Source organism: Moschus berezovskii, chromosome 17, assembly GCF_049115385.1.
Source record: "Moschus berezovskii isolate FMDL1 chromosome 17, NW_MosBer_1.0, whole genome shotgun sequence".
Classification (NCBI taxonomy): Eukaryota; Metazoa; Chordata; class Mammalia; order Artiodactyla; family Moschidae; genus Moschus; species Moschus berezovskii.
Window position 1 is genome coordinate 70,684,524 of NC_142476.1, and position 119,654 is coordinate 70,804,177.

General features: G+C 43.1%; 1 protein-coding gene and 1 pseudogene across 3 annotated transcripts; one reads left to right on the forward strand and one right to left on the reverse strand.

The window, feature by feature from the left end:
* Window positions 1–15,690: 15,690 nt before the first annotated feature.
* On the reverse strand, window positions 15,691–110,625 carry TGFB2 (transforming growth factor beta 2). 3 transcript variants are annotated; one of them, XM_055419883.2, is made up of 8 exons: window positions 109,936–110,617; window positions 93,244–93,327; window positions 52,553–52,716; window positions 24,702–24,834; window positions 24,467–24,577; window positions 22,797–22,974; window positions 20,802–20,955; window positions 15,691–16,608 (listed from the first exon to the last, which is right to left on the reverse strand). In XM_055419883.2, exons 1-8 carry the CDS (start codon window positions 110,279–110,281, stop codon window positions 16,450–16,452), a joined length of 1,329 nt encoding a protein of 442 aa, XP_055275858.1. In that variant the 5' UTR covers window positions 110,282–110,617; the 3' UTR covers window positions 15,691–16,449. The 3 variants fall into 3 exon arrangements, with proteins under 3 accessions (XP_055275858.1, XP_055275859.1, XP_055275860.1); XM_055419885.2 differs by having other exon boundaries at window positions 16,444–16,608; window positions 22,797–22,859; window positions 109,936–110,625; XM_055419884.2 differs by lacking the exon at window positions 93,244–93,327 and having other exon boundaries at window positions 109,936–110,611.
* On the forward strand, window positions 75,882–75,979 carry LOC148775191 (U6 spliceosomal RNA; annotated as a pseudogene).
* Window positions 110,626–119,654: the final 9,029 nt, after the last annotated feature.

Below are 119,654 nucleotides of genomic sequence, written 5' to 3' on the forward strand. Positions count from 1 at the left end.
CGCAACTGAGCGACTAAGCACACAGCACACATTTTCTACTAATTAATATATTCCTATAATTAAAGACAAAGGATAAAAGCAAGTCAGTGATCAGAACCAGTCCCCTAGAGCTGTGAATATCTCCAAAAGCATCCATGGAACAGACTTCCTTTTTGAATGGCTAGTTTATTTTGCAAAAGATCACAGAAACCTCAAGATAACATTTTCTTCATATGAAAGAAAGAGTTAAGTAAGTGTTGACAAGATTCATATTTGGGAAATGACATCACAACTTTATCAAGAGTAACACTGGTTTGCTTCATCATTTGTGTATGTTCCAGTTTTTCTGATGCTGATCAGTGGTCCTGGAGCGGGGAGCAGGGAAATTCTTTTTATACCACCTGCAGCGTACTTCTGTGGGGGTGAGGGCCACTTTCAGGATGACTGATGAAATTGAAGGTGACAAAGTTTTAAATGACTCTACTCTTCTGAAACAGTCACTGAGTTTTGTGTGTCTCAGATGGGAAATGTCCAAGTATCGCCTACCACGTTAGCATCCAACACATCTAACCTTGGGGATATTTAGGCAGGAGAAATGGTGAAATAGAAGAAAAGTCCAGAATACAAATTGAGGAATAAATTTCTTCTCTGAGGCTCCATGACTGACTCCAATTGGTTCCCTTTATTGGTAAAGTTTTTCTTTGTGGGTTTTCTTTCTGGTCTACTGAGGGCTTGACCAATAGCCCATGGAATGTGTCAGCTCTAATTGCCTGTGTGGATTGGCACAAGTCATGCCTCAAAATTGGAATGTTGTCACATATAACATAGTCCTCCAAAGGGATAAATGTGGCCTGGAAAATGTTTTATCCAAACATTCCTTAAAAGCAATTGTGTTCTGCTATGGCAAGGGGGTGGACGACTTTCAGAGAACCAGCTGAGCCAATTCCCAGGATGCCGAAGTGGTTCAACACGTGTCAGGACACCGCTACCTCCCCTGGCCTCTAAAAATCAGATTTCGTCTTCCTGCCAAGGACACAGACAATGGCCGGCTGCACTCTGGAGGTAACCTGGCACTGGTGTCAGGGCAGGTTTCCAAGAGAAATGGGTAATTGGAGAGCTGTGAAGACAGATGAGGGATCTACAGACCTGGGCTCACTTTGGGAGTGAATCTCTGAACCGATGAGCTCTTTACACAAGTGTTGCCTGTTGTGGTAACAGCTATCAAGCCAGCCTCGCTACAACAGGTTTGAGGAAAGCAAGGACACTGTTTTCACAGGGGAGGTTTGCTACGAAGAAAGATGCCATGAGTTAAGGACATAATGCAATTACAAAGAAAGGACACCGAAATTTTGAGCACCTCTATGTGCCAGGTCCTGTGAGTTGGCATTTTTATCATTTTTATCATGGGACTCTAAAGGTCAGTCAAGCACACTCATCCTCCTGAAGGGTCTGTTGTTTTTTTTTTTTAGAAATAAATTGTGGCAACCCGGTTCCTGTGAGCCAATTGAGTAGTAAATGTTGGGCCACACAGACAAATCAGTTCTTCGCTTATTCACTCCATTTTCCTCTGCATCTGACAGACAGGTGCTAGGGGAGGAAAACTGATGCTTGAACCAAACACTACAACGTAGTTGGGAAAACATTCATTGCATATGCCACAAGTCCAGATAATATTCCTCTTGCCACAGATAATGATCCAGTCCAGACAACAATCCTCCTTGAAGCTACATAGGCAGGGACTTCCCTGAGGGAGAAATGGATAAGATTCTGCCTGCCAGTGCGGCAGACACAGGTTCAATCCCTAGTCAGGGAAGATTCCACATGCCACTGAACTAAGCCCTTGTGCCACATCTACTGAGCCTGCGTGCTGCAACTACTGAAGCCCCCATGCCTAGAGCCTGTATTCTGCAACAAGAGAAGCCCATGCTACACAACAAAGAGGAGCCCCCATTCCACACAACTAGAGAAAGCCCGCACAAAGCAATGGAGATCCACCACAGCCAAAAATAAAGGCACGTAGGCAGACACCAAACCACTGACACCAAACCCCTGTTGGAAAACTAAACAAAAAACTAGTTACATTGGGTACATATGATGAATCAATTAGTAGACTGATTTGAATTTTGGAAAAATGAATTGATTTTTAATTGCTCTTTTTATCATAAGAGATTGAGTTGATTGTAGACCAACAGCAAAACAGAATTCGGCATCATCTGGGGACACGCAATCAAGGCCTGCCATCAGAGAAGGACTCTTTACCAGAGAAACTCTCAAGAAAGTTCCCATAGAAAACCTCAGGCCCACAGGAAATGTCTAGTTGAGATGATGGATCACAGACCACCCCATTTGCCAAGCTTCCATTTCAAGCTCCTGCAGCCACCATCATGTGAAGAAACAATTCTCCTTATCGTCCTGGGATACATCTTTTTTGGGAAATGACAAACTGGTCTTCTAAACATTTCATGTTTGATATTTGACATTTTCCCATGAGACCCAACCTCGCCACGCAATGGACTGGAGATAAAGATGCTTCTTTTTTTAGAGACAGGCAATGCTGCTTTTGGAGAGCAAGACACAACCACAAGCATGTCTTAGCAGAGAATAGAACTGTGACAATCAGATCCCTGGAGACGTGAGTGGGAGTTTGTGAGCACACAACATTATCAATACTCATCTTCTGACTGACAGCTTTTCAAATATTTACAGTGTCTGGAAACTCTCCCATTGAAATGGTCCCATTTTTATGAACATTTTATCATAAATCTATTCCCATTTGGTTAGACAATACAGTCGACCAGTGAACCGTGCAGGAGTTAGGGGTGTCAATACTGCCCAAACTGAAAATCCACACATAATATAAACAGTTGATGTATATTAATAAAATAAATAACCAACAAGGACATACTGTGTAGCACAGGGAACTATAGTATTTTGTGGACAGGGAGGCCTGGCGTGCTGTGATTCATGGGGTCGTGGAGAGTCGGACACGACTGAGCGACTAAACTGAACTGAACTGAACTGAATGGCATATAAAGGAAAAGAATCTGAAAAAGAATATATATATTTGTATATATGTGTATATATGTGTATATCTGAATCACTTTGCCACACACTTGAAACTAATGCAACATTGTAAATCAACTATACTTCAATAAAACAAACAAACAAGACTCTACATTCAACCCTCTCACATCCAAGAATTCAGCCACCTGCAGACTGAATAATACAATAGTATTTAATAGTGAAAAAAAATCCATGTATAAATCCTCTTCTTCAACGCTCAACTGTGATTGGTAAATGCTAGCATGGGACTGCATAAGATTTCCTTGAAAGATTTTCTATTGTTTTACTGTACAATTCCCTCTCTATCTCAAAAATAACCTGATTTAGTAGGCTGGGATGGACATAGGAATCTCTGGTTTTTAAATTCCTCCATGTGATTCTGTTTTGTACCCTGGTGTAGGACCATTGAGCATAGACAGAGCACCCATCCTAAGGAATCGTGAACTTTTTTCCACTCCACTACTTTTCAAAATGTCTTATGAAGGAAACAGGGTAATAGAGTTTGGTCTAATTGGCCCAAATTGTTCTCTATTATTGGCACAAATATCTAGCCATTAGCAGATGTGTGTGTGTGTGTGTTCAGTCCCTTTAATCATGTCCTACCTATTCTTTGTGACCCCATGGACGGTAGCCCACCAGGCTCTTCTGTGTGAGATTTCCAAAGCAAGAATACTGGAGAGGGTTGCCATTTCCTACTCCTGGGGATCTTCCCGACTCAGGGATCAAGCCCTCATCTCTTTCGTCTCCTGCATTGGCAGGCAGGTTCTTAATTGCTAGCGCTACATGGGACCTACAATAAACAAATTTCATATGGTCTGATCTAATAATTTGACTAGACTTATTTTCTGTTGTTACCAAGAACCTTAATACATTTCTAATGCATTTCACAATGTGTTATTATAACCCACTAGTATCATTTCCATGTGTCTGTCATCTCAAAACCGCTATATTCCTAGTTCCCACAGAGTGCATACCACATCACAGGTGCTCAATAAATATTGGATAAATTAACTGCTTTTGACTTCCATATTGTATTTTATATATTAATATTTATATACCTAGTTCTTTCAGAAGACTAAAAACTTCGTGGCCAGAGATTGTGGACTTTGTTTTATCTCTGAATCTCCAGCAATTTATACAGATCCTGCTAATATTAAAAGTTTCTAGGACTTCCTTGGTAGTTAAGAGGCTAAGACTCCACGCTCTCAATGAGGGAAGCCAAGTTCAACCCCTGGTCACCTCAGTAGACCCCACACAGCACAACTAAGAATTCACATGCTGCAACTTAAGATCCTGAATACCATGACAAAGACTAAAGTTCACGTGTGCCACAATTAAGAGCTTGTGCAGCCAAATAAATACGTATTTTTAAAAAGTTGCCGAGAGACTGAATTCAAAAAGTTATTTTTTGAGAGAAAAGAGTCCATGCAGATCATCTAACTAAAGTTCCTATTTTACACAGGCTCTTAGTTTAAGTGATAAAAGTCAGGCATCTGACTTCTTAGTTACAAAAGCAAAAAAATAGTCACTGTTTCAGTTATCATCACTGTATAACAAATCACCCCAAATCGGTGGCTTAAAAATAGCAACAATCATTTTGATTACTGCCTTTTGTTGACAACTTCATACACCCTCCAATAGAATTTTCTATTGTCACCGAACTCGAGTTTGGCTGCTATTCACTTGAGAGTGTTAATTGGAAAGGAAAGGATGTTTTATTCAGGAGGCTGGCAACCTGGGGAGAAGGCAGACTCATGTCCAAAATCGAACTCTGAAGATTATGCATAGCCATGAAAGTTTTTAAAGGCTGAATCATTTGGGGAGAGGGTCAGAGTCTCTGTTTTCTTCCACCATGTGCAGACTTCCTCCAGATTGTGCGGTAATGAGGCAAGAGAGTGGTGCTCCAGAAATCATGTGCTCAGTCCGAAGCTACCATCCTCCCCTCAGGTAGGGGCCTTTATTCCTGCAAAAGAACTAGGTTTCTGTTCCATATATCCTCGGAGGAGGAAACCGGATCCTGCTTTATTGATGCATTACTGTTTCTTAACTGTTCCTCCTTAGTTTCTACATTCCTTCCTTTCCCTGATTAGCAACTCCTCGAATCTGCCTTTTGGAGCTCAGGGAAGGTCAAGGAAGCTTATTTCCTAAAAACAAGTTGGGGACACAGAAAGGATTGGTACCCAGGAGGGTCCCAGAGGGTCCTACTCCACTTCACTATTAACAAGGATGTTTCCTGATGCTTGCTCTCTCTGGAGACTTAAGACTTCTGAACATACTGGAGTTGAAATGACATTCCAGTGCATGCAGTCATAACTGGAGCTCTGTAATAGACACAGATTAATGAGTAACTTGCTTTAAAAGACTCTTGGGTTGAGGTGAAAGCTTTCAGAGATACTCTTACTTCCGTTACCGTGTAACTAGACTGTGATTTCGGAAACTTGTTATAGTTACTCCCTCTACATTTCTGCAAATATGTTCATCAACATTTACTGTCTTGTGAAATACTTGATAACTACCAAATGTTGCCGAAGTTTTGATCTAGATCAGTTTTTCAGTCTCTGCAATACTGACATTTTTTTGGCTAGAAAATTCTTTATTGAAGGAGACTGTCCCGTGCACTGTGGGATGTTTAGCTGCACGCCTGGCCTCTACCTCTTCGATGCCAATAGCACTTTCCGAGTTGTGACAACCAGAAATGTCTCCAGACTTTGTCAGATGTCCCATGGGGGAAAGGGGAGGAGGGAAAACAGTTTCTGGTTCAGAATCATTGGTTTAGATGGAACAAGTTAGCCATGGGAGATAAATCAAGATACACACACTTATTAAGTTGCAGTGATGATTTTGTTGATGATGATATTGCTGGCAACAAAATCAATGGTAAATATAATTGGGCTCATTGTTTCTTTCACTCTAAACTGTGAGCTCCTGGGGTGCAGAACTAATTACTGTTCACTGTGATGGAATAAGCATCTGAAGCCCTCTTTGCTGAGTCTCCACTTGTAGCAGCAACATGCTTCCAGTCTTCCTTCCTCATGGAGAGCGGCTCATCAACTCCTTCATGCTGGGTTATAGCCCAGCCACATCTTGGATCGGCAAACAGGAGGCTTGCCTCTACTGGAGAAAGTATTGGGGAAGAAGGGCTTCTTCCTTCTCCATTTCCTCTAAAGTTAGCCAAAGAAGTGGCTGCCGATTCCGCTTCCACCAGAGATGGTCAACCAAGCCTCAGCGCCTGCAGCAAGGAAAATACAGCAGGAGGGCAGATTACAGCACTTTCTTTAGGATTTCACTGAAGTGAAATTCACCCCCGTCTACCCAGAGTATCACCTACTGAAGGCTCAGATTGAAGGCCCTGTTTTGTTCACTTGTGTGAACCTCGAACCTAAAACCTAGAAAAAAATCTAGTATATATGATATGCTCGGTAATTATTTGTTGAATGAACTGTAGTGAAGAACTGTTTCATGCTCACTGGTGCAGTCATAGGAAAACACACAGAGCATCCTACCAATCAGGAGGGGGGAAAAGGGAATTTACAAAGGACTTTGTAGATCGCCTAATCTAACTCTTTATTTTTATTGGAAAAGACACTGAAAGTGATATCTCTGCATCCCAGATAGTGTGTCAGTGGTTGGGTTGGGGGTATAATCCCATCTCAAGCTTTTCTTTGATTTCTGCCATAAGCTAAGTTGTATAGTGGGCTTCCTTGGTGGGTGCCTGCATTGCAAGAGATACAGTTTCAATCCCTGGATCAGGAAGATCCCCTGAGGAGAAAATGGCAAACCAAGTCAGTATTCTTGCCTGGAGAATCCCATGGACAGAGGAGCCTGGTGGGATACAGTCCATGGGGTCACAAAATTTTCGGACATGACAGCAATTAAGCCACAGCCACAAGTTGTATAGTAGATGCTGAGGATTAAGATAAATGAGGATGAGTCCAGAATAGGAAATTGAGGATTGGGATGGCTCAGGGTTCTGAGGGAGACTCCTGGGCATGGGCTGTGACCATTCCTAACACCCAGCCCAGCAGGGCAGAGACTGAGCAAAAAGAAATACTTGTTCCAGTCACATCATATATGCAACTAGCTTCTTTACTTCTCAAGACACCTACTGAAAAACTATGGCGCATTCAGTTCAGTTCAGTCACTCAGTCATATCCGACTCTTTGTGACCCCATGAACCACAGCACGCCAGGCCTCCCTGTCCATCACCAACTCCTAGAGTCCACCCAAACCCATGTCCATCAAGTCGATGATGCCATCCAACCATCTCATCCTCCGTCATCCCCTTCTCCTCCTGCCCTCAATCTTTCTCAGCATCAGGGTCTTTTCCAATGAGTCAGCTCTTCGCATGAGGTGGCCAGAGTATTGTAGTTTCAGCGTCAACATCAGTCCTTCCAATGAACACCCAGGACTGATCTCCTTCAGGATGAACTGGTTGGATTTCCTTGCAGTCCAAGGGACTCTCAAGAGTCTTCTCCAGCACCACAGTTCAAAAGCATCAATTCTTCGGCGATCAGCTTTCTTTATAGTCCAACTCTCATATCCATACATGACCACTGGAAAAACCATAGTCTTGACTAGACGGACCTTTGTTGGCAAAGTAATGTCTCTGCTTTTTAATATGCTATCTAGGTTAGTCATAACTTTCCTTCCCGGAGTAAATATCTTTTAATTTCATGGCTGCAATCACCATTTGCAGTGATTTTGGAGCCCAGAAAAATAAAGTCAGCCACTGTTTCCACTGTTTCTCCATCTATCTGCCATGAAGTGATGGGACCGGATGCCATGATCTTAGTTTTCTGAATGTTGAGCTTTAAGCCAACTTTTTCACTCTCCTCTTTCATTTTCATCAAGAGGCTCTTTAGTTCTTCAACTCCCCCTTTGAATCTTTTGCTTGAGCTTAAGCCCAGTTGACTAACTTGTTCTGTATTTCTCACCACATTTGTTTAGCTACTTTGGTGTCATATACAGACACCAATCTCTTGACTCAATGTGTGATGCACGTAAAGTCTGGTGATCATGTAACCCACTCCCTTTCCTGTCCCCCTCCCTGTCTCCCCTCACTCCTCCCCCTTCCATTGTGCCCTGAGTGTTCACTGGTGTCACTATTCCAGATCCCAGATCAAGTGGAAATAAATCAGAATCGACCCTAGTATTCCAAGTGAATTAAAGCTTCTCGCTTAGTCGCACGGAGAAGGCAAAGGCAAGCCACTCCAGTACTATTGCCTAGAAAATCCCATGGATGGAGGAGCCTGGTAGGCTGCAGTCCGTGGGGTTGCTAAGGGTCGGACACGACTGAGCGACTTCACTTTCACTTTTCACTTTCACACATTGGAGAAGGAAATGGCAACCCACTCCAGTGTTCTTGTCTGGAGAATCCCAGCGACGGGGGAGCCTGGTGGGCTTCCGTCTATGGGGTCACACAGAGTCAGACACAACTGAAGTGACTTAGCAGCAGCAGCAGCAGCTTAGTCGCAAAAGAATTCGGAAACGAAATGATAGGTAAGAAGCAGATTGATTTAAGGAGAAACACACACCACAGACAGAATATGGGCCATCTCAGAAGAAAGGAGAGAGTGAGAGAGTTTAGAAATATGACATGGCTAGTTTTTATGGGCTGGGTAATTTCATAGACTAATGAGTGGGAAGATTATTCCAATTATTTGGGGGAAGAGGCAGAGATTTCTAGGAATTGGGACATCACTCACTCTTTTAAGGTTAGCCTCAAAACTGTCATGGCCTAATTGGTGTATCATTTAGCATGCTAATGTATTACAATGAGCATATACTCAGGCTCAACATCTAGTGGAATTTGACTCGTCCACCATCTTGATCTATTTTTACGTTGACCTAGTTTATGTTGTGGAGAAGGCAATGGTAACCCACTCCAGTACTCTTGCCTGGAAAATCCCATGGATGGAGGAGCCTGATAGGTTGCAGTCCATGGGTTCCCTAAGAGTCGGACATGACTGAGCAACTTCACTTTCACTTTTCACTTTCACACATTGGAGAAGGAAATGGCAACCCACTCCAGTGTTCTTGCCTGGAGAATCCCAGGGATGGCGGAGCCTGGTGGGCTGCCATCTATGGGGTCGCACAGAGTTGGACACGACTGAAGTGACTTAGCAGCAATAGCAGCAGTTTACGTTGTGTCCTTGGGCTATGTCATTTTTTCAAAGAGTGTACCCTGCCCTCCTCCCTCCTGTTTCACTAGCACCTTTGGTTGGAATTATTTTCTGCACTACACCCCTAAGGAAACTAAAATTAAAATAAATGTTAAAAAGAAAAAATCTATCTACCTAGCCAGCTAGCTATCTAGCTAATCTCCTTGAGGAAAATTCTATAGGAATAATTCCTCATGGTTGACTGGAAGAGCCTGCTGTCAAGGGTTTGCCAGATCTCCCCGGGCCTTCTCCAGATCTGCTATGCCACCTTCTTTCTGTATTTTACCTTTGTTGGACTCTGAATGTAGCCAGTGGCTTTGGAGGACCCAGGGTGTGAGCAAGTGGAAGATGTACACACTTGGTGATACAAAATTTATTACTTCATGAAATGGACAACCACCACTTGATTGAAAGCGCGCCTTCATTTTCCGTACTGTTTCACTTAATTTTGCTTCAAATGAAGAAATTAGTGTTACACCCATACTTGAGGACAAGCCAAACTACATGATTTCACATCAGCTTCAGAGCTGGATGGGATTGTGTAATATCTTGTTTGCTCCCAACATCCTGAGAGTCAGGATTTTCTATATGAATCAGAATGGAGATTTGGGCCTGAGGAGAGGGTTTCCATCTCTAGGGCTGACTAGCCCTTTACAATGTCACCTGAGTCACCCATCTGTGTTCTTCTAGTTGGGTTGGAATCTATGGGAAAGAAAAATCTCACTTAGGGGGAAAAGCCTCAGAAATGGTACTGGGCCTTTTTTTTGCCCACTAATGTCTTGCTTTGCTGTTTAACTATGTCTGTTCTCTTGGGCTGAATGATTTTCCTAGTTTTGATCACACAGTCTCTCTCAGTACATTCTGTTCCTTTTACTAGGTCTCTGCCCAGTTACAGGAACACACTCATCTCTTCTCCAAACAGCCATTACTTGCTGAAACAGAGAAACTAACTAAAAGTGTTTCAGAGAAATAAGGACACAAGCACAATCATCCCAATGCGGGAGGGGAGAGGATCAGAGTAATTCTCTCCTTTCAAACAAAGTTAATTGAAATTTGCAATTTCAGGAGAAGTTATTTGTATCCACGATACAACTACCTGATATTTATATGAACTGTATCTCAGTCTCATGGGGTGTTTCAAAAGAGGTATAAAAATAACATCGCTTCTATTCTTCTGATCCAGAATGTTAGAAAAACCATGGTCTTTTTCTCCTTTGTTCAGCACACAAGATGTGATTTAACAGATGATTGAAAAAGTGATGGGATCTAGTTTCTGGTAAAATTACAAGGTGACCATCTGATAGGAACAAAGGCATGTGCTAGCTCGAAGCCCCAAGGCCAGTTTCAGTGAAGCTCTTACAGCTCAAAATGTTCTACCTTCTCACTTTTATGGGCCCTTTCAAAGGCTCTGACTCTAATTTTGTATTTGCAATTTTGATTTTTTGTAAAACAATATCCTCCCTTATATATGCTTCCGGAACACAAAGTCTGGATCCACCCTTCCAAGACCTGTTAGTAAAGGTGGTACAGCTTATTCATGGATAGGAAAGCAATGTCTTCTCAGTGACTTGAAGGAGCACAGTGAGTATTTGGCTTTCCCAGCCCACTTCAACACAGTAGAACACCTGTCATTACAGGTACATTAATGAAGATTTCTATGGACTGAAAATATTTGTTACAATAGTCTATCTTGGAGAAGGCAATGGCACCCCACTCCAGTACTCTTGCCTGGAAAATCCCATGGATGGAGGAGCCTGGTAGGCTGCCATCTATGGGGTCACTAAGAGTCGGACACAACTGAGTGACTTCACTTTCACTTTTCACTTTCATGCATTGGAGAAGGAAATGACAACCCACTCCAGTGTTCTTGCCTGGAGAATTCCAGGGACAGGGGAGCCGGGTGGGCTGCCGTCTATGGGGTCACACAGAGTCGGACATGACTGACCTGACTTAGCAGCAGCAGCAGTCTATCTACCCTAGAAATAGATTGTACTGTCTCAGTAGTGCTTTGCTGATATGTAACCATTAATTTTATCTAGAGCTTTGCCAGTAGAGCTATTTGTATTTTCATTAATATATCTGTCAATCAGTTCCAACTATTAGGTTGAACCCTAAAGAACTGGCAACATTCAACAAATCACAACCTACAAAAACAGTCTCATAGTGTTTGACTCGGTATTGTTTAATCATAGGTTAATTACAAAAACAAAAGCTGGTCATACAGTTTATCGGAATAGCTTAGTTTTTGAACAGAGCTGTTATCAAACTCTACACCATTCTATTCTCTATTCTAATAGAGAGCTGTCTAACAGAAGTAGAAAGAACTTCTGGCCCCATGTGTAAGGAGCTTAGGAATCACCACTCTGTCCTAACAACTAATAAAAGCTAAACAGACTGAAAAAAATCAGCAAATCTTCTTGGATCCAAAAGAGAGAAGAGGAAACCAGGCAAAATCCCTCCCTCCAAGGATGGAGAGATAGATGGTACCAGACATGGCAGGGATGTTGGAATTAACAGATCTGGAATTTAAAACAATTATGATTAATGTGCCAGAGAAGGCTGGCATGCTGCAGTCCATGAGGGTGAAAAGAGTCAGACAAAACTTAGCGACTAACAAACAACAATATGCAAAGGGCGCTAATGGATAAAGTAGATGGCATGCAAGAAGAGATAGGCAGAGTAAGCAGAGAGATGGGGAAAGTCTAAGAATCAAAAAGAAATTCTAGAGAGATAGAACATAGGGTATGAGTACAAGTCCCATGTGTAAGTTTAAATTTTCTAGTAATTGTATTAAAAAAGTAAAAAGAAACAGGTGAAATAATTTCAATAATATACTTTATTTAATCCCATATATTCAAAATAGTATTATTTAGACATGTAATCAATATAAAAAAGTAATGAGACATTTTACATTCTTTCTTTTTTGTACTAACTCTTCAAAGAATGGTTTGTATATTATACCTTGGAATATCTCAGTTCAGATTCACCACATTTCAATTGCTTGAAAGTCACACATGGCTAGTAGCTAGTGTATTGAACAATGAAGTTCTCGACCCGCCTCTTGCAAACTGGGTGACCTTGGACATGTCATTTAACCATTCTGAGTCTGCTTACTTCTCTGTAAAATGGAATTCTATCAAAAAAACCCTACATCCTAGGGTGATATGTGAGATTAGGTAAGATAACAGAGAACATAGCTGGTGGGTGCTCAACAAACTGGAGTTCTCACAGCCATCAACAGGTCCTTCAACTAACCACCTTGACTCTGTTATTTTGAATTCAGTCGGTGGATTGGAAGCAAAGTCTCACCTGAACATTTCCCCACCATCTGAAACAATTTCTGGTCAGTCATGTAACCAAGCAGTTAAGAAACAGAGTGACAGAATATTCTCTGAAATAAATGATGGCCTGATTCATTGATGAGATTAGGGTCTAGAGGTTACACATTTAGTTACAAGAGGAAGAAATATGGCCCCAGCTTAAAGTCTGAACAGACGTTAAAAAGTTCATTACAACAGGATTGCTGAGCCCAAACCAGCTCGGTTTGGGAAATATTGTTAAGACTATGATTTACTGACCATCAACTACAGGCCAAACACCAAAGTACTTTTTGTACGTCCATTTACTTAACAATAGTAAGGGCACAGAAACAAGCATGCAAAGCCCTGTAAAGCAGGTCATCTCATCCTCATTTTAAAGATAAGGAAACAGAGGCTCAGAGTGGCTGACAAATTTGTCCAAGTTGATATAGCTCTTAGGTGACTCTTTTCAGAACCCTGATACCCTCTTTTTCTCACATGTCAGATAAATGTGATACAGGGTGGTACTGGCCTGGTACTGGCCCCCTGCAGAGAAGCACACACGAATTATTTCAAAGTGAAACACTTCCTCTATGAGTTGACTATAAAAGATGAACCACAAATGGCAGAAAAGGAACCATTTTCTGTTCTACCTATTCGTCTGAATGGATGGTTTGTTTCTAGGTGATGTTTTTAGATAACAGGCACAAACTAGTTCTCTCATGAGATAAAGCGGGTGATCAGATAGAGGCACGATGACTTTTTTTTTTTTAATTTAGTTATATTTATTAAGAGACTGGCAACTCACTTGCAAAGTCTAGTCTTGTAGGGAACAGCCACGGAAGCTTGCGGGAATAAGGGGTTTTTGGTACAGCGGTAGGGGAGAAATAGAGAGAGGAGTAACTGCTCTCAACAATCAATCCCGAAGAGCACATGGCTCTTGTTATATCTGGCAGGCTCAGCAACTATCCAAGTTATGGGGCTGCAGGGGATACTGTCTAGACCAGTTCTTTTGGCCCTGGGGTTGGCAGAACATAGGATCAGAAAGCCAAGCCATGGTCCAAACATCTCTCTGCATTTTTTTTCTGGTAGACAGTCAAGCTGGATGGAAACTAAATCTCCAACAATTACCAAATAGCAATAAACAAGGGAATAAAAAGACTGCACGGGGCTTTCTTCAGGCTTTGATAGATACATCCTGGCTATTGAACTACAAAGTATGACATCTCTGGACTGAATCTCTTTGAGAAAAATAAAAAAGCACGATCTTAAAGCCTACGCTCTCTGCATTAGAAGCGTTCTCTGATCTCCACAATGGACAGGAAAAACACATCAACATATCATTGAAATAATTTATTTACCACTAGAGCACCACAAAAACAGACATACATTGTGTTAAAATACAGCGTAATCAGTCATCAAAATACAAAACATCTATTCTTATGTTCCATTTAAAAAAAAAATCATGCCAACCATAAAACTGCATTGCTGTTTAACACAGAAAAACTGTAGCCCCATCCCACCCACATACTAACATTTTCCCCATTCCCTCCCACCTCCCTCCCGTCTCATGGCAATATTTACTTATGGGAAATAAAGGCCTTATAGAACCCTCCAAACTAAAAAAAAAAAAAAGATTCAAGATATCTTAAAATAGAGCATTTAAAATATTATCAGTGCATTCATGAGGAAAGACAAAATAATACAAAACAAAAATGTCATTCTATCTGAGAAGAAAATACCTGCAGAAATAAAAGTGATTTACATAGAATGAATAGAAAAGTGGAAGAGGAAAAAAAAAATCAACACACTCCAATCTGGGATTGGGTTTCACCCAACCCAAAGGTTGTTTGGTATTGTGGCATCCTATCTCTTGCTTTTCCAGTTTTCAAACAAATCCAATTTGTCATTTTAATAATGGCCAGGAAATTCCAAGAAAAGGAAGTATACTATATCAAACAACTTCACTCTGGATTCACACCTCACTGTGCTGCTCTTTAGGTAAAACTGCAAATATTCCATTGTCTTACATTAATGATTATTCTAAAGCTAAATAAGAGACAACTGACAAACTGACATATCCTACAAACCCTGACATAAGGTTACCGCCTCTGCAAAATTGTAGCCAATCATGTATTTCGGCAGGGTAAATTCTAGCCTCTGATTTGGTAAGTCTCATTTAGAGGAAAGAAAGGACTTTTTGATCATGGGAGAATTTGCCTTGTGCCTTGGCAGACTTCAAAGAACATCTATAAACCCTTAATTTCAGTGAAATACACTAAGTGACTTATGCTGACATGGGTTTATTTTTTCTTCCTTAAAAAAATCAACTGAAATGTTAATCTTTCCATTTTTCCCTGAACACTAAAAACTCGATTAAAGAAAAAGCTGTTTCCTGTGATCTGTCTGCTCTTTTTTTTAACAGCAGAATTCTGTGAAAATACCGATTAAACCAAGTTAGAGACACCTTTCTTAAATCAGTCACTAAGACTCTGAGTTCCAGTCAGATCCTTAAGCCCTTGCTAAAACTAAACATTTCACCTCAATTATCTATGTATCTATAATCCCCAATTGTCCTAAAATAGAAGCTTGTTAATGTCTGGATTGATTAGTCATGATGCTTAGAAAATGAAGAAAAACTATGTCTTTTTATAAAAGAAAAAAAAGGACAAGTGGACTCAGGTAGTTTAAGTCATAATAATGCACAATGAAAAAGCACAAGTGGAACAAATACCATCAAACATGTATTTGTAGTGCAAGTTGAAACACAGGGGCTTTATTCAAAAGTTCTGGCCAGCTAAAGGAAACACACAATTCCCAGCGATCATCAGAAAGAGCCCAAATTTAAGTCCAATCTAAATCAGAGTTGGCGCTACTATAGAACATTAAAAAATATGGTAAAAATTTACACATTACACATAAAGTAGTTAATGTTTTGATTTCATCATTTGCAAAAGAGATTCGCAGTTGTGTTTCCAATTATACTGGCTTCTATACCCATCTATTGTAATAATATAGGTATGGTTACATACACCAAAACGAAAGAAAATCTAGAGCGTAGCTACACAGCAATACTTTAAGGTCTGAAGTTTGACCAGTACGTATCTAAACATCTCATCTCACTGGTTGACTAAACTGACAAAGAACCATTTACAATTAAAGAGAACAAAAAAATCTTACAGACTTAATCTGACTGAAAGTTTCCTTTATTAACAGGCTTTTCAGTTTTGAACCTTACAAGAAGCTTCCTCGGGCAGTTGGTACAGAGCATGTATTTGCAGGGTCTTTCTCTTTATGCAGACTCGCTCGGTCATACAATAGATCTTACTCGCATTTTTCATCTTGTTAATATGACCTCTTTTTGCTGGCCCGTTCGAGTTCCTTAAGCCATCCATGGGTTTCTGGCAAAGTATTTGGTCTCCACTTTTTTTACACCTGTTTCATTTTCCAAGGGCAATGAAATGTTCATTATATAGTAACACACAATAAATAACTCACTGTTAACTCTAAGAGTAAGAATGAGAAAGATACCTATTGCATAGCAATACAGAAAAATCAAGTGAGGCATGGGATAAGAACATATGTACAGCAACTCCACTGAACGGGATTTTCCTGTTTGTTTTTTTTCTTTCACATAATTAACACTAACAAATACTTCCAGTGTTTATTTTTTTTTCTTAAGAAAAAAAAGGCTTTGCTTCTTGTCTCTCTCACTTACAGAGTAGGTAAAATAGAAAGCCTTCAACTTCTTTTTTCGTTTCAGATGCCAGTTTTAACAAACAGAACACAAACTTCCGAAGTGTTTGAACTAGTACCGCTTTTTCAATTTTTTTTTTAACACTGATGAAGCAAGGCTCTCTTGTGTTTTCTTGTTACAAACATTGCCTTTGTCACCATCATCACCATCATCATCTTGCGATTATCATCTTGTCACTTTTCCGAGAATCTTAGCTGCATTTGCAAGACTTGACAATCATATTAGAAAGCTGTTCGATCTTGGGTGTTTTGCCAATGTAGTAGAGAATGGTGAGCGGCTCTAAATCTTGGGACACGCAGCAAGGGGAAGCAGACGCTTCTGGATTTATGGTATTATATAAGCTGAGAACCTGAAAGAATGCAGGAGAAGAAAGAAAACATAGGAAAGGCCCAAACAAAAATAAGGGCAGTTATGTTTTAAATTTATTTATTTAATTGGAGGATAATTACTTTACATTACCGTGGTGGTTTTTGCCATATAATATGAATATGTATTATCAATATGAATTGGCCATAGTATACATGTGTCCCCTCCATCCTGACCACTATGGAGAAAAGTGTGGAGATTCCTTCAAAAACTAAGGCAGTTATTTTTAAATAGAACCATCACACAATGTTATCAGTTCCAGTACTGGGTAGGCAATTTAAATGATTTGGGGCTTACACTTTACTTATCTTCCAATTATAGTCAAATGGGGAGGCATCCCCAAGAATCCCTGAGTTTATCATTTTCCTACAGAATCGTTTTCTCATACATTGGACAAAATTGCTCATTCAACAGATTTTCCAGTTTTTCCAATGAGTCTTTATTTTGATCATAGCTTTGCTGTCTGCACTTCCCAGGCCCTCAGAAAACTAGGTCCAAATACCAAACTTGGCATTTGGTCTTGTAAATCTGCCTGCAATGCAGTTCAATTCCTGGATTGGGAAGATCCCCTGGAGAAGGGATAAGCTACCCACTCCAGTATTCTTGGGCTTCCCTTGTGGCTCAGATGGTAAAGAAGTGAAGTGAAGTGAAAGTAGTTCAGTCATGTCCGACTCTTTGCAACTCTATACAGTTCATGGAATTCTCCAGGCCAGAATCTGGAGTGGGTAGCCTTTCCCTTTACCAGTGGATCTTCCCAACTCAGGAATCGAACTGGAGTCTCCTGCATTGCAGGTAGATTCTTTACCAACTGAGTTATAGAATCCATCTGCAATTCCGGGAGACCTGGGTTCAATCCCTGGATTGGGAAGATCCCATGGAGGAGAGAATGGCAACCCCCTCCAGCATTCTTACCTGGAGAATCCCCATGGACAGAGGAGCCTAGCACGTTACAGCCCATGGGGTCACAAAGAGATGGACACAACTGAGTAACTAGGCACAAGCGCAGCACTACACGTCTTCATAACTGAAGTTGTTTTGTGAGTAGATATTTTCAATTCCCACCCAGACAAAGAGTTCCCTTGAGGTCAGGGATTCTATACACTTCATTTTTTTTTAAACCTTATAGCCCTAGTAAGTCTTCTTTGGACAAAATAAGACTCATGTGCTAGGTGAAGAAATGAATACACAAATAAGTAAGAGAATAACTTTTTCTTTATTAAAATTCTTAGCAGAATGTTAATCTATCATTAGGTAGAGCAAAAGGCACCTGTCTGCAGTGTGAAATATTTCTATGCTAATGCTAAGTGTCGTCTCAGGCCAATTTAATGTCACCTAAAATTTTCATTTAAAAGAAAAAAAAGTTCAAATTCTTTTCATTTGTCATTGCTTCATAAATACAATCATGTGAAAAAATAAGCAATCTATGTTCTTAATTATCCAGTTGGTTACATTTTGCTTATAACAATGATGATAATAATAAAAATATAATAATAATAATCAACCCTCCATTTAACTTTTCATGTGGTAAATAATAGTGGCTAAGTTGGAGGGGTGGATAGCCAGTCTGAAAACAGAATGAAAAGGAAGTTCTAGAGTTTGCACTATACCTTTAACCCTGTCCTCTATCAAAGGAGCATGTGACTTCTACCAACAGAGGTATGGCACATCCCCAGTGATGATAAAGAGACCTTTCCAAGGATGCCATTAATGTGTTAGTCAAACAGCAAGTGACCTTTTCCTCGAGATCCACGGCAACATTTTCAGCCTAAGACAGAAAATCTGTTCAGCACACCAACACTGACTACTTTATTAAGCTACCTCTGGCTTTTTGGGTAACTGTCCAAACCACATATTTGTGATCATGACAGTGATTCTTCCTCTCTCCTTGAAAAACAAGCATGGTCTCAGCATTCACACACTCCCTCTGTGTATCAAGAAGGAGAATTATGTTTCTACTTGGCAACTGGGCCTTCCCACATTACGGCTACTGTTGCCACAGCCCCGCTGAAGCAGCCTGGCCTGAGAGCTCAGACAAAGGGACAGGCAGGAGCAAGCTTCCCTCACATGGCTAAGCACATGGTCAGTCCCGAGAGCCAAAAATCTCCAGGGGAGTCGGCAAAACAGCTGAAGGAAGGGGAGCCGTGTTTGTCAACTGAAAGTTTTGTGGACGTAAGCATTTATCAATAAATAGACTTTATCCTCCACCAACATGTGATTCTTCCACTGAACACAAGAGGAATTTTCTAAGACAGATTGTCCAAAATAATGGATATTCCCCAAACTCTCGAATTCAGCTGAATGCATTATGCGATCTTTTTTTGGCAGCAGATTCATTTTCCTACCCTGCAGTGAAAGGCAATTTTTCTAATGCTCCTTTAATAAGAAGATTTACAGAGGCATAACCCCAATGTGTAGCCAAGACAGAGCAAATGAAGGCCTGGTTATAAAACCAGGAGTCTTACATCCTAAGCTTTGGTTTGTCACCAACTGTTTGATCCTGGGTAAGTCATCTACATGATATAGACTCTAATTTTTCTAGAAAAATGAAGGATTTGGACAATATAACCCATTTTTTATATTTTATGATTATTTTGTTTATTTTATTGAATATAGTTGATTTAAAATGCTGTGTTAGTTTCAGGTATACAGAAAAGTGATTCAGTTATACACATATATGTATTGAGCTGGCCAAAAAAATCACTGGGGTTAAGATGTTATGGAAAAATCTGAATGAACTTTTTGGACAACCCTATATATATTTTTTGTTTGTTTGTTTGTTTCCTTATATGTCATTACAAAATACTGAGCACAGTTCTCTGTGCTGTATGGTAGGTCTTTGCTATTTATCTATTTTATGGATAGTACTACAGGGTGGACAAGATAACTTATCAAGTCTTTTCCATCTCTAAAATTCTACATGACAAGGCACCAGGAAAGAAGCATTTGGAAAAATATTATTATTACATAGAAAAAGTCCTGGCTAATCTGGGCTGGGAACTCATGGTATCTACTCTGGGACCTGACTGCTGAATGAGACTTCATTCCTCATCAAAGTAACTTAATAAAATTTTCAAATTCTCATTTACTCTAGGTTATATTCAAAAAAATTTAGAGATACTGATTTTTCAAATCATTGTCGCATATATCATCTTATGTTCTTCACATCTACTCTTGAGTTGGACATTATTATTTCAAAAAATAATTTTTATCCTTTTTACTGATAAGAAACTGAGGTTCAAAGAAGTTAAATGATTTTATAATTGTCATACACTAATGAATCAGGTGGCACTAGTGGTAAAGAACCCGCCTGCCAATGCAGGAGATGAGACTTAAGAACCATGAATTTGATCCCTGGGTCAGGAAGATCCCCTGGAGGAGGGCATGGCAACCCACTCCAGTATTCTTGCCTGGAGAATTCTATGGACAGAGGAGCCTGGAGGGGTACAGTCCATAGGGTCACACAGAGTCGGACATAACTGAAGCGACTTAGCAAGCAAGCAAGTGAATCACTCAGGCTTCCCTGGTGGCTCAGTGACAAAGAACCCGCCTGCCAATGCTGGAGATGTGGGTTCGATCCCTGATCCAGGAAGATCCCTTGGAGAAGGGAATGGCACCCCACTCCAGTATTCTTGCCTAGGAAATCCCATGGACAGACAGCCGGACCGGCTACAGTCCATGGGGTCGTAGAGTCAGACATGACTTAGCTACTGAACAACGACAACATTGAATCACTCCACCAAAACATCTACTGAAGTCCTCAGTGTTCTTTCTAATATGATAGACCCTGATTGGGGTGATAACACATCCTTTTTTCATCTGGAGAACTGGGTCCCTGCACATTTTAACAGTATCGGACACTTAGTAAGATACTGATTCTACCTATTTATGCTTACAGCTGTTAAGAACATAAAACAAAGGGAAAATTAAACAAAATTGTCCTCAAGTTGCTTACAGGCTAATTGGAAAGGCCAGAGCTACTTGTCTAAACTCATCAGTATTGCTTTCTGAGTTCACCTACAGCCCAAATTTTTTCTCATCATTCAAAAGGGTTTCTCCAGCATCCATTTATGTGTGATGACAAAAGGGCACCAGGTTGTTGAGAATCCATTCAGTAAAACTATCAGCAGTTACAGTTAGCAGCCCAAGAACGAAGAGACAAGTGAGGCCTGTACTTACCCTACTGTGCTGAGTGTCTGAGCTCCACAGATATGGGCACGCTCCAGCACAGAAGTTGGCATTGTACCCTTTAGGCTCATGAATCCATTTCCACCCAAGATCCCTCTTGAAATCAATGTAAAGTGGGCGTAGGCAACAATTATCCTGCACATTTCTGATGAAAGAAAAAGCAATGGAGATTTTAAAGCTGATTTCTGTCCCACTCCAGGTCCCTTATCCCAAACTACAAAAATGACTTGTTTGTTTATTCAACAAATAAATATGAGCATTGGGGTTCCCTGGTGGCTCAGTTGGTAAAGGATCCACCGGCAATGCAAGAGACCTGGGTTTGATTCCTGGGTTAAGAAGATCCCCAAGAGAAGGGAACAGCTACCCACTCTAGTATTCTGGCCTGGACAATTCCCTGAACAGAGGAGCCTGGCAGGCTACAGTCCATGGAGTCACAAAGAGTCAGACACAACTGAGTGACTTTCATACATACATATATGAGCATATAACATAGACAAGGTTTTAATGGTTGTACAGCAATCTCAAGAGACTTTCATAATGGGATGTGATGGTGATTTGCTGGACTGCTTTCCCTTTGGAGTTCTATACTCTGATCCTCTTATCTGTGTCCTCAAAAACCAAACCGTTCTCTTGAAGGATGATACATAAGCAGAAAGGTGGAGATGGAGACCAAGCCCCTTCCAACCTATAAAGCACAAATTTGCCATCCAGCCTCTATTGCCTTTTCAAATGCAAAATGGATGAAGTACAACAGCTATTTACAGAGAACCATCTCAGGCATTTTCCTTTGAGAAAAAAAATAGGATGCTCGGGGCTGGCATGCGGGGATGACCCAGAGGGAGGATAAAGGGAGGAGGGAGGTGGGAGGGGGGTTCAGGAGGGGGAACTTATGTAAACCCGGGGCAAATTCATATCAATGTATGGCAAAACCAACCAATATAATATTGTAAAATAATTTGCCTCCAATAAAAAAAAAAAAGAGAAAAAAAATCCTTTATTTCATTTCCTGGCCCTGGATATAGGGATAAACCAGAGATCAAGAAATACGGAGTCTTGCTTAATAGTGCAACCACTGGCTCTCGCAAACAAAAAACACCCTTTTTCTTGCACTTTAACAGTGAGGACCTCTCACCACCCCATAGCTCAAGACATAAAGAAAGAGCTTTTCTCTTGCCAGGCTCACTAAGAAACCACAGAAGGACATTCGCACTTTCCCTCCATGAACTCATGTGGGAATAGGAGATAAATTTATGCTACTCCCCCTTCTCTCATATTCTGTAGCAAAAGACACAACAAATAGCACTTTTCTTCTATCTCTCTCATCACTGTTACTGTCTGTGAAGGAGATCTGACCATGGGTACCCTGCCAGGTGGCGTGGAAGATAAAGAACCTGCCTGCCCACGCAGAAGATGTAAGAGATGCAGGTTCGATCCCCGGGTCGGGAAGATCCCCTGGAGGAGGGCATGGCAACCCACTCCAGTATTCTTGCCCGGAGAATCCCATGACAGAGGAGCCTGATGGGCCACAGTCCATAAGATCGCACAGAATCGGACATGACAGGCAATTTAGCATACACGCATGCACGTACACCCTGCAGGGAGAGGAAAGGCTCCTACAGATGGCGGGTCTCCCCAGTTAGGGAGCCGCCATCATGCTCCTCAAATAAACCTATCTTTGCTCTGGGAGTCGAGAGTTCCTTTGCTCCTTCAGCCTCAAAGTGCTTCAGAGAGACTTGGGGTGGGGGGTGAAACTCAAGGGGCTAGTTTTCTCCCTTCATAGTGGGTTAGTTGCTAAAGAACTGAGGAAGACAGCATAGAAATTACTGTTTAAACCTCTGGCGTTACAAAATATGTTGGCTCTGTTTTTCTATCCCCAGCTTTAAGCAACGAGTTACAAGTCCATTTTCAGTAAAACAAAAGGCAAAGGCAGTACAGGAGTTAAACAGAAACACAATCCCTTTTTTGTTTTCTTTTTATTTCCTTTACCTAAAGCAATAGGCTGCATCCAGAGCGCGCTTCTTCCGCCGGTTGGACTGTTGGGACTCAAGTCTGTAGGAGGGCAACAACATTAGCAGGAGATGTGGGCTCTTCCCACTGTTTTTTTTCCTAGTGGACTTTATTGTTTTCTGATCACCACTGGTATAGGTAGAGGTGCCATCAATACCTTGAAAAAATGCATTCGGGTAATAAACATTTAGCTTTACCTTCATCAAGTAGAATCAGCCATATCTTTTCTTTCCCCCCTTTGTCTATTGTCACAAACAGCAGTGATGACCACACAGCAGCAGCAGCAGTTGGCTCACTCCCCACAGCAACGGACAGGACGAGACCGGTGACAAGGAACACGGCTAAATGGGGCTCTTGTCAGAAGGCAGTTCGGTGTCCAAGGCAGGGAGAGTTGGTTATGAAAGTCACTACAGAAGGAGTCTTTGACCCCTAGTCCAAGGGCACTCTTTCTCAGTAGTTTAGTCAGTCCTCAGCAGAGGCTGTGCTCAAGCCTTCAACGACTGATGACACGGCTATAGAACATGCCTTGTCACCCGCTGGTTCCTCTCTTCCTAGGACTGGTCAACTCAAAGACGTTCCTCATGAACCTAAACTGAGCCTTACACTAAACTGCAGTGAATGAGGTTCAAGTGAAACAGAAGTCACCCTTACCTAATGCTGTTTGGGGAAGCCGTGAAGAAAGGGCTTTTTCATTGATTTTTATGGCATCCTCAACACTTTCCTGATTCCACCTGAGATGGAGAAACCTGAGCTTCCCAGAGCATGCTCAAGAGACTGCCAGCTTAAGCATTTAATCTCTGTACTTCTCAAGAATCATGACTAGGTTAGAGACTGAAATAAATCTATAGACTTCTGGGAGGATTTTTCCATGAGCAAGGGCCACTGGAGGCTTCGGCCAAGGGATGGAGGTCCCCGGTGGGGTTAGTTAGGGAAGGGCGATCAGCTCCCTAACCTGGTGGTATGGAGCAAGTGCTACACCCGCAATTGGTCCAGACCCTCTGCTCATCTCTCATCATCCAATGACTTGTTGTCTAGTGGAAGACATGACTTGAACACTTGGTATCGCCTCATCCCCTTTGACTTTTGGCTAATTCACTAAAAGGTGAGTAAGACTGGGAGAACAACTAAAACTCTGTTCTGTGTTTACAAACTAATTATGAAAGCCTGATAAGGAAGCCACTTGGAATATCGGGCATCAGCCAGAAAAGGGGGTGTGTTCTGACACAGATCAGGTTAGTTACAGAGGCTGTGGCAGGAGTGGACGTCCTTCTGTGAAATCCAGTGGTGGATTCCTGATGTTGTGTTTGGGAGCATTATCAATGGATGTCCTTGAATGCATGTTATCTTTTTCTTCAATAACATTAGCATTGAGGGAATGCTGGTTTGCTTAAATGAAGAATGAAGGGCTTAATAGGTTCTTTAAGAGTCTGGTAGGCTGCTAAGTCTGTCAATTAGTATTGCCAAGTCATCACCCGGCTTCAAGCAATGTAAACTAGAAACCAATCCCTTTCTGCCTTCATGTGTCTTACTTACCCCAGGCACAGCTTTGACCAAACAAACCTCATTTTCACACACAAACTGAACTCATTCTCCCAGATTATCAACAGAGGCCTTCCCTCTCCCAGCTCCTTTGCCCAAGTTTCATTTACCTGCAAATCGTGCTTCTAGTTCTTCACTTTTATTGGGGATGATGTAATTATTCGATGGTACAAAGGTGCAGCAGGGACAGTGTAAACTTATTTTAAATCCCAGGTTCCTGTCTGGAAAATATGAAGTCGAGGAGGTCATTTTGCTGTGCATCTAATACCCCTTCATCTGCCAGTGCTGTGCAAATAATTTAGGATCAGTGAACATCGAGGGAGGAAAACAGAGAGCAGGGGTCACCTTTATGGTGGAGCCATTCGTGAACAGCATCCGTGACGTCGAAGGACAGCCATTCACCCTCTGCTCTGGTTTTCACGACTTTGCTGTCGATGTAGCGCTGGGTTGGAGATGTTAAATCTTTGGATTTGAGAATCTAGAGGAGGAAAGGGCAAGAGAAAAGCTCAGCTGGCATACTGACAGCAGGACTAAACCCAAACTATGAACAGTATCCCAATTCACTATCTAAGTTGAGTCCCGCTCCAGTCTACCCAAGTACTATCATCTCATGGGCATGGCCGCATGCATAATAAAGTAACACCAGGCCATTTGCCATGAAAAATAGAGCTACTAAATCAGCCATGTGTTTTGATAAAGGTGACAGGAACCATAAAGCCAAGTGTCTCAAAGAAAGTGACAGTAATTATTTTCCTCTGCTGACACAAGCTTTGCAAGATTTCAGCCATAAATTCTATGCTATTAAGTTAATGGTTTTGTTGTTCTGCTTCCCGACCGTATTTGTATGGGGAGCTGGGATGTGGGGAGGGACCAGAGGACTGGTCCAGGTCAGAGGATCTGGGCTCACTCTCGGAAGGCTCTGAATATAAATCTTCTTCAAATAAAGAGACAAAGGCCCTAATCTTGGTTCCTAAATCCACCGCCATTTTAATAAAATATGGGACATGCCTCAACTTTGGAGGTAAGTCTCTAGCTGGGATTTTTATTCTCCCTGTGACTTGTTATGATTTATAAGGATATTCCTCATCCTGCAGACAAAGAACGAATTTGGGCAGGAGCAGTCTGGCATGGTGTGGAGGGAGAGTCTGAAAGGAAATCAGCCTGAACGCTAACAATTTAGAAAGATGCATTTATTTCAAATAAGTTAAGAGCAACTGCAGTCTGTTCTCGGGTTTCTATAGGAAGTGAGCATTTTAAGTTGCTTTTTAAAAAAACTTTCTGTCTGTCTTTAAATGATAGTGTTTTATGAACCAGTCAAACCACGACTCTAAGTCTCCAAGAACTATATTAAATCCCTACCCAAACCCGTATCCTGCCTTTCCTCAGTACTTACAGGCTCAAGTCCTGTTGCTTTATATTTATTTCCTGAGACTGAGTCTAACCATGGTGTGGTTACTTCATGTATACATGTTTGGTCTCTCCAACAAGTTCATAAACCTTACCAGGGCTGGGATCAGGTCTTCAATTTGATATTTCAAAGCACAGCACTTGCCTTAATCAATATCTATTAATAGGACTGCCTGCATATCTAGAAGATTGATATATGCTCTTTTAAACCTTGTTAAACAAAAACTCATAGTGTTCCTGCAGATTTTACAATGCATTTTCCTTCCATGTGTGCACATCATTGGTTTCAAGCAGTCCAACAACAGACACTTCCTAGGAAATTTGGCATTATAATAGACTTTTTTTTTTCTGGATGATTGTTCAGTCACTAAGTTGTGTCCAACTCCTAGCAGAACCTAGGACTGCAGCATGTCAGGCTTCTCTGTCCTTCAGTATGTCCCAGAGTTTGCTCAAGTTTATGTACATTGAGTCAGTGATGCTATCTAACCCTCTCATCTTCCGTTGCCCCCTTCTCCTTTTGCCTTTAACCTTTTCCAGCATCAGGGTCTTTTCCAATGAGTTGGCTCTTCACATCAGGTGGCCAAAGTGTTAGAGCTTCCTCTGGATTAAGTAAGTACAAAATAGGGAGAAAATCATATAATGGCAGACACCTCATGAATCTTTAGACTAACCTTACTCTACAAGCCTGCCTCTCAAGAGCAATAAACCCCACTATGTGCAGAGAATCTAGAGGTAATCGTGATCCTACCATACACAAGAGATGCCCTTTATGAACTAAAGGAAGAAAAGAAACATGACTTAAGGGCTGAGTATGTGGGCCCTGAGTTTGGCACACATTATTTCATTTAATTTAATCCTGAAAACATTCCTGTCAGGTAGATGAAGCAAACTGAAACTCAGAGAGGTTGAATAAGTTGTCCAAAGCCTCACAGTGAACAAATGATTCAAAGCAATTCCAAGTTATTTTTTCAACTCTGATGCTGGATTCTTGAAGGCCAAAAGAGCTGTGAGAGTCCCCTTGGATCACAAGTCACCCTTACTGCTTTCCAGATGACAGAAAACAGTCAATGACAGAGGCAAATATTTCTAATAAGATTATAGTAAATGTTGGTAGAAGATGAAAATATACCATATGGGACATATATGAGGTTAATGCTGACATACCTATAACTTTCAAGATGCAACTTAACAGTTATATCCTCTGGAAATCAAACCTTGATTTGATTTCCTGCCTTGGAAACACTCCCAGTTGGGGAAATAAGACACTACCTATCCAATTCAGGAAAAACAGTACAATTCACCTAGCATAGAATAACAAGGGTAAAACAATAGTTGAGGAGACGTTTTCAGGCATTTTCATGTGTCTCATTGACTAAAAACTGTAACATTCCCAAAGCTCACCTTTCCAACTTTAAATTTCTTCCTCTAGCTGACTTTCTATCATGATGTATTATTTTGTAACGCTTTGTGTACTTGCTTTGTTCCTAATTAACATGTGCATGCTAAGTCAGTTCAATCATGTCTGACTATTTGTGACCCTATGGATTGTAGCCCACCAGGCTCCTCTGTCCATGGAGTTTTCCAGGCAAGAATACTGGAGTGGGTTGTCATGGCCTCCTCCAGGGGATCTTTCTGACCTAGGGACTGAACCCGTGTCTCTTATGTCTCCTGCATTGCAGGCAGATTCTTTACCACTAGTGTCATCTTGTTGTTGTCGTTCAGTCACTCAGCTGTGTCCAACTCTTTGCAACCTCATGGACTGCAGCACTCCAGGCTTCCATGTCCTTCACCATCTCCCGGAGCTTGCTCAAACTCATGTCTATTGAGCCGGTGATGCCATCCAACCATCTTGTCATCTGTCTTCCCCGTCTCCTCCTGTCTTCAATCTTTCCCAGCATCAGGGTCTTTTCTAATGAGTCGGCTCTTTGCATCCGGTGGCCAAAGTACTGGAGCTTCAGCTTCAGCATCAGTCCTTCTAATGAATATTCAGGACTGATTTCCTTCAGGATTGACTGGTTTGATTTCCTTGCAGACCAAAGGATTCTCAAGAGTCTTCTCAAAAACCACAGCTCAAAAGCATCAGTTCTTTGACTCTCAGCCTTCTTTATTGTCCAACTCTCACATCCATACATGACTACTGGAAAAACCATAGCTTTGACTAGATGGACCTTTGTCAGCAAAGTAATATGTCTGCTTTTTGATACACTGTCTAGGTTTGTCACAGCTTTTCTTCCAAGGAGCAAGCGTCTTTTAATTTCACGGCTGCAGTTACCATCTGCAGTAATTTTGGAGCCCAAGAAAATAAAGTCTGTCATTGTTTCCATTGTTTCCCCATCTATTTGCCATGAAGTGATGCGACCGGTTGCCATGATCTTAGTTTTTTGAATGTTGAGTGTTAAGCCAGCTTTTTCCCAGTGCCACCTGGGAAGCTCTAATTAGCATAGTGTATATCTTCTTCATCTTCTTATCCCTAATACTTAGATGCACTGTCTAGAACAAAACATTGCTTTCATTGTTGAATTAATTACATCTGATAAATATATATCTATCATATATCAAATATCTTCAACATGTATCTGTGAGATATACGTATATATCTCGTAACTTAAGATATCATATATGTCTGTATACATATATATGTGTGCATACATATGCACGTGTATGTGTATGTGGGCCTACCCTGGTAGCTCAGATGGTAAAGAACCTACCTGCAATGCAAGAGACCTGGGCTGGATCCCTGGGTTGGGAAGATCCCACAGAGAAGGGAATGGCTATCCACTCCAGTATTCTTGCCTGGAGAATTCCATGGACAGAGGAGCCTGGTAGGCTACAGCCCATTGGTCACAAACAGTTGGACAAGACTGAGCAACTAACACTTTCACTTTTCACATATGTGTATATATACAAATACACACAATCTCACTAAAAATACAGAATTTTTTAAAAATATCATGACCACATTGACAACATGGGCAGAAAAAACGCACACTAGCAAATCTAATTAAATTCATCTTATAGAGAAGGTAAATCTAGATTAGCTTTAAAATCAAATTAAGGAGGAGCAAAGAGATTCTGAATTTTTTTTCTTTTTAAATCTCATTAGAAGATAAGTGCTTCCTCAGCCACAGAACACTGATAGGTTCTGACATCAGACAACCTCATACTCTCACATGGGTGAAAGGTCTTCCATATCTTTTTCCTAGTTCAAAAACAGGCCAATTGAAACCACCAAGAAAGACAGCTAGTGAGCGACCAAATTCTGAAACAGAGAAGTGACTTCGGTCTTGGGGTTTGTTGTCTTGAACTTTATGGCCAAGGAGTTCTTAAACCCACTTGTTGCAATTTAACTCCATTCTTTCTTATCCTGTCCTTAGTGGAAACAGGAAACAGCTGCTTTCCATCACTCATAGAATATCCCTCATATTCTTGGAGACTATTATTAAGTCCCCCTCAGTGGAAAAGAGTCTGATGCTGGGAGGGATTGAGGGCGGGAGGAGAAGGGGACGACAGAATGAGATGGCTGGATGGCATCACCGACTCGATGGACATGAGTTTGAGTGAACTCTGGGAGTTGGTGATGGACAGGGAGGCCTGGCGTGCTGTGATTCATGGGGTCGCAAAGAGTCGGACACGACTGAGCGACTGAACTGAACTGAACTGAACAGCATGCTCAGTCTCCCTCTCTAAGGTAAATAAACCCAATTCCTTTAGCCCATATTTTGAGGGCCAGTTTCCCAAACCTTTAATCACTTGGGTCACCAATAAGGATGGATTATGCTGTATAAAATACTCCTCCTAGAGCTCGGTGATTTCAGAACTGGCTAGAAAACCTTCTAATCACATCCCGAAGTCTCGAATCTTAACTTAAAGGTATTTTCTAAGAATAGGCACACTCTCCCTATTCCCTGTTTATCCTCGATTTATCACCCACACTAAATTAAGCTGTAGGAAAGAAAATCAACCCACTGCTTTTATTGAGTAGAATTTTCTTAAATTCAAGACCACAAAATGACCATCTCAGTCAACTTCTCATTCTATTTAGCCTTTTCTGTCAGCCTTTCTTCTGCTAGTGTCCCAACAAATGTATTGATGTTAACAGTCCTAGATGTTTTTTTTTCCCCTAGAATCACAATCGTTTCTAAATTCCTTTATACATTTTATCATGACAAAGATAATTTAGTTGAATAGTAAAAACTCTCTTAACTGGCTGCTGTCCAGATTAACCAGTGTTCTCCATTTTTTCTGTAATAGATATTGGCTGATGCCCACAGCACACTGGGACTCATTACTGTAAAGGTACTCTCTAGTATGTTCCAAGGACTTCTGGTCTTACCAGTTGAACTGAGTGCTTAGTAAGTATCAATTGTATACATTTTGAAGCCTGTTCAATATCAAGTTGAAAATGATATTGTAATTATCCAAGTTCTTTAGATGTTATAGAAACTGATGAAATACAGGACCAAATGTAAAGAAAGCTATGCTTCTGTGAGAACCAAGCTGAATGCCTTAGAAAGTCTTCCTAAAACAAGTTTCTTTTAAAAAAATTTTTCTTTGAAAAATAGTTTGGTGAGTCCTCAAAAAGGTAAACATGGAACTACCATATAATCTAGCAATTCTACTCCTAGATACATACCCAAAAGAATTCAAAATAGGGACTCAAATAAATACTTGTATACCAATGTTCATAGCAGCATTATTCACAATAGCTAGATGATAAAAACAACCCAAGTGTCCATCAACAGATATACAGAAAAAAAAAAAAATGCAGTCTACACATACAATTGAATATTACTCAGTCATGAAAAGTGATGAAACGCTGACATATTAAAACATGGATGAATCTTGAAAACATTATGCTAAGTCAAATAAGCCAGACACAAAAGGACAAATACTGTACAATTTCACTTACACAAGTTACCTAGAATAGGTTAATTAATGAAGATATAAAGTAGGACAGAGGTGACCAGGGGCTAGGGGGTAGCAGGAATGGGGAGTTATTTTTTATGGGCACAGTTTCCATTTAGGATGACAAAAATTTTTCTATAAATGGATAGCGGTGATGGTTGAGCAACATTGTGAATTTATTTGATGCCACTGAATTTTATACCTTAAAAAATGGTTAAAAGTTAAATTCTAATAGATGGGGAAACAGTGGAAACAGTGTCAGATTTTATTTTTTTGGACTCCAGAATCACTGTGGATGATGACTGCAGCCATGAAATTAAAAGACGCTTACTCCTTGGAAGGAAAGTTATGACCAACCTAGATAGTATATTAAAAAGCAGAGACATTACTTTGCCAACAAAGGTCCGTCTAGTCAAGGCTATGGTTTTTCCAGTGGCTATGTATGGATGTGAGAGTTGGATTGTGAAGAAAGCTGATCACCGAAGAACTGATGCTTTTGAACTGTGGTGTTGGAGAAGACTCTTGAGAGTCCCTTGGACTGCAAGGAGATCCAACCAGTCCATTCTACAGGAGATCAATCCTGGGTGTTCATTGGAAGGACTGCTGCTAAGGCTGAAACTCCAATACTTTGGCCACCTCATGCGAAGAGTAGACTCACTGGAAAAGACTCTGATGCTGGGAGGGATTGGGGGCGGGAGGAGAAAGGGATGACAGAGAATGAGATGGCTGGATGGTATCACCGACTCTGTGGACATGAGTTTGAGTGAACTCCGGGAGTTGGTGATGGACAGGGAGGCCTGGCGTGCTGTGATTCATGGGGTCGCAAAGAGTCGGACACAACTGAGCAACTGAACTGAACTGAACTGATGTTATGTGTATTTTACTGTGATATTTTTTTTCTAATTTTAGATGTGGGAGAGACAGCTATCAAATTTAAAAAAAAATGTGAAAAATCTAGAAGGATCCTGAACTCTGTTCACTTAGCAGATGTCCTGCAATGACTCTCTCCCTCAAAGAAACTAGAAACTAGAAATTATTGACAATGTGCTATGGATGTGGTTTAGGCAAAATATAAGACATGGATTGGCAATTTGTTGTCATTGTTCAGTTGCTAAATCATGTCCAGCTCTTTGTGACCCTATGGACTGTAGCCCACCAGGCTCCTCGTTCATGGGGCTCTCCAGGGAGGAATATTGGAATGGGTTGCCATTTCCTTCTCCAGAGGATATTCCTGACCCAGGGATCTTATGTCTCTCATGTCTCATGCACTGGCAGGCAGATTCTTTAATACTAAGCCACCTGGAAGCCCTGGGCTGGCAACAGACAGAGCCATAGTCAAAGAAGAGTCCTTGGTCTTTTATAAAAACTCAGCATTTAAATTGTGTTTGGGTGTGTGTGTGTTAAACATATATATCAGTTCAGTTCAGTCGCGTCAAAACATATATATACACACACATATATACATTTTAAGTTAAAATAAAAGTTTACCTCCTGCCTTCCCCCCAATTTTGTTTTTATAATTTTTTTTCTAAAGTTTTTGCTTTAACTGACTGTTTTCTTTAAATAACAGACCAACAACTGTTGTTGACTAAATTAGAAGAGAGTCTCTAATATATTTAAAATGAGATATAGCTGTCTCTTACTTAGCTACCACCCACAGCGATGCCTGAATGGTACCTTCATTATGTTATTGATATATACACATTATCTGTAATATGTGTAAAATGCCCACATACTATCTCTGGCAAAGCTCTCAGTTCTTCCCTAAATTACAAAACTCCTTGCACAAAAGGATCCATTCATCTCTCTGACACTGGAAACCAGCCAATCAGGGAGTGGAGAGAGGCAAAAGTCACCAATGTTACCCAATAGTTTAGGAGCAAGGAAAAAAAGAAGAAATAGAACTCTAGGTGCAGAATTATAGCCAGAGGAAATCTTAAGTCTTAAAGGAAAAATTATGTAAATCAATTCATGGTTTGGCTTAGAACCCGAAGAAGACACCTCTTCCATTCCTATGAAACATTGCAGAGGGTTATAGGAAAGCACTGGGAATTCTAATTTACTTTCCATATTTAGACATCAATAGATCTATAGAAAAACCTAGGGGCCCGTTCAACCAGAATTTTAATGGAAAGAGAGATTTAATCATAGGAGAGAAAAACGAAAATGAGGTTATCTAGTGTGGGCCCATCTTGTTCCTTTTTAATATTTTTTATGTTTCTTTTTTTAAAATTAATTTTTATTGGAGTATAGTTGCTTTACAATGTTGTGTTAGTTTCTACCATATAGCAAAATGAATCAGTGCTATGTGTGTGTCGTTATTTTTTGGATTCCTTCCCATTTTGGTCACCACAGAGCACTGAGTAGGTTTCTGTAAGCTCTACAGTAGGTTCTCATTACTTATCTATTTTAAACATAGTATTGTATATATTCCAATCCCAATTTCCCAATCCATTCCACTCTCCTTCTCTCCTTAGTATGAAGAACAGTATGAAGGTTCCTTAAAAAATAGAATTACCATATGACCCAGCAATCCCACTACTGGGCATATACCCAGGGAAAAACATAATTTAAAAATACACATGCACCACAATATTACTGCAGCACTATTCACAATAGCCAGACCATGGAAACAACCTACATATCCATTGACAGAGGGATGGATAAAGAAGATGTGGTACATACATACAAAGAAATATTACTCAGCCATAAAAAGGAACAAAATTGGTTCATTTGCAGAGACATGGATGGACTTTTTAAATGTTTTTAATGTGCATGCATGCTAAGTTGCTTTAGTCATGTCCGACTCTGTGTGACCCTATGGACTGTAGCCCACCAGGCTCCTCTGTCCATGGGATTCTCCAGGCAAGAATACTGGAGTGGGTTGCCATGCCCTCCTCCAGGAGATCTTCCCAACTCAGGGATCAAACCTGCACCTCATGTCTCCTGCATTGGTAGGCAGGTTCTTTACCACTAGCGCCACCTGGGAAGCCTGATTTTTAATGTACTTAAAGCTTAAACGTACTTAACGTTTAAATGCATTTCAGTGTTTAAAACGCTTGCTGTGGCACACATTGGCAAGCACAGAGTGACGAGGCAATGCCAAATTAAACGTTCATTCCGCTAGCTCCAAGCATCAGTCTCTTAGATCTACTTCACCTCGAATCACTAATCTCTGTGTTATGAAATACAAGCGTCAGAGAGGCACTTAGGGGCCCTCTCTCCAAACCAAAAGAATTCATCCTCTAACATCTCTGTCTTGATCTGAAGACCTCTCATGACAGTGAACTTGCTACTTGTTGAGGAAGATCATCCCTCTTTGGACCAACTGGGTTGAAATTTTTCTTCATCTTGAACTTAAAGTTTCCATTAACTCATCTTAGTTAATAACAGTACCATTGGTTCATCATCATACAATTATGCTAGTTTTTCAAATATTGAAACATTGCCACATTTCTCAGTCTTCACAGACACCCGTGAAGTGGACATTCTAGTCCTTATCATCTAAATACTACAGTTGGAGGAGAAAAAGCCTGAGGGACTTACCTGGATTGCCAACACCTTGCAGAAAAAGCCTGGAAACATCTTGCCCTGTTCATACCAGTGGAGAGGGCTTTCCAACACTGTATGTTTTCTGCCCTCTGGAACAAGATGTCAAGTTTTCATTCTTCTCTATGTCAGCCCCCCATCATAGAAGGGGGCTTTCCTCAACTTCTTCCTTCAAGACAACGTTTGTGGAGCTCTGCCATCCTAGTCAAACCCCTTTTCAATATCCCTCTGAGAATCAGTTCCTCTGCAAACTCCAGGTACAGTCTAGTGCAATATGGCAAATATAGAGAATATGCCAAATGGGGAGGGGGTTGCCTCTTGCTTCCCTTGTTCTGGTCACTATTCTCAGTGCCAACTCTTTATTTTTGGCAGCAGCCACATCACACCACTGAGTCTAAACTTTTCATAAAATAAAACCTTTGTTCTTACACAAACCATTAAGTCAGATTTTCCACCCCAAGTCCTTTCTGGAATGACATTGAATAAAGACAAAGAAATGAAGGAAGGCAGAGAAGGAAGGTTGGTTTTTCTAGCCAGTGGTTCTCCAACTTCAGCCTGCATTGACACATCTAGAGGGCTTATTAAAACATCTCTAGAGCTTCTGATTTAATAGGGATAAGAGGAGCACAAGAACTTGTATTTCTAACATCTTCCTTGGTGATGCACCAGCTGCTAGTCTCGGGACCACTCAGAGAATAACCATTCTAGTATATACTGACACAGTTCATTTTTGAATCTAAACGCAAATTAGACATATATCTCCAGTAACTTTGAAGTTCTTATTTGACCTGGGTTTTGAGCACTTTAGAATCTCTCTGAACCTTAACTTTGCTACTCAGCATATCAACTATCCTTGCCATGTACCAGTCACTATGCATCCAATATCTTCATCGGGTTGATGAAGACATTCCATACCCTCTGTAGTTCCTTAGGTTTCTTTGAAAAATCCATGGAGTTTGCCAAGTGTCTTTGGAAATCATTAGTGTAGGGAAAAGGTTTCTACACTAGGCTTTGAAGTCAGGCAAACATAAACCATCACTTCCTGAGTATGATAAACTCTAGGTCCACCCATGTTGCTGCAAATGGCACTATTTCATTCTTTTATGGCTGAGTAATATTACATTGTATATATCTTGTGTATATTATTGTATATATCTTGTGTATATTATTGTATATATCCTTGTACCACATCTTCTGTATCCATTCATTTATCAATGTTAACTTAGGTTCCTCCATGTCTTAGCTATTGTAAATAGTGCCACTAAGAACATTGAGATGCACATATCTTTTCCAATTAGAATTTTCTCTGTATATATACCCAGGAGTGGGATTGTAGGATCATATGATAGCTCTATTTTTAGTTTTTAAAGGAGCCTCCATACTGTTCTCTATAGCTGCTGTGCCAATTTACATTCCCAACAGTGTAGGAGGATTCCTTTTTCTCCACACTCTGTCCAGCACTTGTTACTTGTAAACTTTTTTATGATGGCCATTCTGATGACCATCAGTGTTAGGTGATACCTCACTGTAGTTCTGACTTGCATTTCTCTATTAATAATAATTGCGGATATTTCACATCTTTTCACAAGCACATAGCTGTCCTCTTAGAAGGACACTGCCCATATAAAATTAGAAGCCTACCCAATTCCGGAATAACCTCATGTTAACTAATTACATCTGCAATGCACCTATTTCCAAACAAGGTCACGTTTTGAAGTGCTAAGGGTCAGGACGCCTACGTATCTATTTTGAAGGGATATAATTCAACTTATAACAGTAGATGTTCGCAGGGTTGGGTATTTTCGGATGCTCAGTCTGATTAGGAAGTTCTTCAAAGCAAAAAGTACTTTCTTATTCTTCCAAAGAGTATTTTCCACTGCAGTTTACATGGCCCAACTTTGGTAAATTCTTATTGACTAACAGACTTCATTAGAAAGACATATATGATCAAGTGACATATAAGCCCCTGAACAATCAATCTTTTAGAAATGATAGAAACTACTTCTCAGAATTTCATACATACATATGACACACACTTCACAGAGTCTTCATAGATAGACAGACATCTGTATCTATATATCTTTGTCTTTATGTAACTATGATGACAAAGAATCACAGACAATGTAAATGATTTTATACTGCATTTCACCTTACTTAATATATTTCATTGTGGGAATGAAAATGATGACAAAAAGCAAGAGAGCTGAATTTCCAAATAATAGAAAGTGGGATCTTAGAGCAGAATTGGGTATAAAGATGTCTCCTCCATGAGACATAAACGTAGCCCCCCAGCCCTGTTTAATTGCAGCCTCCTTGAGCAACGCTGCGTCACCTTGCGGGTGTCTAACAAGTTCACATACTGCATGAACCCTTCGAAAAGTGGCCTAACAGACCCAGCTCTTAGCCTCCTTCTCCCACTGCCACGTCCTGTAATTGAGATGGCTCTCCTGTGACTGTACCCTCTAGGGGGTTGTAAGGAATACATACCTCATAGGAGTTTCATGAGATCCTGTATAGTAGAAGCCTACAGAATGCACATCAACTTTGAAAGGAAGACTCACCTGACAATACAGTCTCTTTGGAGCTGAAAAATCTAGATTATTATGTCTGATATTAACTATTTCTCTTTACTGACCAAAGTAATGCACATTGATGTGCTCCGATGTTACTTAGATCCAAGTGCAATTTATAAAGTATGGCAGACAGAGGGCTTTAATGACCTTTATGGAAATGATACTTGCAAGCTACACATATACACACACATCACACAAATGTACATCCACACATACATACATGTACACAGTATATTAATATATACACAGACATGGGCTGAGTCTTTCATTTGTGTCCAGTTCTTTTGCAAACCCATGGACTGTAGCTCGCCAGAATCCTCTGTCCATGGGGAGTCTCCAAGCAAGAATACTAGAGTGGGTTGCCATGCCCTCCTCCAGGGGATCTTCCCAACCCAGGGATTGAACTCAGGTCTCCTGCATTGCAGGCAGATTCTTTACCATCTGAGCCACCAGGGAAGCCCAAGAATACTGGAATAGGTAGCCTATCCCTTCTCCAGGGAATCTTCCAGACCCAGGAATTGAACCAGGGTCTCCTGCATTGCAGGCAGATTCTTTACCAGCTGAGCTATCAGGGAAGCCCATACACACACATATACACACACATACATATACATACACACACACACACACACGAAAGCTTCTCCTCTCTGATGGAAACACCTCATAATTCCCTATTGTTTCCTTCACTTTTTTTCAGTCTCCATACACAGGCCTTTGTGCTGACTGTACATCTGTATAAACAAGCAAATGCCTCTCTACAGGTCTGGAGGATGAAGGAGTCCTTTGTGTAAATGGAGTCTCTGATGCTCTGCAGCACAACAGCATTCACAAGACCATTGGACGTAAATCACACAACAGAGAAAATGATTCAAGCAGTCACAAGTCACATCCTCGCAGGCAAGGAAAGAGGCACGTGCCTTCCAACCATCAGTGACAGAATCTGAAGGGAAACAAAGTCAAGACCATAGTTCTAGTTGGTCCTTGGGGCCAAATCGCACAGCTCAATACCAAGGGTACGGATAACGACCCAGATGTTTCCTGCCATGGGGTGAACAATTCCCGCCAACAAAACTTCAAGCTCTCTGAGGCCATATCTTCATTTCCCCATTCAATCTCCCCTTCCAATTCTGCTGCAACTCGACATGAACACACACATACTTAGGGAACACACTTCCAACCCCCTTCTCCTTCCTGGCTCCCAACAACCCATGTGACCTGTACTGTAATTCAAGTCCCAGCTCACATTCAGCTGAGCTGTTTAATTTAGGGGGTGTGACTCTAAAGTAATGAGTCTAAAAAAACAAAGAGCCTGTCTTTTCTAAGGTGTTGATGGGTTACCCAAGAGTATCAATTTCACTAATTTATTATATACATATGCATGTATTCACTTAACCAGAAGTAGCTCTGAATAAGTAACAGAAAATGAGTAGCTATCCATGTTTCTTTCTTCATACATAGCTACACGGCTATGGGTAAAACAAATCTAGCACAATTTCCAAATCCAAATAAATGATGTTTCTCAAGAGTCCCCGGATGATGTTACACTCTTATTTCCACAATGTTCCTGGTACTTAAATCTTATTTTGAAATGTTCCTTCAGTGTATTCAAAGATGTTTGTCGAGCATCATCTGTGCACTAGGTTCTGTTCTGGGAGTTTATCCCCAGAGGTACAGACAAGATCATAAATAGGATGAAGATAGAGAAGATCAAGTGCACCACAGGACATGGGTATGGAGGAGAAACAAACAGTGAAGAGTGGGGATGGTCCATGTTCGGAAGAGGAACCTTGAGACGTCACACAGTGGGGCCAGGGAGGTTTCTGAGTGAGTGACATTTGAAGAAAAATCTGCAGGAATGATGAGAGAGAGGCTTCTGGGAAGCAGAAAAGAACATTGTGGGTGGAAGGAACAGCAGCTGCAGGCATGAGGCAGAGGTGGACCCAGGGTGAGGGGCAGCAAAGAGGGACGGATGAAGACCCCCCCCGAGTGGCAGCAGTCGTGGCTGGGGGACGAGTGAGCAATGGGTCAGGGACGGCCTCACGAGGCACAAGAAGGCTATTGGCTCTTACAGAGTGAGGTGAGAAGCCACGACAGGGCTCTGGGCAGGAGATTTGGATCTAAGCAAGCTCTTGGGAGAAATCAGCCCCACCGCTGTGTTGCAAATGGCCTTGAATGGGGCCAGGGTGCAAACAGCGAGATGAGGCCATTACAAAAGTCCAAGTCCTGGGGCCAGTGTAGCAGAGGCAGAGAAGTTAGAAGTGGTTGAATTTTGGATCCATCCTTTAAACACTTTAAATCACCTAGGAAAATCAACTTAGCTATATTTAGTTTTGACTTTCATTCAAACTTTGTTGGCTGGGATCAACCTGGGTGGTCCACAGGTTAAAAAAAAAAAATCTGCCTTCAGTGAAGGGGATGAAGGTTCGATCCCTGGTCAGGGAACTAAGAGTCCACATGCTGCAGAGCAACTAAGTCCATGCGCTACAACCATAGATTCCATGGACTGCAACTACTGAGCCCACACGCTCTAGATCCCACAGAGAAGCCTGGATGTCGCAGTGAAGACCCAGCACAGCCAGAAACAGAAAGTGTGGAAATGCTGAAATAAAAAAAATTTCTCAAAAAAAAAACAAAACACAAACTTTGGCCATTTTCAAGAATCAATAAGATCTTTCAAAAATATAGATTTGTCCCCACTGAAGGAATTCACAGTTCAGTATTTGTAGCTTCTAAACACAGTTCTAAAACAAAAGTTCCCCGAAATATTCTGATTACTGTTGCTACCAGGAAATAAACATATATCCTTCTTTGGAACAATTTTTGCCCTGGTGGAGTTACAGAAAAATTGGCATACAATTATAAGATGAAAATAAAACCACTGAAGTCAACATAGGAAGCAGGTATCAAGCCTATTTGTGTGGTGGCGAGGCAGAGAGAGGTACAAAGACATCCTCGCTCGGGTCGGTCATTCTGTAATGGTTTCTTCAGAAACAAAAGCCAGATACATCACAGAGTCAACTCATCAGAGCTGCATCAGAGTTCTGATAAAGCAAACATCCAGAGTGCTAACACCTCGGCTGTTCCCATAATCCTGCTCTGCTCCGCTGATCCCCGGAAATGGGTCAGAGGAGACCTAGTCCAACCAGAGATGAATGACATCATCCAATCAGAGATGACTGACATCATCGAGGAGTAGTTTTACGATCACAAACCCCCTCTAGGGGAAATATAAACAAGTTCTAGATGACAAGCAAAACCCTGATGAAAATAATCCACTCCTGACACAACAATGTGCCTACAGCAGGGCGCTCTTCACAGCAACTCATTAGACAAGAACTGTATCTCCATCGGATGATGAAAAACTGAGGCTCAGAGAGATGAGTGCTTTGTAAGAGCAGAAAACTAATATTAATAAACAAAAAAAGGCAAAAAGGTGAACCCAGGGCTGACTGGCTGCAATGTTCCTTTTCTTTCCTACCCAGAACTACTCACCAGCAATTGAATGAGACCACCACTTGCAGAGTGAATTGAAAATATTATTTAAGGAAGTCATGAAGCAAACTTGTGGGACAGCCACTGCACACCCAGGACCTGGAGAGCTAGGGTCTAAGGTGAGAGTTCTCATTACTAAGAGATTTTGAAAAGATTGCAAATGTAAGAGATGGTTTCCGATAAAAGTTCAAAATCAGTGCTTTGGGAATAATAATTATAATAATCACTGAGTAGACTCACTGTGCTAAGAATTTCCATGCATTTGCTCATGCCTTACAAAATCCCGGCCAACTAGGTGTTTTTATTTACTTTTAGCAGAGAAATCATTTCGGTGCTGTGCCCTTCTCAGATTCCCCAGAGTCACACTTGGAGCCCACACTGGCCCAACTCCGAAGCCTGCGATCCTCCTACCAGTAGGGTAAAGGAAGCAACAGGGCAGCCTCTGGAGCTAGGCCACCTGGGTTCAAATCCTGGCTCTGTCTCTTCCAAGTTGTGTGGACTGGACAAGTTGCTCAACTTCTCTGTGCCTCTGTTTCCTCATTTGTAAAATTAAGATAATAATAGGATTATTATAGGGATTAAATGAATCAATCATTATAAAGCACTTAAAATAATGCCCTGCACATGGTTAGTAATGCATATGTCAGTGATAATTATCAACATGGTTACTGAACCACATTATGCAAAAGAACAGAGAATTATCAGTTACAATTGCATGATTATTAACATTTTTTTAATACAATGGGGAAGGGCGCTGTTTGCACCACTTTTGGGGTCCTGTCTGCTCACAGGGTTCCTAGACTCTGGGTAACGTCATAACTTAATGCAAATGATAACGATCCAATTTCCTTAGGAGGCGAGCATGTCATTCGATCAGTTTGCAAAAGCCTGAGATATTAATAGCCTTGTGCAAACAAAGTGTTTATTATACCTCATGGCTTTTTTTTTTTAAGTGGGTTACTATACTGCATGTGTCTCCAACGTGGCGCCAGAGTTAGGATCAGTATTAAAGGGATTGTATGCTGTAAAATTCTGGACAACAGGAGCACAGTATAACTTTTTTTTTCAGTGGCACTTTTTGCAAGTCTCATTTAACAGACAGTTTTCGTGGCTGACCTCTTTATGTTTTACAAACCCTTGGGCAATATGAGAACTGAAAGCTGAACTCTGTGTGTGTGCAGCATGACGGCACATGTGCACACGTGCACAGCCACGGGTTTGGGATCAGGAAAAGAGTGCCGTTTTCATTAGCCCCACTGAGGACTCTGGTCCTTGCAATGACAAAAACCTCATCCTTCATTCTGCAGTTTTGTTGTTGTTGTTCAGTCACTCAAGTCGTGTCTGACTCTTTGTGACCCCATGGACTGTAATGTGCCAGGCTTTGCAGTTCTCCACTATCTCCCTGAGTTTGCTCAAGTTCACGTCCATTTAGTTGGTGATACCATCTACCCATCTCATCCTCTGCTGCCCTCTTCTCTTGCCTTCAGTCTTTCCCAGCATCAAGGTCTTTCCCAGTGAGTCAACTCTTCACATCAGGTGGTCAAAGTATTGTAGCTTCAGTTTAGCATCAGTCCTGCGAGTGAATATTCAGGGTTGAATTGCAGCTTTGCTGCTACTGCTAAGTCACTTCAGTCGTGTCCGACTCTGTGTGACCCCATAGACAGAAGCCCACCAGTCCCTGGGATTCTCCAGGCAAGAACACTGGAGTGGGTTGCCATTTCCTTCTCCAATGCGTGAAAGTGGAAAGTGAAAAGTGAAAGTGAAGTCGCTCAGTCGTGTCCGACCCTTAGCGACCCCATGGACTGCAGCCCACCAGGCTCCTCCATCCATGGGATTTTCCAGGCAATAGTACTGGAGTGGCTTGCCATTGCCTTCTCCGGAATTGCAGCTTTAGAGTCCCTTAAAAAGCAAGTCGAGGCCATCTACTTTGAATTGTCACTGTAAAGCCTTAGGGGTGTGCATAGTTTAAAATCTTTCTCAGAGATGAGATACACAGTTTATTTAAAGTGGTGGGTGATTCACTCCTTCTCACTAAAATCTTCGTTTATTTATTTTGCTCCATAACCATCAAGTTACGCTTTCACTTACAACTCTGAAAAGTCATTTCATGTGTATTGTACAGTTTGAAGCCAGAGATAAATGGATGTGACTTAGATTTAGCCACTGTTTTTGTATAGCCTTGCTAGAGACCTCTAAAGATAAGAAATCATCACATTTGACAAGCCTGTCTAAACGCAAATCCAACTAGGCATTAAAAATCCAAGGATTGGGAATTCCCTGGAGGTCCAGTGGTTAGGATTCTGTGCTTCCACTTCAGGGGACATGGGTTCAATCCCTGGTTGGGGAACTAAGATCCCACCCATATAGCATAAGCTAAAAAATAAAATAAAATCCAAAGAATTAAAGAATGGGATGAGGAAAAGCAGAAGGACAGATTGTATTTTACTTTTGTTCATCAAAGTTGTGATAGAGTATCCAGTAGAGGTGGGGAGTCCCTTGTTAAGGCAAAGGTAACTTCAACTGTAGTTGAATGCTCCATCTCTACAAAAATAAACACCACTGCTGCCCTTCTTATGGCCAAGGTCAGGAAATCTGTTTCCCTGGAAATCCCTGAGCTCATTTCACCCCAACACATTTATCCTCTACTGATTAACAGAGAACCACCAGCAGACTGTATTCTAGCAAGCTATCTGACAGCAACCTCTGTGGTCTCACGCCAGCCCCATGTGAGAAGATGACATTTCTCTCCTGATGTTTCATGATGTAGCAACCCAGTACATCACACTGCCTATCAAGGAGTTCTTTAGTTTTTCTTTTAGTGGCCTCAAGCTAATAAATTAACCTAAAAATAATCTGGTAACTGACTTTGATAGGTAATTTTGTAAAAGGCTCTTCCTCTTGGAGGAAGTAAAGACTTAGAAGTCAAAATCTAAGAGATGACAAGGAAGGAAGGGAACTAACAGATCGACTACCCACTCTCCATCCAGCAGTTATATACATGGTTTTATTTCACCCTTACAATAAACAGCAAGTGAACTGGAATTATTAAGAAAATTTAGATCACAATACTCACACCACTGAACACTACACCATGCTGTCTCATTAAGGGTGACTAGTGAACTAGTGAATGAAAGAAAATACTGTGCATAGTAATTCATCAAACCTACTCCTGTCTCAAGCTGATGCATTCAGATATTTCTGCTATAAGTATTGCTGGGCTCAAAGAAATATCTTGATTCAGGAAGATGGTGTATTACCTTGGAATTATCTGCCTGTCCACCCAAGGAATCAAACCAAGATGTTAGGATGTTGCCAAATCCTCACAATTCCCTTCTGGAAGGAATGAGTTCTGAGGCATTCCTCTGGATTCTCCAGATTTTGCACTAGAAGTCTCTTGGGTATATTTCAATTAGTAGAAAGATGGTACTGTTGAAACACCATTTACACATCTGTTCCTCCACCAGACCCTGAGCAACTGCAAGGCACAAGCTGAGTCTGTTATATATTGCTAGATTATTTATGTTGTTCAGTCATTAAGTTTGAACTCTGACTCTTCGCAGAGTGTGGACTGCAGCACACCAGTCTTCCCTGTCCTTCACTACCTCTGGAATTTGTTTAAACTCATGTCCATCAGGTGAGTGATGCCATCCAACCATCATACCCTCTGTCAACCCCTTCTCCTGCTCTCAATCTTTCCCAGCATCAGGGTCTTTTCCAATGAGTCAGCTCTTCGACATCAGGTAGCCAGAGTATTGGAGCTTCAGCTTCAGCATCAATCCTTCCAATGAATATTCAAGGTTGATTTTCTTTAGGATTGACTGGTTTGATCTCCCTGAAGCCCAAGAGACTCTCAAGAGTCTTCTCCAGCACCACAGTTCAAAAGTACAATTCTTTGGTGTTTAGCCTTCTTTATGGTCTAACTCACATCCATACATGACTACTAGAAAAACCATAGCTTTGACTGTCTGGACCTTTGTCAGCAAAGTGATGTCTCTGCTCTTTAATATGCTGTCTAGGTTTGTCAAAGTTTTTCTTCCATATCGCTAGATGACTGGCATCAATTCTGGTACCAATGCTAGGAGGCACTCACTCAGAGTTTTCTGTCTATGACCCTGTACAGTGTGTTGCTGTGGCAGATTAAAGATGGGTGCAACTTCTTTGACACTCTATCAAGAGATGGGGTCTATTTCCTTTCCCTTTGAATTTCGCCTGGGTTGTAGCACACTTTATCAATAGAATAAGGTGAAAGGGAAGCTCTGCTAGGTTTGGACCTTGTCTTTAAGTGGACTGGCAGCTTCTGCCTTGGACACTTGGGCCCCTGAGCCTCAGGTAAAAAAGCCTGACTCCTCTTCTGGGAAGACCACATGGGTACATCCTGAAACTACTTAGAGAGGAGGAGGGGCTTGGTCATCTCATCCCAGCTCCAAGCTTAGAAGCAAATTCATCACAGACCATCCAGTTCAGCCCAGCTATCATCTGAGCACCATCAAGTGACCCAGGTCAAAGCCACATGGAGCAGAAGAACAGCCCAGTCAAGTCCTGCCCAAGTTTCTGACTTCTAAAAATCGATAAAAAATTGGTATTTGAGGCCATAAAATTTGGGGTAGTCAGTTAAACAGTGACTAACTGAAAAAGTTATAAAGGTACAAATCTTATTATCCTAGAGGTGATAAAGCTTGAAATGAGCAGTAAACAGAGCCACAGACAGAAAAACGAAAATTAATGATTACTGAAGGGAAAAGGGAAGGGGATGGGCGTAAATTAAGAGTTTGAGTATCTACTGTCCACCACAGGGAAGTACACTCAATATTTTGTAATAATCTATAAGGGAAGAGAACTTGACAAAGAATATATATATACATATATATGTATATATATAACTGAATCACTTTGCTATACACCTGAAACTAACACAACACTGTAAATCAACTTGACTTCAATTTAAAAAAAAAAAAGCAGTAAGTGTGAAAAGGGCATAAGTTGGTGAGAGGAAGCTATAAATAGCTGGAAGGTCCAAGGTCTTTGGAGGTCAGCATCCCTAAACACAAGTATTCCTTGGTGGTCCCATGTGGCCACAAGGGCATAGACATCCTTAAATAACTTATTAATTTCTTGGTGACTCATTTCTTTGCTTGTAAATTTGAGGACTTAGCTTCCTCCAAGGTGGCAGATTCACTTGCTCACGCTGGTGATATCCAAATTGAAGAAGATTCCTCTTTCCTATTTTTACCCCTTCTCATAACTCTGGGCATGATTTTAATCATAAATACAAGCATGATTTAATCAAATAAAGATGTACTCAATTTTCCAAAAAGGCTGAGAGCGCTACTAAATATTAGTAGGTTCAAAAACATTCCCAGAGCACTGGAGCTTTATCGGAGAACATTTCAATAAAGGCTGCCTTTGGCATAGATCTCTAAAAATACAGTAAGGGTCACTGCTATTTGGAAAAAAATTTCAGTTTTCCTCTTTTTCCCCCTCCTCCTTCCCTTCATATCAGAAGGCTTTATCCTTTCCCATTCCATGTGATATCACTGTCCATGAGAAGTCATATCATGATCACACCAGTATATGCTCTTTGGAGTCCGTGAACATAACAGAAGTCAGGGGTAGGAGGAAGACAGGATGGTTTTATGTTACCACCATTCATCACGGCTCTGACAGACTATTCTGTAGAGAGGGGAAGGAGAGAGTCGCCTTGCCAAACTAAACATATTTCCACAGAAGCTCGGGTGTCTTGACACTCCCGGGCAGGGAGAAATCAACAGACACAGAACCCCAGATGAAATTAACTTTGAGCTTGCTCCCAGAAATGTTATCTTAGGTCTTTCCCGCCTGGGATTCTGACTCTAGAAAGAGTAACCATCTACAGGTATGGGACAGAATGACCCCCAACTTTGGGATATGTTTTAAATCTGTGATGCCCATGGCGAATGACTGCATCTGAATCACAAGGAGAGCTCTTGGAAACCACATCTGCCCACAGGAAATCTTTTCCTTTCCAGGGACCATCAGAATCTCCAGGAAAAAGGCCATTGCAGGCCTTGTAGAAGCTCCCCCAGGGCTGTTATAGGTAGGGGAGTATCTCCTACACCCACATGTGAGCGCACATGAGCACACACCCACATACTCTTCCCCTGCTTAAAATCAATGTCCTGAATAAACCTAATAAATCATCCATACAACCATCTAAACATCCTGAAAACCTCTTCCTAGTGATCCTATCTTTCTTTCTCTAAGAAGTAGGCTGTCAGCTATGTGTTAAGTAATACAGTAATCAAAGGGCATCTAGAAAATTCAGAGACTTTGTCCTTCTGAATAGTTGAGCTCTCTGAACAGCTAAAGATCTGTCCATTTAAGTCTTTTATTTTTCAAAATAATCTTTAAGCAATTTTGGATATAAAACTCTCCAGCATTTTATGGCATGCGTTCAAGTTATTACCTGCATATAATTTAGCCTCATCTACATAATTCAAGGTTGTTATCATAAGCAACCATTTCTGTCCCCCAACAGAAGGGAGTTTTATACCAGGGACTTTTACCATTGAAGGCTGCAAAGACTTCCAAATGCACTGAAGGCAAATGGAAAGTTGGAGAAAAACAAGCCAAAATGGGATTTCCAATGAGGCCACAGCAGGAATCAGAAGGCAGGCAGGGTGCCGCAGAGTCAAAGAGTGGGTTAACTACAAACAGGATAAGATTCAGGAAAATTATCCATAAGAGACATTGCATTCTGTGACTTGATCTTCTTAAGTGGCATCACTGGCATCACTGGGGTGCCCTGGCAAACACTGCAAGTCTAAAGGTTCACCTCCTCCTATCAGTGTCTTCCTACAGCACTCCTTCCTATCCAGTGCTTCAAATTTCTTGGTCCCAGAGAGGACCAAAGGCTGCCCTTCCAGTGATTCAGCTGCATCTGTGCTGTGTCTTCTGTGAAGGTGTTCAGGGATCTCTCTGACTTACTTCTGGACCTTGGCTGTGTTTCAGGAGGTTAGATTGCAGCACACCTGAGCTCTAGATAGATAAGGAGATGTTAGTCTTCCTTATTTTCCTTAAAACTACCTCCTTCCCAGACTCCTGTGTTCAGTGACATTGAACAAACCCAAGGTCACAGTCTCCATTCAATGGGCTTCCATCTTGAGCTGTATCTTTTCCAATTGTTGTTGTTCAGTCACTGAGTTGTCTCTTTGAGACCTCATGGACTATAGACCGCCAGGCTCCTCTGTCCAGGCAAGAATACTGGAGGGGGTTTCTATTTCCTTCTCCAGGCGATCTTCCCAACTCAGGGATCAAACCCGTGTCTCCTGCCTGGTAGGCAGATTCTTTACCGCTGAGCCACCAGGGAAGCCCCATCTTTTCCAATTTGGGGACTTTAATTGGAACAGAGCTTGCTGCTCATGTCATGGGGTGGCCAGTGCTGCAGTAATCTCTGGGAATGTACAGATCCCTGAGGACTCATTAAAGTCCTCTAAATTCCAGCCTCCAAGTACAGATCCCCTCCTGGAGATGAGACGGCCTCTGGGAGGAAGACAAACCATCAGTATTGCACTATCAGAGGTCACACCTCAGGGCAAAACGTCAGGAGCCAAAGAATAATAGTGATTTAGCAGCTTACATTACAGGCAACAAAACCTAACAAACCTTGCCTTCAATTAACTGAAGTCACATGTCACATAATTAAAACAGGGCCAGAGAGCACAATCCATCTGTACAAGGAGGCATGTAAGAGTGTCTTAATTGAAAAAAGAAGAAGGAGGACAGGGAATCATGTTTTTAATTTTCAAATTATCTTATAATATCTCTGACTAACTTTGATCAAACTGCTTTTTCAGAGAACTCAGTCTTTGCTTTCCCTCCAAATATCACTCCACCCTCTGGCCGGCCTAGTTTCTCTTATTTTTCTTCTATTCTGGCTGATTTTGAGGCAAAGAGGTAGGAAAGGATTTGCTACAAACAGCAAATGTGGTGAGGAGTGAGCGCTTGGGAGTCAGAGTTGGACTCGTATCCCAGCCCTGCCCCCTCCTAGCTCTGTGACTCTGGCCAAGTGACTTAATTTCTCTGTGACTCAGCACCTTCTTCTGTAAAAATAAGGAAGAATACAGGAGTAGAAAGAATATTTTAAATGGATGAAGGTGGTCCAAAGGCACAAACTTCCAGTTATAAGATGAGTAAGTTCTAGGGATGTAATGTACAACATAGTGACCATAGTTAGCAATACTATATGGAATATTTGAAAGTTGCTACTCGAGTAAATCTTAGCAGTTCTCACCACAAGAAAAACAGACGTGTGAGTATGTGAAGCAGTGGGTGTTAACTGAACTTATTGTGGTGATCATTTTGCAATATATACATATATTAAACCCTTATATTGCACAGCTTGAACTAATACAACGTTATGTGGCTATTATATGTCAATAAATGGGAAAAAAAAGATGCCTCATCATGCAAACTTCATAGCAGAGCTGTGAGAACAGAGATAATATTAATAAAGGGCTTAGCAGAGGGTCTGGTACACAGAAAGGTGACTCGGTCTGATGCTTTTAGAACATGCCTTAAAATTCGAAGGTCTCCAAAGAAGGTACCTGAGGATCCATTATAATAAGTAAGAATCACTTTTCATGGACACACATGTAACTAGTATTTGAAAACTCTTAACAGCTTTAACTTCATTCTCTGAAATTTCATAACCAACATTTATTTGTATGACAATTTTTCCATTTTCCTAATAAATGCAGAGAAAAGTCTTCACCAAATTTCCAAACGTTTACAATCCAGGACAATTAGAGGTTTCCACCTACAGACATCAATTCCTCTCATTCCCTCAGATATGCCCACTTCTCAGTCATATTGTCTCACATGTTTCCTCCATAACATTGGGTTTCTTGGGTCTGTTCTCGACCTTGTTTGTTTCCCTTTACATACCTTCCCTGGAGGGCAACCCTCTCCCTGAGTCTTTCCTCACCATCTCTAGCACTGAGCACCATCTCTATTGTATCTTCTACAGGCCCCTTCAAAGGAGACCCTGTTTTTGCACAGGTGACTCCTTCTGTCAACAATGACCATCCCTCATCCTGCTTTAACAAATACTTCTTGAGGCCCCACCCAAACATCAAGTCCATAGTGAAATCTTCCAACTCTGCCCCCTACATACCATGTTTATATGACACTCTGACATATTCACTGTGACCATGTCTGCCTCCCCTACAAGACTCAGGGCTTTTAGAGCAGTGCTGTCATGTGCATCAGAATCCCCTAAAGATCTTGGGTCACGCTGATGCCACATGAGTAATAAGCTGTTAAGAACATCTCTAACCTCTCAGTAACTTAGCATCATCACCATCAACATCACTATCATCATCACTGCCATCACCATCATCATAATCACCATCATCATTCATTACCATCATCACCACCACCATCATCACCACCATCATCACCATCATCACCACCATCATCACCATCATCATCATCACAATCATCATCACCATCATTACCATCATCAACATCATCATTAATCACCATCATCATCATCACAATCATCATCACCATCATCATTACCATCATCAACATCATCATTAATCACCATCATCACCATCATCATCATCATCACCACCATCATCAGCACCATCATCACCATCATCATTCATCACCATCATCACCACCATCATCACCATCATCATTCATCACCATCATCACCACCATCATCATCACCACCATCATTCATCACCATCATCATCCCCATCATCAGCACCATCATTCTTCACCATCATCACTACCATCATCACCATCATCATTCATCACCATCATCACTACCATCATCACCATCATCACCACCATCATCACCACCATCATCACCATCATCATTCATCACCATCATCACTACCATCATCACCATCATCATTCATCACCATCATCACCACCATCATCACCATCATCATTCATCACCATCATCATCCCCATCATCAGCACCATCATTCTTCATCATCATCATTCATCACCATCATCACTATCATCATCACCACCACCATCATCACCACCATCACCATCACCATCATCACCACCATCATCACCACCATCGTCACCATCACCATCACCACCATCATCACCACCATCATCACCACCACCATCATCACCATCATCATCATCACCACCATCATCACCATCACCACCATCATCATCACTATCATCATCATCACCACCATCATCACCACCATCATCATCACCATCATCACCACCATCATCACCACCATCATCACTATCATCATCATCACCACCATCATCACCACCATCATCATCACCATCATCACCACCATCATCACCACCACCATCACCATCATCATCATCACAATCATCATCACCATCATCATTACCATCATCAACATCATCATTAATCACCATCATCACCATCATCATCATCATCACCACCATCATCAGCACCATCATCACCATCATCATTCATCACCATCATCACTACCATCATCACCACCATCATCACCATCATCATTCATCACCATCATCACCACCATCATCATCACCACCATCATTCATCACCATCATCATCCCCATCATCAGCACCATCATTCTTCACCATCATCACTACCATCATCACCATCATCATTCATCACCATCATCACTACCATCATCACCATCATCATTCATCACCATCATCACCACCATCATCACCACCATCATTCATCACCATCATCATCCCCATCATCAGCACCATCATTCTTCATCATCATCATTCATCACCATCATCACTATCATCATCACCACCACCATCACCACCATCACCATCACCATCATCACCACCATCATCACCACCATCATCACCACCATCGTCACCATCACCATCACCACCACCATCATCACCATCATCATCATCACCACCATCATCACCATCACCACCATCATCACCACCATCATCACCACCATCATCACCACCATCATCACCACCATCATCACCACCACCACCATCATCACCACCATCATCACTATCATCATCACCACCATCATCACCACCATCATCACCACCATCATCACTATCATCATCATCACCACCATCATCATCACCATCATCACCACCATCATCACTATCATCATCATCACCACCATCATCACCACCATCATCATCACCATCATCACCACCGTCATCACCACCACCATCACCACCATCGTCACCATCACCATCATCACAACCATCATCATCACCATCATCACCACCATCGTCACCATCACCACCATCATCACCACCATCATCATCATCACCACCATCACCACCATCACCATCACCATCGTCACCATCACCATCACCACCACCATCATCACCACCATCATCATCACCATCATCACCACCATCGTCACCATCACCACCATCATCACCACCATCATCACCATCATCATCATCACCACCATCATCACCACCATCACCACCATCATCACCACCACCATCACCACCACCATCATCACCACCATCATCACCATCATCACCACCATCACCATCACCACCACCATCACCACCATCATCACCACCATCACCACCATCATCACCACCATCATCACCATCATCATCATCACCACCATCATCACCACCATCATCACCATCACCATCATCACCACCATTATCATCACCATCATCACCACCACCATCACCACCACCATCATTATCATCTTTTGACACTGCTACCCCAGCAGCTGTACTTAGGGAGATGAGATGCAAGGGCTGCCTGAAATAATGGAGGGCAGAGGTGAACAGAGGATGTGCAGTGGGGGATGAACTGGAAAGCCTGAGTAGAATCAGAGAGGAAGAGGAGGCTGGATGAGGTTAGTGAAGAGACAGGAGGTAGCAAAGATGGGAAGAAAAGAGAGTAAAAAGGATGGAGAGGAGACAACAGGAAGGGAAGAAAAGGAGAAAGAGATGGCCATCAGATGAGAAAAGAAAGGTAGCTGACTTCTCTCCTTGGGACGGGATTGGTCTTGCACCATCTGACCTTCCAGAGTAGGGGGTGAATTTCAGGACTGAAACCTTCCAGAGGATGGTCATTCCAGCCATTTACGCTCAGAGCTTCCCCCCTTCACATTAAAGGTTCTGCCTTCCTGAGCAACTCAGGAATGAGCTGTCACTGTGAGAGGAATAACAAGTGAGGGCCTGTCCCATGATTGTGAGTGTAGAAAATGATGTATCAGTTCAGAAAAATCTCAGTCTGCAGTAAGTCCTTTACCCTAAGACTTAAAACTCATTGTCCATTCAAACAACCCAAACAAAATTACCTGATACAGCTCGATCCGTTGTTCAGGCACTCTGGCTTTTGGGTTCTGTAAACGAAAGACTCTGAACTCAGCCTTCACCAAATTGGAAGCATTCTTCTCCATCGAGGAGACGTCAAATCGGACAATTCTAAAGTACGGTCTGTAGAAAGTGGGCGGGATGGCATCTGTAAAAAGTTAGGGCAATCATTGAAAATGACAAAAATCCATTGTTCTCTCCCAAAAGACCCTGCAGCATGAGACAGCCTTAAGAAATCATATGGGAAATATCTATAGAATGATTTCGTTTCCAACGGCCAATTTAATATCATTAACAATTGAACTAGGAAAAAAAATAAACATGTGCATTTGGTTACAGGAGTAGCCGATTAAAAGGGATTAACAAACCACTTCCAATTCCATTTAAGGGCATGAAGTTAACCCTCTTCTTTGAAAGTCGACGGAGTGGTGGAAAATCCTAAATGGTTATGAACTGGAACAAGTTCATGACAGTTGATGCCTGGAGAAAGCTGTCAGGCTTGCATACACTTTAATCAAATGTGCCAAGAAAATAGCTCCTAATGGCAAGCAGTTTGCCCATGTATTTTTTCCCTTGAAATTTTGGCACCCAAACCCTCTACTCTCTCCAGGTTCATGGACTGCATCTTTTTTGGCTTCTATAATTTGGTCTTTGACACACATAGGACCAAATACACCCTCTAGTGAAGTTAGGGTGAGGACAGTTGAATGAAAATACACACATAGTGGTGATACCAGGTTCAGTCTTAAAATTCTTTATTCAGCATAAACGTTCACTGGTGGGAGGGAATCCTAGTGAATGAAGAGAAAGAATCAACCCCAATGCCTTCTGTTCTGAGCCATGAAAAACACAGATTTGCAGACAGCCCACGGCAATTTCAAGTTCATGGGCTGCTAGAATTTTGCTGTCATTTTGAGGTAACCTGTCTTTGCCTTTAGATATATAACTTGGGGTTAAAACAAAACCAAAGCAAGTTTGAATTCTATCCCCATACTTCCTATACAACACCCATTTATTAAGTACCTACACTGGGCAGGGTAGCTGTTACAGGTATGTTTCTATAGTATAGGTAGAATAGGTATATTCCTACAATACTCTGAAAATCTCCGGCAAACTTAACTTTCATTATTCTGGAATGTACCATCCAACTCACGCGAAGAGTTGACTCACTGGAAAAGACTCTGATGCTGGGAGGGATTGGGGGCGGGAGAAGGGGACGACAGAGAATGAGATGGCTGGATGGCATCATTGACTCGATGGACATGAGTTTGAGTGAACTCCGGGAGTTGGTGATGGACAGGGAGGCCTGGCGTGCTGTGATTCATGGGATCGCAAAGAGTCGGACACGACTGAGCGACTGAACTGAACTGAACCATCCAACTCTGGTGGTTCGATGATGTTCTACCCATCCTCAATTAGTCACTTCATTACAACGTAATCCTTCTCAGTTTTTATGGCCCCTTACAAATGTTTCCTTTTTTTCAGGGGGGTGGGAGTGGAAGCGGGGGTGCTTCCCTGGTGGCTCAGATGGTAAAGAATATGCCTGCAATGGGGGAGACCCAGGTTCAATCCCTGGATCGGGAAGATCCCCTATTCTTGTCTGGAGAATTCCATGGATAGAGGAGCCTGGAGGGCTACAGTCCACTTACAAATGTTTTTATTATTTTGCTATTATGCTTGCTTGCTTATTTTGTTTTCCGCAATGAAATTTTAAGAATCCTGAGGACTGACAGTATTTTCCATATATTTTTCCACACCTACTAGAACAGGAGTCTACACACATGAAGTTCACCAAATATCCACTGTTTGCGTAGCTGGTCATCAACAGGAGTTTTAAAAGACTTAAGCTTCTGGTTATTGGCAAGACTAGCTTCTTATGAAGGAGAAGGAAATGGCAACCCACTCCAGTGTTCTTGCCTGGAGAATCCCCGGGACGGGGAAGCCTGGTGGGCTGCCGTCTATGGGGTCGCACAGAGTCGGACACGACTGAAGTGACTCAGCAGCAGCAACAGCAGCTTCTTATGAAATAAACGTACCATCTCACTGATCTTAAAATAGAAATAAATACCTTTCATGATTTCCTGGGAAATCCTTGCTCTGGGATGATTACCCTGAAAAATCGAATGCTAGAAACACACCAGCATTCCATCATCTTAAGAGCTCTGCACTTTTTCCCCTCACAGAGGCTTTTCCCCATCCTTTCCCCGTGTCCCATGACTCCCAGAAAGCAGCTCATGGGGAAGCGATGCATTTCAAACCATGCTCTGCTTGATGACTGCTTCACAAACTACTGTGTGAACTGAAACTTTGAAAGTCTCAGAAACAATCAAACAAACAAACCTCCCCAAATCTAAAGCATCCAGCTTTCAGAGAAAAGAATGTATTTGCATAACACAGGGCTAACGCACTACATCACTACCGTGAAACATTTGCTCGACAGTTTCAGGAAGGCAAACATTCACCCAGGCAGAAAGGTCATGGGAGCCCCCAGCATGTTTGAAAAGGTAGCTGCACCGACATTACTTGTCCATGCCCCGTGTAAGATCATTTGTGAAGGAGATACTGAGATGAACCAAAATGTCATTCAGTTACCAGTGAGGGATCCTTCCTAGAATCTGCAGTGATGTTGGCCACAGCCCCCAAATCCAAATTTGTTATAGTTTGGATTTACATTGCTGTAGCATCTGCCTTTGGCAAAAAAAGCAATGCCTACTGAGATTTTTGGTTTTTTTAAGATTGAAATGTAAAGTGCAGCAGATAGTAACATTAAAAATCCAACCACTGGTGTAAAAAAAAAGAGAAATCAACCTTTCTGCTGGAACATGACCAGCCCAGGATGGGACCGGCCCATAACAGGCTGGCCCCATCCTGACAGCTCAGCTGAAAATAGGCTGGGAATCCAGGCAGAGAAGTCTGGGAGGATGGCTTCACACACTCTCCAGGTTGGCCTGAACCTTCCACAGGCCTAGTTTCTGCATTTATCTTCTCATTGCCTCCCCATCAGAGAGCAGAAGCTTCAAACATGCTTGGAAAGAGCATCCTGAAAGGGCAAGGCTGCTTCAGTGGGTTTCCTGTCATTAGAAAGAGTAAACAATCTTGCCGGTTTCCCCCTTCCTTTCAAAGGAAAGCCCCACCCCCCACCCCAGGGTCCTACGCTACTTCCACAGACATGCAGCGTTCACACCCGGCCGCCCCAATCTTATCCTTCCATCAAGTTTGTAAATAAGCGCTCTTGAGATTTATTTTTATTCTCTTTTGTGTTTATTAAACTTTGAAGAATTTTTTTCCCTTTCTGGTCATCTGCCCGTACACACACTTGCTTTTTACGGCCGCTTCAGACCAGGAGGTCAATTTTGTTTCTCCTTCTTCTAAGCAAATCATCCAATGATCTGGTCCTAGGCTTTTGAGCTTTGAAGGGGTGTTTGCAAATATTTACAGGCGTCGCTGGATAGTTAAGTACGTTGTTCTCTTCTGCTCCCTATAAGCTGGCAATCAGCCCTCCCCTCTGGCCATGATAACTGTGTTGGCTGTTTTGACTGCCTGATAATACAAATCCACATAACTGGTGCTTGTTTTATAAGTCGAAGCTGTTCACGGAGGAGGTGAAATGACAGTTGGACATCCCTTCCCTCCCCGCCAGTGCCTGGGCTTTGGACTCATGATGCTGTGAAGGGACCAGGCCAGCAGGACACAGCAGCCTTTCCCAAATCCCTGCTCCAGCATCCAAGAGCAGTAGCTCATTGGATAAAGACTGGTAACTTCAAGAACTGATTACCGCTTCTAAGGGTCAGTCCCAGCTGTCCCCAGCTGTCCTCTGCTATGGGTGACTAGCCCCTAGCGTGGCTAAGGTACTTGAGCAACTTCCCAAATACTTCTGCACTGGAGGGAAAAATAAAAGTCACAGCAAATTGCTCAGACCCAGCTCATGACCCCGCCCTTACCTCATAGAAGCTCTCAGAGGCAAGGTACAAAGAGATGAACACAGGCCCCTCTATACCAGCCTGGTGCTGGGGCTCCTTTCCCCTGCTTGTATTTAATGGCTTGATCCACCCATCTGGCCTGGGAGGGATGCAGCTTTTTTCTCCACCTTCTGCAAGGACTCATTTCCCCCTTTGGAATGGGAGCTCTCTCTAAAGGCCTCTGGTATTTCAACTCAGCTTCTACCCCACTGCAAGGTATTCAGTGACTTGGGTTTGACCTTTGCCAACTTGCCCTCGCATATCCTAGTTGGCACTCTCATCTCGATGTCTGATCCACTTTTTTTTTTGTTCCATCAAATGCATTTCCGCCAGCTCTGTGGACTTCAGACCACCAAACTGTTTTTGCTCCCCTACCTTACCTCCCCCTCCCTCCTCACCCCCCTGCCATCCCATGTGCCTTCCTGTCTTTAAAAGGCTTGCACATAGGAGATTCCAGAATGTCACCCAATGAGTGGTGTTCCTCTCACCTCAAATCCCTGCGAAATCCCACTTAGGGGAATAGACAGAGGGGGATAAAAAGGAGGAAGTCTAACTACTGATTTCTAAAGTCTAGTATACAATAAATGTAACGAGTTTGAATAAACCCCAAACCATCCCTGCTCTCCCCAAGCCCCAGCCCTTGGAAGAATTGTTTTCCACGAAACCAGTCTCTGGTGCTAAAATGGCTAGGGACCACTGGTGTACAGGATGCCCAGTGATAGCATCTGATCACAAACTACTTTCATGCATTCTAGGTTGACTTGTCATCTGTTCCAAATAACTAATCAACTCATTGTAAATTGTCTCCTCCCCATGTTAGCATCTTGTGGTCACAATCTTCACTTAAGAGTCCTTAGGTTCCCCATGGCCCAGGGATGGCTTCATGGGCATGTGATCATGGCAGCTGTACCAGTTCCCAAGCTCAGAAAAGGCTCATGCTGGAATCTGATATTCTGTGGTCACCATCTTGAACCCCTTGATCATTTCGCCTTTGAGTTTAGGCTTCGAATGTGACGTCAACTGGGACAATGGGGCTGGAGTAGGGCCATGGAGCCTCACTCATGAGTTCTGCCACCCTTCCATACTCCTGGCCTCCCCAGAATTGGTGCTGAGCCACCTGCCCCCTACCCCCAGAGAGCCAGTATCAGGCACCCATACCCGAAGCATCTCAGATAGGGCAGGGGGCCAGCTGTTTCACCCGAGGCTGGCAATGCAACAGCACAATCAGATGCAACTCAGTGGGAGCAGGGACCGAGTCCTGCCACAGTCCCATATAATTATAGGATCTGCATGCAGGGGGTCCTTTAAGGCCACCTGAATTTTAACGCCAAATCAAAAAAAAGTCCTATCTATGTGACAACAGAGATAGCATTTAGCTTTTCAGAGACTATTTCTTCGTCTATATAACAAAGTAAATAATCCCCTACTTCATATGTACTGATTCAGGTTATCAAGATCACACAAATGAGCAGCTGGAACATTGGAGAACTGGATCTAGAACAAATTTCCTCTCAAAAAAGGTCCCTTCCTATCCCCTTTTCCATCCTGCAACAAAGGGGCTAAGTGATCCTTGGGCCTTCCTTGAATGTCCCACAGACAGAGAAAACTTACCACCTAACTGAATTAGTGGAGAAGGAGAAAAGTGTCCTGGGGCAGTTTATCAAGGCCTCTGGGCATTCGATTCCTGCCCACCCGCTGCAGAGAGGAATGACAGTCACCACTACACTTGCAGGCTCCCCACCACCAGGCTTTAATCACTACCTGTTGTGCTCAACCCTGACCATCAGAAAGGATGACAAGAGAATGCTATCCTCCCACCAAACACCCTCTGCATCAAACAACTCCACCTCCCGTGACGATGCTCAGATTAGAACTGTTTAACAAATAAGTTACTGAAAAACACAAACCGAAGAAAGGTCTTACAAAGTCACCAATATGTGAGGAGCTCTGGCAGAAAGAGGAGATTTGGAGCCTGAAAGAAATACCCAAGGACATCCAGAGTTCAGCCTTTAGCAGGGCAATGCTTCAATCATCTCTATCTATAGTCTATTTCCTATTGGGCTGCTTACACCATAAAACTAGTGGGAATAAAGTGTGTGACAGACATTGGAATTGTGGGTCAAGTATCCCTGAGTATTTGTTGCATTTACTAAACAGTGGTTCTGGAAGTGTGGTCTTGGACTACAGCATCTGCCTCACCGGGGAACCTGGGATAAGTGCAAAGTATCCAAGAAAGCCTGACTCACCATCAAAGTTTAAGAACCACTGTGCTAAAAGGTACCAGTTGGCTGCTAGCTGGAGAGGCCAGTGCTACTTAACAAAGCAAGCAGATTAGCAGAGGCCAAGAAGAAGAAAGAGACCTTAATTTCTAACAACTGCTCTCTTGAAGCTGGCACTCACAGAACCCCCAAGGAAACTAGCACTGGTCTCAATGTCCTTGGGGAATTTCTAGGATAAGTCAGAGGGCAGTAGTTCAAAGTGAAAAGTAAAAGATATGCATCGTACTCAGTCGCTTCAGTCATGTCTGACTCTTTGCGACCCCATGGACTGTATAGCCTGCCAGGCTCCTCTGTCCATGGAATTTTCCAGGCAAGAATACTGGAGTGGATTGCCATTTCCTTCTCCAGGGGATCTTCCTGACACAGGGATTGAACTCACGTCTTTTATGTCTCCTGCATTGGCAGGCAGGTTCTTTACCACCAGTGCCACCCATGAATTTAAAAGACACTTGCTCTTTGGAAGAAAAGTTATGACAAACCTAGATAGCATATTAAAAAACAGAGACATCGCTTTGGTGACAAAAGTCCCGATAGTCAAAACTATGGTTTTTCCAGTAGTCATGTCTGGATATGAGAGGTGGACCATAAAGAAGGCTGAGAGCCAAAGAACTGATGCTGTGGTGTTGGAGACTGGGGACTCTACCCCAGGTGAAGGAAATCAACCCTGAATATTCATTGGAAGGGCTGACACTGAAGCTGAAGCTCCAATAATTTGGCCACCTGACAAGAAGAGCCAACTCCCTGGGAAAGACCCTGATGCTGCAAAAGACTGAAGGCAAAAGGAGAAAAGGCAGCAGAGGATGAGATGGTTGGATGGCATCACTGACTCAGTGGACATGAATTTGAGCAAACTCCAAGAGACAGTGGAGGACAGAGGAACCTGGCATGCAGAAATCCACGGGGTCACAAAGAGTCAGACATGACTTAGCAATTGAACAATAACATGGGAATGAAGGATTGTTAGAGGCCCAGAGGTTCTGTTTGTCTTACTCCCTGAAGCACTCACTAGTTACCTGAATTTCATTTTATGTTTTATTAATTTTTATTGGAATATAATTGCTTTACAATGCTGTGTTAGTTTCTGCTGTACAGCCAAGTGAGTCAGCTATACATATACATGTATCTCCTCTTTTTTGGATTTCCTTCCCGTTTCGGTCACCCCAGATCATTTAAGTAGAGTTTCCTGTGCAATATAGTAGGTTCTCATTAGTTATCTATTTAATATATGGTATCAAAGGTGTTCAGTTCAGTTCAGTTCAGTCACTCAGTCGTGTCCATCCTTGGGTGAAACAGCTGGCCCCCTGCCCTATCTGAGATGCTTCGGGTATGGGTGCCTGATACTGGCTCTCTGGGGGTAGGGGGCAGGTGGCTCAGCATCAATTCTGGGGAGGCCAGGAGTATGGAAGGGTGGCAGAACTCATGAGTGAGGCTCCATGGCCCTACTCCAGCCCCATTGTCCCAGTAGACATCACATTCGAAGCCTAAACTCAATGGTGAAACGATCAAGGGGTAGCTCCTCTCGGCCACGCTTCTTTGCATGGTCGGTTGCGCCTGAGCCGGCGTCTCTCGCGTCTGAATTTTAAATACAAGCTAGATTCCTTTGTAGGGGAGATGTTGTAAGAGGCTTACAGAGCATCCTAGGGCCCTGTTGTTTAGTGTGGATGTACAGATCCTATTCTATAGCAGGGTTTCTCATGAGTGGGCATGGGGTAATGCTCAATGCTCTGCGTTTTAACAAACTTCTATGCAATTCTTATGTATCCTAAAGTTTGAGGACCACTGAAATAAACCATGGGCTTCCCAGTTGGTGCTAATGGTAAAGAACTCATCTGCCAATGCAGAAGATGGTATAAGAAACTCAGGTTTGATCCCTGGGTGGGGATGATCTCCTGGATGTGGAAATGACAACCCGCTCTTGTATTCTTGCTGGAAAATTCCATGGACAGAGGAGCCTGGCAGGCTACAGTCCATGGGTTGTAAAGAGTCAGACACAATTTAGTGACTGAGCACACATGCATGAACGCCCTGAAAGTGAAAGTGAAGTCGCTCAGTCGTGTCCGACTCTTTGCGCATGAACGCCCTAGACTACAATTTATAAGTTCATTATAGACTATAATAAACTTGGCTAGGCTTCTCCTCCCTTCAATCTCATGAATTAGTTAGGGATGAATAAAAAACACCCATTTCCCCAACCCCACCCTGAAAAGAACAGTCTCAACTCAGCCTCAGAATTTTATTTCACAATCCTCTCCCAGTTTCTAATAGCTTTACATGCTTCATTTCTGCTAAGGAGGTGTTTCCATCTCCATTTCACAGATAAAGAAATCAAAAGCAAGGAGAGTGAAATAACTTCTGGCTAAGGTCAAGGTAAGGCTGGCCTGTCAATCAAAAGCTCTGGCTTTTCTCCACAATATCCTGCCTTCTGTGCAAAGGAGTCCCATGAGTCAAAGACATGAATCCAACCCCAGGCAGAAATACCAACACTCACTGGAGTATTGCTGCAAACACGGGCACAAGGAAGCAACTCCTGTACAACTGTCTGACCTATTAAAAGCTCCAGAAACTTGAATGCAAAGCCTAGTATTTTCAATGATGGTCCTTAGAAGAATGGCCCTGATACGGCCATCTGTGGTTTGCTCAGTGCAAAAGTTCCCCAATAAAAGACACAGTGCTAAGGTCAGAATGGCCCACGATCTTTTGAACCCCCATAAAGACATGCATGATGCCTCGAGCCTGGGAAGCATCCACTGGTTCTCATCCCCAAGCTCCTCAAATAAACAGAACAAACTTCTCATTCCTCTTTCCAGAAATGACTATATGTTCCCTCAAGCTCTGCAGTGATCCACGTGGACTTTCAACAGTGCTTAAAGAGGACTCCCCGTTCCTGATGTCCCCAGCTTTGAGAGACGTAGTTTGGGGTTCATTAGACATCCTCTGGGGTGCAGCAAGACAAGCAACCCACCCCAGGGCCAGAGGGCAAGAATGAGCTGCTGTTTGTGTGCAAACAGACACGGCCAGCAAGAAACCAAGACAATTGTGTTCAGGGGTTTTCTCCAATTTGTCTTGGCACATGGGAGATGGATTTGATTTCACTACCACAGCCCAAGCACTGCTGACACTCAAGTCACAGCAATTTAATACAAAATGACTGAGGAATAAACAGCACATCACCAGCGGTTGCTGATTTTCTCCCCGGCCATCCCTCCTATTAAGTGTAACCCAGCCCTGGAGCACTTTTGATGGAAACTGGGTGTCTTGGAGAGGCGGATGGTGTCAGACCTGTCATGCTGCTGGCAGTCCGGAGTCTAACTGTGTCAGCATCAGCGGGTGTGACTTGGCCCTCAGCTAGCTACTATTTGAGACTAGTTCTCTCAGCAGAACTGTTTGGGCCCCTTCTTACACAGGGCCCAAAAAAGAAAAAAAGTAAAAATCACAATGATGCCAGCCCAGGATGGTTGGTTTTATTGAACTATGACAGACAGAGGGTTCCTAGCTTTGACTCCAAAGTTTCCATCACCTTCCTAAAACTCCACTTACATGGAGACACCTATTCCATTTCGATTTCTCTGCGTTTCTCATCGTGCTCAGGATTGTGTATGGAGAGGGCGCCTGGATCCACTTGTGCAGGCAGGTGGACCAAGAGTGGGACACACTCCTTAGAAATGACGTCACGGCGGGAGGCTCTCCTCCTGGTTGGACTAAGTGATCAAAGCCACTCTTCTCTGCCATTGTCTCATCTTTAAACACATAAAACTCTTGTTTTTCTTAAAAACTCTTGTTTTCCTTTCTCCCTTCTGTCTTCTCTCCTTCCATTGCTCCACTTTCTCTCTCTTTTCTTATTTCTCTTCAATCTGTACTTTTTTTTTTCCTCTAAAAAAGGGGGAGCAAAGCAGTCATGACTCGATGGACATGAGTTCCAGCAAGCTTCGGGAGTTGGTGATGGACAGGGAAGCCTGGCATGCTGCAGTCCATGGGGTCACAAAGAGTAGGACACGACTGAGTAACTGAACTGAACCGAATGGCCAATGACCTCAAGACATAGTCAGCCACACAGCCATTCTAGAACCCAGCAATGGTCACAACACAGTCAACAAAAAGAAGGCAATTGGCAGCTAGTGGCTAAGACCCTCTGAACTCCCAAATGCAGGGGACCCGGGTCCAATCCCTGGTCAGGGAATTAGATCCCACATGCCGCACCTAAAGATCCTGCATGCTGCAATGAAAATCAAAGGTCACATGTGCCACAACTAAGGCCTGGCATAGCCAAATAGATAGATTAATATTTTTTAAAATTTTGTAAAAAAATAAGCATTGATTTCACTAACAAAGTAAACTTGGAAATGTAGGATCTCACCCTTAATCTCTTCATGGATGAGAGGCACCTTTTATTTTTAAGCTTCTTCTGCAGATTGAGAAACGAGTAAAATCTTGCCAGAATTACACAAAACATTGGCAAAATAAAGATGATAATGTACCCTGTTGGACATTCTGGCTCATCCCTGTAGAGAGCTTTCCTAAACCAGAACAAACAGACATTCCCCTTTCCAGAAACTCTGCACTTTCCCTGGAGCTCTGTGATGATTGGTGTGGACTGTTTGACATGCTTAATGGGTGTAGTGGCTCTTATTAGCTTGCAAATCTTTCTCTAATCTTCCTAAAATTATAGCGGTGATGCATATAATGGCCATTGCGTGTCTTGTGCTGGGAGCTCGTGTCTCTGTGTTGTCTGTAAGCCTCTTGCTTGTGGTCTGACTTCTTTGTCAGGCAATCACCTAATTACTTGGAGGCACTGTGCTGGTTTGCTGCTCTGCCCTGGAGCTAAGCTAATAAGCAATGGGCACACCCTGCTAGGATTGCAAGCTATTTACCAACTTCACCAAGTGGGACAGGCTATGACTGCTGATGTAGTAAATTCATGACTTGGGAGTGAGGGCATGTGAAGAGGAAGAGATGGTCTGGATTATCTCATTTGAAAAGGAAAGTAAATACAGCTAACGCTGATTCTCCCTGAAACTTCATTGCACTTAGAAATGAGAACACATAAAGGGCTTGCCTGGCATCTGTTATGTGCTCTCTCCATGTTCCTGGGATCTAATTCCCTCTTGCTTCAGTGTTCTCTTGTCTCAAGACAAAACAGTACCTTCGAGAACTCCTTCAGTGACAGAGACCACAAAGCTCAGGCAGATGACCTGCAGCAGTCTCTGACGGCTCCAGCTGTACAGAGTTCTTCCCTATGTTGGACTGAGATCTGCTTACCTCCAAGGTCTGTCTACTGGGGCTGGTGCTGCCACACAAGATGATTCACTCCCTTTTCCACTTGACCCTACTCAGAAATTGTGAGGCCAGATTTCATGTCTCCTTGCCCCCATGTCTGTTCTTTTCTAAGCAAACATTCCTATTTCTTTTTATTATGAGAGCCTTTTACCTCCATGGATGGTCTCCTCTCTGCTCCAATTTTAAAACTGGACCCTTAAATTTGAACATAATTCTCAAGTCAGAACAGAGTAGAATTATAACCTTCCTTATGGTAGAACTTTACTCCTTGGAAGGAAAGCTATGACCAACCTAGATAGTATATTAAAAAGCAGAGACAATACTTTGCCAACAAAGGTCTGTCTAGTCAAGGCTATGGTTTTCCAGTGGTCATGTATGGATGTGAGAGATGGACTGTGAAGGAAGCTGATCGCCGAAGAATTGATGCTTTTGAACTGTGGTGCTGGAGAAGACTCTTGAGAGTCCCTTGGACTGCAAGGAGATCCAACCAGTCCTAAAGGAGATCAGTCCTGGATGTTCATTGGAAGGACTGATGCTAAAGCTGAAACTGCAATACTTTGGCCACCTCATGCAACGAGTTGACTCACCGGAAAAGACTCTGATGCTGGGAGGGGTTGGGGGCGGGAGGAGAAGGGGACGACAGAGAATGAGATGGCTGGATGGCATCACCGACTGGATGGACATGAGTTTGAGTGAACTCCAGGAGTTGGTGATGGACAGGGAGGCCTGGCGTGCTGTGATTCATGGGGTCTCAGAGAGTCGGACACGACTGAGCAACTGAACTGAACTGATACTTTTATTAATGCATCCCAACAGTGAATTATTCTCATTCTCTCTCTCTTTTAACCTTTCTACTCATATTTTTTTCTATGTGTTTTGAGTGCATAATAAATTAGAAGTCTTCAGTCTTTTCCACACAACCTATATTTTATAGATGTCATTATGTTTCATACCCTGAGGCTTTTTTGTGTGCAAATTTTACAGTATGCCCCTATGCAATATGTATTTATTTGATTCGACTACTCATTTCAAATATGTTCTGATGGATGTGAAATTTGATTTGGTGAACCTGTGTATTCATTTTGCAGAGGACAGAACTATTCTGCTAAATCCCAGTTTTGAATCTTGACAAGAAAGATGGTAGGGAGTAAAAATTACTTGAAAGGAATTTTTAGTTATCAGATATCTTTATTAGCATTTCAGTAGATGGTCATTTAGTACCTTACAAAGAATACCAGAGTTTCAAAAGATGGAGCTTTCTTAGGGTTGGTAGATGTATTCGCTAAGGGCGTGGACTCTTCCCCCATCCTGTTTGTACTGGCAACAGAGCTATGGGCAATTAAGATATGGGAACATACAGGAATTATAGGAATCCAGATGAACTGTGGCATGACCGAGTTCTGGAATGGAGCCGCAGGTGTTATGCTTGTTTTAAGAATTCTTATGCATTTGGGCGCTAAGCAGCTTTCTGTTCAAGGTCGAGCCACCATTTGCAAGAGGAGAAAACACAGCTTCTAAAGTGAGAATCTCCAAGGCAGAACTAGACCACAGCTCTGACAGCAAGCCCTACTGTCTAGCTTCAATCTCATGACTTTGGTGTATAGGGGTATAACATGTACACAGTTTCATCTGCTCGTAGGGACACTGGGAAAGAAAACTGATTAAATAGTAGCTTGCAGGACCTCCACAGAGCGAATCCAATTCGTCCCAAGTTACTTCACACCCCAGCAAAGGAAAAGGGCACTGTCATTTTGAGAATGGAAGAATTCTTAAGGAAAAAAAAAGTTTCTTCTCTTTGGGGAAGCTTTAGTTCTGTCTTACAGCTCTATTATCTTTCTAAGCCTTCAGAAGCCTTAGTGGTGGACTTCTTGATGGCCCAGTGGCTAAGAATCCACCTGCCAATGCAGGAGCTCGGGTTTGACCCCTGATCCAGGAAGATTCCACATGCCACAGGGCAACTAAGCCTAAGCATCACAACTACTGAAGCTGGTTCACCCTAGAGCCCATGCTGCACAACAAGAGAAGCTCTTGCACACAACTAGAGAGTAGCCCCTGCTTGCTGCAGCTGGAGAAAGCCCACACATAGCAACAAAGACCCAGTGCAGCCAGAAACAAACAAATTATATTTAAAAAAAAAAAAAGAAATTTACAAAAAGGAAAGACAAAACCTTGGTGGCAGGGGTCAAAACTCAGGCACTTTCTGAAGCTTTCCCCACTCTCGTTTCTCAGAGGTGGATGGCACAGACCAACACCTTTATTTAGTTCTAAGCCAAGGGCTGGCCTACACTTCTTAAAAAAGCATTTACTAAGTATCCTTTAAAGAAGAGCTTGCTGAATAAGCTTCAAAAGCCTTTTGAAAGTCACTCAATCATGTCCAACTATTTGTGACTCCATGGACAGCAAGCCCGCCAGGCTCCTCTGTCCCTGGAATTCTCCAGGCAAGAATACTGGAGTGGGTTGCCATCCCCTTCTCCAGGGGATTTTCCTGACCCAGGGATTGAACCTGGGTCTCTGGCATTGTAGACAGACTCTTTAGCAACTGAGCCACCAGGAAAGCCCCTTTGAATAAGCCAGTGCTTCTTAAATGTGTTAGAGTGGAAGCAAATAGAACTCCCAGGGCACCATAGTGAGGTATACACACATGCATAACGAGAATAAAATAAGCAGCAAACTCAGGGAGAGAGATGGAACCTTTCCACAAACCAGCATAGGGTTTACCTGCATGTACTCAAGGATGCCCAAAAATCAGGGGACTAACTTTTACCAGGTTGGGGTGTATCCATTACATCCCTGACCATATTCCGTTTCTTGTCATATTACATTGGTTTCATTAGACTCTTCTTAAAGCCTAGACAACATATCAGAAAGATTTCTACATGTCAGAAAACTAAGAAAATAGCCAGCTTCATAAACTCACTGGAATAAATTAATTGAGCTTTTTTGTGTACATGGACAGGAAGATCACCAGTAAAGAACGTACACAATGCACAACAGAGCATGTGACACTGTCCTGAGGGCAGCTGCTGCCAGAAGAAGTTTGACAGTGGAAACTTGGTAACACTTCTCAATTCCTTTCAAGAACTCTTAGACACCCCAAGAATTCTCCTCGGGGAAAGCAAGTCATGTTGCTACTTGGCTATAGCACTCGACTGGAGACCCTGAGGGTCAGGAAGAGGTCTGCACACATCTATTTCACCTATAGGAGAGCTCCTTTTTAGAGCTTTGTGATGAGCTGCCCCTTGGAATGACACTGGGAGGTCGGGCCCTTGGAACATTGCTTCTGTATTGGAGGCACAAGACTTCGTAAGTCTCATGAATACAGAGACTGAAACTTCTCCCTCCCCAATGCCTCCCAGTACATAATAAGTGCTTAGTAAATATCACCATGGAGATGAATCCTTTTCTCAGTGATGAGGACCAGTGTAAATCACAAGCTCCAACGTCTTCCTAGGATTCTATGCCTACAATGTACTTTCACATACACTGTGAGCCTGATAGCTCCATAAACTAGGTAGTGTTATCTCCATTCTACTGTTGACGAAACCATAGTTAAGAGGCCAGACAGTTTTATTTAAATGAGTCTGGGGACCCTTGGTGCTAACCTCTGACACCAGGCTCAGGACCCGCCCCCTCCTGTAAGATATAAATCAGTTGATGGAGCTGCACAACCTCTTAGACAATGCATTCTTGAGTGAAGGCTGGGGAGACCAGTTCTGAGGACTTCAATGCTATTCCAACTTGGAAGAGATATAGAAACATTAAAATAAACACACCATCTTTTCCACTGGCTCTAATGCTCTCTGGTGAGAATGGTTTTCATTGTTATTGTGAAGGGCTATTCTAGTGCCAAGGGCACTACATGTCCAGCAGCCTGAGAGGGACAGTGCTTAGAAGGGACCAAGATGGAGAACGTGACTTATGCTCAGGCAGCTACCTTGGGGATCATGACATACAGTGAATGACCTTCCCTGGAACTAGTAATTCGGGAATGACACAGAAATTCCATAGAGAAGAAGGGAGCGGTTTCCCCAATGTTTCAGCGGGGGATTAAGATGTCTTGGGGATTAAGATGTCTTTAGGACATCTCTGTCTTCCACAGTGGATGAGGGAGAGACTGGACCACAGGCAACTGCGTGTGTGCATGTGTGCTAAGTCGTTTCAGTCTTGTCAGACTCCGTGTAAGCCCATGGACTGTAGCCTGCCAGACTCCTCTGTCCATGGGATTCTCCAGGCAAGAATACTGGAGTGGGTTGCCACTTCCTCCTCCAGGGGATCTTTCTGACCCGGGGATCAAACTTGCATCTTCTACGTCTCTTGCATGGGCAGGTGGGTTCTTTACCAGTAGGGCCACCTGAAGCAGTGGGCATAAGACTCAGAGGGACTTCCTGTAGGTCCAGTGATTGGGACTCTATGTTTCCACTGCAGGAGGGGGTATGGTTTTGATCCCTAGTCAGGGAAATAAGGCCCCATAAGCCATACAGTGCAGCAAAAAATAAAAATTAAAAAAGCAATATTAAAAAATGAAAGAAAGACTCAGTGATGCTTTTTGACCATCAGCCACTATGACAAAATCACTTTTTGTTGTATAAAGTAATTCCACAATTACTCAGATGTTTACTGCATTTGTAAAATTTTTTCTCTGAATGTAGGAGATCAGCTGACCTCTCTTCCCTCAGGATGGCCTCACATAAGTCATTCTGCCTTGAACAGGCAATCGGTGCAGCCCAAACACAGACAGACTTTTATACAAAGCCCAGCTAACTGCTTTTTTGAAATCAATTTATCATATATTAATTACTCTTTGTTCATTGTAGGAAGGAAGCTAGGGAGCGCTCAGAGGCAAACATGCCTTCTCTATCGCTTTACTAGGGGCTTACCAGGTAGCACTAGAGGTGAAGAACCCATCTGCCAATGCAGAAGAGGCAAGAGGCTCAGGTTCAGACCCTGAGTTGGGAAGATCCCCTGGAGGAGGGCATGGCAACCCAACTCCAGTATTCTTGCCTGGAGAATCCCATGGACAAATGAGCCTGGCGGGCTATAGTCTATGGCATGGCAACAAGACTGAGTGACTGACCATAGCTCTACTATAACTGCGCATGTGTCTGATAAGCTCAGGCTCATGAGTCTAACCAGAGCTTCTAATCTCACATAGGACAGACACATCTTGCTCCTGCGTCGTTTTCCATAAAGGATAACCCTGATGGGAGGAATGCTGTGGTACGAATAATGGGTGCACAAACAGACACACGAACTTCATGGCATGTTTAGCAACATAAACTATCCCCCAGAAGAATCCTAGAATCTCAAAAGCGTCTTATGAGCCTAACATATGGAGAGACAGTCAGCATGGACTCAGTCCTATTTGTCCAGTCTGCCATCTGACCAGCTTTCCTCCCAAGTCTAGCATGAGTGAAGGGAAGTGCAATGCGCAAGCAGCGCAGGTCTTGGACAGTGGCTGTTTGGCCCACGGAGAAGGTCTCTGCTGCTGCTGCTAAGTCGCTTCAGTCGTGTCCGACTCTGTGCAACCCCACAGACGGCAGCCCACCAGGCTTCCCCGTCCCTGGGATTCTCCAGGCAAGAACACTGGAGTGGGTTGCCATTTCCTTCTTCAATGCGTGAAAGTGAAGTCGCTCAGTCGTGTCTGACCCTTAGAGATCCCATGGAATACAGCCCACCAGGCTCCTCCGTCCATGGGATTTTCCAGGCAAGAGTACTGGAGTGGGTTGCCATTGCCTTCTCCGAGGAAGATCTCTATAGGGTATCAAAAACCTCTCCCGGGCTCAGTTCCCTGGTATCTACAAGAACACTGGGCTGAGACTAGACTCTAAGGCTGGGAGAGTCACTCCTTACCAATAAGGTCACAGGGATTGGCTGGCCTTTTCTAGCTGGTCAAGATACCATTGTACAAGGAAAACCCACTTTTCTTCGCAGCCATCCTTTTCTCTCTCTTAACCCCTACCCAGTGAAAAGTCCTGACCATTTTCAAATGAAGAGACAACTCCAAGACACGTCTTGCTTTGTCCCCTGGGACCCCAACCTGTGTTCCTAGCTTTGTGGGCACACCATCATTTCTGCTGCCCCGTCCCCTGCTCACCCTCCCTCACCACAGCTGACTCGGCCCCAAGAGCTAAATGCACCATCTGACTTCTGATCTCCAAACATGCCAAATGCTGACACACCGCCACGCCCATGCCACATGAATCCTTCACCTAGAAACCCTTTACATTTGGCAAATTCTACTCATTCTTGAAGGTCCGGCCCAGTTTGTCCTCTTTTCAGAAGAATTTATGGCTCTTCCAGAGCAGAAGCAATCTCTCCCTTCTTTGGGCACGACAACACTCTTGTGTATGACAGTTCTGTCTTTAGATTTTACCTGATAGATGAGCGCGAGGACTCAGATTAATTTTTGTGTAATAATACTCACTCTTGCTTGTAAGAATCACTCTAAGGGTTAACTAAGGTAATGACTATGAACACAGCCACTGCTCAAGAAATGTAAGTTTATATTATTAACAGACTCCTGAGAGCAGACAAAGAAAGGCAGCATCCAGTCTCTGAGCCTGATGCCAGGAAGACTCTGCTAAAGAAAAAGTCACATAGGTCAAAACTACAGGAGAATCTGAAACCCTGTGGATGGGAGGTATTTTCTCTGCCTTTACAGCCAAACAAACCAGCACAGTCCTTGGCTCCATTTCTCCTACTCAGTGGATAATTGTTAGTATCAGAACCCTATGAACCCAATCCAATGGACTTGTTAGATTTCCTGACCCATTGGATAACTCACATAAAACCGGGTGTAAAAGGAGATTTCTGGTGATTTTACTATTAAAAGTCATTAATGTTCAGTTTACAACATGCTTTCTTGGATATGATCTCATATTTTTACTTCAGTGACATCTCATTTAGATGCTTTCATACAAGAACAGTGCCTGCTATGAGCCAGCACCCACCTCCCGTTGTACAAATGAAGATAGGTTTAGAGTAGGCAAGTCACTCATGCACACAGTTAGAGCAGTGGCTGAAAATCGCAAACAAGTCTATCTGGCCCCAACTCCACACTCTTTCTACCGCTCCATGGCCCTTTCTTCCCAATAAGGGCTCATGCTGAAGTTCTTCAAGGTGGAAAGTTCCAAAAGAACAGCCAAAGCTCAGTCAATGATGAGCCATCTCTAAGTGTCAGAACCATCCACAGAAGGAGTCAGAAACTTCTGGGAACAGCCAAAGTCTCAGGACGAGGAGAGATGACAGAACCAGATGCCCTTTGAAATGTGACCATCCTGACAACTTGTGACACTGTGCTCAGGCTCATTAGACAAGTCTGGTTTCCAGCTTCTTGAATCTTCTGTTTTCTTCAAAGAGCAAATATGGGGAAGGAAACAGACAACACTGAGGGTTCAGAGGCTGAGCTTCTGAAAAGCCTCATTTAGGTTTTGAACGTGTGATATATCTGTGTTATTGCTCCTTCATCTTGGCTCCTTGCCAGCCAAGCACATGGTGTGTGTGTGTGTGTGAGTTTCTAGCTCCTGATTCGATGCTGTCTGTTACAACTAAGTTGTTGCAGCTGAGTGAGGAGACTGGTCTTCACCTTGCCTTGTGGTTGTGTTGAAAACCTTCAGTAAAAAACTCTCAGACCTGGTTAAAGGGATGAAGGGTTTATGTGAGAGTGAAAGCGTTAGTCGCTCAGTTGTGTCTGATTCTTTGTGACCCCATGGACTATAGCCTGCCTGGCTCCTCCGTTCATGGAATTCTCCAGGGAAGAATACTGGAGTGGGTTGCCATTCCCTCCTCCAGAGAATCTTCCCAACCCAGGGATTGAATCCAGGTCTCCAGCATTGGCAGGTGGATTCTTTATCATCTGAGCCATTGGGAATCTGAGTCCAATACACAGGACTACAACTTCTTAGCAAGAACTCCCATTTGCCTCTGAAACTGTGTTGTTTTAGATCTCTCTGTGCCTTTAGACACGACTGAGCAACTGAACTGAACTGAACTGTGCCTTTAGAGATTGTTAACTACTTCACAGGGCTCTGGTCAGGCTCAAATATGATGATGTATGTGAAAGGGTTTTGTTAAATGCAAAATAATCTATAAGTGCAAGGTGGCATGACTGTAGTTATGCTTATTCTTTGTTAATATCTTTTTTACACTGAAGTGTAATTGACTTACAGTATTATTAGTTTCAGAGGTACAATGGTGATTCAGTATTTTTACACATTGAAAAATGATCATCATGATAAGTTTCACTACCACCTGTCACCACACAAAGTTATTATAATTGACTCTATTTCCTATGCTGTAAATTATATCCCAAGATTTATTTATTTTATAATAACTGGTAGTCCTTACCTCTTGGTCTCCCTCACCTATGTTACTTATCTTTCCACCCCCTCTCCTCTGGCAATCACCTGTCTGTTCTCTGAATATATGAGTCAGTTTCTGTTTTGTTATTTGTTCATTTGTTTTGTGTTTTAGATACCATGTATAAGTGAAACCATACGGTATTTGTCTTTCTCTGTCTGACTTATTTCACTTAGCATAATACCCTCTAGGTCCATTCATGTTGTAAAAAATACCAAGATTTTGTTCTTTTATGGCTGAGTAATATTCCACTGCATGCATGTGTGTAAATATATATATATATACCACATCTTCTTTATCTATTCATCTATCCATGGACACTTAGGTATCTTCATTGTCTTAGCTATTGTGAATAATGTTGCTAAGAACATGCAGGGTACATATATCTTTTCAAATGAGAATTTTCGTTTTCTTTAGATAAGTACCCAGAAGTGAAATTGCTGAATCTGTTTTGAAATTTTGTAGGGACCTCCATACTGTTTTCTGCAGGAGCTGCACCACTTTCTATTCCCTCAGACAGCGCACAGGAGTTCCCTTTCCTCCATATCCTCCCCAACACTCGTTTTTTGCTCTCTGCTTGGTGACGGCCTTTCTGACACTGTCACTGAAGAAGAATGTACCCACCACACCTCCTCAGAGGTCACTGAGATAACAAGCAATTGCTTACACAAGCTGATCTATCCCCCAGAAACAACTTTTGAGGTACATATCCCACTCTTCAGATAAGGACACCGAGGCTCAGAGCTGGTCACCAGAAAGCACTGGTACGTGGATTATCAAACCCAAATCCTGACTCCCACCTCACCGCAGAAAAGGATCCTTCAGGTTACAATGCACAGAACCCAGCCCTCTCAGGGGGCCTGTGAGACCACAGCATCATCAGTCCTAAGAATGATGCCTGCCCGGGGCCCCGAAGCACCTGGAGCCAACTCTCATCTGTTTCCTTGGCTTCCCTGAAGCCCCTCAGGTCATCCTTCAAGTTGCCTTTTAACCAACAGATTTGAGTTTTGCCTTCTGCTCCTTTTTAGCCAGACCTTAGGGAGGCGAAGGACTGTTACAGTCCCTGAGCTTCAGGATGAACGAGGTGAAGCAAACGCACACTAGATGCCTCTAAATCTGCCTTTAATATACAAGTTACGATAATAAAAGCAGCAGATCAGAGTCCTGCCTGCATTCTCTCCTTTAAAAGTCACAAAAACTCAACAAGGTGGACACTCTTTTTCTTCCCATTTTGCAGATGAGGACAGTAAGGTTTAGGAAGATTCCATAATTTATCTAGGGTAGGACTGATGCTGAAGCTGAAGCTCCAATACTTTGGCCACCTGATGCGAAGAACTGACTCATTGGAAAAGACCCTGATGCTCGGAAAGGTTGAGAGAAGGAGGAGAAAAAGGTGACAGAGGATGAGATGGTTTGATTACATCGCTGACTCAAGAAACATGAGTGTGAGGAAACTGAGGGAGATCCTGAAAGACAGGGAAGCTTGGCATGCTGCGTTCACACGTGACTTAGTGACTGAACAGCGATATAGCCAATAAGTGGTACAACTTTTAGTACTTCATTTCATAAGGTAAGAGAGATCCATTTACACACTATCTTGTTTATAACACACAGAGTATTTAACACACCTGCTTTTCTCAGCTTGGCAAACAGACCACATACCCACTAATGCTTTCTCCAGCTCAAGTTATTCTGATTCTACTCCAACAAACATAGCGATTTCAATTGTCTACATGAAAAAGGTTATAACTTCTAACCCTACAAAATAATAAATGACAATCCATGGTCATCAAAAAATAAGACACATACCCAGTGCACTCAAAACACTTCTGCTACAAAATTCCCTTTTTCATTTCTTAAAAATGAATCAAAATGTTTTGGATGAGGGATGGGGCACCCCATGAATTACTTTATACTATTCAAATTAATCTTAAATAAATTTTCCCTTTATCTCATCTCTACAGCACTGTCACGCCACCATAAAATCGCCACGCATGACGAACTCTGCGAGGCAGAAACGAAGGGTGGAGGGAAGGCATTCTTGTGTTATTCCACAATTTCTGGGAGGCTCCAGAATGTAGTACTCTCTGGCTGGTGTGTGTTTACGCTCTACCTTTTAAGGCGGGGAAATCCAAAGGCAACAGTTTTTCCTTGAAAATGTGTTTCACGGAAAGTTCTTCAGGAGCTTGTGGTTAATTTTGTTGCCGCTTCTAACTCCTTGAAATCTGACTCATAGAACGTATCACCGAATCTGTCATGTAGCTGTGTTAAAATTCTTCAGCAAAAAACTTCCAGACATCATGGTTAAAGGGATAAACAGTTTATGTAAGGGCTGCCTCTTCTTACTGCCTCTGCAGCCAAGAGGAGCCCGTGTGACAGCGAAGGCCTGTGACTCCCTCCCCCATGTCACCTGCTTCCCCATCAAACATAGAACGGGCCTCTGAAGGTTACACGAGCGACCTTATCACTGCTTTTCCAAATGCTCCTGGGCTTTACTCAGTGTAGATTCATATTTACAATAGATGACACATTTTCTTTAAAGGCGCACACTTTGCTATCTTGCAGTTTTGACCTTCCTAAAACATCACTTACAAATCCCAGGAGGATTCCAATTACCAAAACAGCGGTGGGCTATCCTGTCTAAATGGGAGTGTATCTGTGCTTCTAGGCTTCCCACTGAACCTGTTTAGATCATAAATCCAGCTCCACAGCTCTTCTGTAATATCCCAGGGCAGCATCCACAATCCAAGGCTCTGTCACATGGTTTCCTTTCCTCCTGACTGGGAACTGTCTTTCCTTTTGCTTTCTATTGTTCTTTGAAACCTTTCCTAACCATCTAGTGTTTAATTTAAAACCCCAATTATTTCCAAGACTCTGAAAATAATGTATAGTAGACTTGTGTCATGTGACAACCTCCTAGTCTCCATAGGTATTAATTTTCAAATGCCCAGGGAAATCAGGGGATTTCCCTGGTGGCCCAGTGGCTAAGACTCTGTGCTCCCAGTGCAGGGGGTCCAGGCTCTATCCCTGGTCAGGGACTTAGATCCCACGTGCCACAATGAAAGCCTGACACAGCCAAGTGAATAAATAAAAATAAATATTTTTTTAATAATTGAGATGAGGTATCAAAAGAGAAAAAGCACATCATAGCTCCATATACCGCCAGAGCTTGAAAAGGAAAGCCCATTAAAGACCTGCACTTCTAAGAAAACTAGAGACAGTATTTAATGATGATCTTAGCATTCTGTTGGGAGCAGGAGTCGGTGACTTTCATCCTCCTCTTCCTAACCCTGATTCCTTTCCCTAAACACTGGCTGTTTCACCAAAGGCAAGTTACCCCTCTCTCCTCTGCTTCAAGATTTTGTTGAAGGCATCCCTTTCTGCACACGTAAGACCTGTGCATTTCACTATATGCAAATAGTACTTCCATTAAGAATGGGGAGTGCTCACTTTGGCAGCCGTATACTAAAGTGGGAACAATACAGAGAAGATTTGCATGGTCTCTCTGTGAACGCAAATTCACAAAGCATTCCATATTTGGGGTTGGGGGGAGTTGAGTTGGGAGTTGGGGATTAGCAGATGCAAACTATTATATATAGACTGGATAAACAACAAAATCCTACTGTATAGCACAGGGAACTATATTCAATATCCTGTAATAAACTATAACGGAAAAGAATAGTAAAAAGAATATATATACATATATAAAACTGAATCACTTTGCTGTATACCAGAGACTAACACAGCACTGTAAATCAACCATACTTCAATTAAAAAAAAAAAACTATTAATAAAAAAAAAGAATGGGGAAAAAAGAAACTAGAATGATGACAATGCATATAAATAATTTTAAAATAATATATCTATGAAATGCCCCACAAAAGAAATACTAGTCCCAGGAAGTTGTACAGAAGAATGTCACTAGACTTTTAGGAAATACATCATTCTAAACCATGCAGACTATCCCAGAGAAAGTATTGGAGAAATATCCCAACTCACTCAGGCAGGCAGTATAAACTTCATGCCAAAACCGAATCAGAAAAGGGAATGTAAAGACCAAATTCACTCATGAAACAAAATGCACTCCACAAGATAGCATAACCAAGGTCTGTTGTATTTATGACCCCCTCCACCACCACCACCACCACCAAACTTTGAAATGATGGAACATCATCCTTTGGATTCAGCTCCTATGACAAATGTCCAGTACAGGACACAGTGGCACTGTGAAGGTAGTAAAGAAAAACTCTGAATTTCCACAGAGAAAGAAACCTGTCTACCCACTTCAGTGTGGAGGTGAAACCAAGTGCTTAAGACTAGTCCCTTCATCAGTCTCGCCAGAGCCAGCGCTGCGGGGAGTCAGGGGCCCTGCTCCAGTGTGGATGGGAATCTTGGAGCGACTTTGTCTATGCTGGGGGTGACTTCTTCCACTGACAACACCCACCAAAGAGCTTCATTTCACACCTTTGCTTTTATAATTTTCCATCTTCAGCTAAAAATACAGCTTTTTGGGTGAGATTCAACCAAAGCATCACCTGCCCCACCCCCACCCCCCAAAGCAAAGGGAGCAGTAGCGAATAAGGGCTCTTGCAAGGGGCCCCCAGGCAAACTAGCTCTTCTGTTTATATTTCCAGCCTCATTGGAAGACAGCCCTGAGCACTTCGGGTGGGGGCGGGGGGCTGCTGCCAATGCTCCGGCTTCATTTTCAGTCAAACACTCCTACGCCAAAAAAATAGAAAAAGAATACCGGCTATGGTGAGGGTGCCGATGGCAGCCCCCATCCAGGAAGGGCAGAAAGAACTAGAGACCGTTTTCACCATCTCCTTTTGCTGACCTTGGGGATCTTGTCTCTGTTTACTCATCCCATGAAGTGATGATGAAAGTAAAATATGGTTCATTACACATGTGGTGCTCTGGCAACTGCTGACCTCTTTGATTTGAAAATCATTCTCCGCTCCTCCAACCTGTGACTGCCTCACTGTTTGTGCATGGACACACGTGCGCACCACACACACACACACACACACACACACTCTTAATCACATTGTCTCATTTACTAGCTCTGTTTATTAACACGCAGGGTTCAGTACCGGCTGTCTGAAATGGCCTCCAGCCCCTTCTCACAACTGAGGCACACCACAGACAGCTGTGTTTGTCCAGAGTTTAGGATGGGGTTTTGTTTGTAAGCTTGGCACTGTCAGCTGATGAAGACACAGTGCTGTAACACAAGATTTAAGGTCTGGAACTCAGCAGACCCCAAATCTGCTTTGCCTTTGTCACTTAAAAAATCTGGCTTTGGGCACCTGCCTTCACCTTTTGAGGTCTCAGTTTCCTCACCTGTAGAAAGCGAGGAACACTTACCTGGCAGGGAAGCTGGGAAGGTCAGAGGAAGTGAGACTCAAGAGAGGCTACAGCAAATGAGTCAGCCCCACTTGGCCACCTTCACCTCCTTTCTCCAAATCAATTTTACTAAAGTCAAAATAAAGACAGACTTTGGAAGATAACTAAATATGTAAGCTTGGGCAATCCACTTATGTCTCTAAACTGCATTGAAAGTAAAAGTCGCTCAGTCACGTCCAATTCTGTGTGACCCCTGGACTATACAGTCCATGGAATTCTCCAGGCCAGAATACTGGAATGAGTAGCCTTTCCCTTCTCCAAGTGATTTTCCCAACCCAAGGATCAAACCCAGGTCTCCCGCATTGCCGGCAGATTCTTTACCAGCTGAGCCACCAGGGAAGCCCAAGAATACTGGAGTGGGTAGCCTATCCCTTCTCCACCAGATCTTCCTGACCCAGGAATCGAATTGGGGTCTCCTGCATTGCAGGCAGATTCTTTACCAACTGAGCTATCAGGGAAGCCCTGAACTACATTAACCCCGTCTATAAAATGGGGACAAGACAGCATCTATCATCTAGAGACGTGAGGAAAAAATAGGACTCTGAAAGCAAAAGCACTCTGCCCTGAGTTTGCTGGGCACCCCAACCACGTAAGGTCTGTTATTTTTTCCTAGATTCCCGGTTGCCAGGAAAAAGGCTTGTTTCTGGCAGATCTGTGCTCACCTCCCCAGCTCCCTGCTCATTCGGGGATGCCTCTGCACACGGAGCTCCCTTCCCAGCAGCCAGGCCCGCCCCCACTCTGGGCAGCTCTGCTCTTCATCTCCAGATGAAGCGAAAATCTGGTAAATATTACACTTACAAGGTAACAGGTCTGGAATGCTCGGCATCCCAGCGGAGCGCAGTTGCTTCTTGGCATCCAGACACATATAGGCTGCAGCCCAGGGCCAACTACATTTGGCTGCTTTGTGTAATTCAAATAAAGATATTAAAAATCCTCCAACTCTATCAACATCTGTACTGTTTGCTAATCAGAGGGGTGAGTTTTAAAAAGTCTTATGGAGAGAACTTGGCATGTTGACTGCTCTTTTCAGTTTCATCCCAAAGGAGCGCTGTGTGGGTGGATATTCACCACATAGGTTTCTCATATATATAAGTGAATTCTATATTTTAAGCCAGGTGGACTCTGCTTTCAGACCTCACTGCCTTTCCCCAAACAGATAGTTTTCTGGAGCAGTTTTCACTTCAGGGTTTGTGCCCTTAATTATGACACAGCATTGCCACTTCTGTATCACATGATCAGCTCAAGGGTCAATTAGTGGGAGAAATGATGATAATGGCAGATATGAGGGAGGGGGGTCCTGTTTCTTCCGCTTATTAGCTACGTATCTGGGGAGTGATTTCATTTATCTCTGTGCCTTGGTTTCCTCCCATGTGAAATGGAGGAAATAATAATATCTACCTAGTACTGCCAGGATCAAATGAGTCAGTATCTCTAAAGTGCCTAGGAAGGTCCCTAGGATAGAAACACTACGTGTACATAAGTAATAAATGTTATTATTATAAATATTGTTCTTTTTGTTGTTATTGTTTATTTTGGACCAAATACTAAGTGTGAATAAAAGAAACTAGATACAGATTCTTAGCGAAGGGTGACTTGTTCCCCCCATAAGTAAAAGAAGTTAAGTGTAATTAGGCATCTTTAGGTCCACCTTTCTCTCCATTAACTAGCAGCAAGCAGAGAAAAGTGGTAAAATTGGATTCTAACACAGCCAGTGACTTAAACTTTGGGCTTCACTGATTTGATCAGGACTGAACTTCCCTCAGTTAAGAGGACAGATAAAGGACACCGTTTTCCATTGGCTTCATCTTAATTTCCGAAAAGCCAGGCTCAGCACTTTTAAAGAAAACCTACTCCCAGATGGCAACCTTGAGAAAAAATATCAAGGCGGACTGTGAGCATTAGGCAGGAACTAAGAAAGGTACACCACTGTCCTAAGAATAAAGGAAACAGCACACTCTTCTCTCGGTCTGCTTTGACAATTAAAGGTAATTGTGAAGCCTGACGTCCCCTGTGGGTAATGGAAGGTCTGGGATTTTCAGGATGACAGCTCAAGGCTGCTGGCAGACACCCTTCTGGCTTCACTGGCCTGGGAAGGTGCTGCCCCATGAGGAATGGCCAAGTCCAGACAGCGAGCAGTTGAGGGCTGCCTCCGTCCTTTGCACACCTGGCTCCCACACTCCCTTCCTCTCCTCCCCTCTGGTCTCCCTGTGCATTCAAAACCCCTACCACTGCCTGAGTTCCCTACTGTGTAAGAACAAGAAGGAAAAAGCAGATCAAGACACATAAGGAATGAAAACGAAGCTGAGGGCTAGTGGGGACCTCAGGATTCCGAATACAGAGGATGCAACAGGAAGCCAGTTGTACTGGTAGAGAGAGGGCAAGATTGTTTACTCGGTAAGGTTTGCTGGGACCTCAGGCCACATCCTCCAGAGACATCTATCCTGTGTCCCTATGATGCTGAGGCCACAGATACCCCAGGCCAGGACAGGACGGGGCTTCCCAGGGGTCAGGAGTGGGGAGTGCGAGACAACACAGAAGCGGGCAAACCAGCACAAGAGGGGGACTTTCTGTTCTTTGTATTCGAAGAAGCCTGTCTCTCTCGATAAAGAGTCTAGGACCGGGGAGGAGCAGTAAAATGAATGAATCACAGTGCTGATTGGGGGTGGGGCTGGTGGGGAGGGATGTCCTTGCGGTTAACCACATTTTACTGGGGTTTTTATTGACTGCAGTTGTATTGAAAGAGACATGACTCAGACATACCGTTTCCGAAGCCACGTAAAGCAGTGGGTTCTAATGGAATTTCAATGTATGGAAACGTCAAGAACTGTACTCTGAGATGTGAAAAGCTTTGCTATCAACACAGACATCATTTGCTTCTGTCCTTGAACAGCTGAAGGAGACGCGAACTTTCCTACTTCCCTTTCCATACGGAGGTTGCGGTTATTCACCACTCAGGTACACACCGTAATCTTCATACGATACGGATCAAATTTTCTTTTTAGTTGTTTTCATTACTCAATCATTTTGTTTTTGTGTTACCACTGGCCTTGGCTTGTAAATATCATCCAGCAACTTTTGAATGGTTCTGTTGCTTTGTGTAGGGTGGTGGGTATATCAACTTGTTTTCACAAATAGGTTATAAGCTACTTGGGGGAAGGCATAATAGAAGAATAACAATAAAAAGAATAAGAACACTGTCAAAAGCAACATCACACGTTTTAAGGCGCACCCTCTCTGTCACGTACCCACCATGATTATTGCATTTTGGTGTGAGCTAAGAAACTGAGGCTTAAAGGAGGAGCGCGCCCAATCATTGTTCTATAAAAAGGAATCTGGTGTCTCCACTCAACCTGTGTCGTATGATCCCAGCGCCTTCCCCTGGGCTATCTGTGCTGCTTCCTCTGGGGGAGTCCACCCCGACTCGCCCCATTTTTATCCACCTGTGTGATTCAGGCAGCTAGCCCTGGAGGCAGTACATGCTCAGTGAATATTTACTGAATTAAACTGAATCAAACAATATTTTCCACATTACCATTTTTTAGGGACACACACAAAATGTTGTTTAAACTGAAAACAAAAGTATGATCAGGCTCCTGATCATAGGCTCCTGATATTTCTAATATTTTGATATTTCAAAATATCTAATATTTTTATATTTCTGATATTTCTAATATTTTGTTCATGTCATAGTAGCCTAATTTGGCAAACAAAAGTGAACTGGAACATATCTCAAAGGTTAATATGTATATAAGTGTGCATGTATATCATGTATAATATTGTGCTTATATAATGAAAACCTGCAAAATGCTTAAAAATAAAGTGAAAGAACAAGGGAGAGAGATGTACCACTTAGTTGCAGAAATAGTTACTAACAGAGAGTTCTTTTAGGCAGGTTCTGAGAATTCTGAGCCCTTCTGATAAAACCAAGAATATCATTCTGCCTTATTTACCTCTACCAATGTTTAAATGATATCTCCAATATTATTTTTGTCTAACAGAAACTGGAACTATTTACCATTTTTTCCTAGGCTATCACTTGCTTTTCTCAACATATGACTTGATATTAAAAATATGGGCTGGAATTTCTGGTTTTCTTAGAGTTCTCAGAATACAAAAAACAGGAAAAGTTAAGTCTTTACTGATCACCTTGAATGAATGAATAAAAAGTATATTCACTCCTTACCACATGTAAGGCATTTTTATGTCCTAATCTCTCTCTCTCTTTAAGTACCATTTAACAGAGTATTTTTAAAAATTAATTTTCATTTTAGAGAGGAGAAAAATGAGGTTCAGAGAGGGTAAGTGACTTGCCTAATATTTCACAGTCAGGATTTCTACCCAGGATTCTCCTTTATGCAAAGTCTATGTTTTCTTTCTATTATATCACAGGCTGTGTCACACTCGAGAGTCATCTTTGGCTCATGTGTGAGTCACTTTCTTGGCTTATCAACAGTAGGCTGGGATCAAAAAACCAAAGGTTGACATCCTCATTGAGCTGAAAGGAAGGGACCACCGTCTGTTATAACAAAGCAAAAGAAACAGAGAGGCCCATTATATGAACTCGTCTGTCTAGACAGATGACTAAACAGGGGTCCCTCCAGGGTTAGACTTGAATTTCCTCTGTTCAGCCTGTTGGATAGTTAGCAATAAAAAAAAAAAAAAAATTGCTCAAAGGCTGTAGTACTAATCCAAGCCCTCCTACACTACCCAGAGAGTAGTTTAAAAGTCATTTCTGTGCAGCCTGCATGTGTTAAAGTTTCGAGCAGAAATTAGATTGAGAGGCAAAGAGCCCTCAAAACACTTGTGCAGTCTGGTTGAGGACCCAACTGCCCCTTTATAACTCCAGGGACAGCACTTTGAACCCACAGTGGGAGAGGAGGCTAATCTAGGTGTTCCCATGGGACCATCCACGGTAACAATGCATCAACATTGGGCTTGGCTTTCCTATGGGCTGGCAAGTAACTTGCCTCTTTCTCTCTCCATGCTCCTGAGGACTCTGAATTTTGCCCAACTTATAACATGAAAAATGCTACTGAGACTGAAGAAAAAGGCAGTGTGCTTTCATCCAACCTGAGAGATACAAACAGAGGTCAGAGATAATAAGATTGTTTTAACCCTATTAATATTGCTGTGCTTAGTGTACAAAAAGTTACCCCAGGAAGGAATTAGGAGTTGGCTAATTAATCAAGTGGCCCCGTGGAAAAACTGGGAGCAGACCAGTGGACTTAGACCTCACTCATTTCCCAAGAAATCCTTAGCAATATGCTATTTCTATTATGGTCCATATTTGCAAAGTTCATTCACTCCCTCACTTAACAAATATTTACTGGATGCCTCCATCTGCAACATTCTTTCACATGTATGGGTATATATAGGGAGGCCAAGAGCTGGAGATGGAATTTCCAGGGCCTTGGTCTGGTACCAATCTGAACTTTTAATAGGCATTAAAGGATTAATGGAGTAGTTAAAGAACTCAGATTTACTAGCCTGAAAAAAAAAAAAAAAAGTTGTTCTTATATAGGGAGAAAAAAATGAAAAACTCCAGGATTTTACCTTGCACACTCCAGTGATTACCTGGTGTGGACAAGAGAATCACTTAAGAATGTACCATACAGCGTACAAGTTTGGATAAGAAGCAAACATTGTCATTCCTCCAACAGGGGTAGGAGGTTTTACCTCCTCAGACGGGAGGTAAAGACAAGCTAAACTCAGAAGCCACTGCCTAATTCCAACACCATCACTCAAGTCGTTGGGTTCTGCTGCTCACCCTGAATTTCCATAGGTTTCGGGGAGAAAAATACTGGCTTCAAAAGAAAATAAGAAAGCCATCCAAATATGTCTTTTTTTTCTTCCTTTTCAGAAAAGAATTATTTCCCTTAAATATAGTTATATATTATTTTCACTCAGTGAATTCTCCTTTCTTGACATCTCATCCCTTCACCCCAAATATTCTTGTTCACATTTAAGTTTATCGTCTTGGGGGAGTGATTGGGTTGGATGAACTTTGGAACCAGAAAGACCAAGTTCAAGTTCTGGCTCTGCCACTTATTATCTGTGTGACTGTGGGGAAATTATATGATGTCTGTAAGCCTCGGTTCCCTCATCTGTAAAACTGAAAATAACAGCAGTGTTTATCTTCTGACGTGCTGTGCTGTGCTAAGTCGCTCAGTCGTGTCTGACTCTTTGTGATTCCATGGACTGTAGCCCACCAGGCTCCTCTGTCCAGGGGATTCTGCAGGCAAGAATACTGGAGTGGGTTGCCATGCCCTCCTCCAGAGGATCTTCCCAAGTCATGGATCGAACCCAGGTCTTCTGCATGACAGGGAGATTTTTTTTTACCATCTGAGCCACCAGGGAAGCCCAGGAATACTGGAGTGGGTAGCCTATCTCTTCTCCAGGGCAACTTCTTGACCAGGAATCAAACTGGGGTCTCCCGCATTACAGGAAGATTCTTTACAAGATGAGCTACCAGGGAAGCCCTGTTTATCCTACAGGGCTAATATAAAGATTAGCGCAGTGCCTAACATAAGTATGCAATAACTAACAGTGATCAATATCATTATTATTCATTTTCTTATTACTAAAGCCAGGATCCAACCTCTTCATTTATTAACACCCCACCTAGATCTTTGCCTTTTTTTCATGCAGAAATTCATGCAGAAACTCCTAACAGGGCATGGATAGCTAGACAAAAATCACAGTAGCAAATGTTACATAAACTCCCAAAACAGAGATTCTCAAATCTGGCTGCACATCAGAATGCCCTGGGAAGCTTTTTAAAACTAAAGATGCCAGCTCCCAGCCCAGACCAACCAAATCTGGAGGTGAACCCCAGTCTGATATATGATTTTTATATTATGCATAGTGCAGTTGAGAATCTCAGTAGCAGAGCACCCAAGTAGAGACCACAGCCCTGAGGGTCAGCACTTCCAGTAGAGGATCTGAGTGCTCTTCTATCTGAAGTCCAAGTTTTTGTCATGGTACCAGCATACCTGTGGGTGAGCTGGTCTTGACGCTTCCCCTGTTCAGTTTCTGAAAACCAGTCAGCTCTCTCCCTAACAATAACACTCAAGTAAACCATCCCTGAAGCCACAGTGGCCGCGGTACCACAGGGAGCTGCCCTCCTGCTCTCCTGAATACACACAATGGACGAGGTAAGCAGCAGCCTTGAGAAAACAAGCAACGCAGAGCAGAAAAACAGAGAAGCAACCCCTGCGGCGGACGTGAACACAAACGAAGCAGCTCCACTTCAGAGCAAAGATACAGTCCAACTGAAGATTAGAAAAATATGGTCTGACCGTTTAGATTTCACAAGGATCCAAAACCAATTTAGAGTCCAGTCGGTGGACAAAGTTCACATTCAGCAAAACAGCTCCAGCAGTTGCATCATCCACACAACAGGGCAATTCAGAAATACAGATGTCCAGCCATGTGCAAAACAATGCTTTCATTTTTTTTCTGCTCTTTCCCACTGCTGACCCCAAAAGCAGGATGGAGATGCCCAGCATCTGCTGCTACTAAGAATAGGCTGCCAAGATGATGGGGAACTTGCAAGCAGGGAGTTACCCAGCCTGCTCAGGGACATTCAGAGTGGATGGATGGCTGCCCCTGGGTTGAGAGGGGCACAGGTGATGCCCCATGCCAGGCGGGGTCATTCTGCAGTACTCTCACTGGACATAGCAGGAGGGAACCTGAAACTAAGCCATTGACCTCATCGGTCACTGTCAGGAGACTAAGGTTCAGGTTAGACAGAATTTGAGGGAGCCACATGGTACTCAACGTTTAACTCATTCAATTGGCATGGAACTCACACAAGAGAGATAAGAAATAGGAGGAGAATCATGGTACCTCTAGCTACAGCTAAGCATCTTCAGACTTACAGTCTCATAGAAACTTAACCTGGATTGTGAGGAACATTTACCAGATACTGCTGGGCATGTCAGGATATTGGCAACCTGAGACCCTAAGGCGAAGAGATGTGAGTACATGTTTTGGAGGTAAGCCTGAGTTTCCCTGACACACATAACTTTCACATAACATATCAGGACTTGCCTCCTAAACCTAGTACTACCAACTGTGCCTCTGACACCAAACAAACTTGTTTTGGTTGGAGGAATAAGTTGTATATGAAAATGAAGGGGACTTCCCTGGTGGTCCGGTGGTTAAGACTTTGCCTTCCAATGCAGGGATATGGGTTCCATCCGTGGTCAGGGAGTTAAGATCCCACATGCCCCATAGCCAAAAAACCAAAACATAAAGCAGAAACAATATTGGAACAAATTCAGCAAAGACTTTAAAAATAATAATAAAATAAAAGTGGAGCAGAAGGAAATTGATGTCTGTCTTATGAAGCCAACTGACTAAGTATTCAGCAAATATCCATTATAAAGTTCCTTTTAATTCCATGGACAAAGCAAAAGTGTGGATCCAACCATGCCATACCAATAACATAGAAAGTTTTTAACATGGGTGAAATCCTTCTCTTTTCCCCAACTCCTCCACTTCCACTACGGTAGATTATACCATTTGGTCAAACTCCTCTCTTCTAGACCCTTTTCTTGTGCCCCTTCTTGCCCTACTGAAGTCATGTTTGGCCACTGGAATGTAGTTGTGGATAACTGTACATCTCCTGCAGTCCAGCCAGGAGGTCAGCATGCCCGGGTTAGACGCTGCCCCCTCAGCCTGGGTCCCACAACAAGAGATGTCATAGAATCCATAGAATATAAGTGAGGGATCAACCTTTGTGATATGCCCTTAAGAAGAAGGGGAAAGAAGCTCTAATGACTTTAAGCTTGTATAATAGGTTTTGTACACCACGGGTCCATTATGTCTTCTGAATAACAAATACCTGATATAATGATCTTGCCCTGTTCTCCAGCCTCACTGTTTCATAGTGGGTCTCTGGTAGGTATACGTTCAATTTTTCAAAGACTACAGTAAGTGCTTCTGCTGTTTCATGATTCATCAAGACAGTAGTCATGCGACTACAAAGAGGGAGAAAACATGAAAGGGCAAATCTTCCCCTTCCTGAAAGCTGAAAACTTCCTAGTGTTACTGATTGACTGCCAAACTATCCTCCCAAAGGTCAACTTTTCAAGCAGCAAACACCAGCTCCCCCTGAGAAGGCTTCCTTGACCTCTCTAGAGTAAGTTCATCAAAACAGTGTGGAGATTCCTCAGAAAACGGGAAATAGAACTGCCATATGATCCAGCGATCGCACTCCTGGGCATACATACCGAGGAAACCAGAATTGAAAGAGACACATGTACTCCAATGTTCATTGCAGCACTGTTTATAATAGCCAGGACATGGAAGCAACCTAGATGTCCATCTGCAGATGAATGGATAAGAAAGCTTTGGTACATATACACAATGGAGTATTTCTCAGCCATCAAAAAGAATGCATTTGAATCAGTTTTAATGAGGTGGATGAAATTGGAGCCAATTATACAGAGTGAAGTAAGCCAGAAAGAAGAACATCAATACCGTATATTAACGCATATATATGGAATTTAGAAAAATGGTAACCTAAACCCTGTATAAGAGACTGCAAAAGAGACATAGGCATTTAGACCAGTCTTTGGGACTCTGTGGGAGAGGGTGAAGGTGGAATGATTGGAGAGAATGGAATTGTAGCATGTATATTATCATAAGTGACCAGTCCAGGTTCGACGCATAAATTTTCCTCTGTTCATTTCTTTGCATTTGTGCTTTTTCAATAAAATTCTTTTTTAGAAAAAAAAACAAAAAACAATCAACCACATGGTGTTAGCTTCTCAGTTTGGTTGGGCTGGTTTGGTTGGCCTGAGCTCCTCACTAAGTTAAAGGCTCCTGCAGTCAGGATCTGTGTTCTATTACTCTATCCATTGGCAGAGCTCACACAGCACCTGAATACAGCAGACTCGATTGACATGTCTTATTGAGATGGGTGAAGGAATCGAACCAACATCCCAGGGTAAAGTCCTGCTGCTCAAAACTTAAAAAATTGGAACACAAACTCTGGTCCAACAGAAATGCTTTTTAACTGATAACAGACATAGTTTTACACATTCCCTGGCTTATGACCTCATTTCAAAGTTTAGGCAAACGTACAAGGCACAGCTGGACAGATCCAAAGAGCCTTCCAAGTCTGACTTTCCACTTCCTACAGGAAGAGACAGCTTGTCATTCTTGGAGGCCAACCGTGGTCACCTATGAGTGTAGTGTCTTGTGTTCCTGGTCATGAATCGAGGGTGGCCATGGCTAAGTGGTCCAGTAAGTACAGCCTCCAGCAGCTGCCATTCCACGCTTGTCAGCACAAGATGGAAGACCCAAGAGGTTATTTGCATACACAGAAGGTGCAAAGGTAGCTTCTTTCCAGAAAGGAAGGGGGTGGGTTGCCAGTAATTCAGGAGTGTCCATTTAAAACAAACCAACAACAAAAAAAACCATATTCTATATACAGAACCCATTTGTGACCTGCCTATCAAATTATCTGTTAAAGAATGAAACAGCACAAGGGAGGTCTTGTTGAAGTTCCTAGTTTCTGGAACTTCCTTGTGCTGAGTGCCTTCCAAGGGCTTTGCCAAGACCAGCTCACTGGGCTTCCTGCTCCTGCCTTGGTCACTGTCCTCAATTTTACCACAGAACCCCTTGGCTAAAACCACCCTTCTCCCCATTTGATTCAGAGGAAAAACCACAGACTTGGCAATGGCCTCCAAGTCCCCACCTGACCCATCTGTCATTGTCTCTCTAATCTCATCTCCTAGGATACTTCTGATCAAATTGCAACTCACCTGCCGTCTCCCCAACGTTGCTCTGATTTTCTGTCCCGTCACATTGATCATATTCTACCATTCTCATCTTTTTAAGTAATTGTCTATCTTCTTTCTCCAAAATGTGAAGCTCCCTAAGGGCAAAGTTTTCTGTTTTATTAACTGATGGCATTGCTAGTGCCTAGATGGATGCCTAGTACATTGAGACAATGAAAACTGTGAAGTGAATGACTATCATTAAGAATGTCTCGCGTTTACCTTCGTCTTCCTATGATCTTCACATGCATTAGACGTCTACTTTACAACTAGATCTATATTTGTACTGTGCATAGAGACCTTTTTAATGGAAGGCTTGCTGGGAAGTAGAATGAATACGACTAGGCATTCTTTTCCTGCTTCAATAGAAAAACACTTATTCCCATTGTTAAATCTGAAAAGTGATGAGAGTTCTTATAATATTAAGACTTTAAACTTCCTGTTTTCCAGTGGTTATTAAGCCTGAGCAGTATAATCCTAGGGCAGCTATAAAGTAACCACTGTAGTTAGTGCCTCTTCCTCTGGTGTTAGCTCACTGTTATATTGACTCTTCACCACACAGCAAACAACCTAGCTCTCACACTGGTAGAAATAACAGAGAAATCACTTGGGGCACAAAGACAATTCCTGGGCATGTTTATTTAAAAAAAAAAAAAAATGCTTTTTTTTTTTTGTTTAGTGATACACAGCATGTAGAAGAACTGGCTATTTCTCTATCTTGATCATCAAAAATACTACAGTAGTTATAGAATAGCCATATTGTGTGGTTGGATTCAAAATACTGGATGGTTCTAAAACAACATCAAAATAACAGGAGATCTAAGTTGCACAAAGAAAATACCAAGTCATTTATTATTAACTTTTTCTGTTTAATATCTGGGTCAGATTTTCACCTGCTCGAATACCTCTGGTTGAAAAAAAAAAAAAACCAAAACACTATTTGGAAAGAGAAAACTTCAGTCACTTGGAAATGAGTTGGGCTGAGTGAGTAGAGTTTACATTCCATTGTTGGTGAGATCCTTACCCCGTGGAATGTCTCAGAACACATTTCAGGCCATGAAGAGGTCAGCGGTGCTTTGACCAAACACTACCTCAGCAAATTAAACATTATACATTGGCTACGGCATTATAAATTGTACATCACTTGCACATTATACATTTGTTTTGAAACTGCGCTGCCCAATCCAGCCTCACAGGGAGGCATTCACTCGCGTGCATAACCTCCCAACGAGGTGTCCACCCGCCGCCATGTGGTCATCTGCCTGCACATTCACAGCCCCTCTGTGGTGAGTGGTAAGCAGGGATGATGTGTGATCAGCGTGATTAACCACGGACCTAACGCGATCGTTGTATGCATTTGGGGACACGGAGAGCACAGGGTGAAAACGTGATCATGCTATGGATTCGGGGTCTCACACTCGCGGGACCAGCTGATCAAACAGAGGCCCTGCTAGATCTGAATCCTTCAGGCTGAAGGACCTGGAGTAAACAGACCAGCAGAATAAGAGCCTTCACTGCATCAGGTTAGGGGGGACTGGTGCACCTGCACTGCCTTTTAAAGGTACAGACTCCTTGGGTTCCAACCGCCCCAGGGACTCTGACTCAAGACAGGTCCATGAATCTGCTTTTGATGACCCTTTGGAACATACAAAAAAAATGCATGCCACTCTCTGAGAAGCCCATCTTTAAATCTGAACTAAGCTAACGAAAGGCATCATGCTCAGTAAATACTTAAAGAACAAACAAAGTTGGATTTGCCTTCATGACTCTTAACCCATTCCTTCCTGGAGAGACCATCTGGACTGCTTATCTCCTGGACTTGTCTGTCTTAGAAGAAAAACCTTCAGGCAGGCCAAACTCATCTCAACCTACATTTTGGAGGAGAGTGAACTTAAAGCGGGGAAAAATGATGTAGCTACACAGGCTACGAGGAGCAAGGATTATGTCTTCCTCCAGGGATCTGATGTAAAACTGAGGAGGCATCAGTGCTGCCAGTCCAAGCATGGGTGTCAGGACACGTGGTGATAACTACACCCAGGTTAGAGAGGGAGGGAGGAAAGCCAGAGGCACCACGGGGCCCCCCACACCCCCCCCCCCGACTCCCTGCAGCCACTCCCAACATCTCCTTGGAATGGAAAGGCGGTTCACACAAGGTGACAGGGATGACCCTCGAGCCGCTTGGCATCAGCCAGCCTCCACTTAACGAGTGTTCAGAATCACAGTCAGCATGGAGAAATTCACCCTGACCCTGGACGCCTGCCCCCTGGCATCGGCTCACTTACATTTTTACTCAATTACTATTTCTAAGAACAGAGACCAAAAAAAAAAAAAATGCAGAGCCCCACTGCTCAACAGTCTTGCATGGAAGGTCTGGAAGGGTCTGCAGGCTTGACTCCCAGGCGGGAAGCTGGGTGGGGCAGGAGGGCCTCCCACTGAACAGGGATCTCTTTCCCCAACCACACCCTCTGAGACACTCCTGATTTTCCCAGACTCAGGAGGGGCTGGGTGGGTTTCCAATGTTGTTCCATCAAAGAAAGGGGGAAGCTTGCAGCCATTAAATGACCGAAAATAACCCCAAGTGAGAAGGAGTGTCCAAGGCCAAGTGGAAGGGTAGACCTCTCCACTTGTTTACTATGAGGAAAAGATGAAAAGGAAATTAATCCAAAGTGGTAGGTAAGAGAATTTATAATAGAATTATAAAAACTAATGGGATGGGATTCCCAATGAAAACAAAAGAAAAGCAAAAAAAAAAAAGAAGTTTGAGGTCTCTATGGTGTGGTGGAGGGCATGAGGACCAGACCTGAATTCAGAATTTGCCTCTACTTCCTTTGCTAGTTTGATGACCAAGGACAAGGTAGTCACCTCTCCAAGCCAGAGTTCCCTGAAAAATGGGGATTTCATTCCACCCTCGCCAACCAACCAACATGGAGAGAATAAGGATGACATGCCTTCAGTACCCGGGACATGGGGGTGGGGTGGGGGGACTGGAATTCAACACATGTTTTCCTTCTCTCATCCCTTCCCTTGTCTTTTCCAACAAGCTGGCGAAACAAACAAACAAAAATCAGACAATTAACTCCTTGGTTTAGACAGTACAATAAAATACAAATTTAGAGATGGAAAACCGAATACAATCTGCCTTACAAATGGGAACTTAAAAAGCATGGATGAAGCCATTCACTCTTTTTATTCACATGGCAGCTTCTAGCCATTCTGAGGTTTTCTGTACTCAAATAAATATATATTCTCAATGGAATCAGTTTTGTTTTTGAGGAAAGCCCAGCTTAGGTCACTGTAAATAGACTATTTCATTTCTTGATTCCTTGATTCCTAAGCAGCAAGGTTAGTAGTTCAGTTGGCAAAGAATCTGTCTGCAGTGTAGAAGACCCAAGTTCGACCCCTGGGTTGGGAAGATCCTCTGGAGAAGGAAGTGGCAACCCACTCCAGTATTCTTGCCTGGAAAATCCCACGGACAGAGGAGCCTGATGGGCTGTAGTTCATGGGGTCACAAAGAATCGGGCATGACTGAGTGACTAACATTTTCAAGGTTAGGAGAGGTAAAGTGCACAGCGGGATAACCCAGGGAGTGCAGACATCTACTGGGGAGATAAAAACATTTCTCCTGTCCTTATTTGGGATCTCCACTTGAATTTAGAATCCATATAATTCATGCTTCCTCAGGGCCTCAAAAGTGTAGAGGGAACCAATGCCAGGACAGTAAGTCCATTTCTTCCCTTCCTGAGCATGGATCAGGGCACCACCTGGGCCAGAGTGTTTGAGTGTCATGATCACCTAAGACCTGTTCTTTGCTGTGGTCTCATGGCTCAGCAGATGATAAAAGATGGCACTCAATAAAAGCTGGCCGATTTATTAATGTTCCAAATCAGAAAGGGGTGAGCCCTCCAGCTTTGGTGACCCCCCACCCCACAGTCTATCACACAGGGTTAGGCTCTGAGGGACCTTCACTTGTCCTGAGGGTCAGGACGTAGGGGCAAGCTCTCAGGTTCAGCCAACTGAAGCCTTGACCATGATCACCCCATTCTCTCATGCAACCCATACGAAGGCTACAAACAACCCATTAATGACCGTATGAAGGCCACAATGATCAGCATACATTTCCCACTGTCCTCCCTCTAGAACTTCAAAGGAGAGAAAAATCTTCTTCCTTTTCAGGTCAGTACCAGAAACATTCATTGAGCCATGACTGTGTGTCAGAAATAAGAACACAGGTTCAAATAAGAGACCAAAAAAAGGAACCCTTGACATTCTGGCCCTACAATCCGCCCCCCCCACAGAGCATCCTCCCAGGGAGTCAAGAGATCAATCTATCAAGTCACTTGGGAAGCCCTGGATCACACATCTCACAGACCCACAATCCATCCTTCCCCGTGTTAGAATCAAGTCATCAGAGCACTTCAAAGCATTCATGAGTTTTTCTGATAGACACTCTGACTACAAGATTGGGGGCACCTGTGTGACTGTCCAGCTACAAGGCTGCACTTCAGAATTCTCTTTTGCCTCTGACAAGTCCCCTCCCACCCAGGAGACAAACACTAAAGATGGACCAGCTATCACTACGTCAAATGAGGTATATAAAGCAGACGAGTGTACTCACCAAGGTACCCACAGAAAACCTGGGACTGTCTGGAGCACAAGCTGCCCACTGAGCCAGAGGGTGTTGTAACAACTGGGCAGACAGCTAGGAGTTTTAAAAAGCACAGTCATTAGCTATTTTACTGAGGAGATGCCTATACAGAGCTATACAAAGATTCAACGCAGAAGAGGGACTCAATGCATGTATTTATCATTCCCCCAGAAACAGAAGGGCCCCGCTTTTCAGGGCCAGGGGACTACAGGGTAAACAAGTCTGGGGGATTGTGGATTCTCACCCCAGATCTTTTGGCATGTCTTAACCAGCAATCAGGCTCCTGAATTTCGCGTTCCCCTTAACACATTCTAGTGTTAAAATAACAATGTACAATTTATATACTGAAACAGTCACATGAATAACTTCACTTATATTAAAGATGAATAGGAAAGGCCCTGACCTTTTGAACAAAAGACAGACTCCCTCTTAAGAGTAAAACTCTGATTTTCATTTGGTTGGCCTCATTTTCAGTTTTCTTAAAACCACCTGTTACCATTTCTTACTTACACATGAAAACTCCTACATCAGGGATCAAAAATTCAAGTATATACTGGTTTAGGGCTGCTTAGTGACAATTTAAAAACCTAGGCCTCCTTGGAATGGATTACACTCATCTTCCATGATACTTTTTGATATCCTGAAATTCTGAACTCTGCTTTCTTTAAAGATCTTGTATGCATACTAAATGTCAGATTTTTGCATGAGATGATGTGGATGGACACCCCTGCTCTGTCATCAGTCTCCTGGAATCTTTGAACAAATGCCTTGATGTACCTAAGCCTCTGTTGCTATAAAATGAAACTGACATCATGCTATTCCTGAGGGTTTATGAAAGATTGAAATGAGATATTTAAAAGAAACTAACAAATAAAAGGTGCTCGGGGATATAATAATACCAGTTATCTAACTTATTTGATAGGTGAATCCCCGATGGCCTTCCAGGTCTGCATGAACAGACTTCCTTACCAGCTCCTTATACCAATTTAAAATCCATGCACCTTCCATTCACCTAGGGCATGTCTTCTAAAAGTAGCGTGACTACTATTCATACCTGACTTGAATATTTCTTTGGACAAAACATACAGGTCTTGTGGACTTCCCCCGCCCATCTTTTTTTTTTTTTTTTTTGGCATATTTTTATGTTTCTCTCTCAATTCTAAAGCAGATAAGGAAAACTTTTTTCCGTGCCCTATAACTTACCACCTCCAACATTCAGCCCCCTAAGGAGATCCCAGGGACACATTTTCACACTTGTGGGGATTACACCTTCCAATCAAAGCCCTCTTTAATTGAGATGTGGGAGGTGCCCGGCCTGGATGGCCTGGAAGACGAAGGCCCAACACCCAGGCTTCGGTAACATGGTGCTCTCACGTCGCCACCATACGCTGCTACCAGCTGACATCTGCTCACACACGTTCTCACCCACAAGCAACCACGGTGTTTATTTTCAGAGCCCTCTCTACAGCCTCCCTGAGAGAAAATTCCCTCCCATCACCCGTCAGCAAAGATAGGAGGCTACAGACGGGGTATAAACTGTGTCACAAGATCAGCAAGGCACACGATGTCTTCTCATTCAGATCTGACCTCTAAAAAGTGATGCTGAAAGCTCTCTGCGATAAAAATCTCAAGGAACAGAACCAGAGACAGGCAGGGCATGCAGAGCGTGGCTGGGTCAGCAGCACGTTCTCTTCACATGAGGGCCCTGTGCATTTCTGGGGGGATTTCACTCCTTTTCCTGGGAAATAGCACCTTCTTCAGGCCAGTGGCTGTGTGGTGCTGCAGAGGGATACTGATTCTGTTAATGGAATCCAGATCCCTGAATTCACCCCTGATCACCCGGGTCAAAGGAACTCTGTGAGAGAACAGGGCAAGCTAACTGTCATCATCTGTCATTTCCAACAAGCAGTCCTCAAGTATGCACCTTTGGTTTACTCTCGCTTTGCTATCAAGCTACAGCATTAAAATCCTTTCTTTCCTCCCCTCCCCTTTTTGTTTTGTTTATTCTGTTTTGTTTTTAAGCAGGGCCAAAGAACAGGGTGAGCTTCACTGGTGGCTCAGTTGTTAAAGAATCTGCCTGCAATGCAAGAGTCATGGGTTCGATTCCTGGGTTGGGAAGATCCCCCTGGAAAAGGAAATGGCAACCCACTCCAGTATTCTTGCCTGAAAAAACCACATGGACAGAGGAGCCTGGCGGGCTACAGACCATGGGGTTGCAAAGAGTCGGACACGACTGAGCGACTAAACCACCCCCATGAAGAACAGGGTGCTCTGGTGCTGATCCAGAGCCTCAGAAGTTAAGACCACAAATCAGATGGAGATAAAAGTGATGCAAATAAGGGTGATTTACGCCAAAGAAAGTAACTGTCAGGTTTTTTTTTTTAAATAAATTTTCAAGATCTATGTGTTTGAAGTCACACTATAATACAGGTAAACTTTTTCTACTAATAAGGTTTGGGGTCCATGTGAAATGCTTTTTAAAATGTGAAACCCTAGGGAAAATCTGAGACATGAATAGTCTTAGAGATACAATCATTTTTAGAAGTCCCTGGGTATACTCATGGATAATGGGGGAACATGGCTCCAGTAAGTCAGAAGATAGAAACAGTCCTGGAATTAAAATTTTGTGTAAGTAATTTACAAAATTACTAAAAGACAATGAAGCTAACTATAAAAGTGCTAGGACTCCTTTTTGCCTGTGATGACACAACTAAGAAATAAAGCAATCAAACCTAAACACACGTGGTTTCCAGAGTGTGCTTCTGAGCTACCTACTTGAATCTCACCTTGAAATTAAAAGATAATCATCTTGGTAACTCCCTGGTGGTCCAGTGGTTAGAACAATGCGCCCTCACTGCTGAGGATCCCGGTTAGATCCGGGGTGGTGAACTAAAATCCCTCAAGCCACAAGACATGGCCAAGGAAAAAAACAAAAAATAAAACTATTGAATAATAATTTGGATGGAGGGTAGGAGACAAAGTTCTGGGAATCCACACCCAGCACTCCAGGCAATCCTTCTGCTTGGTAGAATTCAAGAAACACTAGTATAGCCTTTGTGACCTAGAGGTTAGAAACGCCTTTTACAAAAAGCTCATTTGTCCTCAAAACAACCCAATCAGGTGGATCACAGAGAAACGATCCTCTCTTAAGGGTTGTCTGTTCTGGGTAATTAGTCTTTTTATGTAGCGTGAAAGTATCTCTTAGCCAGAGAGAAAGACATTCTTGCTGCAATGACATCTCAAGCAGAATTAAATGTCACTGAAAATGGGCTTCCCAAGTGGTGCTAGTGATTAAGAACCCGCCTGCCGATGCAAGAGACTCAGGTTCCATCACTGGGTCAAGAAGATCCCCTAGAGGAGGGCATGGCAACCCAATCTGGAATTCTTGCCTGGAGAATCCCATGGGCAGAGGAGCCTGGCGGGCTCCATAGGGTCACAAAGAGTCAGACACATCTGAGTGACTTAGCAGGAGCAGCAAAAACGCTGCAGTAAACTCCACATCAAATTAGTCCCTGCCTCAACCCCTCCCCAGCCTCCACACAAACATCCTCCACACAGACATCTCTCTCATGATGATAACCGTTCCAGAAGTGGGCACCGTTCTCTCTCCCAGCACGAGATGACAGGCAGTTTCTACTCCTCTCAGAGGATTCCCGGCAAAGGTTTCTTACAAACTGCTGATCCCCAGCATCTAATGACTCGGGGTCAGTTTGGCTCAAGACCCTCTTTCTAGAATCCGGGTACAACTGCCAAAGAATTAATGAAACTAGACCTGACCCTATACACATAGTTTCATTGTTGACGGTGATGCTTTCTGACAGCAGAATTCTTCTGAAATGTATCTTGCTCCAAGACAAACCAGCAGCTGCCACCTCATTCCATGGAGGTGAAAAGCACAATAGGTGAAATAGTGGCCATTCAGGACTAAGTTCACACATATGAACAGCAAACTCCACTAACACACTTAACAACCTAAAGCTTGAGTGGGAACGGCCGCCTGAGAACCTTAGGTGATAGCCATCATTCTCCTTTGGTTCTGCCCAGCTATTTCTGGGTAAAAGCTCTGTTTCTCTCTCCTTAACTTCCAGAGCCAGATGCTAAGATGCAAGCTTGGATGTGGAAAGCCTTCTTCCAGAAAGCCCTGACAGACTTCCAAGCAGGCAATTCCTTTACCAAATCATCCATCTTCTGTAAAGACATGTCCTCAGTCTGTGATTTTCATTTTTTTCCCTCCTTCTAAAGTCAAATCAGAGTTAAGTCACCCACCTATTTTTCTTTCTTTTTTTGGCCTTTCTCAGCTAGCAACTTAATGATAGGATTTTATTATAAGAAAAGAATCACTTCAATGGCATAGTCACTAAGTTGTCAAAACAGAAGTGAAAACGAGATGAAGTCAATGGATAGGGAAATGTGCTGTGTGCTCAGTCACTAAGTCGTGTCTGACTCTGCAACTCCATTGTCTGTAACCTGTAAGACTCCTCTGTCTATGGGATTATCCAGGCAAGAACACTGGAGTGGGTTGCCATTTTCTTCTCCAGGGATCAACCAACCCAGGGATTGAACTTAGGTTTTCTGCACTGGCAGGCAGATATTTTTACCACTGAGCCACCTGGGGATCCCAGACAGGGAAATAAATAATCCTATAAGAAGAACCCACCCCCCCACCAATGGAAGAAATAATAAAGTTACTGCTACATATGATCTAGAGAGAATAACCTTAGTTGAATTTGGTCTAAGAAGTATTGAATTCCCAATGCTGAAATGACTCCAAAACTTAGGTTATAGTTCTTAGAAAATTCCCATTTGTGTGCAATAATATATTTTAGTGACCTTAAAATGCATGAAAAACTACTGTCTCCTTGTTTAGACAGTTCTTCCTCTGAGATCAGTGTCTCTCTTAAAACCAAACTCTGCCTTCTCATTCACATGCTGGAGTAACAAACAAGGGCCGTGACAACAGCCTGAAGTTATGAATGAGCAGTTATTTGTGAACACGCTTGTCAAGACAGATGTGGAATCTGTCAGGGTGGTGTGGGTTAGATAGGGAAAGCCAAATGAACCGAGCCAAGGTCAAAGTCACAACATTTTTCTTTTTCCTCCTTGAGACTGGAAAGATGCTACAGTGCTTCCTGAAACTAACATCTCCAGAAAAGCAGCCTGAGTGTTACTTGGGCTCATGGTTACCTCGTGACCCTCCTTTCTGAAACACCATGTCTCTTCCTCAGGAACATCCTGCTTCCTAATGACCCACGTGGAGGCCGCAAGGAAGGCCTGAAGGAAGAGCCACACTTTCTCTGTGGACAGAGATGCGTGCCACATGCCAGTGTGAGAGCAAACAGCTGCCTGAGGAGGCTGGAAATGCATCCGAACTATTTTCAGAAGGTCTGGGCTTTGCAACATCCAGAAAGCATTTTCCATTTGCTTTAAGTTCCTCAAGTTGTTGTGATTAAAGGGGACATCTAAGCCCCACATTTCTGGCTTATCAGGCAGAACCAAATTCAAGGGCTCATTTCTGAGAAGGAAGGGATGGGGTTGGTCCACAGAGAAGAGCTTTGTGGGCAGCAGAAGGCATTCCCCTCCTTCTAACAGGCCCTGCTGCTGCTTCGTTGCTTCAATTGTGTCCACCTCTGTGTGACCCCATGGACTGTAGCCCACCAGGCTCCTCTGTACATGAAATTCTCCAAGCAAGAATACTGGAGTGGGTTGCATGCCCTCCTCCAGGGGACCTTCCCAACCCAGGGATCTTCCCAACCCAGGGTCTCCTGCATTGTAGGCAGATTCTTTACCACTGAGTCACCAGGGAAGCCCCCTAACAGACCTGAAGCCCAGTAAACTTGATTCCCTTTGGACAGCAGTGTCCTTTCACACCAATGAAGTGGTTTTACTCGGTTGCTCCAGGAAAGCCAGGATGCTGCGTCACTCAGAAAGCATCTTACTCTATTGACAGCTGCTCCTGCCCGAGTGTGGCCTGTCCTCTCAGACAACACCTCCTCAGTTTTCATTTCCTCCTCAAACCCTTTGCAGTAACTTCTCACCATCCTCTCCCCTTCTTCCCACCCATCCTCCTCTGGGAGATTTCTACCCTGTAATGACATTTAGCTGCTGAAGTCTGTTGCTAAATGAATTGCCTGGGACTTCCCCAGCAGTCCGGTGGTTAAGACTTCACCTTCTAATGCAGGGGTTGTGGGTTGGGTCCCTGGTCAGAGAGCTAAGATCTCACATGTCTCGTGGCCAAAAATCCAGAACTTAAAAAAGAAGAAGTAATACCGTAACCAATTCAATAAAACCTTTAAAAATGGTCTGCATTTTTTTAAAAAGTCTTTAAAAATGTTAGAAAATAATAACTAATAAATAAATAAATTGCCTGGCAGTTGAAGAAACTGCGGTGGCTGGTTCCTGGTCATGAAAGTGAGATGAGGTCCAAACATCCTGACTACCTTCTCAACAGAGCCTCTCACCAGGGGAGGTGATGAGACAAGGGACCTGGGAGAAGGGGCCAAGCATGGCCCAGAGACAAGCTGCCCAGAGGCCCTCTCAGCATGTTCATAAACAACATCCTCCCCTATCCGCACCTCAACCTTTGTTGGATTTCAGCCTTTAGGGCCCAGAAAGATAAAGAGGCGAGTTTTATGTAACTTATATGCATATTCAGAGAGATCAATTAAAATCATTTCCAAAAAAATTTCCCTAGAAATTCACAGGCCCTTTGAAACAACTAGCAACACCCTGAGATGTCAAAAAATAAATAAATAAATAAAACCAGATATTAATGCACTGAGCATGCCTAGCAAGACACTCCAGCTGGGAGGAATCCAGGATGTAGATCTGTTTCTGGTGCCAGAGGTGGCTATTACCAGTCAGAGGCTCTGAAAGTTTACTAAATACAAACATTTCCTGAGGGCAGATATCATGCCCCTCTTAATTTTATTTTCAATGTGTTTCTAGGACTACTCTTCCAATCCACAAACATGAATGTGACTTCCCTGATACTAGGCATTTTTCATATTTTAATATCTCTAAAATCCCAATGCTCTCTTGGAAACAATGGCATGTTACAGTTAATTAATTGGCAATGAGAGCTCTAAGTGGCATATGAAATTACGGACTGTCGCTTCAGGCGTGTCCGACTCTGCAACCCCAAGGACTGTAGCCTGCCAACCTCCTCTGTCCATGGGATTCCCAAGAATATTGGAGTGGGTTGCCATTTCCTACTCCAGGGGACCTTCTCGACCCAGGGATCCATATGAAATTATGGTGTGCTGTGATATCAGCAGTGTTTGAGAGTCAATGTATAATAACTGCTTGCAAAGTGAGCCTATTAAGTGCCAGAAGTAGCTACACTGGGAATTTCTCTGCACATCATCACCCATCCTCCATGACCCTAGGGGCAGGGCTCATCTTCATCATGACAAGTGAACAAACTGAGATCAACAAGTGCCGGGGCTGTAGCCCAGCCACCAAGCTACGGATGGCAGAGCCAAGATCTGAATTCAGCAGTGTGTGTGAAGTCGCTTCAGTTGTATCAGACTCTTTGCGCCCCCATGGACTGTAGGCTGCCAGCCTCCTCTGTCCATGGAATTCTTCAGGCAAGAATACTGGAATAGATTGCCATTTCCTCCTCCAGGGGATCTTCCCGACCCAGGGATCAAACCCGAGTCAATGTCTCCTGCACTGGCAGGCAGATTCTTTACCACTAGCGCAACCTGGGAAACCCCTCAGAAGGAAGCAACTGAAATGGCCATGAGGCAGTTTGAATAACTTGCACTGAGACAGCCAGGTGGCTCACCCAGATAAGACCACGTTTTAACAACTTCTATCGGCCTGGAGTAGGACTGCTTGTCTTTGAAGCTCCCTTTTCCCTTTCCGCCTCTGAGATTGTTCTGGTGCAATTCTCTTTTACTTATTCTCTTTCTTTTACTTATTGGATCTGTCTGGCTCTCAAGCCTGTGCTCATTAGACAACACCATCCTGCCTGACCCAATCAATTTTCAAGAGACAAGATGAATCTCCTATCAATCAAATTTAGAAAAGTTTTGCAAAGAAATGATGGCAGTTCAAGATGAAGACCAGAAGACTTGAGAGATCACAATATTTGTATCAACTACCTGCAGAGATAAAAGCAGAATGTGTTAAAGACATGAAAAAAGACCCAGGGTTGTAGAAAAGGATTCAAAAATATAGTGCCTTCCGGAGGGAAAGAATGCAGAGCTTCTAGGAATAGAATACCTGCCAGGAGAGGAAAGTCACCACCCTTTCAGGGATGTTTTATGTCACTTTTCAAGAGGACAGGAAAAGTCATGCTCTCCATTTCCTGGTCTCTATTTAGGGCTTCTATTACTTATACCTAAAAGCCTGAATTTCAATAAGACATGGCTGATAGAAATGGTTATAGCCATGTCCACAGATGTTACAGGGAAAATACTCATATGGACTATACGAGTTACTTGTGAGAATGAAATAAGTGCACACGTGAAATATTTAAAACTATGCTTGGCACATAGTGTGCACCCGCTGAGGATTAGCTTTCATCATCATCACATCATTTTCATTCTTATCTGCAAAACTGGAAACAGGAACTGGGTGGTTCTGAAAGGCCTTGTATTGCCTTTAGCATAGGAACAAGATCCATCAGGCATGGTTTCCCTGATAACGGAGGTGAGATTTCCATCTCTCCACATCTCCTGGTCTTAATGCTTTCAACTCATAGATCTTTCTCCTGGTGACTTAGACTTATTCTCTAAAGGGAAACCCTCATTCATTTATTAAGCATTGATTGAGCAAAAACAATAAGCTGTAAGAACATAGCTAACTCCAAGTGGGTTCTTGTTCTGAGGTAGGTCACCAACTGATGAAGCAGACAGGTCAGGACACAGCTAGATTTTACCTACAGCAAAAGAGAAGAGGCTGAGATAGAGACGAGTGTCAGTACTGTGAGAGTGCAGAGGAAGAGCTAATTAAATATGACGAGGAACATCAAAGAAGGTTTCATAAGGAGATGGCACTCGCTAAACCTCGAAGGATCCTTAAAGGTGTTAGAAGATGGCTCTCTAAGTGGAAGAAACAACATAAACAAAGGCCTGACGGAAGGAAAATAAATGGCCCTTTTGGGTAAAGGCAAAGAGAGTGATCTGGCTGGAGTGTAGTTTTCATGGGAGGATTTAGTTGGGGGCGGGATGTTGAGCAAGGAGGAGGGACCAGACCCTGAAAGGTCTTGGAGGTTATCTAAGATATCTGAGATCTTATCTACAAAGCCAAAATTCTCAAGGCCTTCCTATATTAGGATTAAACAGTGATGGGCCTGCTAGATTACCAGCCCTGCCAGTCTCTGTTCCCACCCTCTTAGGGGGCAAAAATCACCTAAGGACCAATCTGAGTGAGCCATGGAAACAGATCCTCTGAGGGACAGTTACAAAGAAATGAATGAGATGGAGGTCCTGAGACATCCTGGGCTGGTGGGAGTGGTCCCCAGAGCATTACTTTTAATCACATCAGAATACCTCTAAAACATCTTTTTAATATCTCATAACCAGTGGCATGTTATAGTCAATTGTCAGTGATGTTTCTTTCTTCAGGGCACATTAAAATAAGGGTGCACCTTAAAATCAATGGCATTTGGGAATCAGTGATTAATAGGTACCCTGCAAGGAAGGTCCACTAAGTGCCAGAGGCAGGGTTTGGGGCTTCTTTACACAGGTCATGGTCAGTCCTCTGCAACCCTAGGAAGCCAGCATCTTCTTCATCTTTACAAGTGAAGAAACAGAAGCATGGATCAGTGATGTTCCCCACGCTACACACAGGTATTCCACAAGAGAGAACAGGGAGGCAATCTACAGCCTGTGGGGAAGAGGTCAACGGGGAGCGTTTATGAAGAATTGAGGCCACCAAGCCCATCTGGCAGTAAGGTGGTGGTCACAGCACAGAGCCGTTCTAACCTACCGGAAGTTAGAAAAGAAACAAAACTAGTGACAACCACCGAAACCGACTTGTGGTTGCAGCGTGACTCGAATTTCTCTCACAGGATGGAAGCAAGCTTTGCAGTCTAAACAAACCCATCAAAGAGTCCCTAGCATGTGATTAAAGTGAGACTACCTGTAAGACACTGAATTCCTAGGTTAACAACTATCCTTGTTTAAAGAATTTTAAAAGACAAAGCACACCATACGGTTTCAAAATGACAGTGGAAACTTCTGTTTATCTCGGCCAGAGGCACGTTTCATCAAGTTGTTCAGCACGGGCAGAGAATGAGTACATTTGGGAAACCCATACCCTGTCTCCAAGGCCCCTCAGGAGCAGAGGTGCTGCAGGAGGAAGGCTGAGCAAGACCGGAAGTGCTCCATGAGGAGACACAGGACCGGAAGTGCTCCATGAGGAAGGCTGAGCAGGACCGGAAGCGCTCCATGAGGAAGGCTGAGCAGGACCAGAAGTGCTCCATGAGGAGACGCAGGACCGGAAGTGCTCCATGAGGAAGGCTGAGGAAAAGCTGCTTCCAGAGCTTTTCCCTGCCCTGCTCACCTTAATACTGGGCTTTCCAGGGGGCGCTAGTGGCCAAGATCCCCTGCCAATGCAGGAGACATATGAGATGAAGGTTCGATTCCTGGGTCAGGAAGATTCCCCTGGAGAAGGAAATGGCAACCCACTCCAGTATTCTTGCCTGGGAAACCCTACGGGTAGAAGAACCTGGAGGGCTAAAGTCCATGGGGCTGTAAAGGGTCAGACACGACTGAGCGTGTGCACGCACACACACACTACTACTACTACTAAGTCACTTCAGTCGTGTCCGACTCTGTGTGACCCCATAGATGGAAGCCCACCAGGCTCCCCCGTCCCTGGGATTCTCCAGGCAAGAACACTAGAGTGGGTTGCCATTTCCTTCTCCAATGTGTGAAAGTGAAAAGAGAAAGTGAAGTCGCTCAGTCGTGTCCGACCACTAGCGACCCCATGGACTGCAGCCTACCAGGCTCCTCCATCCATGGGATTTTCTAGGCAAGAGTACTGGAGTGGCTTGCCATTGCCTTCTCCGTGCGCACACACACACACTCACCCCTTAATACTGAACTTGTAAAGGGGTGGGTGGGACCAGGGAGGGAGAAGGACCCCCCAGAGTCCCACCTTGATGGTCGGCTTGCACGTCTCCCTCAGGGGCAGTCTCCTCCACTCTTCTTCCCGAACCTTCTAAAAATGCAGCCTGAATTGTGTTGTAATCTCTGGGCAAAGACCTAGCAGTCGGTGACTTCCTCTATTCTAACCCAGATTTGATATGGGATCAACAGTGAGTCATTAGCCCTTTTTTCACATCTCAGTTTCCTCTAGGAAACGGGATCTGTCATTCTTTCATATCTTTTTATATGAAAGAGGCTGTGCCTGGGTTACATCAACTTTTCACTAGGGAGAAGACTGCGTTCAAAAAGTGCAGTACCTTGAGTAGACCCCAGGGGTCGCTGTGGAGACACAGCCGGCTCCCGGAGCCTCTGCCAGGTCAGCGGGTCCCCACCTACTCCTCCAGCTTGACAAAGCCCAGCCTCCATCCGGTTGGTAGGGACTCCTCCTAAGAGGAGAGCGGCCTCCCTTGGCAACAAAGACGGCCCAACTGCTTCAGTTATAACCAGTATATTTCTTTGAGGGTTTTTCCCAGACTTTGAAAAGTGAAAGAAAAGAGGAAACCCTGGAAGAGAAGAACGTGGCCTAAGTTAAATGTGACCACAATTAGGCACTAGAGTTAGTACAAGCAATGATGCAATTCAATATAAGTGGGAGAATTAAAACTTGGTCTGCTGTGTATTAATAACTCAGTCATTGGGGAAGTCTAGGAAAGAAGTTCGGAGAAGGCAATGGCAACCCACTCCAGTACTCTTGCCTGGCAAATCCCATGAACAGATGAACCTGGTAGGATGCAGTCCATGGGGTCCCTAGGAGTCGGACACGACTGAGCGACTTCACTTTCACTTTTCACTTTCATGCATTGGAGAAGGAAATGGCAACCCACTCCAGTGTTCTTGCTTGGAGAATCCCAGGGACGGGGGAGCCTGATGGGCTGCCATCTATAGGGTCGCACAGAGTCGGACACAACTGAAGCGACTTAGCAGCAGGAAAGAAGTTCAAGTCTGTCTTTGATCTCTGTGTCTCTCTTTCTCAAACATCCACACACAGAGAATCTTCAAAAATGAAATCCCTATCACTTGGCTGTACACCTGAAACTAACACAATATTATAAATCAACTATAGTTCAATAAAAGTAAAAGAAAAATAATCCCTGACTATCAAGCAAAAATATTACTATATTCTAGCAATTGCTAATATTTTCCTTCATTGGGCAATTGGTTGACAGTCCAGCAGTGTATTGGAGAAGGAAATGGTAACCCACTGCTGTATTCTTGCCTGGAAAATCTCATGGACAGAGGAGCCTGGCGGGCTACAGCCCATGGGGTCGCAAGAGTCGGACACTACTTAGTGACTAAACCACCACCACCAGCAATATATACACAGAAAAGATATACCCATGAACAGAATGTTATGTTGCACCCCTGCCCCAAACCATAGTGCTACTACTGTGTCCATTCTATGTTCCATGATTTCGCTTGGCAATTTACAGAGGAAATAGAAAACGAGATTGCCTGGTACTAAATGTTTAGCATTTATGTGAGTCAGTTACAAAAGAAACCTTATCATGATGTCTCCTGCTATACAGTTTAGTTTATCTAATTCAATAGGACAGAATAAACCAACATGATTATTTACTTTCTTCCATTGCGTAGCTTGGAGATTCCACTCTTCCTGAACATGAGCTGCTTATTTTCCTTGCAAGGAAAATCCAAGATAATCCCACACTTTTTTTTTTTCTCTAACATCATACTGCTGCTGACTGAAGTTACAGAGGGGTGGGGTGACACTACTGCTTAGGCTAAATGAATGGGAAGTTTTGATGCCTCTCATTGAAGCCCTTTAAGACCATCATAATATACTATATATCATACAAAAGAGTGAAATTCATAGTCCAACTTACTTAAGAAAACTTACTGATTATCTGTCTATTCCATGTTAATGTCCTTTTGATCCTAAAGATGTTTTGTTTTTAGGTTATTACTTTGGAGGTGGTGCTACTGCAAAATTTAGCAATCCCAAATAAATCCCAGGGTTACTGGGCTTCTCCACATGGGAATTTCATAATTTTTGATGTAAGGGGGTTGGGAGTGGGAAGAGGACCTGTCCTGTGCATTCTAGAGTGGTTAACAGCAATCCCTGGCCTCTCCATCCCCAGTCATCACATCCAAAAATGTCTCCAGACATTGCCAAACATTCCCTGAGGGTGGGAATAGCAAGAGCGGTAACATCACCACAATAAGAACCACAGCACCTGCCTAAAATTTGTTACATGGGAAAGAGAGGAGAAAGAAAGAAAAAAAAATTTTTGTCTCGTCCTTTTTCCTTTTTTGACTGTCCAAGTGTCTACATATTTCAATTGTTAATCATTTGGATTCTTACTCCATTAAGTGAAATTACTCTTTCTAAATTTCTAAAGCCTAGTACAGTGTCTTTGGAATAGATGTGCCTTGAGGTTCCAGTGGATTGTCAAAGGATGAGAAGTCTGCTAATTCCCACTGGGTAAAGTGTGGGTAAACCATAGTATAACTCCACTTTGAGCCTTAAACTGTGAAAAGATCAATACGACTAAATTCAAAACTAATCAGACCCCTTCTTCAAATGTTGACACAGTATTATTTATAACCCATAAATACCTTCTTGACTAAAATTCATCCTAGGAGATTGGCACCTGGCCAGTTCTATTCATATTTACTGTATTTATATAGTACACTGGTCCAAGGATAATATTTAAGACAAAATATGCTTCAAGGCATATACAATATCTCTTATATTTTTACTTTTAAAACTCTGCCTTGCTAAAAATATTCGTCTGAACTGTATAAAATGTCCTGCAAAGGACTATCAAGAATCTGTAATGATATATAGCTCATTGAGTATAATTAGAGCATATTTGTAATATTTGAGTTGAAGTCACTCCCTGAACGCTAATAAGTTGGTGGTAAAAAATGAACCAGTGATCTTTCCCATGCCTCCATCCCTGGGGCTCGTGACCCTCCTCAGATTCCCTTTGAGAAATGACAGGCACACTCCCTCCCCACAACAGCTTCAGAGAGGACCGAGTTAAAAGTTAAGCGGAACAGTCCTAAAGAGGGAGACTTGGTATATAAGCCAATGCTGTCCTTTCAATTTGCCCTTTAAAAAATATGGTGATTTTTTTTTCTTTTCTCCCTTTTTTTTTTTTTTTTTTTGGAAAAGTTCTCTATATTCCAGTATAACTAGAAAGTGCTGGAAAATCAGTTAACCTACTTTCTATAAAATTATCCACAGTCCTAGCACAGTAGTATCAAATCTGCTATTAATAAGACTTTCTGCTCCTAAACTTCCTTTCAAGCTTTAAGAAGCCTACATTCTTTGTAGGAAAACTGATAGTGTATATTTTATCCTTTGCTGATCAGAGGTTTTCAATTTCTTTGGTAGCTGGGAGTGGAAACAGAAGGGAATCCACACACACACCTTTAATGCCAACTTCTGAAATCCTAATAATCTGAGAATTTTCCCAGTTTGTTGATGATTATGATCCCGAGTGGGATCATCTCAGTTCTTGAGATTGAAGAGGGTTTGAAAGAATGAACACCCTCTTGGGTAACTTGCTCTCTCCACACCTATCTCAGGAAGAGATCAGACCTCCTCTGTGTTATGAAAATACCAGCAGTTCATTAAAGCTGTTGCAGGTAAACACTGAAGGGTTGGCTTGTTCTGATTCTACATAACATAACTGCCTGCCTGCCCAAATTCCAGTAGAACCTCGCACGTGCTAGAGAAAGCAAACTGACTCAACTCCCTGATGGGTCTCAATGATTTTGGACTAAATTACAATGAATTTTCTTTCCTAATATCTCCAGGGCTCCACCCCAGGTAGAAAGCTTTCCTTCCTCCCACCCCCTCTTACCCCCGCCCTGCCCCCTTACCCACCTCACCCAACCCCACATCACCAAGATGGACTGTATATTATCACCACTGTGGTGAATGGTGCCATAATTACAAAAATAAAATCGACCCCCTTGCCAGGATCTCCTATCTCAGCTCTGCTCTTAAACAAGACATGCTCCTGCAGCAAAACAGAGGTCTCCAGGAAGACTGGGGTTGTATACGTCAGCCGATATTCTGAGACCATCAGATACAAGACATGGCAAGTCCCGGAACTACGACTTGTCAAACTAAATATAAATATTCAAAAAGAAAAGCACCACCCTGCAATTAGAACCTCTAGGATAAAATTACCAAGATGGCCATATTATCTCTGTAGGCAAGACACAGAGACTTTGTGAAGCCAGCCAGACAGTATATAGGGCATGAAAAGGGGCGGAGAGAAATGGGCAACCAATGAAAAGTGTACGACTTGGGATTTGGAATACGCAAAAGTTGGAGCTTTTTCTTTCTTTCTTTCTTTTTCTTCTTCCTGGTATTTAACCCTCTCAGGTATCAATATATGCTTCTTCTTTGCTTTTCCTTTTTTTATTTTAAGAACTTGGAAATCATTCTAAGCTAACTGCCCTCTTCCCTTCCCCCCAAGGAACTCCAACAATAAATCATTTCACTTCCATGGCTACTGTATGCCAGCTGGTTTTGAGGACACTGCCCTCAAGAAGCCAGTTTAAAAAAAAAAAAAAAATCGGCTGTCTTCTATGCTGAGATTCAGGGATGCAACGAAGTGACTGCAGAAAGCTTATGAAAGGGCAGGGAACACCGGGCTCCAGAATGAGAAAGATAAACGATAAACGCCTAAGAAAAAGGATTTGCTACACCGGCGATTTTAAGAAGGCAGGTTTGAGAGGATTCTGGAAAAAGAAAAAAAAAAAAAACATGAAGGAAAAACTCTTTTAAACGTAGTCAGAAACGAAGCTGTCCTCTCTACCATTCCAGGTGAAATCAAAAGGGGACGTGGTTACAAGATCTCGCCTTGGCGGGGGCGGGGGGATGTAAACACCCCGTCGAGGTCAGAGATTCACGAATTCAGGGGTTGGAGGTAGGTTTTTGGAGGGCTCGCCAGATCGGGTTTCGTCTTGGCGATGCTGACATTTTTCGGGGAGTTAGAGACAATAGGGAAGGCTTGCGGAATCAGCTGATAGGTCGGCACGGAATGGGGCGCCTTCCGGTGAGGCTCGTTTTGAGCCACTTTTTTTTTTTTTAACCCTTCGTGCCCCAGTTCGGCGGGCTCCAGGCCAATCGGAGCAAAGAAAACAAACCCACCGAGGTTTCCCGGTTTAACTCGGCCCCAGGGAGCGCCTGGAGTTTGACAGAGAAGGGCTGACTCCTAGCCGGTGGCCGAGCAGAGAATTCCAGGGAAGAGGAAAAAAGAGAGAGAATAACGCCTTATAAAGGACTGGGGCGTTGGGGGTGGGGGGGAGAGAAATGGAGAAAATAAAGTCGCAAGTCCACGTTTTAAAGCCTAATGTTCTCAAGCACACCACTGGCAAGGAGGTGGGTGGGACGGAGGACCGGAGAAGGGGAAGCAGCGAGCCTGGGACCCCAGAGGGCAGGGCGATCCCTGGAGTGGCTGCGGTTCTGGAAGCCTCGGGCAGCGCTAAGCCCCGGGGAATGGAAGCGAGGAGCGGTACTTACTTTCCGAGGGTAAGAAGGACGGCATGTCTATTTTGTAAACCTCCTTGGCGTAGTATTCCTCGTCGCTCCGCTCGCGCTCGCAGGCGGCCGCCCTCCGGCTCGCCTTCTCCTGGAGCAAGTCCCTGGTGCTGTTGTAGATGGAGATCACCTCCGGGGGGACCTCCTCGGGTTCGGGGTAGTCTTCTGGTGGGCTGGTGAGCTTCAGCTTGCTCAGGATCTGCCCGCGGATCGCCTCGATCCTCTTGCGCATGAACTGGTCCATGTCGAGCGTGCTGCAGGTAGACAGGCTGAGCGCGACCGTGACCAGATGCAGGAGCAGAAACGCGCTCAGCACACAGTAGTGCATTTTTTTAAAGGTGGGAAAAAAAATTTTTTTTTCTTTAAAGCAAAAAGTAAAAAAAAAAAAAAACCCTAGCAACTCTCAAAGTACAGATCAGGTAGATTTTTTTTTTTTTTTACAGCGAAACTTTTGCAAACAATCGAGAGTCAATGTCCGAGAGAAAAAGGTATCTTGCTTGAATTCCTTTCAAAAGAAAAGGCAACGTCGTTCCCCAAGTGGAAATATTAATACACGACGGGCAGGGGGAACCTGCACTTGAGGGAGTCGGCAAAAGTTTTCTTGGAGCGACGAGATGGAGGGGAGGGGGGGCGGAAAAAAGAGACGAGTGGCTATTAGGCAGAAATAAATTTAGCAGGAGGAAACGGAGTTCAGTGTGTCAGTTTCGGGTGCGGAGTGGCGAATCTGAACTCGGCTCCTCCGGCCAAAAGGGAAGAGATGAAAAGGTCCCGGGGCTGGCAGCGGGCGCGCCGGCGGGAGGGGCGCGGGCCGCGCTGTCAGGGGGGCGGCCGAGGCCGGCCGGCTCCAATTTATATATTTCAAGAAGGAGCGGCGCGGCGCGGCCCTGCCTTCCACTGCGGCGCTGAGAGCAGGAGCGGCAGCAGCTCCGGAGCGGAGGAGCGCACACGTGTGTGAGTGTGCGTGTGAGTGTGCGTGTGAGTGTGTGTGGTGTGAGTGTGGGCGCGCGCGCGCCCGGGTGCGCGCGCTGGGGGCGAGCCCGGCCCGCGGCGGGGAGGCGGGAGAGCTTCGCTCGGCGCCCGGGACTCGGCCGGGTCCGGCGCGGGCCGCGGAGGCCGCGCAGGGAGGCGGCGAGGATCCTGCTCCCGGAGCTGCGCGCGGGGGCCGACAGCCCGGCCGGCGCGCCGACCCGCCCGCTCACTCCACGCTGCCGCCGCCGCCGCCGCTGGCGAACGCGTCCGGCCTCCAGCTCCCTCCTTCTGCTCCTCCTTCTGCTCTCGCTCCAAACGCCAACCCGGCACCAGGCGAGCGGCGGCCGCCGCCGTGGCTCTCGGCGCCCGCGGACCGCAGCGGCAGCCCGGCGACGCGCCGGCGGGGGAGTTTTATTCCTAGCGGGGTGGCGAAGGGGTTCCCTCGGCCTCCCACCCTCGCCTGGTTTCTCTCCCACGTGGGCTTGTCTCGCTTGGGGCAGCAGGCACTTGGCAGCCCGCAGAAGGTCCTCTCCTGCTTTCTCCTTTCTGCAGCCGGGCAGCCCCCTCGGTTTGCTCCCGAATGGCTCCCTAGACCGTTATCCTAGCTCTCCATCCCTCTCCCCGCGCCTCCTTCACTTGCGCTCTCTGCCGTCCCCGTGTGTCTCTTCCTTTCTGCCTCTTTCTCGGTCCCTCTATATCTCTCGGGCTGACCTCTCTCTCACTAGTCGGGAGCTTCTGGAGCTCCCCTCAGAGCGAACCTTCTGCTGGCAGCAGATAACATCACGATCCTGCCTGGGAGGAGAGATTTATAAGTTCTCCCCGAACCACGTGTTTGCCTTCAACAAAGTGACGTGCTAGGATTACAGTCAGGAGTCCTCCCGTTTACTTAGACCACGAGCTCTCCCTGAACCGTTGAGGGGGTGTGGAAATGAGGATGGCTGCGGCGCCGGGAGGGAGGAGGTGCCGTGTGCGCCCTGACAACAGTGATTTATGGGATTTACTTTATATAGGCATTTTGGACCCGTCTGGTGAAGGACAGGCGATCAAGCCTCCCATTTTCACTTCGTGTGGCTTGCTCACGGCTTCCCAGATGGGATCACTTGCTCTAGAAGCAAGTCTTCCCTCCTATATTGTACACACACACAAACCCCGCACACTTAGGCAAATGTGCATCAAACAGTTGACTCTGGGCCAGGCCAGCCCCTGAGATAGGTCATCCAAGTTCCACCTTCTTTGTTGTTCAGTCACTAAGTCATGTTCCACTCTTTGCGACCCCGTGGACTGCAGCTGCCAGGCTTCCCTGTCCTTCTCTGTCTCCCGGAGTTTGCCCAAATTCATGTTGAGTTGTCTAATTTCTCATCCTCTGCCACCTTATTCTCCTTTTGCCTTCGTCTTTCCCAGCATCAGGGTTTTTTAGTGGAGTCATTCTCTGAGATTTCACAGCACCTGTGATGGTACCTCTATCCTAAAGCTTATTATGGTTTGTTGTTCACAGCCTGATTCTGCACTTCAAACAGAACTTTATCTTGTGCACCCAGAGAATGAATTGCATTTACTTTGCTGTTTGAATGAATGGATATCCTCTTAATTTGCTGCCGAAGGCTTTCTCTTCACCTTCTTCCCCAGCTAGACCTGAGTGACAAAACTTCATGTTTTCCACAGCATATATCCAGGAAGCTGGGATTTTAAGTGTTTTTTGATGTCTGCTGTTATACACGACTCATAACTTGACATTTTCTATTTCAACCTAGTCCAAATGAGATGAATAAAAATAATGCTTGCCCCTGTTCACTTTTTCTTTTCTTTTACCTTTACTCAAAAAACATTTTCATCATGACTGTAGCCATACCAACTAGATAGATGATTTAAACTGCAAACTGTTGAGTTTTCCCCCAGACTCAAAGCCACTATATCATTCTGTAGTTCAGATGTTCCTTTTATTACAGAAAGGTCACAAGGAATTTTCTCTAACTTTTGGAATTTAAACTTTCCATGTGTATGGGGTCTATTTCATTCGTAAGTAGAGAGTTAAATAGCTGTAGTAACAGTAGCAGACACATACATTTTACACTTAGTAATGTGCTGTGCTGAGTCACTCAGTCGTGCCCTACTCTTTGCGACCCTGTGGACTACAGCCCTCCAGGCTCCTCTGTCCATGGAGATTCTCCAGGCAGGAATACTGGAGTGGGTTGTCATGCCCTCCTCCAAGGGATCTTCCCAACCCAGGGACTGAACACAGGTCTACTGCATTGCAGGAGGATTCTTTACTGTCTGATCCACCAGGGAAGCCAGTAGATCCTTAGATGTATATGTTCATTTAATCTTCACAACGACACTCTGAAGTACTTTTATTATCATCTCTGTTTTGCAGATGAAGAGATTGTGGTATAGAGAGGCTAAGTACCTTGTGTAAGAAGCAGAGCTGGATTCTGTGAATCCATTCCCATGTTCTTACCCACTATGTATTTCTAAGAAGCACTGGTTCCAGAACATGTCTGATAAACAAGGATTCTGTGGTAAAGTTAAGTTTAGGAGATACTGGGTACTGTTGCCCTCTCACTGGTTCATGTTTCCCACCATGTTAAAGGCTGAGCTGCTTATAGAAAACAAACCTGTTTAACTCTTTTAACCCAGCATATTCTGAACTCCCATGGACATGGGATTCTTCCCTATTAAAACACATTGAAAAACTCTGACATAAAGGAATGGTTCCAACCCACTCTGAATAATTCTGAAAATTACGTATAAATCGACATAGGCGTGTTCTTTAGGTCAGCTGCAAATTGAAGCAGCTTGACAGGAGTTAAGACAACCAGCTACAATTCCAATAGTCAAAGCAAATTAGAGGCCCTACCATGGGGCTAGCAGTTTCATCATGTTGTCATCCCTTTAAGTTTGCAAACTGATCTAATCTAGCTGGACACAAATGAGGAAAACTGAATATCCTTACACTGGGGGCAATGACAGAACATGAAGCAGGAGTGACTGAGTGAAGATGTGGCTTTGGAAGGCGCTGGTTACTTCAGGCACCATACTCTGCCAAGGACATAGGTTCAGCCTCCCCTCAAATTAGGGAGGTTACCTTCAGGATACAAACGCAAACGCACCTGAGGGTAAGTGGATTCAGATTCCAGTGTGGATAAAGCAGCAAAAGTCCATCACTGCTAGGAAAACAAGCTAAGCCATAAATCCTTCTGACAGCCCCCTTCCCAACATAAACACACACACTTTTGTCCATAATATTTAGTTTGTTGAACACATACTGCTTACTTTACAACTCCTTAGACTCCCGGCCTAGTCATAAGAGGCCACTTTTAGTACTTCCACAGCCTAAGAAGGGAGGACAGAGGAGGGGTTCGTTAAGTGCAGCATGGCTGAGCAGTGTCTTGAGTGCAGCAGGAGAGGAGGAGCCCCTTTCTATCACTCAGGTAAGCAATCCCTTGAAGATGCAACAGGTAAGACTTCAAGAGCTGTCTCCCAAGTTTGCCATAGCCATATGGGTATTTAACCTCCATAGACCATCCTGATTCCCTCAAGGAGGCAGGTGAGCATTGTGGTTAAAAAAAAAAAAAAAAAGAAGGTAGGAGAAGGTAGGTTCCAGATTCAAATTTTCTTGGATTCAAATATCTGTCACTTTCTGGGTTTATGATCCTGGACAAGTTGCTCAGACACCTTGTGTTAGTTTCTTCGTCTATGAAATGGGGAAACACACAGCTATCAAGAATATAAGATGACTGTGAATTACACAAGGTACCAAGAGAGCTTCTAACACAACCTGGCACTTAATACGTGTTCATTAAATGTTACTGACCATTTTTGTGTCCTCTTTCAGCTTCAATGTGTCAGATCTTCCCCTAATATAAATAGGATGAAAAATCCAGGGAAGATGCTGATAAGAATTTGCTTTGTGGTAATGCTTCCATGCAGTTTCTATAAGCACATGCTCACTGTTATTTTAAATGTTATGATATTTTGCCCCAACTAGTTATAGGAAGAAAAGAAAATATACTTTTTCTATGGTGAATAGAACACTTCAATTCAGTTCAGTTGCTCAGCCGTGTCTGACTCTTTGCAACCCCATGCATCACAGCACACCAGGCCTCCCTATCCATCACAAACTCCCGGAGTTCAAACTCATGTCCATCGAGTCGGTGTTGCCATCCAGCCATCTCATTCTCTGTCGTCCCCTTCTCCTCCCGCCCCCAATTCTTCCCAGCATCAGAGTCTTTTCCAGTGAGTCAACTCGTCGCATGAGGTGGCCAAAGTTTCAGCTTTAGCATCAGTCCTTCCAAGGAACACCCAGGATTGATCTCTTTTACAATGGACTGGTTGGATCTCCTTGCAGTCCAAGGGACTCTCAAGAGTCTTCTCCAACACCACAGTTCAAAAGCATCAATTCTTCGGCGCTCAGCTTTCTTCACAGTCCAACTCTCACATCCATACATGACCACTGGAAAAACCAAAGCCTTGACTAGACGGACCTTTGTTGGCAAAGTAATGTCTCTGCTTTTTAATATACTATCTAGGTTGGTCATAACTTTCCTTCCAAGGAGTAAGCGTCTTTTAATTTCATGGCTGCAATCAGCATCCTCAGTGATTACCAAAATCCAATTAAGTCCAAATTCCAGTTTAAGTTCTTATAATTTAACACCCTAAAATAGAATTTTTTTCCCCCCAGATCAGAGCAGTAGAGGGTATAGCTGTTTCAACCACTAGCCCTTCTTTGCTTATTAATGGGTCTATTCATTTAACATATGTGCAGTTCCTGCTGCTGCTGCTGCTGCTAAGTCACTTCAGTCGTGTCCGACTCTGTGTGACCCCATAGACGGCAGCCCACCAGGCTCCCCCATCCCTGGGATTCTCCAGGCAAGAATTCCTACAAGACCCTAAACAAATGCTTGATGTCAAAACAATTACTCACCCCTACAGAGGAGTTTTACCCCTAAGGATCACAGACAAGAGTTTATAGCCTAGCAGGTCCTTCCTAAGTCTGGTAGAAGAATAACTTCATTTGTAACAATTCTGAAAGCTTCCCCAATGGTTTCAAGCCTTAAAACCCAGGAGGTACAGAAAAGAAATATATGGAGCTAATGTAATTGATTCTATTTTACTCTCAATAGTTACACTTGATAAATGAAAAATAACTCTTTAATGTGAAGCCATACCAAAAGCCTTTTTAAGTTCTAACTTATATCTTTGGTTTTGTCTTGTTTACTTGCTAAGTTGTGTCCGACTGCAGAATCTGACTCTACAGACCCAAGTACTGTAGCCTCCCAAACTTCCTCTGTCCAGGGGATTTCCCAGGCAAGAATACTGGAATGGGTTGCCATTATCTTTGGTAACACGATTCAAAAAACAATTTTTTGGTCCATACCACGTTTTGTCTCATGCAAGTTTCTGCTCTCCAAATAATGAAATGACATAGTTTTTTTTCCCCCAAGAAAAATCATCCAATTATCATTTCCATTCTGTATCTACAGGTTTATCTTAAGAAAGAAGTGATGTAGGATGAAGGAAGAACATTGATAGGGAGGAAAAGAGCTCAAAGAGAAGATCAGAGGTGGTAAAAGATAAAGGGATGAACTCAGGAGACAGGGACAAGGGAAAGCAGAGCATATCAGTAGGTTGTGAGGTTTGAGAGAGAGGAACTCCTCACACTTTGATGATGCACTGTGGGAACACTGGTCTTAACACCTTGGAACTGTGATTAGTTGATGGATTACTGCTGGTGGTTTTGGGGCCCTTCCATCTCTACATTTTCTTCAGTTCCATGAGATTTCCAACAAGGGGGGCAAAGCTCCAGAGGCCTGTATCCTGTTAATGCCCGAGATCACAGAAATCAGCCAGACACTCTGGTTACTCTTGTTCTTCAGTTCAGTTCAGTTCAGTCGCTCAGTCGTGTCCGACTCTTTGCGACCCCATGAATCACAGCTCTGGTTCTTACCCCAGGTGCAATTCGGCCACTAAAATAGCACTTTGTGACTGGTATCAATGAATAGCATTGAGTGATAGATACAAATAAGTGAACGTTATGGGGACAGTGGTCATATAGTAAAATATGGATATGTGCTTGATGAAACACTAATGCTGATCAAAAGAAGTCAGCAGCAGAGTTTTCCTTAGTGTTTAGGGCAGGGTTTGACACTTGCCTTTATAGAATCTCTGCTCCTACTTCACTGACTGCACTAGGTCAGCAGTCCCCAGACTCTTCACAAAGCAAGAGACTGGAATTGGGCTGCTGGGGGAAAAGGGTGACAGAGTAGTATGAACAAAGTAAAAATGTAAAAATGAGGAAGGAAAAGAAAAGCCAAAGGATAAGAGAAAAAAAGAATGATATTCTCATAATTAAAATGAGTAGGACAACATAAAGTGGAATTTTTATCGTTTAACATATATAGTCTTTAAATAAATGTGTCATCCTTTCAGTGGGCTTCATAGATTGTGGAAAATTTTGAATGTGTAAATTTCCATGAGCAAAGGTACCAACCATATTTCAAAAGCCTTACCTTTCTGCTGCTTCAATTATCCTGCAATTAAAAAAGTGAAAATAAAACAAGAACCAACAGGCAATAGCAATTGCACATAAACAGAAAACCTGGATGTAGTAAGAACTAGCAAAGGACTATCAAACTAGTCCTTTAAAAAGCAGTGTAAATATATTTAATAAATATTGTAAAAAGCAAAGTCATATGGTAGTAATGGTTTGTAAAAATGGAGACTGAGGGCCACAAACTTTTCCTGATGTTTGTTTCAAGTCTCAGAAAAGAAGGGCAACAGTATAGTCCTTACATTGAGGGCAACAGTATAATTCATCACACAAACCCAAATACCTTCAAGAGTGAAGAGGATGCTTTTCATCAACACATTGGACAACAGGAGGAAACCAGGACTGTCCCAGGCTGTCACCCTAAAATGAAGCTATCTTCAAATCTGAACCTGTAACAATGCATCAGTTAAATTTTCACCTTTTCTCAAGAGTGATATATTGGTATTTTGCATATTTTCAAATCTTTTTTTTTTCTTCGCTTATGCTACTGATTCTAGTAATCACCATGGGAGCTATAATTTGAAAATGCTGAATTGTATGATTGTTGCATTTATATAAACATGCATCACCCCCAAGATGAAGCTCCTGAAAGGTACCTGGTCAAGATTCTTCTGAGCTCAATGAAAGCCCATCTGCCACATGGACAGGAAGAAGAGGATGAAGATGAAAATGACTGGGGATTAACAAGTGTTTCTTGTATTCTGGGTACAGCCAAACTCATTTTTAAATTCTGGAAAGTGAACAACAGAGAAAGAATCTGCAAGGTAAAAATAAAGTGTCCTCTTCCCATTTTAGCGTACAGAAAAAAAGAACAGAATGTTTGTGTCATTTGCTGCTTCCAGGTCATGTCATACTGACTTTTTACATGTTGATCTTTCCAGTTTAGTAAACAGTAAAGGCTGCAACAAAACCAGGGAGGGACACCTGGGAACTGCACCTACATTTCTGGTTTCTTTTTGGATTGTTTCAGTTATATCTATGTGTCTCTCCAAGAACAAAGGCAGATCTTTACAGTTCCTATCAAATGGCAAGCTGTTTATCAAAGAAATAAATCCAGAAAAGAGTGCATGCTAGGAGGCAGAGAGACTTCAGCAATACATAAAAATGATTTTAGTTACCTAGTTATTAGAGATAACAAGTTTTTGTTTTTTAAGAAGTCTCTGTTAATTAAGTTACTTACAGTCACTAAACTACATATTGTTATAAGATCAATCTGGTTATGTGACCAGTTATAACAATTAAATGGAATCAACACTCCTATTGTTGGGGGAAAAAAAAGAAAAAAAAATCAGTTAATTCAATGACAGCCTAACTCATGCCACCTAGAGGAGAAAAGCGGTATGTCTCACAACTTTCGATTTGTGGAGAAAACTGACATGCTCAATTTCCCTGGATATTTTCATCACAGCCTATTAAACAATCATACAGTGTCACTGGGCTATAATTTAAAAAAGAAAACTTCAATTAAGCTTCACCTCAAGAATATTTTCCATTGACTTCTTTTCTAGAGGAAAAATTATAAAGTTTTAGTTACCTGTTATCTCCTAGCCAATAATATTCTAAACTAAAATCTGAAAGCACAGTTTGAGTACCTAAATTCTTAATAGCAAAAATGTCAGCCCTTACACTTTCATGAGCCATCTAATGCTATAAAGTATAACAACCAGAGTTATGGGCAATATATCATATTTTAGTATAAAAGGAGCTACAGTCAAGTTCCAATAGATACCACTCCAATAGTTAACGTGGTTCCATTTCTGCAGCATCCAGATAATCAGATAGTAAACTTTTAGTTGTCAGACATACTCAAACAAGATCTATAATAAATTTTCCAATAGTATGTTGCATAATAAACTGACTGCTGCTGCTGCTAAGTCGCTTCAGTCGTGTCCGACTGTGTGTGACCACATAGACAGCAGCCCACCAGGCTCTCCCGTCCCTGGGATTCTCCAGGCAAGAATACTGGAGTGGGTTGCCATTTCCTTCTCCAAATAAACTGACAGTAGCAACCAAAATAAAGCCTATCTTTAAATTGCTTAACGCCCAGGAAAATGCCTTTTGATATGTGCTGTCCACCCCTACCTTCCACTAGCCATAGGTTCATGTCATGAGTATGTGAGACTAAAAAATGTAATATGCTTTTTTTTCCCCAGAACAAAGTACGAATTTCTAGACTCTAATTTTC

Bases quoted from the DNA above. Each gene is read 5' to 3' on its own strand.
- TGFB2 (XM_055419883.2), bottom strand. From the start codon at position 110,281: ATGCACTACTGTGTGCTGAGCGCGTTTCTGCTCCTGCATCTGGTCACG. The intron at 22,975-24,466 runs GTAAATGAAACT...CATTTTTTCAAG, and splicing joins ACTAGAAGCACGATTTGCAG to GTATTGATGGCACCTCTACC. The intron at 16,609-20,801 runs GTAAGTACAGGC...GCATTCTTTCAG, and splicing joins CAGACACTCAGCACAGTAGG to GTTCTCAGCTTATATAATAC.